This window comes from Blennius ocellaris (assembly GCF_963422515.1).
Source record: "Blennius ocellaris genome assembly, chromosome: 5".
NCBI lineage: Eukaryota > Metazoa > Chordata > Actinopteri > Blenniiformes > Blenniidae > Blennius > Blennius ocellaris.
The window spans coordinates 10,541,422-10,685,600 of record NC_137654.1 but is presented as its reverse complement, the minus strand read 5'-3'; the positions used below and the strand labels follow the sequence as shown (position 1 = coordinate 10,685,600).

General features: G+C 41.1%; 3 protein-coding genes across 3 annotated transcripts; all 3 read right to left on the bottom strand.

The window, feature by feature from the left end:
- Positions 1–900: 900 nt before the first annotated feature.
- On the bottom strand, positions 901–10,870 carry brpf3b (bromodomain and PHD finger containing, 3b). Its single transcript, XM_080496500.1, has 13 exons — positions 10,583–10,870; positions 7,925–9,507; positions 7,533–7,689; positions 7,308–7,439; positions 6,930–7,058; positions 6,253–6,565; positions 4,627–4,911; positions 3,386–3,961; positions 2,751–2,832; positions 2,559–2,647; positions 2,387–2,481; positions 2,147–2,301; positions 901–2,059 (listed from the first exon to the last, which is right to left on the bottom strand). The coding sequence occupies exons 2-13, from the start codon at positions 9,481–9,483 to the stop codon at positions 1,876–1,878; spliced, it is 3,756 nt and encodes a 1,251-aa protein (XP_080352626.1). The 5' UTR covers positions 9,484–9,507; positions 10,583–10,870; the 3' UTR covers positions 901–1,875.
- A 2,272-nt stretch (positions 10,871–13,142) lies between these two features.
- mapk13 (mitogen-activated protein kinase 13) lies at positions 13,143–26,830 on the bottom strand. Its single transcript, XM_080497488.1, has 12 exons — positions 26,628–26,830; positions 23,912–24,041; positions 23,765–23,823; positions 22,725–22,830; positions 21,079–21,108; positions 18,444–18,491; positions 16,238–16,352; positions 15,558–15,629; positions 14,951–15,030; positions 14,112–14,190; positions 13,661–13,834; positions 13,143–13,511 (listed from the first exon to the last, which is right to left on the bottom strand). The coding sequence occupies exons 1-12, from the start codon at positions 26,738–26,740 to the stop codon at positions 13,426–13,428; spliced, it is 1,092 nt and encodes a 363-aa protein (XP_080353614.1). The 5' UTR covers positions 26,741–26,830; the 3' UTR covers positions 13,143–13,425.
- Positions 26,831–77,783: 50,953 nt separating this feature from the next.
- On the bottom strand, positions 77,784–137,353 carry tafa5l (TAFA chemokine like family member 5, like; the record flags this gene model as incomplete). The annotated part of the gene is made up of 5 exons (XM_080496191.1): positions 77,784–77,844; positions 82,325–82,369; positions 100,759–100,886; positions 121,018–121,167; positions 137,257–137,353. 4 exons carry the CDS (start codon positions 137,351–137,353, stop codon positions 82,346–82,348), a joined length of 399 nt encoding a protein of 132 aa, XP_080352317.1. The 3' UTR covers positions 77,784–77,844; positions 82,325–82,345.
- Between the last annotated feature and the right edge of the window lie 6,826 nt (positions 137,354–144,179).

The window sequence follows — 144,179 nt, the reverse complement described above, 5'->3', positions numbered from 1 at the left end:
GATTGATGAGAGATGGCAAAACTACAATATAAACATTTACTTTCTTTTTATTTGAACGATCAAACATTTGCTGATTTTTGTGAGGCACGTTCTTTTATTACTGGAGGATTGTCGTTTTCAATTACACAAATTAAAAAATCCAGTCGAAAGTCCCAGATTAGATGCTAATAATAAACATCTGGTTCAGATGGAGTTGTGCTTTCATCATTCCAAAAATGATGCTTAAATCTACAACCTATCAAGGTAAAGTATCCATGAGAAAAGCTGAACTGTAGAGGACTGACTGGTGGGAAACAGTTCACTTTATTTTCAGCTGTTTTTGTACCTGATCATAGAGGTGTCAACCTTCTTTTTCAGTATCTTTTACCTAGTTGTGTCATTTTAGCTGTTTCCTTTTCGAAATCAGTCCGTTTTTTATCAGTCAGTTCAGTGAAACCTCCATGGAGCCATTACCACGGGCCAAAGAGCAGCTTCAGAGCTGCAGGTTGGAGACTCCTGGGTTAGAGGTTGGAGCAAAGAACTTTAGATCTTATCGCTGCTTCGATTTCCACAGTTGATGGGTTATCAATCCTGAGCGTGACCCCTGACCCCCGCCTCCAAAAAAATTATCTAAAATCTTCTGTCATGACATGACTAAATGGAGACCTACAAAGTGGGCTGTGAAAATGCAAAAAAAAAAAGCAGACAATTGTTCAGAGGTTAAATATTTTATTAGACTGAAAAGTTGTAGAAAATGTATGAAAATGGATGTTTTAATAATATATGTGGCTGTTATCGAATAAAAAACCCCAAAACAAACGCTGATCTGGAAAGTGAGAAACGAGTCACCGTGTTCAAGGATCTTAAACATTTTTAATAGATCATTTATTTCCCAAAATAAGGAAATATTGGTTACAGACAAAATATTTGGTGAGCAGTAAAATATACAGGTAGTACAAGCTTATGAAGGTGTATCGATTCATCTGATAGATCGGGGCTCTCCACAATAAATAAAAATCTTCTGGAGGGAGATGACTTGCGCGCTGGCATCGAAGTAAAATCAACCTGTGTGAAATCATCGGAGAGAAAAGTGGGCACTGCTTCTTTTGCTTTTAAATACAATTTCACTCTCACCTTTTAACCAATATATATCTTTATTTCTATAGTTCTGTTTTCCATAAATAAATTATTTCTGTATCAAAAAGAGAATTCAAATATAAAGAACGACGACTCGTGGTGTTGTGTGCTCTCAATGTACACGCACATACACACGTCACGATGCGATGACATTAAAAACAAGCTCAAAGTTCACTGCAAGCAAGTCGGCAAGTCAGGAATCGTCTTGAAAATACAGCCTTGCTTCGGCCCGTCGGGGCTGATTGAAATACGCGATTTAAAAAGGTTTTGATCCTACACATACATATGTACACGACGTGTGCCTTCGTACTATACAAGTGTCTTTGTAAAAGATTAAAAAGTAAAAAGCTGTTGTATAAAAGATGGCAGTGATCCATTCATTAGTCTTCTGCAGTTCATATAAATATGTCAAATCTCTTTTTGTGACGTTTGGATTCCTTGGCAGTAGCATTAGAGAAAATAGAGACGGGAGATCTTTGTAGGTTTCATCCAGACATACAGTCGGAGGGAGCAGACGCCTCCTCGCTTCCCTGAATGTGGTGGTGTGGTGTTCGGGAGGGGTTAAAAAGTCTGGCAGCTGCAGCAACATGGGACTAAAAGGTAACTTCATTGTAATCTGGAAATCGTCCGCGGCTCCGTTCGTCGCTCGCTTAGTGGTTTGGTATGGAACTGCAGTCGGACCTCCTTCGGGGGGCGCTGGGTGCACCTGCTGCTTTAAGACCAATGAGAAATGCATAGTGGGGGACTCGCGGCTGCCCCCTACAGGTAGTTGGAGGTGACGAAGCCGTGGCTGTGGCTCACTCGGCTCTGGTGGATCATGGCGCGGTCGTACGCCACCTGGACGGACTTCCGGATGCTGGACTTCCGGGCCTCCATCACGCGCAGCTTGTCGGCCGTGTCGTCCACGCCCAGCGGCGTCACCTTCTCCCGGGGGAGCCACTGCCTGCGGCGGCGGAGAGTCAGACGGTTAAGAGGGCTAGGGCGGGAGTCGGGGAGTCCCAACATACCGGCAACGGCGATGGCTGCTCACCACGTCCGCTTGTTGTCGAAGAAGAGCACCAGGTACAGCCGCTCGTTGGCCTCCTCCTGCCTCTGCTCGCCCAGCCGCAGGACGTCTTTGGGCGGGACGGGGATGGGCACGCCGTTGTGCAGCAGGCCCTCCTCTGGCATCTCGGGGTCGATAATCTGAAACACGCAACACACATTTCAACGCAGGAGCCAAAACATCTACCGCCAGCTGGGATCGGAGAAAACAGTCTCAGCTGTTTACCAGAGCGGGGTAGGAGGGGTAACCCCGACACTTCGCCCACACCAAGTCCAGCGGCTCCAGCTCGGTGTCGTCCTCAGATGTGTGGCTGCCGTTGCCTTAAAAAAAAAAATCAATATGAACAAGAAGCACCAGCAAAGTGTATTTAAGCAAGAGACGTACTCAAGAACAGTACCTGTGTAATCCAAGTCTCCGTTGACGATCTCCAGCAGCGGAACTTTGGAGAGCGCAGGCTTCCCGAGGCTTCGTTTGGGCGGGGAGTTGCTGTGAGACGGGCAGAGGGTGGAGGAGGGGGTGGGGTGGGGTTATCATCCATCAGTGGAACATCACCGACTCCAGACACCACAACTCATACAACATGTCTCACATTTCTTTGCGGAGGACTGGACAAGGCTTGTACTCCGAGTCGGACCCGTCGTCTTTATGCTTGTTGAAGCCGTTGGTGAGTCCTGGAAGTACCAGAGAGCAATTAGAAGTCGAAAGGCTTGAACAGGAGAAGATCTTTGTTCTCGTCTCAGCCAGTGAAAACGACACTCTAGGATTTAGCTACTGTGGCACAGGGATGCAAGATAAGTAGAAGATCCCTCAGTGGCCAACTGTCTTTGCTACCGTCTGTTTCCTTATTTTCTGGAGCAGCTGACAACAACGATATTCAACTACAAAATTTCAGAAGAAATATTTTGTGTGCCTGCTGCCCGCTGTTAACTCGTATCCCCTCCATTTTGTGTTTTACGCCAAAATTCCATCTTTGACCGGCCAATTTTTCATTTTTTTTTATGTGGAAACGATTGGCCGAATCGTTACCAAAGATCACGGGACACTATTCCCACATTGTATTCAAATTTTCATGTACTTTGTCTGTACGTGCTCTCATCACTGCGAGCCGAAAATCTGTTAAAAGAAAAAATAAAATCTTTGCGCGGTGCCTCTTAAAGGGGCAGGCACACAGAATAAGACTCTGAAATACCAGTGCACCAGTGCCTCAGTTTCAAGGTTTCTCACCACTTTGCAGAGCGTGGGTTGGCGTCTTCTCCAGCTCACTGTCGGAGCACCTGTTGAGGCTGGGGGGCTCCGGGACCTTCTGGGGGGTCTTGGATGGCGTGCTCGACGGTGTGCTGGACGGGGTGCTGGCCGGAGAGACGGCGTTTGTCGGCCCGTTGCTCGTGTTGTCGTCCTGCGGCGCCTTCCCGTTCAGCAGGGGATTTTCTCGTTCTCTGAACAGCTTCGCTCCGTTTTTGGCCTTCTTGAACAACACGGAGGTCCGTCGTCCCACCCCCCCGGTGGTGGGCCGCGGGGGGCCGCCGGGCTCCGGGAGGCCGTTCGTCACCGCCTGCCCTTCGCTGTGCAAAGTCGGGGGCGGCGTGGCGGACCGCTCCGGTGCTTTAGTGCAATTACTGTTCTCTGTGGCGCCGTTTAGAAGCTCGCAGTCCATCTTCAGGCGCTTGCAGGCCCAGGCGGGAGACAGCGGACCCCCCGTGATCGGCCGCAGGGTGGGGGGCTCCAGAGGTGCGTCCCCCAGTCGTGGAGGAGGAGCCGGTCCCGTGCGTTCCAGTGTTGGCGGTGAAGTGGATTTGTCCTCTGTAAGATGACAAGATACATTACATTGATCTTCTATCAGCACTGCCCTCTGACTGAATGTCCATTTAGTATGTAGAGTGACGTGGCGGTGCAGAGTTCACACTGGAGAATGGGGTCACTGTGTAATGAATTACATCTCACTGCCGACACTAAACCACAGCCCCGAGGGAGTTGAGGCACCCTGTCGACATGGAGGACCTGATCGAGACAAGTGAATCAATAACTTCGCTCTCACAACTGCACGCCGGCGACATGGTGGCATGGCAGACGGTGATGAGCCGGGTCGCCGGCGCTCTGCCGCCGTGTGACTGGACTAGCCTGTCGTCAGTAGTGGGATGACATGGCATGACTGTACGTGGCCAATGGAGAGAGAGGTGAGTCCATGACAGTGATGCAGAGAAGAGGTGCGGACACAGAGTGCACTTGGAGAGAGGAGTTGTGAGGCAGCCATGGCTAACGAGACTCTGTGGGCCCCTACTTACTAGACTGGAGACAGTGGGGTGGTTGGGGTTGGTGCGTGGGGGGGACCCTGGCTCAATTACCTGAGGACAATGTTCTGTTAGCTCAGGTTCACAACTGGTCTCATTGACAAAAGTGCCTTTTAAAGCGTCATGCATTTGGCAATTTCATACAGTGACACGGCTCGGCGCTTCGCATCGGCCCACCTTTGTCCGAAGACAGGAGGCCGTTGTCCGCCTGGGCGTCCTTCTCGTCGTCGTCCTCCTCCTCCTCGTCTTCCTCCTTGAGGTGTCCGTTGAGGAGGCTGTGGCGGGGGTGCTGGCCCTGCCTGTAGCGGACGCTGTTGATCTCACGACGGAGCAGGCGGATGCGGCGAGTCCGGGCGCCGCTGCAGCGCATGGAGGAGACGAAGTCCATCTTTTCCAGCAGCTCCTTCAGCTGCTCTTCCACCGACATGTGAAGCCGGTTGTTTGGGTCCAGCACACTGTCAACTGAACACAGGGGGGGGGGGGGGGGGGGGTGAGTCTCGTACTGAGGACACATCAAACGCTTCCAACTCATGACGAGAAGAACAAGAACCATGGGCTGTGTTACGTAGCGGATAGCAGCAGTTTATGAATTTATCATAGCACACTATTACAGATTTTCCCACGTTCTGATGTGCTTTTTGTGTCCGTGCTCCTATTGGGGTGGGGCTAGTTACCCACGGAAAATCTGGCCCAAGAAAAAGATGGGAAAATAGTTTTTTTTATAAAAGGGGTGCCTCGGATAGTTATCTTTGAGTATTCTACTAATCTCTTAAAGAGGCAGGCACAACAATTAAAGCTGTTGTTGATCATTCTGCATTCTTCTGATGTCAATGTGCTCAACGAAATGACGACACGACTCTTCACTGGGGGACAAATGAAAGGTGCTATAGAGGAGCAGTCGCACTTGGAGATGAGAATCGAAGACTTTGGAATAAAGTCACTTCACGTGACGTGTGAACCCTCACATTCAAGCACATAGATGTTTGCCAAAAGCCTGTAACCCAACAATGCTCCTGGTCAGCGTCACTGCTCATCATCTTTACATGAACCGACTTGAGCACGGCAGCTGTGACTGGGTGCTGGACTTGTTTGTCAGGTGGACTGAAGGATGAAACTGTCACACATGAAGTGACAAGAGTCACATGTGGTTCCACATGTAATCAGAAGTCATCCGGCCCAGTCAGCTGAGTAAGAAGACGGAGCCTTCTGACTTCATTATGTGAGGAATTTGCTCTGTATCCCTGCAGCTTGAGGACGCGTAGCAAACCGCTGCTGACGGCGGGACCGTGTCGTGCAGTACAGCTCGAGTGCGACCAGCGAAGCAAGAAGACAATAAAATACACCAGAAGTATCTTATTTGTGAGGAGGAAAGCTATTCTACAGCATCGCGTCGCCTTGGGATCAGGAAAAATAAGCGCTAAAAGATATTTGGGGAAATCATTGATCAGCTGTATTTTGCTGCACTAAATAGCATCGCCCTCTGCTGGATGTATTGCTTAACAACCACATCGAAGGAACCGCGATGAGTTAGTTGACCGGAAAACATTGGCCACATCACTTGAAGTCTATGAGGCAGTGCAGTAGAGATTCTTTTACGAGAGAGGCCCTGTGAGTTTCACTGCTTCTTCACTTTTGTATGCGATACGCAGCAGCAGCACGGGAAAAGTAATCAGCAGTTCTAATTGATGCACGTTGTTCTTGCTTTGTCTCTCTTTAATGAGGCGCTGCTTCATCTGCTGAAATTGATGAGCTTCTCCTGCTGTTCTGCAATGCAAAAGAATCAAGACGACCTGTGCGACTCACCGTCCTCCCAGGTGCAGCTGTAGAAGTCTCTCTTCTGAGGCGACTCCACAAGGAGCATGCCGGTGTCCAGGTCCAGGCCCGTGCTGGTGGCTTGCCGCTGAGCGTGACGCAGGACGGCGCCGCCGAGGTCTCGGAGGCGCAGCGCCGACCGGTGGAAGACCGTGTCCTTGGAGTTATAGAGGAGGCAGTTTGACACCATCAGGTTGAAGTCGGCCTCCATGTCAGCCACTGAGCGGTAGGCGTGGCTTTCCAGCTTGGAGGACATAGTGGAAAAGTCCATCGGCTGGCTGATGAACTCCAGGTAGTCTGGGACCTGCAGATGAGAACCAACAGATACAAGTGAAATACAACCATCTGAACGTGGATTATACTGAGACGAACCGCATGGTATTTGTAGTGCTGTGTAATGTCACCAAACCACCGCTCATCAAACTCTCGTTATGTTACAATGTGTCACTCTAAGCGATAAAGGAAATCTCCATTAGGAAAGCTAGAAAACCAAACTGTGACTACGCTTTTCAGTGATGCAGGAAAAAAAAAGTGTCCATGATATTTAAAAATGATGGCACCATTTATATACATCTCCACACACACATTATTACCAGGACCAGGATCCTGTCTCCATTGAGCGTATCTGGAGTCAACGTCACCATAGCGACACACGACAAATGTCTAACCTCCTTGAGGTCCACTGGCTGTGCAAAGATGTGAGCCGTGTCCTTCTCCTGCAGCTGGTCCAGAGTGGAGCGGAGCAGCATCAACATCGGGGTCAACTGCATCTCCAGAGCGGCCTGGTGAACGATGACCTGTCGATGTCACAGTACATGTGTGTCATGTTGGGCTGAAGCGGCGTCTGAAGTGTGCATGAAGCCACTGTCAAGAGCGGCGACGCAAACAAGCACCGTGTTGAAGCAGCTTCATGTATGACAAAAGTCATCATCAGCTTTAAGTCTTCATATGGACACATCACAACATCTACAGTCTGCTGGCCTTGAAGGATTGTATTCAGTCTCCTTCAGCATGTTATGGAAATCTAATTTCCTGCAGTACGTTACCTGCTCTCTCTTGAGCTTCTCCCTCTTCCTGATGAGCTCCACCAGCAGCCGGGCTTTTTCCAGATCGTGCCGAAGCTTCTGCCAATATCTTAGTGCTTCTCTTGCCGCAGAGATTTTCTCGTCCACCTCAGGCTACAGAATTCAACACATTTTAAAACGGTGTTAGAAATGTATGTGAGGAATGCCGATTGTTGTCTTTTTTTTTTTTTAAAGAGCAGCGCTCACCTGTTCAGTATTCCTCTGGGACTGGTTGTTTGAGTGCAAACGCCGAACCAGCGGCACACCGTTTCTGGACTGACGCTTCAGTAACCAGTAGCTATGGAGCCTCTGCATGAACTGGTTTTTCCTTTGGAAAAGAATTCCCTTGCAGATGATAGTCAGCCTGTGTGATGAAGGAAGACGCAGGTTAATGCTCGTCAACATGACATCTGCTGGGACGTCTTCAGTAACAAACCCGCTGTGATAATACACTCGTGTTGACTGTAATATGCTAGTATAACCCACACCTTTGCCTCTTTCATTAAACTGCAATCTGCCGAGACAATCTGATAAAATGCATCAATGTTTCTTTTACGGAACATAAAATCCACATTCTTCAGAACGCGCGACGATCTGACCTGCTTGTGGGGATCTGGGGAACGATCACTTCTGGCGAAGCAGCGTTTTGCGGTGTCGAGTCAGTGTTCTTCTTCCCTTTCTTTTTATCCGTCTTAGCATCACTGTCAGATTTACGGCCTTTCTTTGGCGTGGCCGGACCTTCCGTGTAGGCGCTTCGCCCTCGACTTGCCCTCCCTCTGCTGCCGACCACGCGCCCTTCGCCCTCCTCGTCCGACAGGGCGTCCTGCCCCGGCGGAGAGTGAGCCTCACAGAATGCCGTCTTTTTAACGGAGAAAGTGGTCCCGTTGATATTCGTTTCCCGCACGGGGTCGATCTTCATAAACAGACCGGCACGCTGAGCGCACGTGACATGAAAGGCGGTGTAACAGTTCGCCTTGTGGCACTGGATGGACGCCCCGCGGCCCTTCTGCTTGCACAGGTAGCAGGTGAGTTTCCAGCGCGCGGGGGGAATGTTACCCACTCCCTCCACGGGCTCCAGGAACACTGTGTTGGCGAAGCAGACTTCGGGAATCCAGATAGCGCAGACCACATGGGCCCAGCGGCCATCGCACGTTTGCTTAAAAGCCCCGCCGCGGTTTGGACACAGGACGCAGTCGACAGGTTTCTGAGGGGACTGGAGGCAGCAGCGGCACAGCCACTGGCCTTCGGGGATGTAAGGGACTCCGTAACACTCCTGGTGCACCGCCAGGTTGCAGGCGTCACAGAAGAGGATGACGTTGCTGTTGAGGCACTCGTCGTCCAGGCACACGCAGCAGAAGGCATCGTCGTCGATAGTGCTTTGAGAAGGGGCGCGGGTGCGGGATTCTCGGTACGCTTCCTCCTCCAGCCGGTCCACCAACAGCTCGAAGGTGTCGGGCGAGATCACCGAGTAGCCCTCCGACGTCCGGCCAGCATTGATCATCTCCAGCCAGGCGGTGTCCTCTTCATCCATGTCATACTCCGCCTCGGCCTCCTGCTCCTCAGCCGAGCGCTCAATGTAACGATAGTAGCCTGCGGGGAGGGGAGCCGCCTCCAGCGGCTTGAAGGTTTCTTGTACGCGGAACTTCGGTTCCGGGAGGGTCATGTGGTGATGGTGTGATGTGGTTATTTTTTCAGGTGACTGCGGGTGAGAGTTGGTGCAATTGTTCTTGGGAGGCGGAGGCGTCTTGGTGCTGGAGGTTTTGGAGTCTTTCCTGCGGCCACGGGGTGTGACAACTTTCCGGGCTGTCGGGGCACTGCTGGCAGGAGGCGATGACTGCTCGCTGTTCTCTTTGTTGCTGTTACACTCACTAATGTCCTGAGCCATCATCTCATCGTCCGTGATGACCTCAAGAGGCTCCAGAATAGAGATCCGGTGAAGCCGACCCTCCAGCTCCACCTCCACCACCTTCTGGGCTTGGGCGTAGGTCAGCGTCTCTCTGGTTGGAGATGCTTTGAGGCTGTATGGGGACGGCGATCGCTGGCGGGCACCCCCACGCCCACCAACTGTCCCATTAGACTTCGACTTCTTGACCTCTCCATCTTCTCCTCTGCCACCGCCTCCTCCGGCCACCTGGCCTTTTCGACGTGGCTTTCTCATAGGCCAAGGATCACACTTTCCCTCCTGTAGTGAAAACATGTAAAATAAAATAAATAAATAAATAAGAGTGGTTTATTAATTTGTGTAAACATAGGTTAATGTCACAGAACGCCCTCCCAGTCTAAAATCATGTATGTGAGATTAATTAATGACCCTAAATTGCTCATAGGCATGAATGTGTGACAATTACACCAAAGGTAAAATGTGATTGTCTGTTTCTATGCTTTTAAATGGTGATGGACTGGTGACCTATACAGGATGTGCCTTGTCTTTTGAATGTTTCGCCAAATTATGAGAAAATTAAGTGGCTCTGAGAGAATAATTGATAGTAACTGTCCTAACTTTGTCATCCTTCATTGCTTCAATAGATTACTTTCTCAGTTATAATAATGATTATAATTACACCACTCTGAGCAACATGCTAAGCTTTGATAGTGATTCAATTAAAAGTGCAGCGTTACTGTGTCATGTCTGGATCACCTGTGGTGTCAACATTCCTTCACACTCTATTACAGAGCAACCACAGCAGCTAACGCACGAAGATAAAGTGATGACAGCTGATCTGTTGTTGAACACACGTTTAACCTTCACTGTTAATAACACACACCGACAGAAAAAAGTTAGCAAATGATCTGTAGATTATTCTCGACGTTATCTCATAAAGTGTTGGCAGCCACTATCGGAGCTAGCCATAACACAGCAGTTCCGTCCAATCAGCTTTCAGGATACTTTGACTGACAGGTCCCACAGCCAATCGGCTTCGAGAATAGCGTCGTCTCAACAGATCAGTGTCCTTATTTCGGGAGTGAAGTGTCAGCCATATTTACAGTTTTAAAACACAGAGCTAAAAGCTCTTCTGCTTATTTACTCTTCGCAGAAGTTCATGCCTATTCCAGTAGCGATTTTATATTGTTATATCCGGGTGAATTCAACACAGCAATGCGACGACACTGTGACATTAAAGTATCGAAAGGAGCAGAAACCTTCGCTGATTTATCGTTTTCAGCAAGATTCACGATATGACAAACCACTCGGTGAAGTTCAAAGCCCCTCGATAGTCATGAAAGAACAGCTGGATGAGAAATGGGGGAATTCTTACCTGTCCTGGCGGCTGTGTGACGGGGATCGGTCGACAGCCGGCGGTGTGAAGCCGCTTTACAGTAATGGTTCCACCGCCTGGCGCCTCCCGGAGCTAAAAGCCGCTGCTAGCCAGCCACAGCTCATTTCCTTCTATTATAACAGTTTTTTATCAGCACGGCGTGAATGAGGCCAGCGGTGAATACCTGAGGCTTATCGAAAATAACTGGGGTTATTCTGCATTAAAAAAAAACCCTGAGAAAAGGCTTATTGTCGACCCAGTTTAGTGAGAAGGAGAGATATTAGCCTCCTTCGGCTAGTTGGCTGGATGTTTGGAGTCCGAAGCGCTAACGATGTCAGCCGAAGTAGAAACACGCGACTTCCGGTGAAGATTTCAAAATAATCAAATCTGTCAAGTAAGTTCATGATTTAATAAAATCACATTTTGGTGTTGGAGCTTGTTTTATCGTCCTCATATGTATCAAATTATTCTATTTGTCTTGTTTCTATTAGTTGTAAATTGTATTTTAATGGTTTTCCTTTTCTAATACATGCATATTCATTGTTTAGCCCACTGTTAGCGCTTTAACATTCCTTATCAAATTAATATTCTGTCTTATAGATATTTGAAATTCTATTCTGTGTGGAGCAATACTACAACGAATTTCCCCTCTATGATTAATACATTTCTATTCTATTCAGCAGAAGCATTACATAAGAGAAAAAACAGATAATGAAAACATAAATCAGTATTTTTTTCCATGATAAAAAAAATTGTTATTTATTTGTTTGTTTGTTTGTTGATTCATTTATTTGTTAAAGAAAAAGGTAGTTATAGATTTTCTTTCTAAAAGGTCGTGATTTTGCTCTTTGATTTTTACATTATTGATTTTGGAATAAATGTACAGTAGAGAGCATGGAGTACCATTTTGGTTTACATAGCATTATCAGCAGTAGCAATTAGCAGTATTTATATCATAATTACACAAAATTTGATTTTATAGGCTTTACATATTCTGTCCCTGATGACCAAATTATATAAAATGAGTCCATTTACAATTTAAGCTGAGATCAAATTTATCCATGATGTAGATATCATGCACAATCCTCATTTGTTGGATTTTCAGACTTGAGCCATTTTCTGGTGACGACCTTTTTACTTACTGCTAACAGAATGTAAAGTAGTTTCTTTTCTCTATATTGTTTTTCAAAACTGTAGTGATGTGCGTGGTTCAGTTACAAAATTGCCCTAATTTGTGAATGTTGAGTATGTCTGAAGGTTTTACAGAAAAAAAAAAAACCTGAATGAGATTATCTAAATATTTTGTTATTAACTAAATGGATAAGGCATCAATAAACTAAATATTTATCAACAGCTAATATCAATTATATCAATGTCTTTATTAAAGAGATATTTTTTAACTGGCCAACAGACTCTCTTCTTTGTAAATAGTCTTGTGTTGTGTTTTTCTGTCGATTCGATTCTCCCATGTGCTTACATTTGCCACCATTAAGCCTTGTACATATTTATATTTTCTAATTTCATTTAATTCTTTCAACTTTCCATTGATTTTCTGCATTACATTATAGAATTTCCCTCTGGAATGAATAAAGTATTACATATGGTATCCTATCCTGTATATATATATTTTTTTCTTTCTTTATTTTCATTTAAATCAATCGAATAAGTTTATCAGATTTTATACCCAAAAGAATTCACGCTTGAAGCGGCATTTCCGTTGTTTACGTCGTATACCTTTTATTTTGAAATAGGGGTTCTTTACTTCCGCCTCACTTGATCACAGCGTCTTGATTCGTATCCTCTGACGTCACCCGGCTACGGTTTTCGCGCGCCAGCTCCTCACTGGGGTCAGTGACAGCTCGCAGTGAACTCAGATGATGGAGCAGATCCGTGCTGCCTCCACCTCAGTCCAGGCTGCTTTTACACCACCCTACGTCACACCAGACTGCCACCAGGCATTACATGATATCTGGTGACAATAGTCAAAAGCACAACAAAATTTATGGGGAAAAATAAACCCAAAACAAAATGCTAAATTATTAATCAAATATAAGTAACTTCACATCATCATCATCATTGTTTTCAATGTTTATTTCAGGATGTGCTTCGTAGGGCAACGTGGCCTGGAGTGAGGCTGGCGAGTGATGTCGAGACGATATCGGCGATCAAAGTCTGCAGATATTTATCATTATTATGAAACACACTGGCCAAAGGGGTCAACAAAATACATATTAAAGGCAGAAACAGTTGGGCTGCAGATGTAAAGTTACTGTATGCAGCCTGGTAAATGTTAAGAGCTGTCAAGTGTGGAACTACAAAGTGAGCCAAGTGGGAGGCATCAATAAAAAGCTGCTTTCAGCAGGTGCTGGTGACACGTTGCACATTCACACTGGAGCTGCTAATCTTTTATGGCCACTGAGGGAAAAACACACACACACACACACACACCGCATAGGACCGATGGGATGTTTCCACCTTCATACGGAGCTAATCTTAACGAGACGTGACAATATGACCACAACATTTCAGCTGAATCTCCCACAAACAAAACGGAACCAAATTCACTTTACACACACACACAACTGCTTTTATTATTTCATTGCAAAACAATATCACAGTACATGTGCGTCACAGATCACTGATCGGGAATGTCTAGCATAAAAAACAACTACGTTAAGGAAACAATTGCACATTACTTTTCAAAATAAAAACGATGATGGGGCAGTTTAAACATCTTCACTCCTCTGAACACTGATGGAAAGTCGACATGTATGAGAAGTTGAAGGAATGTGGGGAAGGAATATACAAGGGCACCATTGGCTGTATCAGTAGTTCCTATCAGATCATGGAGACATAGTCAGAGTGTTCTTCCTCTTGGAGTCCCGCCGCGGGAATGGCACGAAGCTCTTCACCTCTTTGAAACATAATCCTGTGGATGAAACGGGAAAGTTATTTATCAACTTAGCTGCACATTTAATTTTGGGGTTGGGGGTGGGGGGGGGGTAATTGAATCTTTTCTAATCTGTGGATGCACAAGATTACTACCGACGGACGCAGCGATGCATCGATCCCACTTACGCTTCCACTCCTCCAGGGACAGCGTGGCGTTGTCGTGGCTGTCGTCGTACGGCGTCGGCTCGGGAAAGTCGTCCTGGTCACGCAGGCCGTCGAAGTACGAATGCTCCAGGGCCAGCTCGGCCGTCGGCCTCTCGTCTCCGTCCAGAACCAGCATCTTCTCCAGCAGGTCGATGCCTGCGCACGGCACACAAGTGCTTTTTTCAAAACTTTTCCATGGCAATCTAAGTCATTTTCATTTGAAAAAAAAGCTGAGGGCGGTGAAGTAAAAACATTTCATGAAAAAGAAGAGTAAAAGAAGAGCACACGGTCCCATGTCGACCGCGTGCTTCTGCTTTTAGTGCAGCGGGACGTGAAGCCGCCAGTAAAGACAATATATGTTTTAAAAAGTGACAAACACTGTGAGGAAACACTCAGCCTGACAAAGGGGATATAAAAAGGATGTTAAACTTACACTGCTCACTGGCTCGGGGAAACAACGTGGAGAAGTCTTTTCTGGGAAAGCGAGGGAGGCCCTTGACATAATTTTTGGCCTGTTTGTGATGAAAGCAGGTAATTTAAACAACTTAGGACAGTGAGGAAATATTTATTCACATTTGCAGCCAAACATTAATTCATTCCAAAAACATAGACTGAAACACAGAATTAATATTTCACATTCCCATTTATTATTATTATTGGAAAAATGAAGCATGAGATTATATCTCACAGTTGTCTTAGAATATTTAAAGTTTGTTAAAAAGAGGTTCATAAACTGCTTGAACCTGCTGATTTATAATGCAGCAGGACAACAAGGATTGAACTTGACAAATTTAAACTAAAATTTGGAATAAAATATCATTCAAATTGGCTTTATGTTGAGACTGTAGTAATTGTTTGGCTTCACGAAAATATTGCTGTTTTCATCACGTGTACTCTGTACGACAACAAAGAAAAACCTTCAAAGTTTAAAGTTAAAGGTTATCAAGTCAGTATTTTACCAGTCCGCTCCAGTCAAAGGTGAAATGTTTCTGACTCCTGAATTAAAATGTGTTGGATTTAAGGTCTGAAGTGGGTAAATAATTAAAGCTAACTTATCCATGATATACAAGTGAATGTCAAAAGAATGTGAAGATAATTAAACGCCCGACATATTAACTGCAAACGTTTTTCAAATTGTGGCAAGGATGATTATGACTCGTGAAGGATGAAGGCAAAAAATATTGAGTTGATATGCTATAGATCTAAAAATAAATGGAAGCTTTTATACTCCTTTGAAATAGTACGGTATATATCATTTGTGTATGTTCTTACCTCTGGACTGTCGAGCTTCTGTATGAACTCCGGTCCAGGTACTCCGGTCACTTTCATGATCTGAGTCAGCTGGTCCATGTCTGGTCGTGACGTTGAGTCAAGGCCTTTGGAGCACGCCGAGGCGCTTCAGTAGCACACGTCCACACAAAGGCAGTGGAAAACAAGGTCTCCAAGCAAACACAGAAAGCAGACTAATAAATGGGGGAAAAAAATTAATAAATGGATCCAGCTTTTTACTTGCAATTTTACTTGCTGGTGAAACGTATGAATCACCCGAGGGCATCAGGTACTGACAAGAACATAAAAGCTCATCTAAAACATGCAGAATATGATATAGTGGACGACTGTAGGGAAACGTGCCGCATGTATTCCTCTCTAATTGCCTTTTTGTGGCTGATTTATGGAGCTCGACGCCAACATAAAGCGATCCCTGTTTAATCAAGTGGCTTTCAATCTCCTTTACGGTTGCAATGCTTTGATAAAGTGTTATTAAAGCTCGATGGGTTCATTTTTATAATCACACAGCGCATTTCCATCTTTGTGCACCGACAGTCACTATTCAATGATTGACAAGTCGAGGACATGTAGGAGTCAGATGAAAGGATACAGTCTTTCCCTTTGAAAAGGGTCTTTCCATTGATCATTTCTGCCATGATGCAGCCCACAGACCAGATGTCCACTAGAAAGATCAACAAAAAGAAGAGACGTCAGTGGGAATCTATATCGCCAAGAGTGTTTCAAGTTAAGCTGTGGAAATGAGGAAGGTGCCATTTATGTGCCGAAGCGAGGTTCCCATTAAAAGCAGAGATCTGTTGTGCGGTTCACACTGGGGAGGGGGGGGGGTATTTGGTGCATAACAGTATTCTGTGCAGGGCATTAACCTGCTCTGTGTGCGTCATCTCACTCTGTAGAGGCTGCTCACGAAATCAAACACCACTATCTCCGAAAACAAAACAAAACCATATACCCTGAAAAAAAAAAAGGCATCATTGCGCGAACAATTCTGTCACGGAGTCTCAAAACTATCAGGCTGCTGTCAGACTCATCTGCATCAACTGCTGGCAGATTAACGATGGGGACAAAACAAAAACTGATTTATGTTTCAGAATGACACTCTTGCATTTGAGAAAGCAGCGTGATAAAACTTGCTGATCCACAAGCTGGAGTTGATGTTTGTACACGACAGACACAAGACCGTTACAGCAGCGACAGGCCCACTCAGCACTCAAGGCGACGGCGAGGGCGGAGGCGGAGGTGGAGGGTTCGTAACAGCGACAATTGTCTTGCCAGTCTGGGTGTAGTGCATCCAGTTCAGAATGACCTCAGGCGCCCGGTACCAACGGGTCACCACGTAGCCCGTCATCTCGGCGTCGGTGCTGCGCGCCAGCCCGAAGTCCAGGATCTGTGAGAGCAGCAACACTCCGCATGTCACACACACACTTTGATTTACATGCGCAACAGACAAAAATACCGTGTGCTGTAACATCAAGAGGACCTGTTAGCTTTTCAACATTCAGCTTCTCACAGGTGCCATCATCTTCCGCACCGGTAAACTAGGAGAAAAATAACCTCAAAAATACCTCTGATCGTTCCGCCTTTATTTTGAAAAATAAAGCAAAAAATTTGGATCAAACATGTAACAGTCGTATAATAATTCTCTTGCCAATAATGTAATACGATAGCAAAAAAAATGTTCCAACCAGAGTTGAGTATGATCCACTATGTATCTTAAATAAATGAACGTGACGACAATGCCGTCCACTACACCAAGAGACTGCGACCTTTATGACCAAAAGAGCTACTTTAGCAATTGTTTTATCCAAATAAAATTTATTGAGAGCTGCAAAACATGTAAATTATAAAAAGTATTTACATACTAATAACTAGCATTCATGGTGCTTCATAGCTTAATTTTATTTGTTTAGCCATTTTAGTAATTTATAGCTGTAATTTTTTTTTTTAACAGTTTTTGAATTTTTTTTAACCATTCCTGGTCGTTCTTCCTTCTTTAGCTTTTTATTAAAACATTTTTTTAGCCTGAAGATTTAATCTTTTTGAAAAATAATGTGGTCTGCAAACAAAATAAGAAAATGGAAGCAAAATGTTGCATCGTACCAAGAAACAAGGTGAAGCAGCTTTTAATTCCTTCGCTCCTCACCTCTGGAATATATTTTTACTTATTTCACGATGAGCATAATAACGTCACTTTATTTATTATACTGTTCTTAATTGGTATGTTTGAAGGTATTTTATAATCTTAATTTCCTAGCTTGAGTGCATTTCCTTGCAAAGCACAGTGAAATTCGTGGACTTTGTCACCCTGTGTTTGAATGTTGCTATAGAAATTAATTTGCCTTGCCTATTTTTGAAAAGAGGACTGCGCAAAACCTGTGGGGGAAAAAAAACAGCTTTTTCCTCCCCAGAAATACAATCCTATTTATACATCATTACAATTTTGGTTACAGTTATTACACTTTGAAAGGATTTCTAAATAAAATGATACTCATGCATGTAATGTTACTATGACAATGGCTCAAATATGCTATTTGATCAAATATTACATGACTGACACCTAAAATGGACAAAATGAATCCACCATTGGCAAGTATTACGTTACTGGCATTTATGATTCTAAGTATTGGTTGCAACCGCTTCAAATCACCTCGAAAACAGAGATCATCCTAAAGTGTGAGGAAAGTAGAAATAGGGGGTCGTCTAGGAACTACATGGTGCCAGACCCCCCCACCGGCCTGTTCCACGGCCTCCTGTTGTCCGTGGATTTCAAAGACCAGAACACTTTCCTTTTAGGGGGGGTGGGTGTTTGCGTTCACGCTGCATTTTAAGAGCAGATCAAACCGCCTGGAAAACGTCATGCTATTACAATAGCTGGCCTTTTGGGGGCGCTGTCGCCTGGAACAAACATCGACCGGAGAGGAAGAAAAGAACAAACACAGCTAATTTTCTGGAACCAAAGTGGAAATCCTGCTGCTGAAGCCCTTGTTGACGAGGCTAATTAGCTGGTGGCTAACTTAAACAGACGCAATATATATAGTCTTCAAACCAGATGCCAATGAGCGCCTTTCTCTCTACTCCCAACTCTTTCTTTCTGCATCGCCTTCTTCTGATTGGCGCGTTGAGCCTTGCTGGTTTACTATCCAGAATGCATGGCACTCTACACATCGTGTCCTCTCACCCCACCCGCTGGAAAGTCTGCTTGCATGAGAAGCAAGGCCGGCGTCCTCCTGGATCCGGATGATATAAAGTACAATGATACAAAGTAAACTGCATATTCAGAGCAACCTGACCTCTTCTACACATGTTTCCTTCCTCGTTCCTGTTGTTTCAGCGTGAAACAACAGACCAAACAGAAAAGCACAACAGGTCCTCCTTCAGATAAAATCAGGAAATACTCCAACTGCATGTTTGAGGACAACAGTTTCTCCATTAATTCAGTGGTGTTGTGTTTATCTGTGCAATCCTCAGAACTGTGTACCTTCAGTTCGCAGTCTTGATTAACGGCCAAGTTTCCGGGCTTAAGATCCTGGCGAGGAAAATGAATTGAGTCACAGTTACTTGAGTGCACACAGTAATTAACAAGAAGTTCCAGTGATTGTGTCCCAGTAAGCACAGTAGGAGATTTAGTGCTTGTAATTCCTGTGGTTTAACATGGTTCAGCTGTTTGTCTCAAAGCATGAGTGCTCAGGCGGTTTTGAACAGGGATTCAATAAAACACCCTGCTGAAAATCTGCTGAGTAAATACTGTGGCGTGACGTGTGATAAGAGGCCCGCTGTCAGGGGGTATTAACAATGTCTCTCCTATCACACCGATAAGCGGAGCAACATTGTTTTCTAGGCTGAAGACACAGTAACAATCAACACATGAAAGCATATTAAAAATTATTCGCTCCTTTTTAAATGCAGTACTTTTGTTTCCTTGCTAAGTTTTATGCTGACACATAACAAGCCAAGCACCCAAATAACGACAGCACCCATATCTGATTGATTATTATTATAAACGTATACGCATGCTGTGCTTATTCATATAGTTCATTTATATCGGGGGTGTCAATCCTATGGGCCGCGGCCCAGAACTGGCCCGTCAAGAGTCCATTCAGGCCTGCAACAAAACTTATGACATTACCTGCAATACATTTATTTGACCACCAGGGGCACGCCTTAGTCTGTATTATGAGGTGAATCAGTTCAGGTGATCAGGATTCCTACACAGATGTAGAGATGTGTCGACATTGAAGATCATTTCTAGAATTTTACAAGTTATTCAGATCATAACCTGCTATATTTTAGAGTTCGAGCTACATGTGATCAAATGTTTTATGTCTTTGAAGATGTAAATAGTGGGGGGAAAAAATCCATTGTGATTTGTAAGGTGTAAACCACACGGTGAACTGAGGTATAACATTCTTGAAATCACAATTTTATAATCAGATGTCAGGTTTGTCAAGTCTTGAATCTTAATGGTACTTTATGAGACGAGATTTTGAGTTCTAGTTATTTGTCTTAATGCTATATTTACTGTTTTGGCCAATGTGAGTTCAAATTGCACTGCACATATGTAGCCCCTGAAGTGAAATGAGTTTGACACCCCTGATTTTCTTAGTTTATGGTATGAGCTTTTGTTATGATTCCAACTGAAAGTCTTGTCATCTATTATACTATCACAATGGAAACACCGCAGGAAAGCACATCTGTATAAACATTTTACCACAACATATCATTCTATAATGTTATAGTATCATTAACAAATTGTCGAGATAAGACACAACATCATAAAGCTAAAAAACTTGTTCAGGTCACTTCAGGACGGGTATCCAGTGTAAAAGATCAATCATGCATATCAGCTATAGCTAAATATTTTCTTTTATTGGGACACAAACACACAAGTAGACCAGCTTCATTGAGACAAGAAAAGTTGTGTCTTTCTGTAAAATGTAAATAACAACAAAACACAATGACGTGAACTCATTTAGGCCTGCAATAAAAATAATGATCGGTTAAATTCAACATTTGTTAAAAGTGAGAACATCTCTCACCTTTGATAAATAAACTTTTAAATTCAATGTCAAAGCACAAAAACAAAACAAAACAAAACAAAGCGAGATGAGAAAAGTTGTGTGAAGCTAAAATCTCACCAGAATCCACATTAAACCTAAATCAAAAGGTACAGCTCCTGCATGTAGTAAAATAATCTGGATGTAAAAGTGGCCTGCAGTCCAGATGAAGGGCCCGTCGACTAGAAATTATGAACATTTCACTCAAGAAAACGTACTTGTCAAATATAGGGCACAAAATACTAAAGACATTTGGGTTTAAAAATACATTTTACAGCACACACACTAGGCGATCAGAAGGAGCAATAGCTTCAAACAGGAAATCAAGCTGAAGCCATATATAGAACTAAAAAAGGGAAAACATGTCAGTTCTGTTTTCTAAAAGCGCTGCTCTCCTCAGTTCACAAAAACATCCAAAGTGTTTGAAACAATTTTCAGGCGATAAATAAACAAATGGTTTAGACTCCATAGTTCATATATCCTATTTAGTATTTTTGAAGCATTTATCAAATACATATCAATTATTTTCAAATCACTGCTGTTCGACGAGCGATTATCCTCTAAATGACAAATTCTCTTGAATTGTAGCTATAATTCTTTAAGAATATGAACGATTAGAGGCCACCGCCGGCACGCTGGTCAGCCTGTAACACTAAACTGTGTGACACGTGGGTGTCGGATCGACAAGTGAGATCATTTCCCAGTCAAGCCAATTCAACCAGGAACAACCACCGGATCGGAGGTTTACCGGTGCAGGCGTGACCTTACTTTCCCTGCTCTACAGGTCTTGGCCGTGGAGGTAAAAGGTGTGGCCTAACAGCTCCAGACAAGTAGTCGTACCGCCGAGGACTCAACTCATCGTACCTGTTGGGGCAGGGCGCCGTCTGATTCGTTACGTGATGAATTAAAGAAACACGTCAGGAGTGCAGGAAGGTGCACATCTGGCCAAAGTACTTCACAAAAGACAATTTTCCAATAATGCGCGAGTGAGAACAAACTCCACGCCCAGCATTGAGCTATTTTTAAGACGGCAGCGCTGTTTAGTGAACTTGTACTTACCCTGTGGATGATTCCAGCCTTGTGAATATACTGCAAAGAGAGCAACACAGCAGAGACAAGACATTTTTACTGCATGTATTTGACATTAATCTGTCTGTTCTGATAACTTTATTAGTATAATGAGCTGCCCTGACAACACCAATAAATGGAACTAAATTAAAAAGTAAGTTTTGAGAAGAGTAATGAACCTTTCACCTCTACTGTAAGTCTTATTAGGTTGGGTTTTTTTTAATGACAGGCATTAATCAATGTTTTTATAATCTCTAAAACTTTTCCGGACCTCTGTAATTATAGGAAATTTATTCTGAGTCCTGTTATCAGTTTACAGTTCTACATCTATATTTGCACGGACATATAAAACATCATTAAGTTGCATTAAGATTATGTGATGACTGTGTTTTAACAACGCTTTAATAAGTACATCGCTAACATTTCCCTGAAAGGTTGGGACGGCGTGCACAATGGCAATAAAGTGCAATAATTAACTAAAATTCTAGTCAGGATAGGAGCAACCAAAGGCTGCGTAATGAAAACCCCACTGTGCAGAATACTACATTTTAGACTTAATGGCGTTTTACCAGTCAATGGAAAAAGAATAATAGGATGTTTCTTTGTGTATACATTGAAATACTACAATGTGTATTCCACATCATATTCAAATAAGTTAGATAATGTGGAGGAATGTCTGAATCTGAATAAGAAATTGCTCAGATGATTAAAAATATAACATTTTGTTTGCAAACCATGGATGCTGTTCAAAACTCAGCATTTTTTTTTAGGGTGTAGGGATATAAATAATCTATGGCAGGAGAGTCAAATGTATTACTTTGTGTCCCAGAAAACAACCATATTCTGCTTTTTAATAGCAGTTTTTTTGGAGGATATTGTACTGTTTTGTTTGGGTAATTTAGAAGCTATATCAAGCGTGCCAAACGTAAGGGCCACGGGGAAAAAAACCGGCATGGGGCGGCAATGAGGCTCACAAACCACTAAGCAAATAGTAAACATTACAAAAAAAAACAAAACATTGGATTTTTAACTCAGCTTGAGAGTAAGAGTAGTGGACACAACGCAGCCGTGCGTCTCAAGCTGAGACGTCTGTGATGCTGCAGTGAAAGCCAGCAGCCTCGCTGTTATCAAACTCGCCTCAAAGCCTTGCTGTCAGGGTGAGTTTTAGAAAACATGCAAGCAAAACGCTGAAAAAAATGCACCAATTATAGATGTTTTTTGGACATGTCACTGTATTTATGAATCATTAAAATTGGCATTGAGATTGTAGTCATTTTTGGTTACTAATTGTTCCGAATTGGAAGATTATAGACTTTTTAATAATATAGAGTCTGTTCCACAACAAAGAAAAACCTTTTAAGTTTAAATTAAAGCAGTCTAAATCACTCTGAAAACCTTTAAAGACTGTATCCTGTACTGTATATCATGTCCCAACCTTTCTGAGAAAAAGCGGCTGATAAATTTATTGAAGCCAATATTTTCAACTGGCTTTCCAACATGGGATAAATTCTACATGTTCTACTTCCAATGGAGTTTATGAGGACTAAAAAGGTGTTGTTTGTGTAATTCATTCCACATAAATGCCGTCAAATTTGGATATCTTATGAGACGCGTTGACGCAACTGGCTGCAGCTCACCCTGAGTCCACAGAGCATCTGGTAGACGAGAAACTGCACTTTGTCCTCTGAGAGGTGGCCACGGACCTTCGACAGGTCGGTAAACATGTAAGGCATCACCAGGTAGCTGTGAAAAGAGGGGGGGGGCATGTAGAGGCAGGCAGTCAGTCCCTTGTGGCAACGAGAACAAGAAACCGCCTCGATTTTCCCTTTAAGACTTTATTCATCCAATTTGTATCAAATAATTGTCAAAGAGGTTGTATTTCTATATTTTTTTATTGGATGGCGCGTGTTTTCCCCCGCTCCGTTTGCGGCGCTGGATTTCAGCACAATTTACGGCGGAAAACGTCGATTAAAACCGGAACGGCACCTTTCCACTTACAGCAAATATACAGAAATTAGTTTGCTCGTCAGACAGTTGCTGCACTAAAGTGTTTGCGTATGTTTATGCATCCATCAATACGCCACTCCGGATGAACAGCTCAATAATAATAAACCTGCTCATTCACTAAAACACTTCCTTTAATCAATCTCAATGCTGACAGTGTTTTCATGTTTGCTTCAACTTTTTGTTGTTGTTGTTGCTTTTCTTGCGCACACTGAACCGCTGATGGAAACGAATCGCTGAACAGTCCCTGTTGAATCTTCGCCGTTCGGTTGAGTCAGACGTTATTTACATTATTAATAACATTAAGTGATGCATATTCCTTCCTGGCTGTTATCGATTGCGGGGCTTGTAGGCTTTCAGGCCCATTAATGGCGGCTCAGACACTGGACGCCGCGGCGCACTGAGAGCTGAGTGTTTCTGGAGGTGGACTCCCAAGACCAGCGTGTCTGTACTTCCTCCGAGAGGGGAAAAACAGCACTTTCACACTTTACCTCACAGAATTTCACAAGGAAACGTGAACGTATTACCCGAAAATGGAGGGCAAAGAAAACAAAACTTTTTCATGCGTCTTTTCATAAGTGAGCAGTGTTTAACCTGCAGATCACTAGCTCTGTTTGCACCAGCCTCGGGGGGGGGGGGGGGGGGGGGTGCTAATATGCTGAAAAATACTCACAAGTCCTGGAAGTTATCCAGGCTGGAGGCAGGTGTAAACACACCTAGAAGTCCGATGACCTGGAAAATACAAATGCGGTGAAGTTAGAGTATCTACAGGAGGTTATGGACACGGAGATTGGACGTCCGTCGAGTTCAATCCACTTACGTTTTCATGCTTCATGTGTTTGAGTAGTCGCAGCTCTCTGTAAGCCCTCTTGGCAAATATCTCTGACTGGAAGGGCCTGTGGAGCTTCTTGAGGGCCACTTTCTCTGTAGTCTTCTCATTTGTTGCAGAGCTGTGGTGAAAGATGGTGTCCCAGGTCATTAACTCTCCACAGACTCTGCACGCACCTTCTGCTTTCACTATGATTTCACCGTCGTGAAGTGTGTGTGTGTGTGTGTGGGGGGGGGGGGGGGGGGGGGGCATCCATTTTGAGCTTTCACTCTCACTCTGAGCGACGACAGGAAAGCTGTGCTCGGATAGAGGGACTCCACCCGGGGGCTCGTTCTGTAAATGAGCGCTGCTCTGTGGTTTACCGAGTATCAACGTGCGAACGTTTGGCAGCTCGTGATGTTTAGCGGTGATCTGCAGGGCAGCGAATCGTGGGAGGAGAAGCTTGTTGGGCTATTTTGGAGACGCATCCACCGACACAGTTTACACACATTGCACTGGTGCAGGATGCAGGATGCAGGATGCCACGCTCAGCAAGCGCTCCGTGCCAGAAACACATTCACAAGGAAGACAGGGCATCAGGCAGCTAATTGTCTGTGTTCACAAGCGACATTAACTGTTTGTACAGATGAGCACGTCCACAAAATGACGGTGAACAGTGATCCCGGCTTTTATTTTAATGGTCGGCCACATTAAGACTCCCTGCAATGCTTATCAAACGTTGGTTATTAAGCATAGTTAGCAGGGTAATAACTGCAACTCTGAGTGTAGGAGTTTACAGATCGTCTATTAAGGAGGTATACTTGGACTCATCCTTGCTAAGCTCGTCTAATTTTCACACACAGAGCAACAAAACAAACAAAACATATAATGGAGAATCAACAAAATGGTTTAAAACAGACCTAAAGGCAGTAAAGAGAGGATTTCAGATTTCAATGACTTGAGAATCGTGATTATTTTAATTGAAACACATTGTAAGATTTGTTCTAATATACTTTAAAGAGATCTTTTCTTTAAATAGAGATTTTAATGTTAAGATGTTTACTTAGATAAACAGTGTGCATGAGCACTGTTTTCACCCTCCTGGGCCACAGTTCACGTTCTCCCTGTGCATATGGAACTTTTTTTTATTTTTAGAGGTAATGTGGTTTCTTCTCACAATCAAACGTGTTCTTTAGTTAACTGGTGACTGTTTTCAATTCATGCCTCTGATGTGCAACTTTACACATTCAATGATATGTTAAGGATTTGTTAAACGCATCCTGCCTTGCTCATCGTTTCATGCGTTCATCTCATATCTCTTAAGGCTTCCTCCAGCTCGTTGGTTGGGTTCCTGAACCCAACGAGTCGGGAGATATAATCTTTCTGCCCAGTCAAACCTAATGGGAGGCGACGAAAAGTCTAACACATATTAATGCTTACAGTCTCAGTCAATATATCACAAGGATGATGCACTCCAGTATAATACAGTATGATGCCCACCTGAGAGCTTCACATTTACATTTACATGCAGGCACCAAGGAGACACTTTCATCTGAACACAGCCATTATAATAGCGTGTCAAAATAAAAGTCTTGTTTTTTTCTGTAAGTAGATAGAATAACACAATACGCAAGGTTTAGATGAGCTAAAGGGGTGAGGTGACCAGGGGTGAGTAACTCATTTTCCCAAAAGGCCATATGAAAATGTAGCATTACTATTGAGGGCCGAGACATAAATTCACTTGAATTTTGCTCAATAAGTATTATTACTTGATGAAGACTATTATTATTATTATTATTATTTTTACAATATTTTAAAAGCGACTGTTGCTTCCCATCATTTTTCCTTGGTGCCTTTCAAACTCTTTGTCTGGAAATCACGTTTGCAGACTTCAAAATATCGAGGTCAGTACACAAGCAGATAAAAACCATATCATTTTTTTTCATTTACTGTTTTTTTATTTCTTTATTTACTTAAACACCAACTTTGTGAGGTAACAACTGCTCGCTCCGCGAGACCAAACCAATGATGTAATAATGGTCAATAATGTGAAAAATATGACAATTTTAGATGTAATAAAGCCAATAATAACAGCAATTTTCATTTCATTGAGGATTTTGCCAGCGACACAGCGAGGGCCGGCCAAGCAGAGCAAAAGGGCCACGTATGGCCCCCGGGGGCCTCATGATCACCTAAACACTGTTTCCCTCATGGATGTTGGGATCAACACCAGTGAAATCAGAACATCTGCTACAGCAAATGTCAAGCTGAAGTGTCATTTCCCCTTTGCAAAGGCACCTGCTCAAAACTATTTCCATAACTTCATCATTTGACTTGATGACTAGGCTTGATGTAGAGATTGACGTGAAGATGCACAGCACAGGCCACGGCATCCATGACAACGTGATGATGAGCAGGACCCCACAGTGCGTATCTGCGTGTAGGTGTGAGGGGAGAACGTGGCCATCTTAAACGCGCACGGTCTCCCACAGGCGCTGTTACAGTGCAGACAGTGGGTGGAGGACAGGTACGTGTTATGGCAAGAGTGGTGACCGCGCCAGCAGGCGACACATGTAAGGAACGTGACGTCAGGTGCGCTCGCTTATTTACATTAGACGTTTTACTTACTGTAACACACACACACACACACACACACACACACACACACACACACACACACACACACACACACACACACACACACACACACCGTGAAAATAACACTCACCACACCGAGCCGTACGCTCCGGTTCCGATCTGTTTGAGCCTCGTGTATTTCTCCGGGACTTCCCACACCGTGCTGTTGATCTCCTCTCGGGAGAAATTCGCCCTGGCCTCCATGGTGGAGAGGTGGAAAACTTCTCCTCCCTCCTCCGGTGAACCTTTCACTTGCTCGGAAGGTGAAGCAAAACAAAAATCCTGCTCCTCTGCCTGACACATAGTACACACCGAGAGCAGCTTCCGGTCTGACGTTTCAAAGTAAGATCCGACTGTGTGGGAGGGACTCACGTGAATATCTATCACGTGATAGACGTCGTCTATCTATCTATCTATCTATCTATCTATCTATCTATCTATCTATCTATCTATCTATCTATCTATCTATCTATCTATCTATCTATCGATCTAATTATTATTATTATTATTATTATTATTATTAGTAGTAGTAGTAGTAGTAGTAGTAGTAGTAGTAGTGGTAGTAGTAATAGTAGTAGTAGTAGTAGTAATATTAGTAGTATTATTACTTATTCTAATCTTTACATTGCCTTTTTAACATGTCATTAAATCATGAATCTGTTAAAAAGTATAGACCCATATATGTTATTTTTAATTTATATTTCATTGTTTTTCTTTCCCTGGATGGCAAATAACATGTGAAACTGTCAAAAAAAAAAAATCACCAAATACTTAATTAATATGTTGAGGTAAGACATTTGTTGCCTAAGTTGTGTTAATAGAATGAAACTCCATTTTGAAAGTACTTCATCTACTTCCTTTGCGGTCCTCTGGTGGATGTTATGAACCACATAATCCTACTTCCAGTTAAGTACAGTCCCTGTTTATTCTCAAGTGGCAGAGAATTTAGCATGTGGCCTCATGTAGGACCGACATGACTGATGAAAAGTCACACCAGGAAAATAAGTAAATCTTCTGGTTTCAGTGAAGCAAACCGATGGTTTGCCTGCTGAAACATGTCAGAGTGAGTGGCTCTGCTCCCACCCACACTTGTCATGAATAATTACTGTACATCACCAGGAGTTTATGAATCATGGCAGCCTGCAGCAGGACATTCACACTCACATGGAGGACGAGATCGTGCTCAGTATGTCTGGGGATTTGAAGAACAGCTATCTCTGAAACTCTCTTCTTTTAGTCAAAATGATTCACGCTGTTTATAAAGTTTTGACATGAACAAAAAGAGACGTGTTGAATTGTCTCGCACATTGTTTTATTTTGGATGATTTGCCAGGTTCAATGCTGGACTTTTTGTAGATTTTCTTTCTTTTTTGTGCAAGAAAGGCTATTGTATAATGCTTGATAATAATTATTCACAAAACTGGTTATAAATGTTCATAACTATAAACGACATCTTATAGCAAGTATTATTACTGTTGGCTATAACATATTCTATTATAATTCATTAATTTTCATACCTTCATGGTGCCATATCAACAGTTTAAGAAAGTCTCGGTTTTATATCATGACATGTATATATTTACATGTCATGTTATAAATATTGCTGTAACATTCGAAGTAACAGTGTAAAATAAACACAAAATGTTTTAATCGAGAACAAAAGTAATGTGTTTGTCCAGCAAAAATCAGAAACTCAACTCTTAAGTAAAACAACTAGAAATGACTGTGTTGTATGCGGTGAAGTTGAATTGAATTGAAATAAAGCGATACCAGTGTGAACTGTTGAAAAACGTTTAAACAATACAAACTGTTCATTTGCACAATTTACTAATTTATTAGTGGATTATTGATCCATTCATCTTCCTCACCATGGAAGTTTAGGATCTCCGATAAGCTTCAAATGATTTTGGTCTGAAGGAGGAAACAAGAGACAATCCACACTGCAGGACATGTAAATTCCACACATACATTTATTTATTTTTATTTATTTATTTTGTTATTTGCACAAAATAAGAATATAATATAGAAATTACAAGAAATTAAACCTGTTTGTGCAGGAGAGCCAACAAGCCAAAGCCCATATGACATCCTCCCCATGATCGATAAATATTACAGAAATGAAAATGTAAAAAAAACCAAAACAAAAGACGAAGGTACAACAAGCAGTTAAAACAAAACATTGGAGGTATTAAAAACAGTCACACAAACCACACAACATATCAACACAGAATCAGTGGGATGATATTTTGACACAAGATAATTTAGCCTTGAAAATCACCAAAGAAAGTCACATTTTAAGTACTTTGTCCATAGAATTACAGAAGTTGGACATTGAACATTTGATGCTCTGAGGTGTGACGAAGTAGAAACTGCAAGTATTTTAAATTCCTCATTGGCTCTGATTGAATGTCTCATGACAAGAGGAGAACGCTGTGAAATGTGTCTCTAAGGTCTTGTTTATTATTAAGGAATTTATGCAAAGATATACATGCTTGTAAAGTATTGACAGATGTAAATGTTGCAGTTGACTCCTGACTCATGCAATATGAGATCATTCTTGAAAGTCTTTTTTTGTATGAGGAGTATTTGATTAAGAAGTATGTGAGGCAGCCCAGACAATATCATAACATGTGAGGTATGTACATATTCAACTGTGGCACAGTGACATTAGACATGACTTGTTTACGAAATGAGATACTGTCTGATAATATCACAGGACTTCATCGCTTTGTTGCAGACTTACTCGATGTCGTTCTACCGCAAGAGGCTCTTATCAACAAAGGCTTTCTTTGCACATCGTTCCGTTTTTGTGTTTTCATTTCAGACAACTTTCTCATTTTACATGGCAACATTTTGAAAATGATCTCTGTTTACACGAAATTGGCAGAAACGCTGAAAAACAGGTAGTTTTCATGTTGGGTCACTACTGATGTGGGAGAGGTATTTATTACAGAGGTGGTGCGCTTGAGCAATAGCAACATTTTCACTTGAAAATTATGTTGCGCAAACAGGTCCTAAAAAATGTTGTGCAAGAAACCTGCTTAATTTCAGTATCATTGACTCAACTGACAACATTCTTATTAAGTAGCGCTAACCACCACACCACCGGGCGGCTCAAGTAGTTTCCAGTGCTATAATGACAAACCAGCACTTTAGATGTCTCTACATAACACTGCCGTCACTTTGTCATCCACCTCCTGCAATCCTTTATGCACCTTATTATACATAAGTTGTTAACTATAATGGAGAACATTTATGACCTGTTATGAATACTTTATATTGCCCGATGGATGTTCTCGTAACGTATCATATCAATAAACCTCCATAGTTTTCACGACACGGCTGAAAACTAGTGTCGCAAGGACACAACTCCACAGCCCCACGACCATGAATAAAAGACATTATCAGTGTGATGCTAAGTGATTTTCTCATCACTGAAGCTTTCTCTCTCTCTCTCAGGACTTTTTCTCGTCATGACCCCTGAATTCCCGTGGAACGGTAACTATTAGAACATCTCCACAAATCTTTATTTTTATTGCACGTTCACCTCACAGATGGCTCATTAAGAGCAGTTTGTATTTGTGATATTCTTTCAATACCAACACAACCCACAGAGATGAATATTAAAAATATGAAATGCTTTTGAACCGCGTCAGGGGAATAAATGAAACCATAAAGCAGATATATGATGGTGTGATAGCAGAGCCGAGGAAATGTAATTAGCTGATTATACAGTAATAAAATAATTAATGTTTCAGATTTGGGGGTATTGATCCTCGGTGTTTGCTTTTGATGAGTCAACAGCCTCTCAGACTTCAGAGGGAGCATCCAAAATAAAGAGGGATGATGGGACTGTTTTAGTGTTTCTGCAGGATAGCACAAAATGGCCATAATATATCTGTGAGGGTTGAGAGGGTCAGAGATCCATACCAGTGACTAAGCTGCTGAGTTTTCTTTCTTTCAAAAGCCTCGGTTTTTAGTATGGAAACAAACATTGAGAGTTTCATGAAACTCAGCAGAAAAAACTGTAAAGAAAAGAAAAAGAAATACTAATAGCTACTTTAATTAAACAGTTTTGTATCCATTCAATTTATTTAATGTAAAACAGCGGGTCTTCATATCAGTGTGAAATACTGGAAATTGAAAATACTATGAAATGGTGTGCTGCAGAAACGGTTAAAAGACCAAAATCCTGAAATGAAGCACAAACACACACAAAAATAAGGCATCTACAATAACATCCATCCCACTGCTGAAGAGATTTTCACACAAACTCTGAATGTGAACCTTTCAGTGGCGGCGGGTCGCTGATCTTTCCGATGCTTCACTCTTCACAGCTTTTAGAGTTGTGGTTTTATGGTTTTCATCAACACAGATGGTACAATAGAAACAAAACGAGGAACCCTGCACATACTGAAGAATAAGTGACAAAAATGCATTGACTCACATCTTAATTATGATCTGTTGACCTGTGGGATCCAGTTCAGAATAATGTTTTTAACTAGATCATGTCTGTTGCTGGCATTTTCAATAAGAAAGCTGATATACAGTGGCCTGCGAAAGTATCCCTTCAACCTTTCCACATTTTGCCACATTACAACCACGAATGTACATTTATTTTTTGGGGGGAAATGATACATCGTTTTCAATTTTTTTTTTTTTTTTACAAATAAACAACGGAAAAGTGTGAAGAGCCAAAGAATTCACACCTGGCGCCATCAATACTTTCTAACTCTGTTTGACTGTATGTCTCTCCCAGGTTTGCACATGTCGAGACTGAATTTGTTGCCAATCCTTTGCAAAATAGCTCAAGCTCAGTCAGATTGGACGGGGAGTGTCTGTGAACAACAATTTTCAAGTCATGCCAGAAATGTTCATTTGTATGAAGGTTTCATTGAGTACAGTTTCCTTCACCGCCAAAAGACACTTGGAAACAGAATCAGAAGACAGGTGTCTGAGCATCAACAGCTAAATGGTTATATGGTTTTGGTATCAACTGTAAATCTGCAGGTTTCTGGGCTACGAAACGCCGCCGTCGGACTACTGAAGACTGGAAGAAGGTATATCATACACTGGATCTTTGTACGCCGGTCAGTAGAAGAAAGGGAGGTTTCACAGTGTGTCAAATCAACTGTCAAACGTGGAGAAAGAAGCTGTTTTTCTTGATCCAGGGTCAGTGTCTTGTGCAAAGTGAGAGGAACCCTGAACCGAAATCGCTGCCACAGCTTTCTGCAGCACAATTCATCCAACGGCAAGATATTGACCCAAAATGTCCTGGATTCCAGTTGTTTATTCTTTGTACGTTCAGATTTTGTCGAAGCATACAGGTTCTTTTTGTCAGCAGAAATGATAGGACTATCGATTTCCTGCAGTGTTTGGTGTTATTAACATCAATTTAATACAATCACTATTTCTTCATACTCCGTAATTTCAAAAAAAGAGCCAAAAGAAGCAATTTTCTATTATTTTCATATGATCGTAGACTTTCAAGATTCAGTATGAATATTTTCAATACCAGTTTTGTTGGGATTTTTTTTGTCAGTAAATCCCAAAAGCTCTAGCCTTGGTTGTTTACTTTTTAATTTGCCTTTAAATGCTGGCTTTATATACCTGGCAGGCTGGAAATACTTCAATTCAAAGATGTTCTCACTGTTGTTATTCTTTTATTACTATATTTTTCCCCCCTTCAAAGTATAACCCACTGTACTTTTAAAGGGCTGAGGTCAGTGCTTAAATTTGATGTGCATCCTGCTGTTAAGAATACTCTAAACTCAATAAAAATCTCCGGTGTTTGTTATCTGCCGCTGAATGCTGGGCTCAGTATTGGCTGTGCGCCTGTGCTGCTCTTCTCTCTGTTTTCTCAGGCACCATCAGATGACCTGGATGCATCTACTCCTCTTTCAGCCGTTGGTATGGTTTTTCTTTATGCTCTTAAAAAAAAGGGATCTCCGACTCTTGTCTTTTGTCTGTGTAACCATGTCCTTTAAGCCCGGGCTACTTTTCCACATGGCGAGTGTCCTTTCTCTTTCCTGGAGGAGAAAGATACACATTCTTGACATTTCTATGTGGTCTGTTTAGTCTGTCAGTCGAGCTTCCTATTTTGTACTGTATGAATTCTATTTCAGACTTCATTCCCCAAAGTCCAAACCCTTTCACAGTAGTGAGGGTTTAGACAACTAATCAAATCAACACACCATCAACACACCCAACTTCACATCCAAATTAAAATACAGTTATATGACTTTTATTTACTGCTTTTTGGCATGTTAAAGGGTACAATGCTTATTTTACCAATACAAGAAAACCTTTGCAAGTTGATGCAGCGTCTATGACTCAGTGGAACAGGTCGTCTCTCAATCAGAAGGTTGCAGGTTTGATCCTCCATGTGTCCTTCAGCAAGGCCTGAACCCCAAATCGGTGCCACTGGTTGGATGGAGCACTTTGCATGGCAGAGAATGGATGGTTGTCGCAACACAGAGTGTTTCGGGGGCCGCTGAATCAGAAAAGCACTTTATTAGTGATATACACTCATCGTATTTCTAACCAGGATTTTGTAATGCCGCGATTATTTGTACCAAAAACATCCGACATCCCTCTGTATGCTCCTTAAGACCAAAATAAGGTTATGCAAGGTGTATTTTTGCTGCTTTAGCGGAGTAGCAGTGAAGCTTTTTGGCATGATGAGTGAGTGGCGTAACTGTTTTATTTTTAGTGGAAACTCATAAAGTCACAAAGACTTCATTCTGAATCCATCAATATACGGTGAAATATTGATTTGAATACATTTTTCCTTGTTGATATACCATGAGCAATGAATTGATTGGAGTGAATGTGCAAAAATGCATAATTAAGGGATCTTGTTTTAATATGGTGTTAGGCCGTTAAATAGGAAAACACTGATGTCAGCAGCATTAACCTACCAACTGTTCTCAAAATGTCAGACAGTTTTTTCATCTTATACAGCATCCATGTAGCCCATAGGGTTGCCGATCAAATTAGCCAGTTTGTCTTTGGATGAAACAGCAGGAGCGCTGACAACTGTTTTCACCTTCAAGTGAAAAAGGAATACATTTTTATGTTATTGAAACACCTATTTTCAAACTGAACGCGAGGGCAATGCCATTCAAAGCAATTCAAATGATGAAATCAAGCATGGAGCAAATGCGTAAAAGTAAAATCGTCTGACTCCCATATAGTAAACAGTAGCATTTAACATTTTGAATTCCATTAAGATATATTAAGTTGTCAAACAGAGATAGAGTGAGACAACACAACTATACCACACAACTTAAAAATTTCAAATCAATTTCAAAATAGATAACATTAACATAAAACAATTAAATATGAGAAGAATAGAAAAAAGTAAGACAGCTTGAGAGAATCCTACAAAAAATGAAAATGTTTTAGGCTTCTTAAAAAAAAGGTAACAGATGATGCCTGGCACATTTGGTTTGATGCACATTTTTGGTGCATCGAACCAGAAAACAGCTTCATTGGTCTTTCTATGTTTCGTATAGGAACATTTGATGAAGCATTTGTTGATCTGAAAGTGCAGTTTGGAAAATGTTCTGTGGAAATGCTAAAACAGGTGGGATATGTTCTCTTTCTTATGTGTGGGTGAGTACTCAGCCTTACCATTTTGTGGTTTTAGGTAATCTAGCGAGTGATGCATTACAACAGACTAGTCGTTTTAAATCAAAAGTATAAATCAGTTTCTCAGCAACTTTGAAGAAACCAGGTGTTTCATTATTAGCTGTATTTTTGAACCCAAAACTGTAACTTGGTCCCTCTGTAACTTGAACTATACATACTAATCACAGCCCTGTGCAGGTTCAATTTGAGGTCACACCCTTGGACCATGGACATTAGTGCAAAAAATAGTGCCTTTAAACAAACTTTCAGAGGCATCACTGCAATAAAGCCGACTTTTAACAGAATAATTTACCAACTGGCTGAGACCAACGATCTTTAAAGGACAATTTAGCGCCTGGAACATATTTCATTTAATAGTCAAACTGTAAAATGAACCAAATGAGCTGAAAGTTTCGCTCACCTTGAGATCCACCACAACTGGAGGCCTGAAACTTTGAGCACAATCTGGCAGACGCATCGTCCCTTTGTCCTCCTGTGGAGTTTGAAGATGTGCGTTTGACTGATTAGATTCACCCGACCATAGAGGCGCATTATAGGTGAGGTGCATACTTTTCATTGTTCTAAGTAATTGCTTTACATGCTGCCTGCTGGCTAATACATCCAAAATTGAGGAACCCAATTTGACAGACATCTGTTGTCTGTCCGCTGTTGCCAATATTGATCATAAATCCATTTGCTCTTCTCTATTTATTTGCACTTTGTCAATCTTTGAGGTCATCTCCAAAAATAGTTCCCGTCAACTGCTGGGAGAGGGCTGGTGTCGCTCTCTGAGTAAATGTCAGCAAAATGCCAGATTTCAGAGATATTTTCAGAGTGAGACACCACACAGAGGATTTTGATTAAGCTCTCCTGAATTAATGACACCATGGGAGGACAAGGGGGAAAATGTATGGCAGGAGGACTCAATCATACGCTGCTGATGCCAAAAGTCAGACTCCATGGCCGTGGCATGTCAAATGCTAAAAGGTAATCAGCCTCCATTCAAAGTCCTTCAGACTATAATCAAATAGCGCTCATGGCATTTGTCACTCACAGTATGCAAAGTGGATTAAGTTAAATGATTGCATACTTATGCAGACTTAATATCACCCACATATCAACACTGAATACAGCTGATGAGATGAAGACAGCAAACGGAAGCCAAAATAATCTCCGTCCATGCTTATTTTAGACAATGAAATAATCCCATTTTCAAAGAAGGCAGCAGCACGTATTCCTTAAAGCTTTAAGCCTGCTTTCAAATCCTCTGATGGATGTAACAGATTGGTGCAATCACCCACTCTTTAAACCTGCCACTGCTCCAAATCCACTTCAGTTTGTCTGTGTGGGACAAAGTGGTGGACGTGGAACTGCGACAAGATGCCACGTACAGGATGCAGCTCTGTGTTTTTGCTCTCAATTTTCCAAATATGGCCCACCAGATGGAGCTAATGACTAGCAGTGAGCCACAGGACGGGCTGAATGGTGCATTTAGGCCACTGGATCAGATTAGGGACCAGTGTGGCTTTGTTTTTAGCTTTAGCTTGTTATTACCCTTTAAATCTCTTAAAAATAAACCAAAGTCATGCCTGGGTTGTTTATTCTTCAAATCCTGACCTATCTATAAAGCTATCTTTGCCCATCTGTTTTATGTCATAGATGTTGCCGATAATTTCACCGTGAATGCTGAGTACCCTCATGTTTTATTTGTTCATGATAAATCTGGAGAGTAAATGTTTCTTCTCTCTGAGTCCCAGGAAAGACCTTGACTGGTTTGAGGAGCGAACATAAAAGCTTTCATGGATTGAATCATTACTCTCCTTTAATTATCGCCAACAGAAACAACGGGACTGAATGAGATAGTAGTAGATGACACATTTATTTATGTGAACATGCCACAGAGTATTATTTCAGAAACCCTGAGCCCGTGGGTGTTTTGCATCAGCTCCTTTCATGCAGCGTAGATTCTCAGATCGTAAAATAACATGGCATGTCCTATGTTCTTGCTTGTGATGCAGATGCACTGGCACCACCGGTGGCGTACATGAGAGCAGCCCTGACGCCAACACAGCCGTGTTCGTATGCAACGCCGCGCGGTCACAGAGTCAAACACACTGAGCCTGCGTGTCTTTTGCAGCCCAGCCCGCTACCAAACATCATGTGCTTCACCCCCATCCGCCAAAATCCCATCCGGCAAAATGTGACTTGACATTTCCCAACACTGAATCAGCACATAAAGTAGGCTAGCACACAGATAGAAAGACAGGAAGAGGCAGGAGGAGAACGAGAGGGGAAATCATCACAAAAGGCCACGGCGTGAGGAAGACATCCATTTGCCCCCCCCCCCCCCGTGCTACTGGAGCTCACTATGGCATTAACCTAATGAGTCTTTACATAGTAATTAAAGGTTCCCCACTGGATGATACTCTGTGTCGTTCTGTACCGAAGGAGAATTAATTATTAGTATCAATCAATGATGTTATCTGCGGGTGTTACTTGGTTAAGAAGGGAGACGGGCAGACAGTGGCATTTAGCTGTGATTAATGAAGTGACCTTCCCTACAGCCGAGGCTGAGATCTAGAAAAATCTATTCCATTTCAAAGTGACCTCCGGGAGGGGAAGGCTGCCACGAACACCCATACACTCAGCATCTGAACTCCACACACACACCCCCCCCCCCCCCCCCACACACACACACACACACACACACACACACACACGTACACGTGTACATGCATGTCCTTCACCATGAGCAGAGAAAGGCAACAGTTGATATCATAAGGCGTCACTTCTGAGTTTCCTCACTGCCCGTGACAAAGGTCTTCGTAGCACGCAATGCTGACATCGTTCTTATAGTTCCCCAACCCACCACTCACTGGCATGGAAATGGGATGCTGGCAGATGATAATGATATTAATGGGTGCCCAAAGACTTCTCAAGAATTTACATATTTTGTCCCACGGGTCCCAGTTGGCAGAGCGCGACATTAACATTTTTCACATTTGTAACATTCCCAATAGAACAGGACAAGTCAGACGTGGAGGCTATCTTGACATTAGAAAACAAAGAGGTAGGAACGGCTTTGTTCACATGAAAAAGTCATTAAAGCAGGTGGAAGGTTATAAACAGACCACAATGCGTGTCAGTCACACACCTTATTCAGATATAGAAAAAAACCTTATAATTATGGTTAAAATAGAATAATCAATTGATTATTTAATTGTATTATCTGTTTTCATGTGAGGTTATGCAGTAAATGTTAAATTCTCTATTTGAGTTTTGGCACAAGCAAGCACAAAACTGAAGTTGATGAAGAACATATTATATTAGTACTCTATTGTTTTTTGTTGTTGTTTTTTTCTTTCAAACCACACAACCCTCATATTTTATTCATACTACTGCTGGAGATGCTTGGAGAAAATTTATGGTTATTCTAATGATTTAAAAAAATGCTTTTTCATGTCTTTTGAACTTCATAACATGAGAGACATTATAGTTTTCTGGCTGCAATAGAATCGAACATGATGTCAGTAACTTTAGTTACATAACTATTTATGAAAGCTTGGTTTTCAGAAAAAAGAAGTGGTAGACAATACACAAGGGGTACAACAAAGGGGGAACCAAACGATAGCATCATGAATATAATCAAAAAAACATGAACAAGTTAAAAAGAAACATTTGCTCAATTTTAACAACATGTCTTTACAGTAAAATGAACAGAAAAAGTAAGTATTTTATTGGCAGCTCAATTATTTCTTTGAATATTATGGCATCCCAAAATGCTACTAATTACTTGTTTTTGTAATCCCCGTCCCATTTTTTTTTAATAAAGCTTTGAAAGACCTGAAATAACATTTTCTCCTCAAACTAAAATCATGTTGCTTGAGTTTTTGCATGGTATTCCACTGGGCTAGTTTTGGCCCACAGGTTCAATATTCCTGGCATAGATTAATGCAGGGGTGTCAAAGTCTTTACTTCAGGGGCCACAGACAGTTCAATTTGATCTCAAGTGGGGCGGACCAGTATATAATTACATTATAATATACTACAGTAAGTAATTAGAACTCAAAATCTTTGCCTTTGTATTGGTGCAACAAAGTATTCATATATGAATAAGAAGTTCACATTTAATTAAATGTCCTTTTACAACACCAACCCTGAAATTTGTACTGCAAATTTATTAAAATTAAGCCTCAGTTCACCATATGCATCACAGTACATTTTTATGACACTCTTGACATCTTTTAAATGTAGCTGGGGCTCAAAAATATTGCGGGCTAATGATCAGAATAACTTGTTAATACATTTCTACATCTGCGTAGTAATCCTGATCACCGGTAATGATTCACCACATAATACAGACTAATGTGGAAAGAAAGAAAGTTATACCACTGTGTGAACCTGGTGGGCAAATAAATATTTTACAGTTAATGTCATAATTTCTCTCTGGCACATTTTATCTTGAAGACTCTTCTGGCATGCTGATTTTCACCTGTCACCATACCTTTGACATCCCTGGATTAATATTTATTCCAATAAATGTGTGTATGCATCTGAGATATAAGGAAAATCCACAATGTTCTGTTTTTGTTATTCTGAAGCTCTGCTTCCGAATAGGACACAATTCTAGAAACACAACGGGACTGATCAACTGAAGGTTTACAGGTATAAAAATGTGATATTGGGTGCAGTCATGCAGAAGTTAATCTACTAATTGAGGATTGTGTCTGACAGACGCACCAAATGACACACACTATATAGTTGGCACATCCTTTATTTGTGCACTCTATTTGCATGACCGTGCCAATTGCAGGATAAAAGGGACAAGTTTGTTATCCTCAAACTTATATAATAAAATTTCTATCATCAATAAATGCGTATCATAAAATCAAAGAACTGTGAATGATTGGCCAGGAGGCAGACATCTGCACAATATAGCGAATGCACAATATCTGAAAGTGTGTTGTCAATGTACAGTTGTTATGACCGATATGCTGTTTGGCAGTTGCCTCCAGAAGACAATGAGCTGCAATAGCATTCATCAGGATTTGGATTTGGCCAAGTCGTTGAGGATAATCACTCGCATCATCTGGAATGTTCAGTCGCTGCATGGTGGATGGCAAATGTGTCCATTCCCCTCAGCTGGCCACCTGACTCTCCTCCCATCTGACCCAGCAACAGGTCAGTGCACATCAGGCTCTAATGAGCATGAGGAGAATAATAGATTAGTGAGAGTAACTCTCCAAGCCTTGCAGATGTTGCATTTGTTTTTCTGCAGATTAACCTTTGGTAACAGATGGATAATGCATGCGCATGCACACAAACAGTGCAATCAATGGCTTACCAGCTAAACCTGACGCATTGCCCAGACAATGGGGGCTTCTCGTGCTGCACCAGAAGTCCCCGTGGTGCCACTTTACAGAGCCTTGGAGGCATACGGGTCTTTGTGCCATGTTTCATCTCACCAACTCATTAATGAGGTTCACTGGCTCGCTCATGACAGACTTCAGCTTCACCACTGTTTGTCTGCTGGCTGCCTCTCGAACAAAGCCAGCCAGTTCTAATGGAATACATGGCAAGTAATTGCAGCATATCTGGACCGTACCGTAATTATGGGCTATAGGAAGCTGCTACTTGGGTGACCCTCAGCATAATGACCCAACTTCGGCCTTATAAAGTATTCAGAACATTGACTTTTCATTCATGAGCGTGAGGCTGAGGGGAAAAGGAGGTAATAATGAACATTAACCAGCCTAGTGTACTCATTTGAGTGAAAGATGACCCAAATAGTGACACAGGTTACACAACGATACGAGTGAAGGGACATAATAAGACACTTGTACGTACCTCTCTGCAAAGTGTCTCTATATCTATATTCAACACAGATTTAAATGGCTATTTTCTTGAAGCAACAGCGGAACAGTTTGATGTTATTAGGCTGGCTTGAGGAGAAAAGTGCAGTTCCTGATGATCAATACAATTTTTTGCAATCAATCCTAAATTGCCCTGGTACCCAATGTAGCAAAGCTAAAACTGAGTATTAGTCTGTCAGCTCTGCTTAGTTCACATCAGGAAAGCAGCTGCTGAATCCTGGATAAACTGTAATCTGAACACAACCTGCTGGGTTAGACAGAGTTCCAAGGAGAAGTAATGAAGGAGAAGCCCTGGCTGCAGTTTTCGATGTGAGTGAAAGACAGAAAATGCTGATGTTGAAGCAAAACAAGGCTGCAACATTCCTCCAAACTCAAAGACTTTTGGTTTGGGACACATTAGAAGTTATGAGTTAGTATGATACCCCCATTGATTTCTCGATAAAGTAACAGAAGTACAAACAGTGACATCCTCAGACATGCTTGCAAACAAGACAACATTTTACAAGTAAGTCCTTCAGTTGCACAATTAACTGCAGAAAACATGGCTGAAACTACAAAACTGACACTCAAGTTGTAGTGTAGAAGACAGATTCTGCAATCATTATATTGGCTGTCATAATCACGCCTATCTGGAGTTGTCTCTATATTGACAGATGATGCTTTAGCTGTCAAACAGCTGTGAGTACCAGGAAGGGTTTCCTGCTGATTTTGTCTTATTTTAATGGTCATGTTGTGTTTATCAGACGAGACACAGACGGTGTCAGAACAATATCTGCCATGCTGTGTTTCTGGCAGCAGCGTCGTTCTTGTTGGCTGAGCATTTTCATGACTTGTTTCACATTCAGTTATACTTATAGTTATAGAATGTCATTTAAGACAGTCATTTAGGGCCGCCTTTAGTATCACACATGATCCTCGGATAGATAAATGGTTTAGTAAATTAAAACATAGATCTGTTGAAGGAAGTGGTTTTGTTTTCTCGGCACAGAGTAAAATTCAAAGTCAATGAAAAAGCACCAGTGTTGCAGTTCTGTAATTGTAACAGCTGTACAGCCATAAACTAATTTAGTCTCACAAATTTTCAACTCAAGAACAAGAAATGATTTTGTTTTGCAGCCTTGACACAGCAGCATGCAGCAATAGGAGGCTAATTTCCTTATTCTAATCGATGAACTTCATATAGAACTTTGTGCTCCCACATCATGTTTGGCCACTGATATGTTTATATGTTGTATTATTGTATGTCCCTTATGCATGCAGCTGTTGTCGCTTTCAGCCATTTGTCTGTTATCGCATAGGCAATGTTTGTCATTATATACACTCATGTTATAGATATGTCTTAAATTATACAACATAAGTACAAGGGGAGCCGTGGATCAGTTGGTGGGTTGTGGGTTTTGTCTGCCATCCCACTCGCTGTCTGAATGTGTAACTGGATGAAAATGACTAATGTGAAGTGCTTTGGGATCGTTGAAGCAGTGAAGAAAGTGCAATGTAATTGAAAACAATTTAGTATTTACTGGTTTGGACAACTATATTTTATGGAAAAACAGCAGGATTTTTCACTGACTCAAATTGAAGTCATGATACACTACAAACAGAACACAAGGCCTGATCTTGTATCGTACCATCCATTCATCTTCTACTCAAATGGGAGCTGGAGCCAATCCCTGCGGGAATTAAGTGAAAGGTTTGATGCAATGTGGTCAAGGCACACACAGACAGGCAGATAATCACACTCTTTTGGTCTGTTTAGACACACCAACTCAACAAAACATGGAGAACAAAACCACAAGGATTACATGCAAACTCTGAGAAGCGCTCCCAAGCCCAGAATCAAACTAACCACCGCACCATTGCATAGTCTTATACTTGTATTGCTCTTCTAGTCGTGTATCAGTCAGTGTCGTGTCTCTCAGGTAGGACAGGCTGTTTTATTGCACAGTTTATCTGAGAGTTAATCATTATAAATGAACGATTTACTGTGTGTTTTAAAAGCTTAGATGTTCAAACAGCTGGGATTTTTAGCAAAGGCATACACTGAACAAATTATTGCTGTTTTCATCTAAAAGACTGCCGTTCTTACAATGAAGAATACATTGATGTAAAATGTAGTTTAATCGTGTGAACCTGACCAATCTTCCAAGGCACAACAATTTTGTGAAATGTCATGACTATGATTAAGAGCTAATATGTAGTTTTTGGCACCAAGAACTGCAGCTTTGATCCATTTCAGGTTCAGACACACTGATATGTCTCCATGGTTTGCAGAAAGGTTCAATGCCAACAGCTTTTGTATGAGTAATGCTTACACAGCAGTGAAAGATAATTCAGATATCACAGTGGAAAAAATGGCTGTAGTGCACAGAACGTGTGGCTGAGGCTCTGAATGGAGATGAACCGTCTAATAAATGACTATTTAAAGGCTGAACAACCCCATTTGTCTCAGACGTCAAATTCTAAACAGAAAAAGCAGCCCGTCCTCATAGTTACTTGGTACCTTTTATTGCTGGTCCAATTTAATTCAGTTGGCATTTTTGTGAATTTATTTCTATGCACGCGTCAATCAATCATTCACAGAATGATGGCTGGGTTATTCTGGACTCATAAATTATACGTTCACTCAGTTCGAGTCGCCGTCAGCTTTCCTGCTCAATGTGAGAACCAGCTAAAACACAATGAGTGGACAAGGTAGGTTGAGGAAAGAGGGCATGAGTGAGACATTATTACTCCAAGCATATTTTAAAAGTCATAGATTGATGATACACAAAAATGTAAGTGAGAATATGAGAGTGCGGATTTCCTTGATTTAACCGGCCTCCATTTGCATGACGATGGAGCCCATTAGCTCTCATTATGCTTGTTGAATGCATTTATCAACATCAAAGCGTGTAGCTGTTTTGTTTCTTTGCTTTTTTTTCTTTTTTTCCCCCATAAACTGAAATTTGATTAAGAGAAATAAATGACTTGTAATATATTTCTACTCCAAATACTTCATTTGTCATTTCAGTAAATGGCTTTATGGGTTCATTATAGTCATCGGATCTTCTTCGAGGAAACACAGAGACAGTTTCGCTGCACCAAACTGTCTGTACATCACTGACAAATGTGCGCCCGGCATCGTTCCAACAAGTTTCATCCAAATCACTGGCATTTCACTGAAAACACTGCACGATGCCTATAATTAGTGTAGAAACTGTAAGTGGTGAGTGGGCAGCCTGTGTGTTAGAGAGCATATGTCAGAGTGTGTTAGCGTCCCGGCTAAAACGTGTTACTTACGCCTGTCATGGCTGTCCTGACTGCCTGTCAGACCAGCCGTGAGGTGACAATGATGCGTCTTGTCTGTCCGGCTCAGTGGCCCAGAAGACCTGCAACCTGTCAACACGCACACGCAAACCCACACACCCGCACACACAACTGTGAATGCATTATTTTAATCGTTAGACATTGGTTTTCATTCAATGTTGAATCTTGGCCAAACTTAATCCCGAAGTCAAACCTGACGTGAAACCTAAACCTTAAACGGATTCAGTGGTTTTCAAAGTGTACGGGGGAAGGCCTCTTCATTGCAACAGCTGGAAAACTGTGGTGGTCAGGAAGATTCCATTTGCGACTGTGGGGACTCAAGGTGCTTCAGCATCTGTTACGCGGGGGCTCATTCTCCCTGCTGTGAAACTCCTGACCTGAACACACATATTCACTTTGTGTTTTAATGGGTTCAGTTATGGTAGCTTAATTCAGAGCTTTTGTGGGAGATATTTTCATTTTGAACCTCTACCTGAACCTCTGTCAGTGAGATACCCGACTGCCACACATTTTATATGAACCTCTCTCACTCTAAACTACAAGCATGTTATTATGTCCGTAACATCATAGATACACAACGAATTAGGACATTAATTATTTGTTTCACAGTCTTTCTTTTTCAGTCCCTCAGTGCCTTCAGTCAGCATAAACACAATGAAGCAACAATTCGAAAGGAGTTCCTCAGGGTTCTGCACTGGGACTGATACATTCTCTTTTATACATGATTCCTTCAGTCAGTGTTATTAAATGCACTTAATCAGTTTTTGCTGCTGGCTCTATTGTTCTTCATCTCCTCCCGTCTGACCACCAAAGGCCTATGGCAGCCTTGCTATGGGCCTGATAGTGTCTGCAGTTTCTTTTTTTTTTTATTATAGAGCAGTTTTTAGCTTGTCTGTTGCTCTCAAAGGAGCTCTTGAAGTTCCATTTTATTTGATATTTAATAAAAAAGTCTTAACATTTTGTTGAGGCATCAAGCACTTTTATGTACAATTATAATAATTTGATAACAAAATAACAATGGCAGTACAATGCAAACTTCACAGTTCACTGTATTCATATTGTGTTCCGCAACAGTTTTTTTTTCTCTGCGGTGTAGCTTCACTGTATCTAACTATCAGCAAGTCCAAATTGGACCCGACGAGATCCCATCTTATCTTATTACTTCCTATTTGTTATCCCCGGTCATCTCTCTGAATGGCCCTGATCCAAACCTCTGCCTTTGTCCTCGGAGCAGATGAGCCCAGCCAGACTCACTCCATCTCCCTTCTCACACTTTTCATCCTGATCCTCATCTTCCTCACTCTCTCCTGTCCACTGACCCTTGTCTAAGTGTGTATATGTGTCTCTCGGAGGCCCAGTGTTTTAGTACCAGATGACCTGAAGCCACCCCAGGACCAGTGGTCCAGTGCTAAAACGCCTCTCTGTACCACCTCGTTTCCCCCATTTTCTTTTCCTTCCCATGTTGCGTCAACCTCTAATAGATATTTAAAATCAAGAGCGTTATCAATCCATGTTTACATCAACATTTCATGAATCACTGTCTCTTTAGTCTGATTACAAAATGGAAAAAACAAAAACAAATGACACCCAAATAAACAAATACAACATGATTTACCCTTCAGAAAATCAGTGGTGAAATAATATGTCATGAACATTTTCAGGTCTATTTCAATTTGTGCAAATTCAAAGCCAGTTGTCTGTTCATTTGAACAAGTGTTTTTGAGTATTACAACCAGATGATAAATGTCTGTAATTTACATATTTTCTAACATTCCGAACCTCTTTATTCTTTCACAAACAAAACATTGTGTCTCATATGAAAACAGCTACGCATTCAGTAAATAATCTTTCTGGATTTAATCTAGTTTTGGAAAGGTTGTCAACAGCTTTGCACGTCCCTATTAATGCTCGTGTGAGTCCATGGGAAATCCATTTATTTGGTGTCCAGCTCCAATCCCATGATATCTTTCGCAGCCTGACGGAACATTTTGCAAACGATTTTGGGAGAAATGGCCCGTGTCCCCATTGACTTTGACTGCAGCTTTTCAGCCCGGCATTGGCTTCCAGAAACCCAAGAGAGTTTTGATTAACCACATCTGGTCTCGCTCTTTATTGGGATTCATCACTGCAAACTCTTTGGTAATTAGAAAGACCGTCCTTCATGTCAAATCAAAAACATGACTGATGGATATTTGTAATCTTATGAGTTGTGTGTGGGCATGTGTGTGCACGTGAATATGTGTGTGTGTGTGTGTGTGTGTCTCTCTGTGTTGGTAGTATGCAATAGAAAAATCTGATTAATGATGCTCATCTCGGCCTCCCTTGGCTGTCCAAATGTAAACAGAGGACTCAACTGTTAGCTTGCAGTGTAATTAGTCAGCGGTGACAGGTCTTTTCTCCCCCCCCCCCCCTCTCTCCCTCTCTCCCTGCTTGTCATGTCAACAGGACAGATACGCGCCATGCTGTCAACAAGCCTGATAGCCAGCACTGCTAGAAAGGTTAAGATTTACATAAAATATAGCAATCTGCTTACACACACACTCCACATAAGACAGATTTCCCATTAGTTTGTTTTTTTTTCTCAGTCTTTTCTCTCTACCTTCATGATTTCTCATTTCTAATACACACTGTCGCTTTGAATGACTCACTCTCACGTACAGAGACAAGAAAGCATGCATGATTGAGTGCACACACATACACACCAATAGCCATAAACATTCCTCTTTGTTGAGCAGGTAGACAGCAGAGTAACGATCATCTGTCACAGTCAAGGTAATTCTAGTACACAATGTCCTACATAAAATGGCATATAGCATATATGTAACTCATTGTTTTATCGTACAAGCCCTGGTGTCGTTAAGTTATCCTTGTCAGAAGCCAGGAAAAAGCACCCCGTGATAGACAGCAATAGATTGAGAAAAATGGATATTCATGTGAACTTTGCAGATCCAGTGTGCAAGTGAAATATGGAATATGTTGTTGGTATCCAAAGGTTGTTTCTTGGCTGACTGATAAAAGAAGTGATTGCATAAAAGAGCAAAAGATAAAAATAACCATACATGTGGCTGGACGCTGGCACTGCTGAAAGAGTGAAAGGGCTGCTATTTGGGGTTGACCGGTCACCTTGTTCTGCTAAAATGTCAGCTTCACCATGTGTGCACACAGGCAGGTTCATTTTCACATTAAGGCAAACTTGCCCTTGACATTTTGCAATGCACCAAGTATCCCGTTTAATAGGTGCACCTCATCATTTAGGAGTGATGCTCCTCGCTCCAGACAGTGAGTCACGTATGAATAAAGTGTGAAGGTGTGAGGTCGAACAACGTGCATGAGCTGTAATGGCACTTCAGCACTGCTCCATCCTCTGTTTTCCTACAACTCGCACTGAGTCAGGTTGGTGAATCAACTCTCTTAATACAAGAACTTAAATCTTTGTAAAATCAATAACACAAAAGATGAGATACGGATACAGAGGATGGAATGGTCGGTGTTGCAGCTATAAACCAACTCTGTTATGACCACATCAGCAAAGGTGTAATAAAAAAAGATATTTTATGATGTCCAGACTGTGCTAGCAACACAGTTTCCAGTGAACGAAAGACGGTTAGAGAGTTTATGCCTTTGGTATTCAGGTCAAAGTCATGGCGCAGTTTTTTGGTATGAGCTGAATTGGATTATTTTACTTAGAGTTATGCAAGAATTTTACACCAATATTTGGCATCACCAGTAACTGAAAGGCTATTTCATCAGTGTTTGGAGCAAGCTTAAAACATTAGATTTTTACTCACATTCACTGTGCTTATTCTTTAAGAATTATAGCAAAACAAAGTTGTAACTATTGTAACCTCACATTTTCTGAAATGCAACATGTGGACTAAATGAAACTCTCTTTAAATGTGAGATGAGATGATTTGACATTTTTTTTTATGTATTGTACTATGGGTACTCTCAGGTTCACATATGAAATAACTTGATCCTACTTAAAAACAAAATGTCTAACATATTTTTATTTAACATAATCCCCGAGTCCTTCTCATCCAAGAATGACGCTGTAGGAAGGAAGAAAAAGGCAGACAAGCAAAAACTCTTGATGCAAAAACAAAATTACTTTTGTCAGGTTTCAGGTTTTTCAACTAAAATCGTTGTCTTCCACTGTAATGTACTTGGAATTATTTGACCTCTGTGCGAAACAAACATATAAGCGTTACTTAACTTTCATTTGCTTCACATTTGTCATACTAGAAGGAGTAGAGGGTGATTCTGATCTCGAAAGTGGGAATACATCGCAACCACACTCTGCCCAGTTCTTGTTTGTTTGAGGATTTAAAGATTTTCTCTCTAATGAATTCACCCGGGAAGTGAGAAACGAGATTATTAAAAGATTCTGCCGATCGGCCAGTAAACAATATTCCATAATGATCAATTCAGTCCCAGATGGGACCATCATACATCTGATTTCCCAGCAAAAGTCAAACTTCAAAAGGTTTTGTTTGTTCAGCTGAAGGCAACCATGAATAAGCTATCTTCAGTAACAAGGCGTGGAGCTCCTTTCTAAAAATCACTTAAAACTTTCATTGATAGTCATAACTATTACAGTAGAATGGCATTTGAGAGAAAATAAAAGAAGGGTAATGAAGAAATATGCTACAGTGAACAACTAGAACAGTAACGTGTATGATGGTTGCAGGCCTTTAAATAAAGATTTTCATAAATAACTCCCTCTTTCTAAGTTACAGCTTTTGGGTCATCCCTACTGTTTATTGCTTAAGCATAGCAACAGCTGTGAACATCAAAAATCTGCATCATCAAAATCCCTGTGATTTTACTGTGGGTAACATGATTTAAACCTCAGCTATCTGAAAGGTGGGAGCTCTGCTTCGCTTGGATTTCTACAAACATTTGCTGTATGTGCTTTGTTTGTTCTGTTGGTGAAGTAGCATTAATCACTGTAAGAAGGTGATAGATTTTATCTGCAACATTTAATTGAACAGAATGGGGATGTGTTGAACACAATGGGGCGTCGATCAACCCCTCCTCATCCCTCCTTGGCAAATTACATCCTGATTAGAGACATTATCTAGAGACACAACATGCTTAGGACATGAACAAATGTTATTCTTGTTGCATGAAAATCCTCTGATTATTTGAACATTACATTCATAATGAGTAACCACTCAGGAAAAAATACAAACGGAAATCAAATCAACGTGATAAATACCTGAAATAAAGCATCAGTCTACTCAATAAACCAGTAATCGGCAGTAAATGCAGACCTTCAGAAATTGTGATATCAAGTGGAATCAAGTGCAAGGTCTCTACAGATAGTCCGTTAACAGTAGTTTTAGAGTCCGAGCGAAGCAAATTGGAAAAAAAGCAGTCTCAAACAAATCTCAGACAGCCCGTTTCCCCCTCACTGAACAGGCCTCGTCTATCACAACACCTGACTTTCTGTATTTGTTTGGATCCGTGTACATGACCCTGAACACCTCCCTCAGTCTTCAATGAGCTCTGGCGATGAGGGATCGGTACAGACGCGGTTGTGCTGCTGGTACTTATACAAAAGTTTCGACGGTCAATGAAGCCAAATTCAAATCCCATGACAAACTGCAGTCCAAATGAGTTTTTCAGCTGACTGTAGTTAATTATAGTTAGAAATCAGCCTTATTTTTAATTGGATGAACATGTTAAAATAGTTCCATTAAAGAATTATGTAAGTATAAATGAGGCACCATATTGCTAAGTATTTGTAACACTGTACTATTTTCTACTTTCACTCAAGTGCAGATGCTTCACAGTTAAAGGTACTGGTTGTTTCACAAGTTGAGAGTTCTGCATCTGATTGTAATCAGACCTCCAGTCTGGTGTAAATTAGATGGTGCTATACTGGGGATTATGTAATATTACTGAGTATCACCAGGGCACAACACTTATCAGACAACCTCAGCCGCAACAGCCACAAGGCATGGGATCTGTTTGTGAATTACTGAACATCACGAGTGAATGAACCCTGAAATGTGGCAGTATAGTTTGCATTAGCCCTGATTCAACCTCTCACTCTGTAACATTGAATATAGTTGGTACAACATCCACTTTGATGAAGTTGCAATGACATACACGTTTGTCCAGGTCAGAAGCAGAAAGTATTCAGGTCAACTGGACCAGGTTGTATGTCTTGTAGGACATTTAGGCTAAGCAACGTATAAGATAAGAGTAATAAGAGTATAAAATGATAAAGTCACCTGGAAAATGGAGGGAAAGATCATCCAAAGCCAAGTCCAGTTGACTTGACTGATTGTTTTGGGTGGTATTACTGTAGTGCTGCTGGGCCACTGTGTATTACTGTAGTGAAGGCTGTTTCGCTCATCAAGTTCAGCTGTATAGAAATGTATCACGGGTACTGTGGGTTCATGCTGATGTCAATGTCTCTAATAGTTAGGACATCTTCCATGTTGCTGTTTTGAGTTACTTCGGAAATAATGAGGTGAATGCTGAAAGTGATTTTGCCATTGTAATATGGAGCTCATTCATGACTGCCTGTCGTGACTGTATTTTGACTTCCAAATATAACATGGCCTCAAGACACTTAAATCGTTCTCAAAGATGTCTTATGATTTTATTCAAAGTATGCCATTTCTGTATCAATAGAACATTTTGTTGTGTAACCAAAGCCAGAAATGTTTCTCAGTTTTACTTTAATCTCTTTTTGACAATCAATGTAACAAAAATAGGTGATATAAATAATGCATTTTCTGCATAGCGAAACTAAATATAACAATAGCAATAACATAACAGCACTCTTTTATGTTTTATAAGAAAAAATAGCAAATAATGAATAACTACACATTTAGAAAATCCAGTTTTATATAATAAAAGATTTCAAGAAAAAACAAAAGACATTGATGATTGTCATCCTTAATATTTAATTTGAGCACTGTCCCTACCCAATGGAAAAAGTACTGTTTAGATATTTCACAGCAGGCTCACACTCATCCCCAATACAACAGACATAGCAACAGAAAAATAATAAAGTGCTGAACATGTTTATGTTGGTGATAAATAGATAAAACAGATACTGAATACTCAAGCTGTACTCATCAGGTGGTTTGAATCACGACTAAAGAAACAACATGGTTGTCTAAAGAAAATCAGCTAAGTCAGCTTTCAGTAAAACGCATGCAGGCTTTTGAGTGATTGAGAGCAAAATAACCCTTCTGGTGTCAGACTTGGCAGCATTTCAATCTCTAAAAATTGGAGTTAATTATATAGCAGGGTGTAAATCATAATTCTATATATTTATACAATGATAATAATTTAGTGTGCATCGTGTTATATAGTGTTAATCAACATAAGGGGGCTTTTGAAGTCTGTATTTGCAAACAGATGTGGAGCACAAGTGCAATAAGTGTCTAATTATAAGTCATACATGATAGTTCTCTCCATACTCTGGTGAAATGTTGAAGCATGTTGCAACTTTGGCTCATCGCTGCACACAGATCTGACTTTCATGCAAAGTGTCTCCATTTTAAAACCCTTCCTGTGCCCACCTCCTCCTTAAAATGAAAAAAAAAGAAAAACAGACACCCTGCTGGCTCTAAAGCAGGAGGGAGGGAGAGGGAGAGGGAGGGAGGGAGGGAGGGAGAGAGAGAGAGAGAGAGAGAGAGAGAGAGAGAGAGAGAGAGAGAGAGAGAGAGAGAGAGAGAGAGAGAGAGAGAGAGTTGGCATTAGTCAACATTCTCACTGAGATTTCTCCCCACTGATGCACCACCCACTCCCATGAATGCCAAACAGTTCCTTTATTATCTCTGCATTTACATGATTTTTCGGGAGCAGCTTAAGCTTTACTCCTCCACCCATTCCTCTATACCCCCCCTCCCTTTCCTGCATACCTTCCTCCCTCTCTGCATTTCCCCCTTTTCTCCTTTATCAAAGTGCTGTATCATTACGCTCGGGATGATCCTGATTCCCTTGCCCCTCCCTCCTCCTTCAAGTTTCGAGCCTCACCCTTCAAATTCTTATGTTTTACAGGGTGTTTGGAGGAGGAGGAGGAGGAGGAAGAGGAGGAGGGGCAGGAGGGGCAGGAGGAGGAGGAGGAGGAGGAGTAGGAGGAAGAGGAGGGGCAGGAGGAGGAGGAGGAGTAGGAGGAAGAGGAGGGGCAGGAGGAGGAGGAGGAGTAGGAGGAAGAGGAGGGGCAGGAATGTCTTTTTCTTGCACGATCGCAAAATGATGATGAAACCATATGGAGGTTGGTGGTGGGGAGAGTTGCAGGGAGGGTATGGGGAGATGGTGGTGTGTTTGGTGGTGGAAGGGGGAAGGGAGTGGGGGTCCGGGTGGTGGTGGGGTGGCTACACAGCAGCGTAAATGACTTCTTAGCAGTGCAGCGAGATGTGAAGGACAGACTGACGTGAGACGGTGTGGCGAGCAAACTAATGAGCTACACATTTCACACCGAGAAAGAAAAGGGAAAGCGGGGAGAGGGAGGGGAGAGGGAGGGGAGGGCGTAGAGGATGGCGGTGGTGGTGGTGGTGGTGGTGGGGTTGACAGAGCTGGAGGGGCGAGATCTTGCCAGAGATAAAGAGTTGAGTGCAAGATGAGGAAAGAAGAGGACGGGTGAGTGATGGAGGGAAAACAACCCAGGGCAAGGCCTTACATTTGCAAACTTGTGCAAAAAATAAGAAAAAGAAACAGAGTTGCACAAACAGTGACATGAAAAATGACCTTTCCTCCCTTTCAAAAAAAATAAATAAAAAAAATCTATCCATGCCAGGACAATCAACAATAAAATTGGTTTCAAGGAGATATTACAAGGTGACGTAATCTTATAGACTGCATGTATCTTTCTTCTTATTTTCATTATGGGTTTCACAGTCTCCTCTTTCATTTGACTGCAGATGAAATAGGTATTTGATGCAAAAGCAAAGCTCCAAAGGGGATGCCAACTATTAGTGAGGAGCTGATATACAGCTCCCAGATGGATTGGAGGATCCGATACGAGCCACTCTGTGAAGTCCACATATTATATCATAGTCTGTTTTATTATGTTTATTAAAATTAATCGATAGCACATTCATCATTGGCAAGATGAACAGGATCCACTACAGCAGAAGCTTTTCCCAGAGGAGAAACATCACTGAACAATATAACAAATGAAGCCTCTATGATGAAAACAGGCCCAGTTGCCTTTTAAGACAAACCATGAGCTGGATGACTTGGAGCAGGAGGGTCAAAAACCAGTTTCATTTTGAGTGAGCCGAGCCAGTAATAACATTTAAATTTGAAATGTAGGGATTTTCTTTGCTGTGGCACAGAGTATAAGTGATTAAAATGTCTATATTTTAAGAATAATTCAATAATTACTACTGAAAATTACTACAATCTCAACATTAAGGCAATTTGAATGATGCCTTCTGGTGAAAAATACAATGAACTGTCCAAAAACATTCTCCTATAACTGTTGCATTATGCATGTTTTTACAAACTCACCCTGACAACATGGCTTTGAGGCTCGTTTGATAGCAATGAGGCAGCTATCTTTCACGGTAGCATTACATGATGTCTCAGCTCGGGTCTATGTCGCGTCGGCTACTCTTGAGAGATTTGTTCTTAAAAACAAAAATCTATGTTTTTTTTGTTGTTGTTGTTGTTTTTTTTTTTTTTTATTGCTACCATTATCTTGTTTGTTTGGGGGCCAGATTACAGCCTCGGGCCTTATGTTTGACACCCCTGATTTGGAGTTTCCACAGACATAGCTGAACATTACCTGATATTATGCATATGATCATTTAAAAACACAATTTCAGTGCAAGTTGAGTTTGTCGGAACTTGACTCGCAGCCAGTGATGAACTTGTGAAATCATATTGTTATGTAAAATCCAATTACTTTTCCTCATAAGGAAGCAGCATATGGTGACCTCATGCTGCACCGACGGGATTCTCATCAGTTTATATGACCACAGATTTTTAATAAACACTGGTCCCCACATCCTATCAACTGCCGCCCTACGGTTTTGAAGGCGACACAGGTAACAGCAGGCTGCGGCAGCACAGCACAAACCAGAACAAATAATCAGTCTCTTCCCCTCCTCCTTCCTTCCAGCCTCAGTCTCTCAGTTCTTGCTGAAACGGCTGTTGGAGCAGATCCGGGGTCCTCAATTACTGAATGCAGGCTGGCATCCGGCTCATCTGAGCCATTTCCAGAGTTTTGTTGTGGTTCATACACTCCCACCACCTCTCCAAACAGTGCCTCAATGCATCACAATGAAAAGTGGAGAGCGCAAATAAAGTTTGCAGAAAGGAAATACACAGCATTCGTTTTTTGGATAGCTCAGAATTTGCTTGGTGGGAGCCAATCTACACTTGTCATTGAGTTTCCATAGGCTGTATTATTTTCATGTATTTCATCAATTAAAATAGCTTATGGCTACTATTTTACAATGTCATGTTTACACCAGTACATATATAGATGTAGAGTATGCTACATGCATGTTTTAAAACTGCAATTAACAAAATAACTATCTCAAGTGTTTTGGGTTTGTTTTCTTTCTTTTTGCACATAATAATTTAAACCGAGCAGAGTGCTACCTCTCAGTAACTTTAAGAGAGAGGGGCTCTTTCACCTTGGCTCGTTGCTGGTATACCACCACCATGATGAAATCCCCTTTATTTCAAGCTGGACAGTTCACTAAACAAAGTGAAGTCTACCAATATACGCAAGGCCTAACTTTTTAATGTCTGTGTTAAGTGTGCAATAGCTGCCAAAAACACAAATGCAAATCAGACACTGTGCAACTGACATAAACATCCATTCATCTTCAATATCACTTCATACACTTCAGGAGGCGATACTAGACAACACCCTGAACAGACCATCACATCGTAACAACAGAGAGAGATTGTCACACACACTCATATCACAAACAATTTAAGGTCACTGATTTAACCTCACGTGTTTTTTGGATTTTGGGGGAAACTGGAGTACCCGGGGAAAACTCAAAAGCAACCTGCAAACAAAAACGCCCAACCAGATTGCTTTGAGTCAAAAGTACTAACCACTACGCCACCATGACGCCCTTGCATAAACATGTAAGCCTAGAACACGAAGGTAATGAGTCACATTGCTACCTTACAGTTCGCTATCAGATCATCCCATATTCAGACTTCTGAACAGGAATCTATTTTACATGTTCATGTTACAGTCAATACCAAACACCCAAAGGAATAGAAATACTTACAATACCCAAAGACACAATATGAAGAAGAAACCATGACTACCAAAGTATGTAACATGACGGCTGCCAACCTGCAGTATTGGATGCTACAGTGTATGAAAGATTTGCGACCAACATGCACCTTAACGATCACCTCTGTGATTCAATGAAAAGCGCACAACATCAACAGTTCCACCTGCTCCAGATGATTCACTTGGTAGTTTTATAGTTGAGAGTCACCGTAATAACAATCCAACTTGGTCGTCTGTCCGTGATCTCACCATTGTTCATGTTTATAGCGTATTGTTCTCTGAAGGCACGTATGTGGTTTTATTACAAAAATAAAACAGCAACACCTCATGGCCTAGCATGCTAACTATAATGTTTTCAGCGTTTCTCCAATTGCCATGTAAACGGACATTGTTTTCAAAATGTGTAAATGCAAACCCTTTTTGAAACGAGAATGCCAAAACAAAAAGCCCCATTAGAAACGTCACGTAAACAAGCCCTGAATCATTGTTTTATTTGGCCAGGAGCAAAACTCTCTGCAGGCTTAAGATGATTGTGCGGGTAGATTCACCTCACTTTAACAAGCCCAAGGACACACAGAGAGAAACAAGCCCATTTGCTGTTTAAAAGACATACGTTTATAATTACCTGGAAATCTTTTAACTGCATTGATCTGAAACAGGAAAAGAAATTTGGCAGCACTTTGGTCTGGGCATAAGACAGAACGTTAAATTTAGTTTATAAAATAGTCAGTTTAATATCTGAAATTAGTGAAATTAGTTGTCTGGCTCATGTGGACAGTCCATCAATTTATCTCCAATGATTCATCCAGACTAGTAACTCTCTTTTTGTGAGGGGTCACAGCCAACCACTGCACCACTGTTGCTGAGCAGACACAATGCAAGTAATGAAAGTTACCGGTCCTTCTTTTTTCAATCGGAAAACTTGTAGCCACCTTTATCTAATGCTCACACCAAGATGAATCCAGGGATTTGTTTCTTTTCCAGTTCGATTTCATTCTTGGTTGAGTCCAGGCTTTGCTTTAAAAATTCATTCCAAACGGAACGGGCTGAAACCTCATGAAGACAGGGTCCAAATTGTGCGTCGTCCGGTTAGAAAAACACATCTCTCAACTCAAGAGCGGCTGACGTGCTTAAAAAATACTGGTGTCTGAGTAAAATCAGGCTCACATTCATCATCAGCTGAACAGCTCTTGATATTTCCAATGCGATGTCGTCGAGAGGCTCACGTTCACGATCTGCATGTGAGAGTTTGTACGTGCTTCCCCTGTCAAGATTACATTGTCTCAAATATCCCTTGTGCTCGACTCCTTCAACATATACCCTTTAATTGTTATCGTAATGATGAAATGCAGTTCAGACCTATTTGAGTGTCCATGTTTCTGTGGGCCGATGCTACCAAAGGTGTTTCTGCTGTATAATTAGTTCATCCTAACCAGAGGTTAAAAAGGGCTAATGTGTGAATAATCAGCTTTGCCTCTTTCCCTCTGTCTCTATTTATCTCCCCCTCTCCCCTCCCCCTCTGTGCCATGCTGATATATTATGCTATTTAAGTCTCCCACTTTTCTTCTTTTGGTTGAGATAAGAGTTCATTTCCACTGCCTCTTCTGCTTCTCTCATTATTGTAAAAGTCCTTCTTTTCATGCCAAGGAGCCTGGCAAAGAAGCAAATTGCTTGTCCTGCTAATACTTTATTAGAGGCTCCGCGTGTGCACGTACTCCTTCAAACTCAGTCTGACTCCTTTGGTTCTCTCAATCAACCCAGGCCGCTCCACCATCACCAACAACTTCACCCCTACAACTATATAATGACTATCTGTGCTAAAAATGGATCCACACACTGGCCTCAGGATAATCATGCCCCAAAAGTCAACATCTAAGTTATTTGATTATGCCAGAAAATAGTATTTTGTGTGAAATATAAAAGTGCGCTGGCTGGTCTGAAGCAATGCAATTCAATCTAATAGGAGTACCGGTAACTTTATCCTCACCTCACCTCATCGCTCAGGCTGATTTTGGGTACGTCCTTCCTGAGCATCTCCCTCAGGTTTTCAGAGGCACTGTTTCATTCTGGCAGCTGCATTCAGGGGCCGTGACCTTCGCGTCTTGTTGAGCCGGAGAAAGATGGTTCAGTTTGCAAACTGTGTTTACATAAAAAAAAAACATCCACTCAGTATGCAACATGCCAGTGAGTTACGATTACTCCAACTGTGTTAAACACAGAAAGAAGGGTAAAAGGGCAAAAGAAACCAAGATACGGTAGAATTGAAAGGTAATCCTGACGACATGTGACTCCCAAGGACATTGGAGCACCGCTTACACAGTGTTTTCAAGAGAGAACGCAGCATTTCCATGGCACTTTGGGGATCCGTTTACACGCAACAAAACACAATTTTCTGAAATTGACTCCCAAGATGGAACTTTTCCAAAACGCTTCAACTCTGTCCCTGTGTAGATGGTGGAATTGCTGCTACTGTGCATGTGTTTCACGGCCATACTAAATAGTTCTTCTCAACATGTGCGGGTAGATGAACAATAGCAACAATGGCAGCCTTCAGAGTGTCATGACTCCCAGTCCATATTCTCCTGGAACTTGATAGTTTTACAGTCACCTGGAAAAACAATGCAACTCGGTGCTTTCTGTGTGCTCACCATTATTGTTAATGGCGTATTGTTCTATGTGTGCATTTGTGTGTGGTTTTATTATAAAAACAAACAACAGCAGTGGCCCTACATGGAAACGACATCATTTTTCTGCCATTTCAGTGCGAACGGACATTGTTTTCAAAACGTTGCTGTGTAACCCAAATTTTTTCTGAAAACTGCTCCTTTTAACTTGAAGCGGTGTTGTGTAAACCAAGTTTTAGAAGTAGGAATCACTGGGATTTGCAAATGATCTTCTGAAGATTTTCACAATATTACGGTCTCACTTTATCTCATATTCGACATATTCTGTATAGTGATGAGGTGTTGCAGCCAAGTGAATCATGAAGTAATCCAAACAGCAAATGATGAAACTTTCGGAAAAAACTGGCTCTTAGCAGGTAGACGTATTCACACAGACTTCGAGTCTGTTGTGCTTACACATGAATGAACCTTGATTCACACACACGCCGTCACACACAGGCATCACATAACCTCATGCTGACGGAAACGCAGAGCGGTGGGAAGCCTGTCTGAGTCTGGAGGAAGAGGAAGACCTGCCATGACTGCCGGAGGCTTTAACCAGCGTCTGACAGGAGGAGGTGAAGCAGCTCGTCTAATTGACTATAGACAGCATCTCTGCACTCAAGGCTGCTGGTGAGGCCTCCAAGATGCCGCATTGATCTGATGGGGAACATTGTCTGTCTTTTTCCTCCCTTTTTTCATCCATCTGTCCTCTATTCCTCTTGCTTCATTTCCTTTCTCTCTTTCATCCTCCTTCCCCTCCTCCTCTCCTCCTTTCACTCTGCTAATCACTCCTTCCTTCTATCTCCCTTGCTGCCATTTCTTTCTTCCTCATCAACATATTTCACTACGAGGGATCTGAGCCAAGCCTTTAAGACAGATGGATGATGATGAATGGTGAGGCAAACCAGATCTCCCTCGCTCTCTCTCCATCTCTTTCTTCCTCCCCCCTTTTTTTCCCTCCTTTCTTCCACATGGTCTTGACTTTGTTTTCTTTGATGCACTTTTGAAGCTAATGAGAATGCGCCTTCGGGGGGGCATGTGGGGGTGGGGGAGTGGGGATGGGGGGCTGCTTTCAAATGATTAGGGCCAAAAGCGACTTCCTTGGCCATCGAACATCAATAGAACAAAGCCAGTTGGACACAAACAGAGTTAGGATTGGAGAGAAAAAAAACACAGTCCTACTCAGATGTCGGTAAAGAACCCTCTTGTGGAAAACCAAAGAGGGCCGTCGCTAACTTGTTAGAGCTTCCGCCCCGCCGGTCTTCTTTATTTTCCTATGATAATGATGTGGTTCCACTTGTATCTCCATTGGATTTAAGAGCTGTGGAGGATAAAGATCTGTGAGCAGAGTGACATGTAGCTTTTTCCTTTGAAGACACAGATGAAGCCTTTTGGCAAATCCCCTCAAGACCAAAGATGGACTCCCCTTGGTGTCAATTATACCAGCCTCCGCTTGATACCACAGAGTGTCCTCTCTACTGTCTCTATTGCACCCTGCATGACATCTCTTCTTCTCTGATAGCACTGCAGGACAGTCCTGTCCTTCACCTTTTGATCCAGGCCAGATCAAACACCACCTGCTCTTTGATGATAGCAGGGATGGTGGTCGTACTCAGGATCCCAGGGCACCAGGTCCCTGCTGGTTTATCACAGGAAACAACCTAACAACCTGTAGCAGCAGGCCTGTAGTGACGCTGCTTATGGCTGCCGGCAGGAGGCCTCATAAATAATGTCCGCCTGGCTGCAATGATGCAAGATGTGGGCGTAGATTTTGTTGGCTCCTAATGCGTCAATGAGTGTTTGATCAGTTCCTCTGGAGAGGTGCATCATGGGGTAGGCGGTAGAGCCAAGAACGTCGGGATATACTGTATTATGAGTGACAGAGGTCTGAGCCGACCATGAAAGATTCCAGTGCCGATCAGACAAGTGTAATAATTATACATGCTGAAAACAATAACATTCACACACTTAACCTTACTTAGGAGGTAAACTGAAATCATTTCAATTAGCATACATGTAACTAGAGTTCATTTTAATTTTCAGTGAATCATTTAATGTTTTTTGTTGATTTAAAATAAAGTCTCATATACTGATGCATTTTTTGAGTGTAATTCAGCTATATAAAACCGAAATATGATAAACACACTCATGCAGGTATTGCACGTATTCACCCTTGAACAGAGGGGCAACGAAATGGGAGAAGAAGAACCGATTAAAATAAGTGAATATCTACATAGCCTGACATCTAATAACCTCATGGGGGTGTAGTGGTGAGCACTCCTGCTTCACAGTGAGAATGTCACTGGTCTAAGTTTGACTTTGGAGACTTATCATTTGATCTTGTTCTCTTTGGTCCTGAAAGGATCCTCTCTGGACTGGACTTCAATGAGTTGAAGCAACGAAACAGTGGGCAAATGAAGCGAAGTAAGGGTGAGAGAAAACCTCATGTGGTACGTCAGTTAACTGTTAATTCAGTCCATAACTGTTATCCTGCTAAAATAGCACATTTATTTGAAAGACATTAGCACTCTGGTTGTGATTTTTAAGGGTTCATAGTAAAATGTTTAACCTTTTAACTCAAAAAACCCCACTACATATTAATGAAGTTTCTATTTATCTGAGTGACTAAATGAAAGCCTTTCAGGGATTTACTAAATTATGTTAAATAACTTATTGCACTGGTTTTGATTTCAACCTATTTTCTTCTATTCTAATTTGGCAAAGAAAATGAGATAAGTTCAACAAATAAAATTGGAAGTTAGGAGCATAGTGACCAGTCTGCTAAAATGCATTTATGGTATAATTTTGTGTAAACATTTGCCATTGACAGCCATTAATAGTATTTTATATTTGATTAAAATCAATCAAAAAACCAGTGTTCAATACAGAAGATTGTCTGGCTGAACAAATCATGTTCCCAAGTCCGACCATAAACTGGAACAGTATATCATGGTTGTAAATACATTTTCCAAGCCCACTGCCCCCACAGATGTTTTCCAGCAAGATGTTACTACAATCGTCGGCTGAGTAGCCATAACGTTTGCACCACATATTTGAGTTGCCTGCAGGATGAAGTATAATGACTGAAATGATCTCTTTGCTTTTTCAGTGATGTGATCAGCAGAATGACAATAACAGGAATTAAAAGTTGTGTAACGTAGTAAAGGGTCTTGTGAAAGTCAATACAATGAAGCAGTAATCAGTAATATCTGCAGGCTAATACATTCAAACTGTGGATTATCATGAGTCCTAAATACACCTGCACAGTTTTGTGTACATGCTACATTTGAGTATTTACAGAATGGCTTCAGAGTCCGCTGCACAGGAGTTGGTATCAATAGGGGCTCGTCAGCAGTGCAGCGCAAGCGCAGCTACTGTAAGCCCCAAAGTTGATGCATTGCATAACTTTTTTTCACCAACTGCTCTGCTGAAGAGAAGCACAACTTTGCATTGCAGTTCTCAAGTGGGATTTCATCAAAGTGCACAGCTTTATACGGCGACTCAGCAGGTGGGTGGAGATCAAAAGTTTCATCATGTCAGACATGGGAGCATCTGGTTTTTTTCCTCAAGGCAACCAAAAATACTTTGCATGTAGCCATTGAAAGCAGAAACAAGCTTTTTCACGGTGGACATGTTTGCATCCTGATGCTTTGATTGAAGCGCACATGGGTCCAAGCACAGCATGGCTTTATACACAGAGTGCCTGATCTAATAAAGGATTGCACGTATAAAAATGGGGACAAACTTGATATTGCATGCACAGACGTGTGGAAAGTGATCTCCTAATGGGATGCACCCGGGATCTCGTTTGAATAACAAACACCATCCATTTAGTGCATCAGCTTTCATGAATATGGAATATTGGGTGCTTCTCCCAGCTCTTACAAAATAACAAGAGGAGTTTATGCTAATTAAATTAATGTGATTTACAGTGCCTGAAAATGCTTGCATTGTTTAAGAATGTCTATTTTTAAAACATATGAAAAGGTGACGCACATCAACTCAGCCTTTAACAAAAGTAACAACTGTTCGAGGCGTGTTCATAGCTGGCTCCCCTATGATTTTCCAAATGATGATGTCGAGCAAGTGGTCACTTTCCATGGTAATTGTTTAGTTTTGTGAAAATATAGACATTCGCATCACGTAGACTCTGCGCCACAACAAAGAAAAACTTAAAAGTTTAAATTCAAATGTTATGGCACTATTTTACCAGTCTGGCCCACTCAAGATTAATGGTCCCTGAAGTAAAATGTGTTTGACACCCCTGGTCAAAAGCATTCAAATCCCTCACCTGAATACTCTTGGTTGCACGTGATGTCCCTCGTGGTGTTATTTTACATGATGGGCTGTAAAAACCTCACAAAATGAAAGCGCAATCTGTTTGCATGAGAATGTAATGTACCACATCGTATGCATTATTTTATTAAATCAGGCTCTCATCTATCAAGTGACACACTCCTATTGCCCATTTATTTTGAATAGATGTTTTTTTTTTATCTCAAAAATATATACGTAGGGTTTTTTGCTTTTTAATGTTTTTGTCAAATGTTTGTAAAGTTGCACTTCATTGTGTGGAAGGGCCAGTATAAATGAGGATTGATTATTCCATAGCTATATATACTGAGAAACACCAATAACAAGCCAGTTTCAACCCTTTAAATCTGTGGACAAATTGAGGAAAGGATTAAAATGAGCTGTATGAGTTTCTAACACAACACACGAGGAGATTTATGGCCGTCGTCGTCATCTATTCAGATCTTTTCATCACCTCAGATGCTTACTTTCTCAAGCCCTGACTAATGCGGCTCAGGACGGTGATATAAAACGATTACGGCTGATATGGACATTTATGGCGCCCACATTCATGCCCAGAAGAGACACAGATACCTGAAGGTCAAGTGGAAGGCGGGGGGGGGGCAGTCGATTTCAAAGAACCTTTTGTCAAGTCCTTATTGAAATTCATCAATAAAAATGGGCCGCCCTAAGCCTTTTCAGAAATAAAATTGTCATGCTAATTCATTTTGATTGCCACATTGGAATGGCTAAACAAAATGAATGGCGGGGGCCAGATGCGCCCGCCGAACCGTAACTCTGGATATTTCATAGTGAATTACCCTTGATCGACTTCCCCCTTGGATCTTGGTGCAAATTCCGATCAAATGACTGCATGTGTGGAATTCCAATCAACTCTTTGCTAACTCATTGATTTGCATGCTAAAGAAGTACACAAAAGAAACCCCAGAGAAAAAAGCAAAGCCACACCTACTGGGACAGTTTTTTTCTCAAATTGCAAAAAGAAAATTATTTTAATTTTCCTCCCAAGCGTGCACATCCTGTGAGAAAATGAAGAAATTATTCAGTCGATGACTGTTTCCACCTATCCACCTTGCAATGTATTTCACGTTTTCAAACACATGATGCTATATGTCGGCACGCCAAAGTTCTTCAGTTGCTCTTCTGACTGGTAGCAGAAATCTACTGAGTGTGGTAGTGAGGAGGAACAGTGAGGAATAAAAAGCCCTCTGTGTCACATGAGAGACAAGACTCTTGTGGATGAAAGGGGGAGGATAGTTTCCAATGAGCCATCTGGACGTAGGCCTCCTCAGGGGACGGAGAAAAACATGCTTAATTTGTCTCCTGTTCTCTCTCTCAGATCGTCTATCTATCTATCTATCTATCTATCTATCTATATATCTATCTATCATCCATCCTGCAGCTACATCTCGTTCCTTCACTTACCAAATAAAACCCACAGCTGCTAAAATATGTGTTTACAGACTGTACATGACAGTAATGTGCTTCAGCAGGTTAAATAGGACATAGACTTCACTTATGTGGCACGTTTTGCCGCTCGAGCGGTCTCGGCACGCTTCACATGATCAGTCACATTCACATATTCGCTCACACACGATTACACACGGATGGTGACGGTGTCTCTGCGAAGTTCTCGATCTGCATTGGAGACTTTGGGTTCAGTGACTTGGCCAAGAACACTTTGAAACATGGATAGGTAGAGTCAAGTCAGAAGATTCTTTCTTTTGCAATAATTTGGTATTTAGCAGTTCCAGCATGGATAACAATGAATTTGTAGATTTTCTGGGGTGCTGCTCCCTTTTATTGAGCTTTTGTTGTGGAATCCATGACTTTCAGGAATATGCTGCACCTAACAACAATTTCCCACTTTCTATCTTCTTCTCATCATATTTACTCACTCATTTTAAATTGCAGTTTTGGGTTGTTGAGCCATAAGAATAGTATATATATATATATATATATATATATATATACACTCATACAGCATTTGCGATAGCAGCCCCAGATATTTTCCCTCATTAGTCTCAATTGTTCACACAAATTCACACAAACATTCACTCTGAAATGGAGGCAGAAGACCACACTTCGTCCTCTGGGAGCAACACAGGGTTTAGTGTCTTGCCAAAGGACACTTTGGGACACTGATTGACAATACCTGGGCTAAAACTGCAAATCTTGGGAATGGAGGATGACCAATCTGAACAATGCAGCCTTTTTAGACTCCAAACCAGGGGTGTCCAAACTCGGCCTCTGAGAGCCAATGTCCTGCATGTTCTCTCTCTGCTTCAGTGCACCTGAATCTAATGATGATGTCATCACCAAGGTTGTGAAAAAGCCCAATAACGAGCCCCTCATTGCCATCAGGTGTGCTGCAACTGGGAGAGAGCAAAACCTTGCAGGTCCAGACGCCAGCCCTCTTGGACCGAGCTTGGACACCCCTGCTCTAAACTGTGCTGTTCGGATCTGTGGTTATTACTACAATGAGTAGAATATTCATGTTATTTTGATATACCAATTCAAAGCACTAATCAGTAGTCATATATGTTGTTGATAATGGCAGCTTGACTAGTGGATGGTTTACAATGTGATACTAATGGAACAGATGGGTGAAGACACTGATATATCTGGTTGAGATATCTGTGGAGTCTGTGTTAATTCAGTATCAGTCTGCCAACTGTGTATACAGTACTATCAGACATGAATATTTTATAGTTTGTTTAAAGTCAATAAAACAAAGTGTTTGCATGCAACTCCTCTAAATTGTTGTTGATGTTATAGAATAGTTTACAAATACCTTCCAAATGCCATGTCTTGTTATTCTTTAATTATTTACCAGCCCCAAGTGTCCAGCCTTTAAATAACCAGAAGGATAATCCCAGAAGAAGGTGGCTGTTTTTGCTCTTTAGACATTTACTCTTTGCAAATAAAATACAAGGGCATAAATTAAACAAATGACACTTTAGCTGTAAAGTAAAAGTGGCTCTTATCCATCACTTCATAAGCCATTTCTCCAATATGGTCTCTTTGTCTCGCCTTCTCACCCTTTGTCAGTCGCCCTCGAGTGTGTCTGTCTCCTCAAACTGTCGCTCAGTTGCAGGAATCGGAGGCCCCTGGGGTATTGATTGGGCTCGGCTTAATGCTGTCAGACTGATGGGAGACATGTGATTCACAGATGAGATCTTCGCCGTGGTACAGTCAGCCTCCATCCACTTGCACCCACACACACATTTGGGACAGCGCATGCATGCGCTGCCGCATATTATCCGTGGACGGCGAGCGCGTGCTGCACAGATCAGCACGCTTCGTGATCGTGCACTGATGCAGACATGCAAACGCATGCACACACACCTCCATGGGTACCTCTCACACGCCTGAGAGCATGCACACACACACACACACACACACACACACACACACACACACACACACACACACACACACACACACACACACACACACACACACACACACACACACACACACACACACACACCCTTGGGAGTCCCTCCTGACACCCTCAATCTGTCATAGCTGAAACCCAAAGGACCTCGTCTTGGAGTCAGGAGGGCTGGGACAGTACGCTGAGCTCTGAAGCATCTGAGCTAATCAAGACTGGCAATGACAGACTGCCTGCAATGACAGACAATTCTTCTTTTTTTCACTTTTACATATTTCACAGCTGAGGATATTTCATTTCTTTGGTTGCAGGCACCGTAAAAGAGAGTTGTTCTGAGGGGCAGCTCTGCTAAATCACATCCATGGTACCGAGACAGCTGTGTGAATGCAGAAATGGAGTCAGGGTATAACTTGCGCAAAAAAAACAATTTCACTATAATGATTCAGACTCAGAGAAAATGCTGAATAATTTATTGTTGTGTAAACTGTGAGTTGTTTGTAACAGTAGAAAAAAGGTAATTTATTTCTGCTCACATTGAGGAAAGCCTCAATTTGGTCTGTCTCAAAGGATGTACAGTATCTATGTATAACAGAGATGTAAATCACTGGATTATGAATTTCCATATTGAATATAAATATTTATGCAAGGGGGATACAGTGACACACTGAAGAACAAGTAAGCTCAGGCAATACAAATACAACTTGTCCGTGGGTTTCTTTAATTGTGGGATTTTGGTGTTTCCATGGGAAATGGGTTTTCGTTTTTTTTAATTGTAAATAAGAAATATCGGCAGATATAGCTTTAAATAAAAGTGCTCATATCATCAACGAATACTGTACAAACTGTGAGCTGAAGTTAAAGTGGCACTTGGTTACCCTTTAATACCTCACACACACACACACACACACACACACACACACACACACACACACACACACACACACACACACACACACACACACACACATATATATATATATATATATATATATATACATATTTATATTTATATATATATATATGTGTGTGTGTGTGTGTGTGTTTCATTTCATCAAAAGACATTTGACTGAATTCACTTCCCAGGCTAAGTATATAACCATCCCCTTTGTTACGTTTTGTGAGCCTTTGTGCTTGCTATTGAAGCTATTACATTTCGTACACTTGTTCTTTTCTTTGAGTGAGTACCGAGCGTCCTCTGTGACCTCTGGATGTTCTCTTGGTGCGGATCCTCGGGACTGGTAGCTGCTGTGGAGTCAAAGCGTTCAAATAAACATGCAGGCCCTCAGCAGTAGGCCTGCTAATTGCCTGGATGTGGTGCTCTGGATGAGTGAGACAGATGTGGCGGGATGCCATTGTGTGATGAATTGACCTCGGTGTTAAATGGTGTCCCTCAACCTTTTAAAATTCGATAAACAAGTCAGTAGGCCTGCGTGAAGATCTATGTCCTCATCAGGATGAATTTCCTGGTGTAAATGAGGGTCAACAGCAAATTCGGACCCCTCACTTCTCTTTGTCAGCGTGGTTCAAGTGACAGGCCAAACAATTCACTATGAACGTTGTGTAACATCAGTCTTACAGTGTTTTCTAATCAATGTAAATTATTTGCAATCACAGCTTCCATTGCTTTGCTGTATATACAAAATGCTGTATGGAGCGACCACGTTCGCTGCTTTAGTGTCGTGTCTTGACACTCGGCAATTAGCAGCAAACAGAGCTGAGGCCGATGGGCATTGGTTTTAAAGGAACATGGTCATTAGCGAAATTACTGGACAGATTAAAATTTTGACCTGATTATGGAGCTAGAGGAAGAGTCAAACTATTCACACATTCAGTCTCTTGAGAGCCACAGAGATATCCCGTTGAAATGTCACTCTGGTGCTGTAAGAAAAAGATTTTATATGAGAGTATTGTACAAATTTCTGTCTAATCCAGCTGTTGTTTATTGATATCAGCCGATGCATGGACGTGCCAAACTGCTAAAACCACTCATCCTGGCATACTGACTAACTGGATATCCTTTTTTTTGGACATTTAGACAAGTAATACCGTACCAAACTGCTGCGGTGAAGAGGGTGCTGAGCTATTATGAAGAGGTCTTTGTTTACTGCTCAGTCTACATGTCCACCCTTGCCTGTGGTCATGGACTTTTCACTATGATTGAGGCCACATTTACACGTACCTGGGTATCTGAAAAAACTGTGATATTTCTCTGTGTTTGGGCCGTGCATTTACATACAAACGCAGCTACAACTCACCACAAATGATGATTTCTGAGAACTCAGAGTGGAGATCTGGATAAACTGTGTCTCTGTTTGCATCTAAATGCGCGTAGGCGGAGATTTATGTCACAATTCATGACGTTCTATTTTGTTTCCCAGGATTCTGATTGGCTATCATGGCGTCACGCTTCTTGCGACACTGCCCCCTACAGGTTTGGCATACTCATAGCAGTTCTGAACCACCTATGTATGTGGGTCAGTCTAAATGAAGAGTTTTTTTTTAAACGTAGAGAGGGAAATATCCGTGTAAAATAAAAACCTGGGTACGTGTAAACGTGGCCTGAAAAAATGAGATACAACCAACTGAAATATGTTTTTTCTGTAGGGCTTCACTTTTTTTGATCGACCAGCGATCTTGACAATCCCAGACACACTTAAAGTAGAGCTGTTACTCGTTCTCATTGTGAGAAGTTCGTTCAAGTAGTTCAGGCATCTGATTAGGATTCCTTGTTTGCCTCCTTTTTAAGAGACTTTGGGGTCAGCCCAGGACCTGCTGGAGAGATTATTTCTCTCATTTGGCCTGGAAGAAGCTTGGGGTTGGAGCAAGTTGCAAGGGACAGGGATGTCTGGACTTTCCTCCACTCCATTCTATCACCGTTAACCCATGGGCTCCAAGTGGGAAAGAGAAATAAATTTGTGGCCTGAGCCTCCACTTGCCGCAGATGTGATGGGGGTACCATCACATCTGCGGCAAGTGAATTTATGAGTTTGTTATGACAATGTGTTTGATGCTTTTTGCTCCATCTCTGTTCTATCCCTTTCTCTCTCTGTCTTTTAAAACAGTGCCAATGTTGCCAATGTGCCAATGCACATATAGACATATGGACACTGATTGATTGCTCTAGAACGCATCTGACAAACGCACAACATAACACACACATATCGATTCAGTGTGTCTATGTCACAGATGCAAATGCATACTCACAAGTTCAATACAAAACAAACATTATTGAAGAATTAATTGTCCAAGGGAGTAGAAATCCAAAAGAAAGCAGAGTCCAAAAACCACAACCCCCCCCCCAAAAAAACAAAAACAAACAGAGAGCACACCGATCACACTGGGGACCACCTAATGGGATGGAATGAACTGACATACAACAGAGTGAGAGGGGTTTCAATACACTGGGAAGAGAAACACACAAGTGAAACTCATGACACAGATTGGAGCACACAGAGGGAGAAGACAATATGATAATTGGAAACGTGAGGTAGGACACACGGGGGCAAATGCAGACAGAGAACTGACAGTCTACCTCCATAAATTTGGAATAATAAACCAAATCATGCAAAATACTACAATATGCACAAACAGCTTAACATAACACTGTGATTTACAACATCTGAAAATTATTGTATTCTTTATGATCATGTCTGTTTTTAATTCATGTAAAATTGGTTTAGCCATTCACAGAGGTGATGCTCTAATTCTGGTGAGAGGCATTTCCTCAGCAGGCCCCCCAACGACTCTCTGTTGTGGACTTCATATATGATATGTTCAGCTCATGAAAGATTTTCTGATTTGTGATTTCTATGATTAAGGTGTTAGTGAAGTGAGAACATTGTTTTTCTTCCTCTCAGTTGGCGTGCACAATCAAAGGGGGCAATGTTGATCTTCAGAAAATGAGAATGACTCCCATAACTTCACCAATACCATCAATATTTCTACTCACTGTGTCCTATTAGTGCAAGAAACTGATGACTCCATTGGTTAAATTTGGCTCTGGCCCTTCTCTCCTTGACTCACTAAATGAGCCGAGTGAAGGATGTTGTGCTCTTCTGCATAAACGCTCGCAGCAAAATAGAGTTTATTAAGACCCATAAAAAACAACATTAAAATTCACAACCAAGGGAGCGTCGCCTGACCCCTGGAGAATGATAAATTAGCTTGTGTTGCTCTAGCAAAACGACCATTTTATACCTTTACCCCCCACCTCAGCCCCGCCGCGCCGCACCGCACGCCTGCAGCTGCCTCTCCGCCACATCGGGCTCTGGACTGAGAGGCTTTGGCAATGAGGAAATGTTTTCAGATGGCGCTGATATCGGTCTGCCTACTCCCTCTCCTCACAGGAAATCACTCGTGTGAATGACATTTAATTCAGCCGCATGTCTGCTTTTCACATTCATCTGTGTCAAGTGACTTTAGAATGCTGCCGCTTCGCACATTCCTACACCTAGGCAGGTACGGATTTGACATTGAAGTGTCTATTGTGGCAATAAAACGCAATGGCCAAGGAAATCAAAGTCAGAAATCTCCCGGTCGATACAAGCCGCTTTGGGCTCATTCCTCTGATACTTTTGATTGTGCTCTGCTCTCCACTTACCATGTATGAGGAGGCTCCTGCACCCAGTGCTGCTCTGCTTATCTGGGACAAGCTGTAATTGTTCAGAGCAGCCACCTCCTCATCGTTAGTTTGAGGGATGGTTAAACAGATTTCATGTGACACTGGCATGCCAATTTCCCAACAGGCCAAACATGCAGGTGTCTGAGCTGCATTTGAGCGGATGTCGGGGAGAACCGAAAGTGGCCATAATATCAACCAAACTTGACCTTCATCGTGTAAAGTAAGGTTAATACTAAACTCTGGGACGTGACATGACAATCCCAAAGGGTGTGAAGCTGTTGCCTTGTAAGCGTCTACATTCTAACGTCGATTTGCTTGCTCACCAAAGTCCCTTGCGAGTCATCACTGGCAACTCATTAGCACTATGCTAAGCTAATGGATCAGTAAATGGATTTTTATGTGGGCATAAATGCTAATTCTCTATACTGCGGCGCTGTTCAACGATGCTGTCTTTAGCAAGTGGGCCTGATCTGGGGTGGGGGGGTGGTGTTTTTGTGTCTCATTAGGCTCGGCTCAGGATCTATTGTGGTAGGGGAGGGTGCAATGGGCAAAACAGAACAGCAGAAAGACAACAACAAAGGCTTGTGGTGACAATATATTTGTCCATCCTTCCTGTGATGATTTGATACACAAGAAGAAAGTGCTGATACAATTACCTTTTATTTCTGACAACAGAAAAAAGGATGTAAGGGCAGAAAGAATCAATTGTTGGGTGTTATTTTATTATCCCATGGATGATGTGAGCTAGAATTGACACAGACACACGGAAGCTACTTGAAAACACTTTAGGAGATATGTAACTCAAAAATAAAGCTCTTAAAAAGACATGGACTCTTTATGACCCTCATATTTCTGCTATCTGCTCTGAATTCCATGAATGGTTGAGATTTAGTGTATAACCATCGATGACTGCAACTCCTGCCCTGACACTGATTCATACTAAAGCTTTGTTTATCATAATCTACATAGAGATTATTCAAATTGAAGGCCACATAGGTCAAACAATTAATAATTTTGGAGGCTGAATGTATACAATACACTCACAAATACTTTTTATGACACATATTAGTGCAGCAGATAATTGCAAAATACCCCGAGAATACTTTGGTTTGTGATGCAAGCATGAAAGTTGTTACAGTCACTCTCTTTGGTCTGCTATGTTAAAAATGGTGCTGGCCATGAGAAATATCAAGATGGCGACCATTTTCCAAGACGGTCACCATCCAAATTATAAAGTTTAATTCTCAAAGCAAGTATTTGGAATAAAGATAATATTTTGAGTGTATATATGCCTAGGTTTTATGGGTCAAAGAATCAAATAAGAATGTTGTCTGGGCTCATGCAACCCAATGTCAGCCAGAAGCAGAGAGCCCTGCTGACTGGGAATGGAAGTGGTTTGATGAGCAATGACAGGTTTTCTGGACAGCCAACTCTCCCATTGCTCAAAGTTGCCAACAACTGACCAAATGTGGCTGTAAATCCGGCTTCCATGGGAGGTGCAATTGCTACAGCACCTGTTTCAGTGGATAGCTGCACATGACGCAGTCTTTCAGGCGCTGGACACCAAGAGACCCTAACTCCACAATAACCACAGATCCTTCCTGTCCCTTGTTCTGCTCAGTCAAGTTCACCTTCTTCCTAGCCCGGGTGTCCTCAGGTTGCCAGGAATTCGTGTGCTTTTGCCAGAACACAGTAGTTGTGTGAGTGCCTGCACCCTACCCTCAGCCCCCAAAGTAGGATTCACATTACATAGCTAATGTGGCAGCCATCCTTGGACTCTATCAGAAGAATGCATGGGAGCAAAGAATCTAAAACCATGTCCATCTAATTAGTTGAGTCAAAACACCTAGGTATAGATATAAAGATGATGAGGCTATGTCTATTATTTATTGAAGTATTAGTATTTTTTTGTTTTGTGGATGTGTGACATCTTGGATTCACTCTTTGGTACAAACCAGGGGTAGACTGGCCATCTGGCATACTGGGCACCGGCCCGGTGAGCTGGTGTCTGTGGGGGCTGGTTAACAGGTTCCTACTGGCACCTGATTAACACATAGGCTGACTCCGTGATGGAAAGTGCACAAAGGTAAACCAGGAAATGGAGTTTGAATGGAATCCTGTGCGCATCTGCGGTCAGGGCACAAGTTTGAGTGGTCAGCAGAAGAGCAATGCGGCTAGTATGTTCCGGCCTGGAGGCAGATGATGAGCAGGCTAACGTCGGTGTCACCGGCTAGCTGGTTAGCTCTCGCCCCAGTAAAGTTACTGTTGAGACTGATAATATAATATAACGATCACTGAGCCTCACCTGGTCTCTGAAGTGATGTCTGACGAATTGAGCTGAGCCACACATCAGCATGTTGTCTCCAGTGAGACGGGAGTTAGTCATGATGAACCTCCTCCATCCCTTCACTGCTTTTATCAGGTGGAGGGATGGAGGAGGTGAGACGGGGGTTAGTCATGATGAACCTCCTCCACCCCTCAACTGCTTTAATCAGGTGGGTTTTTCAACATCACATGTTTCTCCATACAATATCTTCGTTCAGCAGCAGCTGATCTCCAGAGGAAATGTGCATGTGATCCAGAGCAGTGATTCTCAACCAGGGGGTGTCAAACATAAGGCCCGAGGACCAAAACCGGCCCACAAAAATCTCCAATCTGACCGAACCACTGACAATATTAAAAAAATTGAAAAGAAAACAGAATTTGTTTTTTTTATTACATAGAACATGACTTCAGCGACACAATAAACAGAATGAGAGCTGAATTCATCTTCTGTGATAAACAGTCAAATCCAAGTTTCAAACTTCCAAGCTGACTCGACACCTGAGACCACCAAACACCCAGTAAATAAGCAAACCAAAGAGTTTATCCTCAGAGAGAAATAAATCATCATTATTGATTATAACAAAGAAACTATTTCACATATAAACTGATGAGGTTGTTTCAATTTTTTTGTAATTGTACGGGCTGGTGGAGGTCGCCTAGTTCACAATGGTAAACATTCGGGTTTCTCAAGAAAAACATTTAGATTTACATTTGTGCTAAATTTTATGCTTGCATCACTAACCAAAGTGTTTTTGTTATATGCTGCACTATATGTAACAACCAATAATGTAACAATTGTATCCGTTTTAAATGTAATAAAGCCAATAATGTAATAAATAGTGTAATTTGACATTTGAACCATTGTTATAATAACATTTTATAGTATCAGTTAAAAAAAACTTGCTTGAGAATGTAACAACTGCAGTCAAAATTGTAATATTACAAATTATTGGTTGCTACATACATGAAACAAAAGTCAGATGCTGGAGCCTGAATCATTTGAGTAAAGTGTCACAATGGCCCCTTTCGTATTTACTTTGTAAGTAATAAAAACCAACCTACTCTGTAATTCAGAACACACAGATTGCAGTTTGTCATACCGGCTTTGTGACAGCTCATTGTCGGGCCGAGAGTTTTCTGACAGCCAGTGAACACACTGTACCGTGCTGGAGATGGTGGTGGTGGTGTGGAGGGGGGTGGATGCTACTGTTGCACCATTTGTTGATCCTGACATCAGCCCACATCCAAAACCCTGAGACAGACATTCAAATGGAAGGAAACAGCAGCAGCAGCAGCACGGGCTCGCTGAAGGAACATCTCAAACAGAGTGGGAGTTGAGTGGGAAAAATGACTCGACAGCAGCTACAGAAAGCACACTCTATCTATCTATCTATCTATCTATCTATCTATCTATCTATCTATCTATCTATCTATCAATGTTACAGCCAACTGACATTTTCTTGATTAAACTGAACATTAGAAATTGACCTGTCTTACAGCTAATGTAATTTATAGTTGTGTCCTGAAGGTACAGAGGCAAAAGTCACCACCCTGTCGATCAATAAGCAATCAATAATGGCTTTAGAAAGCATTTTATGGGTCCCTTTCCCCCTTATTTTAAATGTCTGGAAAGAAGTCTGTAATTTGGCACTAAAAGCTAGCGAGAGCACACTACAGCCGGAGTCAGGAGACTTTTATTTGAATTTAATTAGGAGTGTTTAGCAACAATTAATGGTCCCTTTTAAAGGAGGGAATCCTTTAAAACACACATAAGCACTCCAACATGAAATGTGAGTATGATTGGAGGAATACTTCAGATTGCATTGTCATCTAACCTGCTGTGTTTGGATAAGAAAGGCCTCACATTTCCATGGTGTCATTGGGTGTCTGAAGGGTGAGTGCTTGAGTTTAACACAGTCTCTATGAGTTCTTTTTACTGGCCTGTACAGGAGAGTATTACCAAAATCCTTTACGACCTTCAAACGCATGATGAGTGATCAAATGCAACTTGATTGAAAGCTCTATGAAGGTTAATGGTGGGAAAATGAATGGAGCCACCAGCAGAGCTCCACTGTAGGTGGAAAAAAAAAAACAGTCCAAAGACTTGGTTCATAAAAAATAGAATTATCATTAGATTTAATCCCAGCTGCACGGTGGAGTAGTATTTAGTCTTCACAGCAAAACATCTCTCTGGTTCTGATTTGTGCTTTAAGGTCTTTCTGTGTGGAGTTTACATGTTCTACCTGTTCAGGCATGGGTTTCTACAGGCCAAAAACATGCATTGTGAATGTGAATGTACTTGTGCTTTTAATCAGATGTTTAAACCCTACCTGGCAAACGACCCACTTCAGATTCTTTGGCCCAGTATGTTCACTACCTCCCTCCACTTCCTCAGCTCAACGCACACAAACCAAAGGTGCAATCTGTTTGCAAGCGATTTACCGTGTTTCATTCAGGATCTGGCTCAAATATAAAATATTCAGATAATATTAGGATAAAATTAGGTGTTGTTTTTTTTATTTAACAATAACTTGAACAACACCACATTTCAATACTGACATCTTCCCTGGAAATAAGGACAAATATGTACACATGGATTTCTCAGGACAGTGAAATACATTTATAAGCCTCACAATTTATGGACCTTCTCTGATCAGAGCTTTTGAAGTCTCAGCTGAACTCACAGAAGTGATGATTCCTGCAGATAGCGAGGCCTTTCAGATTTAGTGGATTTTTGAGATACTGATCACTTAACGAGTGGCGGAGGAGGGAGTTCAGTTATTTTTCTTTCAGTTTGGATGTAAATTTAACTCAAAGGCTTTACTGTCCTTTGCCCTGCTGAGTGAGTCTGCTGGAGCCTCTGCACTGACAGTGAGTCGAATCAAAGAGTGGGGAATTTATTCACGGTTAGCACAAACCAAAGAAGTGGTAAATAAAGGCAGCGTGAAATCAAAGATATGGGATGATGTGGAAATTGGTATTTTTCGTACTACACATATCATTGCTGACCTGGAAAATACAGACACACACAGAGTCATGCACAGTCTCCATGACATTTGGGGTAATGACTTTGATTTAGTTTTGAGTGTGTGTGTGTGTGTGTGTGTGTGTGTGTGTGTGTGTGTGTGTGTGTGTGTGTGTGTGTGTGTGTGTGTGTGTGTGTGTGTGTGTGTGTGTGTGTGTGTGTGTGTGTGTGTGTGTGTTAAACCTAATTTTATCCAAGCCATCACTTACATTCAGTTCTCATTGAAAAACAACTCTATTGTGCAGGGGCTGAACTAAAACCACAACCAAACCAACTCTTTTTCTCACATTAAGATATATTTGTGTTACCATAAACGGAGAAGAGCATGACTCTTCCGCCAGTTGAAAAATCTGGAAAATTGAATAGATTGTCTGCTACTGCTATTACGCACATGGTTATCAGAGCATATTCTATAATTCTAATTAATTTCCTCTACGCCTACAACAAATTCACTCATAAAAATGTATCCTTTATTATCTTCACTTTGACCCCCCCAAATATTTGCTTTAACCAGCATTTCTTCTCAGGAATGAGTGTGAAACACTGTAGGACGCACAGCTGCAGTGTGACCATGACTGTTTTCGTAAAAAGAAATATACACAACATACAGATTCATGTGATTTGTTAGGACAAAGTCATAAAAAGAAACATTAAGAGGAACGCCAATGCATTATAATGTGATGTATTACAGTGTCACTGCACATACCATCAGTGGAAGGGTTGAATAATTTGAGAAGAATCAGAGAATATATATATATATATATATATATATATAGTTAAAATCCTGTTTCAATGTGAAAGTCGTCAATGAAAACACATTTTGAAATCAGGTCTCGTGCAAGTGAAACAAATCCTTCCTGTGTTTTTAATTAAATTCATCTTAAGTAAAGTCCTTGTTCACGTGACAATTTCTAGTGAAAACTTTCATTGCGTTGTGGTGCTCGGAGCCACTGAAAAGGCAACCTTTTGAAAACAGTTCCCAACAGTTTTTTTTTGTTTCAGCATTTCTGCCATTTCTGTGAAAACAGAAATCGGCTGTGTTTAGTAAACTTTTCTCAAACAAAAATGCAAAAACGATGCAATTTCATTTGAAACATTGTGTAAACAGGATCTAACAGTATGACTCCCATAATGCTTCCTTTTGTGCATGGATTACAACAGCTCTTCACAACGAAATCTTCATAGTGTGTGAAATTCTGAGATTTTTCAGATTTGCATTGGTATGAGACTGTAAATGGACAATGTGCTCTAAAAATTTGTAATTGTAATTGAATGAATTGAGTTGACATCTCTGCTTTAAGTACCTCTATTTCTGGTGGTTTGTCTGGGCTGCATGTTGAATAGCTGTAATTATTGTGAGAGGGCTGGATATTCCCCTCTGCAATAAAATATAATGAAGGTATGAAAAGGATGACCAGTTATGAAGGTTGGCGCCATCCAATCCCTCCAGTGAATTGCAACGTGTATGGAGATGTATCCCTGCACTCTATATCAAGAATCTTGCATCCAGCAGGCTCAAACACCTGATATCAAAATATAGTCCGTTTAGACCAGAGTTCTGAAACACATTTAATCACACATGGATTGGTTTTCATTACAGAATTTAACTTATGTGACATATTGTAGATCTTTCCCCAGTTTCAATATTATTTCTCCCCCCAATATAAATATCTCTATGTACTAAAGAAAAGACAAAATAAGAAAAAAGAGTAAACCCCGGGACTCAAATGAGATCCAACATCAGTAAAACCCCAACGTCTCTTTAAGCCAGATGGTGAGCTCTGGTCTGGGCGTGTCTCAAAAATACACAAGGGCATTAATAATGCATTGGATATGACTTATTTCACAGTGTACCTCTGGATGTGCACACACACACACACACACACACACACACACACACACACACACACACACACACACACACACACACACACACACACACACACACAAATGAGCCAGGGATCAACATCTGCTAAATGTGTGTGTATAAGATGTGTGAGGTTCATTGACAAAACTACTGCTCTAAGTCTATGTTGGCACCACATAAAAAATATCATAACATAGAAGCTAAGTCATCCGAAATGTCCACAATTCACCATCACGGTCCTTTATTCCCCGAGGAACAAACAGTCCACTCGTCTCTGTCATGTCTTCTGTGACTTTCATGCCCCCCCCCCCCCCCCCCCCCCCCCCCCACCACCCCCACCACCCCCATCACCCCCATCACCCCCACCCCACCCCACCCCCATCCCACCCTCCCAACGTCCCATCCAGCGTTTGTATGCAGAGATGTTGGCGGCTATGGCCTCATAAAGTTTCACCCAGCCAAATAAGAGAAGGGTGTTAAAGGCGAGAATCCATTGGACAATATGGCGTTGCTCAACCTCTGTAAAGTCACGACTCTTTTAGCAGCGATGCTGTCATAAAAGAAACTTGGCTGGGGTAAAACTTTGGACGGCTTCATGGCGGTGAGCGTAGAGAAGATGAAAGGGCCGACTTTTGAAAAATGCCAGACAAGTCTAAAGCAAGCCACGAAGGTACAGAAAGAAAAAAATCTCCAGGGAGCTGTCCTCAGCAGGATGGACAGTGTCTAACTGAAAGTAACAAGAACAAAAGAGAAGGTCTTCAATGAATATTCCACTGCCTGTTTGGGTGATCAATGTTCCTCACTGGGGTTTTCTTCATGGATTTGGCTGCAGTGAAAGTTCAATGTTAATGCTTTACCATTACACTCACTTGACACTTCTCAAAGTTCGAGAAAAAAAATGTCAGCTGAGGGTCTTTCACTGTTGTGGCTGGAGGCGCTCGGGGGTTATGTTGAAGTTCAGGCTTGGAGTGAAGTTTGGGAGTGGACACAATGTTCGGGTGTGGCGACGGGCCTCGGATCCTTTTGAAATATGAATGTTAACGTACCTGAAGAAAGAAACAAAAAGACATGGATTAGACACAGATATTGCAACTAGAACGAGCACTCGGTAGAGCACATACCTTCTACCACGCCACATTTGTCACCATGAAAACCAATTGATTACAAAATTATTTGATCCACCACACCACTCCTTCCATTGTTTGTCATGGTTGTTAGAATTGCTTCATGTTGTCAATGGTGGACACAGACGTACACATGTCTTACAAATTCCCTGTCTCCGCTTAACCACTAACCAGGGTAATGATGTCACTGCATCATGTGGCATATCAGAAGATAGGGAATTGAAAACAGAACATTTTGGCATTGGTTTGAGATAAACTTGATTGAAAGTGACCACGCTGTGACGGAAATACCTTTTTGACCCTTTTGTGATCTAGACCTTGGCCTTCAACCTAGTCGCTCTCAAATTTAATGGAACCATCCTTGGATGAAGACAAATCATCCCTGAAAATTTGGGGTCATTCGTTTTTGCAAAAGGTTGGTAACATACATACACAGAAACCAATAAATAAATAAATACATGTGGACAAAATCATAACCTTCACCAGACTTTCGTTGGCGAATGTACTGAGATTATTTCAGAATGAGAAAGCACCACTTCAGAAACTGAATACAGAGTCTGAAGCCTCAATCTTATTTTGCTGCGACAAATGGGATTGAAGGACTTTTCTAAATATCTCGAAACATTCACAGGGAATTGCAATTTTCTTGTGTGAGATGCAGGGCCATGCAGTAGCATTGCTTGAATAGTATATTTGAGAAATGCTGTTAATTTTTGGAAGATAGTGTTATGATTGTCCTAAATCTACTGATGTGTTGTACTGTGCCGATGCCTTGGAGTGTGTGTTTGTCGAGAAATCCTGGAAATATTTAGCGACGCGCATATTGATGCATGTGTCTTTTAGGGGGAGTGATGTCACTGATGACTTTCGAAGCCTCGCTGGTTCATGATGTGGTTTGATGTTTTGCTGTGATTAATGAACATACAGGATTCTGCAATGGATCTGCTCACACTTGATGGGTTAGTGTTGGTGATTTGTTGGTTTGTGAGTGACATACAGATGCATTTTATTAAACTGCTGCGTATTTTAATGGAGCCTGCGGGAGTTTTCCACCGAGTGTGAAGATTTGTATCTGATTTCTCCCAATACGGTTGTTTGTTATGCAATGCACTATATTTTTTCACTGCTTTTTGTTGTAATCCAAGTGAAATGTTTTGTGCAAAAGAACTGGGTACAATAATATCACCTTATCCATGTTGAAGCATTTTTGTGCTTTGCATAAAATTAATGAGGGGAATGTGGCCCAAGCGAGTAACTGAACAGTATCCACTGTGGAAACATACTTTTCCATTCCTGACATATTGCCTAATCAACTATAAAGATGAAATTGACAGAACTAACACAATACAGCTGGATGAGGAATTGGTGTCCATTACTGTCCTATAACACTCAGCCATTCAGTGTGGTGCAGGACGAAGGATTTGGGGAATTTGTGGCGAAGCTGGATCTAAACTATGTCCTGTATTTAGTAGGACCAAACATCTCCAGGATGAAGGACTCACTTCAGTACAGGGAGAGGCAATTAATAATTTTTCCGAACTTGTACAACCCTCATCTGTCCCCTGCGAAAGGAGTTCCTCCAAAGAAGGGCGAAGATGTGTCTATATGGAGAAATCGTCTGAACCTCAGCACATTGTATTGTCATGTTACATATCCACAGCACACCGAGCTTCTGCACTTGTATTAACCATTCAAAATAGTTTGATAATAATAATAAATGCAAAAATGTTATGCATATCTGACCGATGTGCAAATCTCCAGTGAGAATCATACAAACATTGAGCCACACCCCAGAACGTTTGTGTGACCTATGCAACGATTTCTTCAATGATCACTCATTTTCAGAGAATTATTGTTCTATTACTTTTATTTGTATTATTGTTTGCATTTACATTATTATTATTGTTTACACTTATTATCCTTATAGTTCCATTATGTTCTATTACATCTAAACATGAATTAAACATCAATATTTAAATAAGTATTGCTTTTTAAACTAAAGTGTCCCAATATAGTTATACAAGGCAAGTTAACTGCACCAAAACTGTATTTTTTTGTTACTTTTGTTAGTTTCATGCAAGAAAGGTTTGCTTCCTTTGTTGCTGTTTTCTTTATTAATAATGAACATATTTCAAACCTTTTAGTGGGTGTACTTTGGTGTAGTGGTTGACAGTTTTGCTTTATACTGAGAATATTCCTGGTTTGAGTCCAGGCTTGCGGTGTTCTGAGTGGATTTTGTATGTACTCCCTGTGTCTAAGCATTTGAGCTTGATTGACGATTGTAAATTCTTTGTTTGAGATTGTCTGTGTCTTTGTATTCACCCTGTCACCCACTGCTCCAAACCATCCTAGGTTGGATTAAGTAGTTTAAATAGATTGAAATAATTTTAACATACCATAAAAAGTACCAATCATGCTGTTGAAAATCATGGAAAGCATCTCTCAAGGTGGTTAATAGACAAAAAAGCAAGCCCAGTATTAATCAGAGAAGTGCTTCCACCCCCTGCAGCTTCCATCCATGCCAGCTCCAGAAAAACACTTTCCTAACAGGATGTGAGCCAATTAAGAATTAAGAGACTCAAATTAATCTCTTGTCATTCAATGCTTGTGCACTGTCCGACATCACGAAGCAGGCGAAGGCTCCGGCTTTAGTCCAGATTTCACCATTTGTATTGTTTTCTAATCGAATAAATGATGAAATAACATAGAAATACACATTACAAGAGAGCTTACTACACTGAAAATGGTCACTGAATCTGGCAGAAAAGATTCCCAATTTAATCTCTTTTGAAGCCTGTAACATGAGATAAAGACTGTTTTTCCATGTTATAATTACCTTTTTAAGATTCACCACTATTTTTGGCCGCAATAAAAGCGAAACTTTTGCATTCACTGAAATTTCGGATTGTTGCCAAATATTGAATGGACGCATGTGACTGAACACATTCATGTTTGAAGCCAGTTTACACTAATGTGAAGAAGAATTCTATGAGGAGATGGGTCTGTGTTTGTACATGCTTTATTTCCTAAACCATTTAATAATAGAGTGCAGGGATAAATCTTCAGTAAATGACTTAATTTAGACAATCATATGATCAGGAAAACCATTTGAATGATAACATAATTCTGCCGTGAATATGCTATATGGATAAATCCATGAATGGTAATACATAAATGATTCAGGGTGACAGTGGACAAATGTGACACCCCAGGACTGCCTATATAAATCATTCAGACACTTAAATATGAGTTGGCAAATCCACATAGAATTGCACAAATTCCCAGGGCTGGCAAATAAATATTTATGACGCCCCCAATTCCCCTTTTCTCCCTGTCCTTGGTAATTGTGCGTGATTCATTTTGTTTTCTCAGTGGAAGAGGGAAAATCAATCTTAGAATATTGGCTAGGAGACATAAAGCATGCAGATTCCAAAGCCTGTGGTTTCGCAGAATATAAAAGCTTCACCGATATTCAGTCAATGTTCTCGGGAGAGGAATTTGGTTTAATCTTCACTACATTTCCTTGTGTTCTAGAGAAGAGAAAAATGTTTACACAAGTGAAGTTAAGCTGCCTGCAGAAAGGGGCTAACCTGCAGTAGACTTGAGGAATTTCAAGAGGGGAACCTCAATTCGTTGTTAAGGAATACTTTTGAATTAAATCTGTATTTTGGAGTTGTCACTTCAGTGAGGAACATTCTTCATGTGTGTATCTGAAAATGAATCGCATGATTCATGAATTGCATTTTTGTTTCAGAAATATTTACATGGCAAGGTTTTGAAAACAATGTCTATTTAAATGGAAATGACAGAAATGCTGAAAATTATGTCGTTAGCATGTTGTGCCACTAGTGGGTGCTGTTGTTTGCTTTTGTAACGGAGATGAAGCAAGAACATTTTCATAAAGTTCCCCCTTGGGAGCTGATTTCAGAAATTGCATTTTCAGTGGCTCAGACCATGTATGTAAATACAAAAACCCTCAAAATGCAACCAAAGTTTTGCGTTTTCACTTGAAACGTGTCAATAGCCCACCTGATCCCACCCTCTTCTGCATTAATACATCAAAGTGACTACATAACGAGAGACGGTGGTACACATTGTGCTCTCTCACAGTCTGGATGACCTTTGTGTAACCTCTGCATTGAATATGGAGCTGGACAATACATGATGAATATACACTAAGGGCTCATTCATTGCAGGTCTGAGCTCCATTGAATCTTTACACAACTGAAAATGTGGAGCTTTGGTGGTTGTTTAGTTTCCTTTGACAGCTTTTATTCCTGCTTTCGACCAGATCCAGCAATCAGCATGGCTTTGATTGCTTGTACATGGAAGTGAAGCTGAAGCGGGGTTATGCACTCGGCATGCAAATGAGCACAAAACACATCATTAAAAAGAGTCATACTTGCTGTTTTTCCTCTGCGTTCTACGATGGCTCCTTGGGCAAAGGCTGCAAAAGAGAAGAGTAGAAGGTCAGCGTGGCAGGAACAGAGGGCCGGCTTTCACCAACATATCCCTCAACTTTCTCTCTGCTTGTCGGCCTTGGACGCAGAGGAGCATATGTCCATTCAGAAGCACAGATGGCACTTCTCCCAATTATGTCTAAGACGAGCTGAAAGAAGCTGAAGGTTATTTTGTTCTCTACCCATTTTTATGACCTCTGAGGGCGCTGCTTCTCCCCTCAACCAGAAAGTACGAGCGAGTAATGGCCGCGTCTTCATCTGCATTAATGAGAGAGAGAACCCTTTCTTTTTTCCATCAGTGACATCACACAGATTTTTTTTTTCTTTTTGCAATAAGGCGGAGTGATAAAAGGTGTTCCATTTTGTTTCTTTGTGAGCACAACTTCTCGCCTCCCATATACATCTTGAGAAAGATGCATCAACACGCTGCTTTTCCTCCTGACCAGAAGAAGCAAACAGCCTTCTTTACTTCTTAATATCAGTGAATGAGCCACTTTTGTGTAGATAATGACTCGGCTAATCATAATCAGAGAGCTAATGGTCTGTTTAGCCAATCACAAGAGCCAAGGCGAGACGGCTGTCTGGGCAGCGCATTGGCATTCCCAGCAGCCCCTGCTCTCCTCTCGGCTGTGCCAGGCGCTCTCTGCAGCGGCCGTGGTGGCGGCGGCGGCGAGGCAGACTTGGTATTCCGCTGCCCGCTCGGCATGTCGTTCTGCGATCTGTCGCTTTGTCCGTTTGCGCGGCCGAGCGGCCCTGGCGCTGTCGAAGAAATTCAGTCGTCTGAAGAGGCGCTGATCCATCACACCTCTCCAGCAGCATGTCATCTAAATGCTAAGTACTTCCACTGCATCTTTAAATCAAAACAAGAAAAGAAATGAGTGCGGTGGGCGAACGGTTGGAAGGGATAAAAGCTTATAAGGGCACAATAGAATCTGCCGAGCAAACCCTTAGCTTTTTGATTACATTCATTTTTGGGGGAAGAGGAAATGTGGGCGAGGAGAAACTGAGTGAGAGGAATGTGCATGAGGAACCCAGAGACCTTGTTATCCTTTCACATTGTACAAGGAGAGGGAAAACAGGGGGGGGGGGGGTGGCTATTGTTACATCTGCCCCACAGGTTTCTCAAAAAAAACATAGTTTGGTGTTTCACTCCCAAAATCACCACAGCCACACCTGAGCTGTGCCCACAGCAGGCCGCTTCCCCCTCCCTCGTCTCTCACTCCCGAGTCTACGTTATCGATTGGGGTGATTCTTGAAGTTGGAGCAGAGTGCTGAGGCGGCAGAAGCGGGCAGCACTATTAACTGCTCCTACTAATTAAAAGGGTAACAAGGTGAGTTTGGCCCCACGGGATGGAGAGTGCGAGAGAGGGAGCCGGCTGTTTGCCTGCCATGCACACCGGTAAACAGTGCTCACCGCCTATGGTGTTTACAAGACAAGAATCCAAGGACGTCGAAGACATATTCATCTCCCGCTGGCACGCGGGATGAGAAAGATTCAATGATAAGAAAAAGAGAGAGTGGGGGAGAGGGAGGGCGAAAGCACACTAACAAGCGCTTTGCTAATTGCTTATGTTGCAGAGAAATTGAAACATTTGGACCTCGTCTCTGAGCTCGGGGTGCCCTCGTTTCATCAGCACTTGTAAACACTGAGCACTGTGCATAAATGATAAAGTTTCGCAGTTCAAACGAGGTGCACAGCATGGATCTTTGAGAAAAAGCCAGCAAAGATTGGCGAAAAATATTAGCAGATTCAATTAGAGCTCCTTCCTTATCATCAATGCGGCATATTTCAACATCAAAGTATTTTTAACGTACAGTACGTGTCGCATCGCACAAATGAAAACACCGAGCCAAGGTAGCGTCACAGCAGCCAGAAATCTTGGGAGCCGAGAGGAGAAGCCGCTGCAGGTAGAGCAGGCAGCTTGTTTGTGCAGTGCTCAGGGGGAGACGAAGCAGAGACTGCATATTTGGTGCCACTTCAAGCCGCAAAATTGCCAGCAGCAGCCCACCCTACCATTATGGAGACAGGCGAGGAGCCATCACTGCAGTAACTAAAAATCTTTCCCCAGTGGACTCCTGCAGATGACTTTGTTGTTTTGTCTTTTATATATCTGCTGGGTCCTGATAGGGGTCCCAGTCATTACTGGCCACTACAGCCGCTGTTATTAGGCTAACAAGCACAGCCGTGGCTTACCCAGAGCCCGAAGTGGATGCTTCGTGCTCAGACTATGAGCCTGATGTACAAAAGCATCGGAGCATCGGGCCTCGAGCTTTCTCGGAGGAACAAAACCAGATTAGTGACAAAGCACCTGGTTGTGTTTGCTGTGTATGTGTGTTTATTTCTGGGAAGGCAGAAAAGAAAATATTAAATCCCCTGCCCAGATTTGAAATCCTTCATTTTACAAAGTATTGCAATGCTGGGAGGTATATTACAGGAGCAAATCCAGCAGGAAAAAAAAGTTTTGTTATGTTGAAAGCTTGAATTTACTGACCTCTGACTCATACAAAAGAACAGCAGAACAATAAACAACACCAATAAAATTTTCTAACATTAAAAATCTGCTAATCTGATACATGTAATGTAGCACTACACACAATAATACAATTGCATATATGAGACGGATGCACCAATACCAGTGTCGGTATCAAGTCCGATACTACACATCATACTCGTACCTTTAACACTGACATGCTGAGGTGGGTCGTGGCAACCCATTGTCTTTGTGTATAATTTGCATATGGAGTATAAATTAGGCCTAATGGGATTTAATAAGTACTGGTATTGGTAATTGGCACATGCAAGTAACTAAAGCTCAGTATTTGTATTTGTACTCATCCTTTAAAAAAGTGGATTTGGTGTGTCCCTAATAGATAATGTTAGTATCTTTCTACTTTGTGCTTCAAAATAACAGTGCTCTTTCTCTTGTCTCAAATTGACACCAGGTGTGATCGGATTTTTTTCTCCATTGTGTGTCTGCCGTTCCCAGGAGCAGCTTTTCAGAAGCAGAGCTTTTGCTGAGCTGGGGACTTTATTGGTTTTGGTCATTTTATCAGAATGTCTGTGCTTTAGGGCCTCTGAGCATCATCAAAACAAGGCGAGTAATCTGCTTGATCTAGCTGAATAGTAATCTACAGAATTACTATTGCAACAACACATCATCAGTTGGGAAAATCGAATCTGTCTCACGATGCACTGAACCGTGCTCCCTTGATTCAATATGCTATAACTTAACACATAAAACTCGTTGGTCTTACATGTTTTGCTTGTGGAAAACCAGGTGATTTCCAAGAGATTGCTCACATGTAAACGAACCAAATTCAATTCAATTCAACCCAATGAGTCCACATGAGCAAGCAGATTTTTTTGCGACTGTGGAAAGGAAAAACTCCCTCTTAACAAGAAGAAACCTTTGCAGAAACCAGACTCAGAGGTGGCGGCTTTCTGCTGGTACTTTGATATTCAAACTCTCATTTGAATATTCCAGTTTGTGCTCGATGTAACTCGGTTTTATTCTGATTTGATCAACCACAAAAAAGTGGAATATATGTGCAATATATGTGCATTTGCAATTTAGCAACCTTTATGCAGGATCTGAGTAAATCAGACCCGCAGAGCTGTTTCCTTTTAGCAAATGTCACATGAAAGCAAACCTGATGCTCATATTCTTTGTGTTGTGGTACTACAAATGAAATGAGGTCCAAGGCCTTGAGCACTGAACTATAAAGCACTGATTGTCTCACAGGGTGGCTGGGTTCAAACTTAGTGGCAAGGATCTTTGTCAAAGGAGAGCTTTCATCTGAAGCCACCAATTTTGTTAAAGCATTATCAGCAAAATGTACAAAAGTATGAAAGGTGCAGACGATTATATGTTGAAGGACTCATATGTTTCTCTCAAAGCTGATTTAGCATGACTCGGCAACAAAATTACCCATTTTATAATTTAATAATAATTGCATGTCCTTGCTTCATTCAGATTTTCAAGCTTAAATCGCACAGAAACGTTAAACTTCTCTCTGGGTGCGTCGTGGGGGAGCAGCTCTAAAAAAGCCTATTAAAAATACATAAACAAAAAAGGGCTCAAACGCATCAGAGTCTGGAAATAGGATACTGCTGAGCATGCTTGAAGTTGCCCAGTGTATGAAAGGGCTTTCTGTGTTACTTGCTACTAAAACCCAGTGCTGAACTGTGGCCCATGGGTCTGACGATTCCTCACCAGAAAAAAAAAAAAAAAAGAAAAAAAATCCTCTGGAGACAAGCAGCATGCAGCGCAAAACACAAATGGCAGTTCAAAGCACAGCAATGACAGAATTTCAAATAGTGGGTGCGGGGTACAGTGTGCTGAAAGTGACAGCGGAGGGGACCACGTTCTCTCCGGGAGGGGGGGGGCAACGCCTCGTGAAGTCAAGCTGACAAAAGATCTCTTTTAATAGATAATGGCAGTACCAGAGGAAACAAAAACACTGTGTGTTGTTGTGTTTTTTTCTCCTCACTGTTTGAATAAACATCAAAGGAATCATTACAAAGTGAAAATGTAATCATGACACTTCCTGCAGTCCAATAACACAACACCTAAGATAACGCATGAAAAAAAAACCCCAAGGGAAATGGTATGTCCAGCATGTATACTGTACTGTATGTATCAACCATTTCTCTCCTTTCTGAACATCTCTATCAATCTAACCTATTTCAATATATTTTCCGCATCGCTCCACACGCTATCTTCTCAAGACTGATGATGGCGCCGTGGCAGCCGACAAACAGATGAGGAGAAGCCAAGGAAGCACATTTTTCTCTCGCGCTTGATAAATAGAAGACCTGTAAATGAGACTGAAACAAAAGAGTGTATTTGCTTATGAAGCGTAACCTCTCTGTAGCCTACCGCGTGCCTGCTGTGGCTGTGGCGAGGGGCTGCGCCGGGTCGGAGGGACATCAGTCATTTTATAAAGCCCACTTTCCAAAGCAAAGCAGCCGCGGCTACAGTAACGTCGCCCCCGAGGATCCAGGGAGAGGCTGTCAGATACAACGTGACAGGAGCACAGTCACTTCACAAACAGGACTGTGTATGAAAGCCTGGAGGTGCACCAGTAAAATGCACAAGCTGGACCCGCGCTCTTTTGTCTGACGTAGGAATCAAGAGAAAAGGGCAGTGGTGCATTCAAAAATAATAGGCTCTGTTAATTTACAGATTAGCAGAAAAAACAAACAAACACGTGAATAAAAGTAAAAGTAGGCATCCTGCCACCCAACGCTACTAAAACAGATATCATTAGTTGTGCATGATTGTCTGAATTTACTTTGCTGGTGCACAGAATTTAATCATTTGAACTGCAAATGAGACTGAAAGCCAGCAGAGCATTGAAGGACACGGTGCATAGCGTGCATATCTGATGTTTGAAAATGTTCTGGCCTGGTTTTCATCGCAATCCGAAGGTGTAAACATTTCTCTAATGACCTCCAAGCACTGATTTCCTTGCTAATTCTTTCCTGCTGGACTAGAAACAGAACCACTTATAACACATCCTCTTACGCAGGGCACATTTGTACTGTATGTGTCCATCTTTGGGCGCAAGAAGTTACTATTCAAGAAACAACCTACTTTACTTTTCTCATTATGCATGTTATTTAGGCTAAATTGATGCTGCTGGCTGCAGAGCTGCAGCACTCAATGAGAGGGATTTAATCATAATCAACCACCTTTACCTGAATACCGCATCAGGCTCAAGAGTGAAATCCTGTCGGCAAGAAACTCAAAAGGCAAAAAAAAACCAAAGCAAACACATGACATGTAAAAGAACAAAAATTTACATAATCTCTAAAAGTCCTCAAATCCTATAAAAGATAAGTGCAATGTCACATACTCGCTAATGAAAACTGTTCAGAAGGCTGAAAGCCAGAAGAGCAGCCAAGGACCTCTTGAAAAAGAGCCTTTATTCTCAATATGATGAGCTGTTTAGATAAAGATTTGGCAGAATCAAAAGAGAAAAGGTGTCTGTAAAAATGGAATCAAATTTACAGATAGAAGGCGGGCTGCTTACGTGGGCCAGTAGCAGAAGCTGCATTCTGCAGGTTTCAACGACCATTCAAGAATTCTCCTCTGGGATGAAAAAAAGATTTCTATTCTATTCTATTCTATTCTATTCTATTTAGAAAAACACTGCAGAGATGCATCAGTGTGTTCACAATGAACACAAATGACTGTTTTTTTTTAAGTTTAGGTATTAGTTATAACGTCATCCATTCTGAAGCTGCAGAAAGTGACATATTCAAGGTTGATCAAATTGTACTTTTTGAAATTTAAATCATAGTATTTTTTTTTAAACAAAAAAAGGTTACCGGTAACTGTTTTTTTTTTGTTTTTTTTAACCCAACCAGTTTTTTTCTTCAAGAAATATAATTTTTGACCTCAAACGGTGCTACAAGCTGGATCATTATCAGTTCATTTAATTAGGCTGTTGTAAGGAACATCATAATAATAAAAATATAGATTAAACACTCCTTGTAACAATCAAGAATGTAATAATGGCCAATAACATAATACCTGCCAATAATGTAATTTTGACCTTTTTCGATGGAATATAACCCCAAATTACCTGCCAATAGTGTAATAAGACTGAAATAAGAATATTTTTTTCCAATAATGATTGAACTAGCATTTTAAAAGTAATAACTTACTGCAGCAAATAATGTGATAAGACATAAATACAGCTGCTTGTCTTTGAAATAAAAGCTTTTTTCACAGATGTACAGTTTGCTTATGAAAAATAGGTATAAAGGAGAGAATAGTCATCATACTCATTCACTGACGATACAAGCTCTGCAACACTCTCAATCATTTGACGATGTTATAGGTTTGATTCCATTCAGAGAGGAGAAAATTATTCCATTATGTAAAATCACCTGTAACAAGACTTTCTTCAACACAAATCTTTGTACTTTCATTTAATCAAAGGAGGTGAATAACGTTGACAACTGTAAAGTGTAGAAGAGAAGACCACGTTTGAGTTTAAAGAGCCCCAATTAAAGCATCTTATTTTAATTTTAAAGGTATTTCAAGAGGGAGTGATTTCAACTAATCATTAAATCTCAGTTTATGAATTAGGAGCTGTACCTCACTGCAGTTTTGAGGTACATGTACATGCAGTTCATTTCAGTATTTCCTGTGGATAATAGACACCCTTTTAAAACCAACATGAAACCACAAACTGACAAACTGATATTAATATTAATATTAATGCAACGCCACAGGAACTAATGTGAATTTAATTAAATTGCCAAATGATCTGATAATCACACGACAATCACAAATCCGGTTAAAAAGACAACAAGAAACAAGAAACAGATCCTGTAACCCTTTTTAATTTTCTTGTCGATGAACTTCGCACATTTTAATAAAGGCTCTTTATTTGTGATAAAGAAATCACACCAAAAACTTGCAGAAACTTGTTAAAAAGCTGGCCATTGCCATTTTCAGCAACTCAACCAGGAGTAAACAGTTTCAGTGTATTCTGGGGAGTATTTATGATGTTTGCAAAATGGTGCATGTGAGGTTGACTCAAAAGGAAACTGCATCTGTGTTCATGGTAATGAAAAGATATGTCACCCAGAGCAACAGTGTGGCTCACTGATGTGTTTTTAATAGGCTTTGGACAACAATTGAGCTCCACGGCACAGAGGAATTAAACCTGTTAGACTCTGGCTTCAATTATACCGAGATAAATTTATTATTTTTGGTCTTTATCGTTAGATTTATCATGTGTATTATATTGCCTGTGGGGCTGAGATAATTCCACCTGTGCCTCGTTCAGCCTCAGATGCCCCACCAGTGCGGAGACAATCGAATAAAAAGAAAATAGTCGAATGGTATTTGCTGTAGATCGTCTTCAAACTGCAGCACTATCTGTTTACTTTTTTTTATTTTTTATTACTTGGACACAATATCTTTCCCTGTCCTTTAACAGCAATGATACAGAGATCTGTCAGATCGCAATTCTCCGGCCTCACCGGCTAATCAAACATTCATTTCGGAGGAGCCTCGGAGCAACAGTTGCGCCGCTGACAGGACTCGCGAGTGTGTTGAGCGGCCTTTGAGGAGCGAGCGCCTCAGAAGTCTGTCTCCAGTCAGATGGGCTGCCAGCACAACAGTGGCCATGGCGACACATGACTTGGCTGCCAGGTCTTTTGTCATGGACACCGAGGCCTTTATGTCCGAGGTGCTTGCGAGCGTTACATAACTGCACAGTGGAACTGCCTCATCTGTCCATCTCATTTTCTCACCTCTTTCATAAGACGTGACGATTTATTAACTCCCTCATCGCTGGATAGCCACATAAAATCCAGATCGACCAAACACCTGCCTTTCTTTCTGCTCTTTCTCACGAAGAGTTACCTTTCGGTCATTCATTCCCTCACAAATCAAGACTTTTGCGTCATGTGGCATCCTCTCAAAAAGCCTACAGTGCTGACTGGCTATGATGTCTTCATGTTTACAGCAGCACTGGCAGGACTACACACGTCCCACTAGCTTTTTGCCCCGGCTGACGCTGGAACAAAGAGCACATAGCTGGAGGAGGGCCACCAGAGCAGAAAGAAAAAAGAAAATACTAAAAAAACATGATGCAAGCCTCCCTGACCTACTGGGTCGTGCCGTGTGTGTGTGTGTGTGTGTGTGTGTGTGTGTGTGTGTGTGTGTGTGTGTGTGTGTGTGTGTGTGTGTGTGTGTGTGTGTGTGTGTGTGTGTGTGTGTGTTGTTCATTTTGCAACTCTCCTTCGTTTGTGAAGAAAAAGAAGCTACAACTGTTCTATTTCCCTCCGGGCCAAGCGCTAGCCAAGCAGTGGCATTTGTTGTGTAGGTGTTGGAAGAATTTCCTTCCCAGCTACTGTTGAATATTGTCTGTGGGATGTAATGCATATAAAGCCTCACTTTGAATCTGATCAAATTTGAATTTCAAGTGCTCACATTTCATAATTTACGCTCCCGGTAGCATGTGAAGTGAGATAATATTTACAAAAATAACCCCATCTTGCTCCACACCGAAGAAGCATCAACAGACACATTCGTAGTTCAAATTTAAGCCATCATTGTGCAGAGGCAAAGCATTAGCAAAAGCTGATACAAGAGTGCTATAGTGCTCTCGACAAAGCTCTCACTCGACACAGCACAAGTGATGCAATCACACCGCCTTCTTGCTTTGCCTGAAAGGAGAGAAATTATTTCACTGTCCAAAACTCTGCTTGTCTGTCTTGTCAATTTTCCACTCAGTGACCATTTCCATCAATTCACACGCACGCAACTGTGCTCTTGTGTAACCCAGCGAGTCCCATCCACACCCCTCCACCCTCGTCGAGCATATGAAACCAACCTCATAGCACCCCACCCCGGCCCTCCTGAATTGAGCTTTCCACCTCGGAGAATATCATATGTAGACCTTTCAGCGGCTCACTAGTGAAGACAAATTGCCAGCTTGTTTGGAGGTGAGTGGTGGTGGTGGAGAGGGGGCTCCAGAGAGTGATTCATATTAATGGCTAGCTGGCAGTGGAGAGCGGGCTGCATATGCAAACTCCATTAGCAGGTTAGGCTGAAGTGTGCGACCTGGCAGTGCCACCGTGAGCTGCACACGGAGCAGGCTGGCCGGCGAGGACGAGGATATAAAAAAGAGTCGCAGGTGGAGGGAAACGTGTCAGATATGTGTGTCTGTCATGTAGTTACACTTCATACACTTGTCAAGTTCGGCTTTCATTCGTGCAATTTATTTGCCTCATTAAAATGCTTCCTCAAAATGGTTAGTATTACAACAAGCAGAGGCTCAACCGGGAACTGACTGACACAGTTTCTCTCAAATAAGAAGCTTAAGTTCTCTTAAAGGTTTTATTCCGCTCATGACGCTTTTACTTTAGGTCCCCGTCTTAATCCTGCATAATCAGGAGATAAAGAACTAATGAATGGATAATAAATTCCCACTATAGTTGTATCTGTTGTACAGATAATAAAGTGGAAAGATTTTCTATGCTGTTGTTAAAGACTGTGGGACAATGATGACAGAAAAAGTACTTAAATTAGCTTGTGTTGGAGCAGTATATGTAATAATCTCAATTAGATGAGATTTCAGTGTCTAAAAGTTGTGTTTAAAAGGCTGCATTAGTAGAAACTGCAATACGTGTGTTATATTCACAGGACAGCCTCAGTGATCTTCAGTGACTCAATATTAATATTACATGGCGGGATTATGTATGTTTTCACTGCACTCACATTACATGAAAAGTCTTCAGAGCAGTAATGTCCTGAAGAAACATAGGACATGATGGCAGCCACTTCAACAGTACCTTTATATTAATTAAACTCTATAACAAGATTGTGAGGTTGCAGACAAAAAAAAAAGCATCAGATAAGTTTGGTCTTATTGGATTTCATCTAAAAATGAGAACGTGAATGTTTGATTTTCTGGAAGTTTGTCTTTTTTAAGGTTGTTTTTTTTTTCAAGAATGCTGTTATAACAACAACAACCAGTGTGTGGAGGGAAAGAAATGTGTAAATGGGTTCAAACCATGAATTAAATACAGTTTCTAGTTATGTATATTCATGCAAGTTAAATTTGACAGATCCCATGAGTGGGACACATGGTATCCTCTAGTGGCGTATATCACAAGACATTGGTGTAATGTTAATACGTCACAACTACCAACAACTAGTCTGGGTAGATGGACAACAAAACCATTTTTAAACCAATTAGTATTTCTATTAAAGTACAGGCTGCCATGTTAGTTTGTTAGGTTAGTTTGTGTATTAACCTGATAGTAAAGCTGGTTTCTGCTTCTCACAGAGTTAAAGACTCTGTTTACAAGACAACATCAATAGTGAATATGCATTATTTGTGCGTTTTCGTTTCAGAAAGGTTTCATGTTTACACAGCAACGTTTTGAAAACAAGTTCAAAAGGTAAACTTTCTTTGTTGTTTTGGTCAACTGGTTGATTATTTGTACGAAATAAAAATGTATCTCCACATATTATCCAGATGATGATGTAGAAAATGCACACTTCATGAGAAAAGCTCTGTTAAATTCAAGAGTGAACAGCACGTGCTGCATTCATTGTTATGAATGAATCCTTCTTCACAGAACTGTTTACTATCGCAGTGGTGCACATCCGCAATAGCAGCATTTCAGAAACGCTGCGTTTTTCCCCTATTTATATGGAGGAGTGGGACCATTTAAAAAAGTTGCACCTTGGGGAACATTTTCAAAAGGTTGCATCTTCAGTGGCTCCGGACGCCATCATAATGTAACTGAAGAGTTCCACTTTTACTTGAAATCCTAACTTATCCAAACTCAGGCTCCTTTAACATTGTTTACCCATCGACGCTGTAATAAGTACATTTTTTATTCACATTGCACTTCTCGCAAATACAAATCACACAATAAAACAACATAAAACACCAATCCAATGAAAAGCTTATGTGTATAAAATAGTCTTCAAGTTCAAACTTAAGAGTCGATGGAGAGAATTCAAACAGACTTGGTGCCTGAAACGTGCAATCCTCGTGAGTTTTCAACCGAGTACGTGGGCTTAAGACCCACTGACCTCATAGATGTATTGAGGAGTCTGACAAAGTAGGGCCATAAAAGTGAAGACTAAAATTTCCCCGCAAATGAATGGTTTGCGTGTCTCCATGATCGTGAGAGCGATGTCGGCTGGAGTCTCATGAATTCGAGGCCAACTAACGACCTTCATAAAAACTTTGTCAGTTACAGAAGCATCCACATAAAATGTATTTGTGGGACAAGTACAGGAAGTCCAAACCATCAACTACCATGAAAGAGTAGTCAAAGCCGCACACCAGGAGCTGCTCGGTCGATACTTGTGCTTATGCCCAGGAGCACTCACATACTTAATACATGGAACATAAGACCCCTGTACGAACCTGAAGGATTGAAATAATGAAGAGAAATCTGCAGTCATCTAGGACCTTCTTTTCGTGCCAGTTAAAAGTCCTGTCTGGTCTGAGATTACACTACAGTTTTAGTATACATATTTATGTTCCGGTCTGGGCATCGTATCGTGGTGTGCGCTCTTGATTTCTTGATTCAGAGTGATAAAACCCCCAGGCGTTTTTATTCCCATTTCCTCGTGTCGTTGTGGGTTTTCTCCTGGTCGACAAAATTATTTATGAGTTAAATTTTGATTGAAAGTGGTGTTAAGGAAACATCACTTTATAACTACATATCTAACTGTATCAAACAAAGTGAGTTATGACAATATTACATTAAATATGCTAATAATAATGTCCTCTTTTTACGTGCTGTAGAATATTCACATTTTTATTTAATAGCTTGATTATCTTTGATATGTTTGCACAATGACAAAGCCCTATGAGCTGCATTTTATTGTACTAAAAGTTCTAGATAAATACAGTTTGATTTGATTTGTTTGATTACAATAATAACACTGCTGTAAAATGGTCTAGATTTATATAGCGCCTTCTAACCACACTGAGGTAGTCCCAAAGCGCGTTACATATCAGCTCATTCACCCATTCACGCTCACATTCACACACCAATGGGACAGACAAATGACAAAATGTGAATGACAAAATGCTTTCAAACTGAAGTATTTCAAACATCAGTTAAATACTGAAGTATTTAACTGATGTTATTATTAGATTATTAGATTATATGTTATTAGATGCAGAAATGTATGCATTTTCTGCCAATGCAAGTCACATTTTTAACGTTTTTTGGGGGAAAAAACAAAAACAAAACAACCTGTCAAAAACCGGTATGTAACGAGCCGATCCTCTCTCAACCACACGTCAGTGTCTGTACTGCCTTCGGAGTTGGGCTGGTGGTTTCCACCCTGCTCCTCCTTCCTTTTTCACACCATCCTCTCCCCGTGCTTCAGCCTGATCAATCCTCTTTATAGATTTCTCATTTTCACTTATCTTCCAGAATGTGCTTTCCTCCCATTTCAGGTCTTACAACAAATACCTCTGGATACCTCCTCTTTTTTTTTTTTACGGCCAAATCCTCTGTCTCTCTCCATCGGAAACAAGAATCATGCTTTAACTTGAGAGGGCAATAAAAATCAGCTCAGTAACAGCTAATTAAGGATATGCACATAGATGCGGAAACTGCATCTTTTTGTTTTGTTTTGTGAATATCCCTCCAATCGCTAAATGCTAACCTAAATGTGCTGTCAGGGTGCATTACAGCACAGTGGGAATGCGTGCGTGAAATCTGCCACAGCTGCCCAGGGCTGCTGGACGAGCGAGGGCGGAGGGGAGATGAAGAGACATCAAGGAAAAGAGATAAGGGGAAGTGAAAATCAACAGAGCCAGCCGTAGGTTGACCTTCGGCATTGTGTACCTGGCGAAGGGGATCACGGTGTCTCCTGTTCTGTCCATCTTGTCATCGCTTGCTGACATCGCCATGTTGTATTGTGCTGTTTCACTTGGCCTGTCACGACAACTTACATCCCCCGTGTTTTTTTTTGTTCCTTTATTCATCCCGTCTTTATTTTTTGATGGCTTAGTACCTGAGGAAGGGATCAGAGTGTATCTGCTCCTATTCATCACTATATTGACATGAAGGGAGCTTCGAACAATGAAAAAGGCCGTTTGAAGCTTAAATCATGTCAAGCTGATACATGTGGAAAGACTCTTTTCTGTTGATAAAATGTTTTCAAACTACATAGAGTGAGCCCACTGTTTGTTTTTTTAATGAGCAAACAAATTGTGCAACATTATCAATTGTCAACATTATCTTGGGATTGATTTGGGCTGACAAGTCGACCAACTTGTTTGTACAATAGATTCATATACTCTGATCTGGATGACATAGTCATGTAGTGGCGAGCACGCTGGGATCATGGTGAGTTTAACCCCAGTTTGATTCCAGGCTTAGACCCTGGGGACATGAATGATAACAATTTACAAGTGAAAACTTCCTTTGAACTTGAAATCAAACAATTTATTTGGCCTTGAACATATTCAAGTGACAACACAAAACATTTGTTGCATTTCTGACGTCTGGTTACATGAAAAAGGTGCTTTGAGCCACTGAGAAGGCCACCTTGTGAAAATGCTTCTACTGCACATGCGCAGCTCGGCCACTAAACAGTTTTCCTGCCCACGCATGAATAGATGGACAATATCAACAATGTTTGCCTCCAGAGCGTCATGACTCCCAGTCCTTGGTCGTTTTATAGTTGAGAGTCACTTGGAATAGCCACTTATATTTGCACTGCATCTGTGAGGATACTCAAGAATCAAATTCATTCACAGAAAGCCAAGCAATGGTGTATGTAACACGACTGCTAAGCAGGAACAAAGTCAGAACTGTTATCAAATCCAACAATTGACTTAATGATTCATTTTCTTCAAGACGCTCTCTTTCATGATGATTAAAGTCATTGTTACTACAGATTTTTTTGTATTTGGTTTCAAATTGAGTGGTGGTGTATTTTGTCATCAAGTCTTCATCGCTCGATGTCTTATGGTGATTACAGACTCCAAGTGGAAAAAAAAATCATCTTGTTGAAAGCAAACAACTGTTTGACTTCTTGACAAAGACCAGGCAATCAAGAAAGGAAGAGAAAATAATCAGCACATAAAGTCAAAAGCTGACATTTGGCTTTTTGTACCTGACAACAAAGTAGCCTGAGGAGGCAGATTATTATTGATGGGAAACCAATATAAAAGGTTACAGAACAATCCAAGACTCTGTCAGACAATTCAACCAAGTTAAAAAATATAATAACAACTTTTATATCTATTTGAGTTTTTCTTGGAATTTGCTGGTATTTTCAACCCTAAATGTACCACGGTCTAACAAACTAAGTTTTGAGTCCAGGATATGTTTCTTCCCAACATTTGTAGTTTGATAATAACATGAGCTACCTCAAACTGATGGTCGTAGGAAACCATTTATGCAGTATTAAATAATAATAATAACAACAACAGTAGTTTGGTTTTCGCACTCTTCTTGACATTCAAAGACGTGTCACTTTGCATTATTCATTCACTCCATACTTGATGGTGGTAAACTATGTATGTGGCCACAGCGGCAGAAGACTGACGGAAGCGAGTCTGCCAATCTGCACCATCGACCCCTCCAACCACCACCAGCCACTCTCTCTCACTCTGAATTCACCAGGCAGTTTGGGGTTCAGTGTTTTGCCCAAGGACACTTCGGCATGTCGGCAGGCAGAGATTGGATTTGAACCTACACCCTTCCGATTGGGTGGATGACCGCTCTACCACCTGAATTATATGCCGGTGGGAGGAAGCTGCTTATGTTCTTGAAACAAACATGACGACAACAAAAAAGTAGCAAGAAAACAGCTGAGATCAACTACAAGCATGGAAATCGTCGCAGGGATTTGTCAGCAGCGTATACAAATAAACAGGAGTTTAGTGAAATAGCAACTGTCCAGACAAGCGTTAATGCGAAAGGTAAGAGTCAGCTCAAGGCACAGGACAGAGGCCTGTAAATGTGTTTACACAGAGAGAAATAGTCACGAGTAAAGAGCTCACTGTAACTTCTATTAAGTCAAGTTAAGGAATCAAATACTGTCAAAACTAAACAAGTTATTCATAACACCACTGCTCTGTACCACACTTGGGGATAATTATGTTAATCTTGGCCTGATCGAACTGCGATTTCTTCCAGCTTCACAAAATGTTATACTAACCTCTCAGTTTGCTGTTTCTTTGTTTGCCAACAGTGAGTACCTGCTACTCAACCAACACCAAACAGCAGATGGAAAAATACAATAAACACACAAACAAGACATTTCCATAAATTTTAAAACTGATAACCTGTCTGTGTTCACAGCTTGCTGGTACTGCCACCAAGTAGCCTGCAAATGAATGCGAGAACTAAAATAACATTTCTTTCCACAGCTCGCTAAACGTGGTGAAGTAAAGACTGAAAATGTGCTGCCCGGACATGTCATCCTGAACATATTTTCCATCAACACCACATTAGAACAAGTTAGTTGAAGATGAGCGGCCGGCGAAAGCCCCCCTGCATGGTATGGGAGGAATAAAGGAAGACCCCATGTCCGCTGAGCTCTGAGTTAGGTGGTGTGAAGTTTCTGAGTGGTACAGTGTGAAGCACACAGCGACAGTGAGACTCGTCTCCATGGAGACTCAGCAGGCAGGCAGTACTGCCTGGAGAGTGATTATTGTTTTTGCTCCTTTCTTTTTTCTTTTTCCCTATGAGTGTCTTTTAATCAAAGGTCTGAAATGAATTTACAATGATGTTACTTTTAAAGCCGATAGATAAGACAATCGGAGAGATTGTGTTAAGCCTCGCTCACAGAGCCTGGCTGGGCTCAGTGCGGTGGCTCCGAGCTTCCTGTGTATTGTTTCACCGCTGAATCAAATGAGAATTAATCAGTGCTCAGTCAGCACTGCAGCATTGGCAGCTCTGAGGCATTGGATGCATGTTGCATTGAGCGAGGAGCCTACACAGGACCAGATGACACCATATTGAGGAGTTTAAAAATTCAACATGTTTTGTAATCATTTACAGTACATCTCCAGCAAAGTCAGAGTGGGGTCATGTGCTATTAATATTTTCCCAGCAACACATTCTGATTTTGCACCCAAGACATAAATGTTTTATCTGTCTTGTTTGAACAAATGCATGATTCTGCTTGAGTCAGGGAAATCTGGTGTTAAACCTCCCACTAATCGCTAGAAGTCATGCGGCATGTTGCACTTAAATATGTGATGTGGTGACAGATGTTTTCTATCATCTGTCATTTAGTTTCCACTGGCTTCATAAAGACACAAACATGACATGGAACATTAACCTACACATTAACGCAAAATGGAAAGATTACATGTGTTGTTAAAGAGGAAGAGTCATGAGAAAGATATAAAACAGGTTGAAATGAGAGCTAGGATGTCTGAAATTCCGTATCTTAAATTCCTTAAAATAATGTCAATTTATTCCAGGTTCCAGTTGATGTTACTTTGGAAATTAGATAATCGGGTGCAACATTGTCTAATACAGCTGGAGGATGGTGCTGATCTCTAATAGCTCAATTTTTTATGACACAACTTATTGAGAGAGGCAGCAACCAAAATACAAATAAGCATGTATAAGTTTGGTTTTATAGATATTGGATTCTTTCAGGTTGACCCAGAATCTCATGTCTGAGCCTTGTGCATATTAATATTTAATATTAGTTATAAAACATGTATTTTGTCTTATCTGATATTTTAACTTTCTATTCAATTTATTATGTTCTATCATGTGTGTACCAAAGCATTATAAAGAATTATCTTCCGGAATTAATAGAGTGCTTCTATTCCCTTCTTATATTTTGATATTTGATAAAGTTGCAATAAAAAGCAACAAAGGTTTAAGGCAAAGATCCACCTTTTGAATTGAGTGAAAAACAGAACGCAGTGGCCAGAGATACTAAAAACATTCTTCCGTAGCCACTATTAAAGCTTGTTTGTGTACACGACAACGTTGCCCGGAGCCCATGAAACACAACTTGAGGAAAATGCTCCACGACTGTAGTAAATAGTTCCTCTGCACATGTGCGAGGAGGTGTACAATGACAATATTGGTGGCCCAACATGAAGACGACATATTTTTCAGCGTTTCTGCCATTTAAAAAAAAATAAATGGACATCATTTTCAAAACTTTGCCATGTCAACGCAAATACAATGCGTTTTCACTTAAAACGTTGTCGTGTCAACGGGGAATGACAGCATCAGGCTCTCTGACTTTATAGCATACAGATGATTCAGCTGATATGAGGGTATCCAAATAATCTGTGTAAAAGAGTTTTAAATGATGTTTGATATTCCAGAGCAGATACCCAACTTTTCCCAGTCCTCGTCCATCTTGGGAGCAACTTATCTAATTACATTGGCTCAGCTTGTATAATTACAATGGACTGAAAAAAATTTGGTTTACCTGGAAAAATCTGTTATTCTGCAAAAGTCTGTTTTCTGCCAGCATATCACTTAAGTGATATAAGGAGTTTCCCTAAGTGACTGCAGACCTATAATCTTTGATCATGTTTTTGTCATTTAATTCAAAACCATCAAGCAGACATCCTTCAATTTCACAATTTGTTCAGCACCATTGATTAACTGCAAGTGAACACCTCCTGGTGTACCACCGACCAGGTTGAGTCGCCACACAGAAATTTTTAATTGTGTCCACCCACACGCTGCAGTGCACTCGTTTTCTGCCCTTTGCGGCTTCATATTGAGGCAGTCTTTAAAAGCTGGAAGCCAAACTGCTGTTTACTGAAATGCACTGCCTGTTGCACTGGACCGAGGCTCCTCATGACACTTTTGGGTTGTGTGTGTGTGTGTGTGTGGGGGGGGGGCATGGCAGGGTTTAAGAATTACCGTGACGGTCTTGATGCGACCGCTGCCCCTGGTGCAAGTCCAGCCGGATCGGTTGAACAGGAGGCTGCAGACCTCCCCCTCCAGGCATGGCGCCATCTCACACCACTGACGGCTCCGCACGATCCGCGCTGTGGGGTGAAAGACGAGAGGGCGAAGAGGTATATTAGACAGACAGATTCACAGAGCCAAAGAATGTTACAACATTTGGAACCAGCAAAAATATCTTTTTTTCTCCTTCTGGTCACCAGACAGGGAAGTTTCCTCACATGTCTAAAAGCCTGTAGTGTTTTAATGAGGTTCTTGTTGAACTAGCATGTCTGAATTGCCTGTGGTAGTAACCTTTACAGACCAGCTGGCGGTCCATAAATTACTCACTTGCTAATGTACTCCTTCCCTGCAGCTGCACAACACAATTGGCTTTTTCCTTTTGACATTTTGTCTCAATAATACTTTCTATAGACGATTGTGATTTTTGAGGGTTTTTTTCAGGTATTGTTACAAGATGCACAATTTTCCTTTCAAGCACCACCTGTGCAATCGAGTTTAATCCAACCTTCAGCTCGGCTATCATTTGTTTTCAGTTTTTGTTGAAATGGCCAGAAACGTGATAACTTTTCATCAACATCAAGGTCACAGCAGGTATTATACCACAAACGAGTAGTTGATCACCCATGGAAGTAATTACAAATAGCTTTATACTCATATTAGACATACTGTCAGTTAAGATGATGAGTTAATATTCAGAGAACAAAAGCTCCCTGACCAACAAAGGACATGGAGGTTTAATGTCTTAAGCTGCCAGCCACAGGTCTGTCCTTGCTCCTTTTATTCAAACTCTCAATGTCATGTAACTCGGAATCAGCAGGGATGCACAATGGTGTGGAGGCGAGCATACTCATGGTCAGAATATGCCCAGTTCTTGTCTGGACTTGGTGGTGGGGTGGGGTTCTGTGTAGAGTTTCTATATTTTCCCTGTGCATATCGAGGTTTTCTCCAGATACTTTGGTCTTTCAAGAACATGTGGTTAAGCTTCCCCTTAAACTCCCATCTTTTCTTGAATTTTGAAGACCCGATCCACATTAGAATAACTCCTATGCCATTTATGATCTTTGGAAAATTCCAAAACTACTTCAAAACTGAGAAATCAAGCTTTAAAACTATATACCGGCCATTGTGGCAGCTCCCAGGACTTCTACGCTATGACCCTTTATTTTAATTTTTTTTTATTTTCTTTAAGAAAATCACATTGAGATATACACATACATATGTAGAGTGGACAGAACAAATGAGGGGAAATTAATGAATAAATAAAAAATTACAAAACATACAAAACAAAAATAAAGAAAAAAGAACAAGAATAGCGGTATGACCCTTTAATAACAGATGAGATAAACCAGTAAAACCACCAAACCACCAAAAGTACAGTTATATTGAAGAACTGCAAGGTATTGAAAGTGAACATGGACAAAACGTAAAAAGCACTCACTGAGTGCATCAAACACTCATACAATCTAAATAAACCATGCAGATTAAACATAAGAGGGTTCAAAATTGACTATAACTGTCTTTGTCTTGTGTTTGTCTATGTTGGCCTTCTTCCCATAGTCGGATGAGATCGATTTCAGGACTGTGCAGCCCAAAGTGGGATGAAATGATATAAATGATGGAAGGATCAAAATCAGCAAATTCCATGTTTGTTTGTTTTTTTTAATTCTATCTCTTGTTTTGTTCTTCTCAGAGCCTGATGCCAACATCTTTGACAATGCATCCTCACCATCAGCGGGTCAGTGTGAGATTTGGAAGTGTTAAAGTATGTTGACTAACAAAACTTCACGGCTCAACCAAAAACAAACATTGGGTTAGAAAGGTTAGATAAAGTCATTCTGGCTGTAAACACTCAAATTTTGTTTATTTTTCACTTCTAAACTTTTAGGCTTCAGCTCCAACTGACTGAGATGATATTACCCCAATGATATGATATGAATTCTTTTTTTATTTGCATTGGTTCTCACAACAGTTTGAAGTGTGAAACCAGGAAAGATCATTTAGGCCGCGTTCACACTTGTGGTGCAGTTCGTTAATACGAAGAAATGGCGATTTTTAGCAGGTTTGTTTTGTTTACTTTGCACTCACAGACTTTATATTAAAATTCCACAAAAAAGCTGCCATACTTTCACAACAAAGCCGTGAGATATGGTAAATTCAATACAATGTATGTGGGTTGTAGCTGTGGTATTTTAACCATGTGAAAATTAAAATGCCCGAGGCATCCAAATAAGGGGAAAACTGGAATATGTGGTGTAATGTGCACATTAATTATGATTACCAGTCAGGAAACAGTACCACTGCAACGTATCACATCTTGTGTTTAGTATGTTTCAACCTCTTTGTTCTATGAAGTTATTAGACACTTTAATCCAACTCAGGTCAAATAACAGAACACAACCTCAAATATATAGTGAGCATTTTCCTGCTTTCGATCAGTCAATTATTTTTTATTAAAATTTTCATCTTGTCGACAGAGAAATAAGTCGTCAGAACCATCCCCAGTACAATGCTTGCAATTGGAAAATGTTAGTATTTTACATTAGTGTGGTTGTGCTGTTGGATTAATGACATGTATTATTATTTCATATATTTGTGATCATACACACGAGCAGCAAGGCTCTGAAAACCCAAAATACATTTTCAGGAAAATTTCCAAACCTAGATTAGGGGCAGAGGATTACAGAGCAGAAAGGCAATAAAAAGCCTTTCTGCCGTCTTCTTAAAGTTATTTGTCGGCAGCAGACGTCAGGCTGTCAGTGTGTAAGCTAGTGATGCTCTCGTTCTCTCACCGCAGCCTGACAGCATGACATTGAATTAGCATTCGACTGTAGTCGGGGCTGATAAGCACTGATTGTTCTTTACACAGCGTGCTAAAGCAACACGGAAAGGTTATCGGCTCTCTGCGGACCTGGCCGTGGCCACTGCTCCTGCCTGCCCACGATCCCCCGGGGCCAGCACATTGTGAAACGAGGTAACATGGTCGGCAAATTGAAAGAGAGGAACTACAATTCGTTGAATGTCCACGGGAGAGCTGAGGGCGGAACAGAGAGAAAGCAGAAGAGGGGAGCAAAAAGTAAAGAGGTGTGGAGAGGGAAGCCTGGTGACATTTCGCTGTGAGGTATTCTTGGTCCAGGCCTTGTTAACAGTCTGAAATTGGTCTTTGGAGTGTCAGACCCCGACTGCTGCTCTGCAATAAAGATCTGTCATCTTCTGGTATTTATCAAGCTGGCCGAACAGTACCCTATGTACACACACACACACACACACACACACACACACACACACACACACACACACACACACACACACACACACACACACACACACACACACACACACACACACACACACACACACACACACACACACACACACACACACACACACAATTACTACTTTGTAAATATGAAGCCACTCTCCCTCAGCAAATAATAGATACAGTTGACACCTTGGAAGGAGAGCTGTGTTTTTTTTTTCAGTCTGCTCTCACAGTGTGGCCATGAAGCCAGGAGACACAGCGGTGGAACAAAACAATCTTGAAACCTGTCAGCTCATTGAGCACAACAAGCTTAGGAAAATATTAAGAGACTCCACACAGAGATTCGGAGACAAAATGGTCATTTTGACGGAAAGAGAGGGAGGGGGGGGGGGGGGGGGGGGTGGGGGTGGATGTTTTAAAGTGACCTTCCTACTGACACAGCAACGTGCCGTGGTGAATTTTCATTTTCACAGCCATCCGTCAGGCGCAACAAAGCATAGATTTATCAGTCAGTTGCAGATGTAGTTTTGAGCACATTACAGGGCCAGCAAAACTCAATTTCCAGGGCAAGGAATAAAAGCTGAGCTGGCAAAGCGGCGGTAGTGCTGACTAACCGTGGAGTGCATCAGCCCAGCCAGCACGGAGTCGCGGAGGTTGGCTAAAATAAATGCATTTTTCAGCTCCTGCCACACTATCCAGGCATTCAATAGCTTGCCCTTGTTACTTTTTCAATGCCATCCGTGACAGTGTGAGTTGATCTATGATGACTTGATGAATCTGCCGGTGCTGAAAGCCGTCGAGCGGCCACATGGCGCTTTCTTTTTTGGGGAGGAGGTGGCATGAGAGGGTTGCTGTGATAACCTCGTCAACAACAACGTTGGGAATAACACAAGCAGCTACACAAACAGCACCGTTGCAGTTTGGCTCCAGCCCGTCACCATCAATCAAACGTATCTCTTCAATATGCTGGCAACCGCAACTGTAGACAGTTTAAAAAAGCTTATACGGTGCAGCCACCCACACACATCAACAGTATCCGGAGCAGACTTTAAGCTTCTGAGCAGGGGCTTTCTGAAAATAAGCGTCTGCTACTAGGTTTCATCCTACAGTATGTTTTACATGCCGCTTTTGAAATTACACCAGCTTGTCAGAGTCATCAACAAGTACAAATGGGGTAGAAATATTGTGCCTCTTTTAGCATTATGGTTTTACTAAGTATCTACTTTCTGTTGTGCTTGAACATGAGTCAAGGCATGCTGTGTGGCGTACCCAAACTCCGGTCCATGATACTAAAATAACCAATTTGATGCTCGTTTGATGCTGGATCAGCTAAAGATCCACCAGAACAGACCAGGATCAGACCTTAGGTCAAAAGCTGCTCAATATCATACAATCATTAACTAATATGAACCAGAATGGACCAACATTAACCAACTTAATCCAGTAAACCAGGACCAGATATAGACCAGCACAAACTAACATAAACCAGAATAAACCTGCACAAACCAACATAGACCAAAATAGTTTACATTAACCAATACTGACCAGAATAGATCAACACAAACCAACTTATTTTTCTGGACCTCCTGGAAAACTGCAAGGATCCATTGGGAAAAGACATTTTTTGTAATTGGGATTTGTTTTCAGATGCACAATTATAAAAAGAATAGCACTCCAGCCTCACAGTGAACAGTAAGTCCAACACTGTGGGCCTTTCTGTGTGGAGCTTGCATGTTGTCCCTGTGCATGTGAAGGTTTTCTGGAAGTAGTCCAGGTTTTTCACACGTCCATGAATGTCAAAAGGTGCATTGCATTTGACATTCATTGGTGACTGTCAATTGATCGTGGGTGTGAGTGTTTATGAAGGGGAGTATCCTGCCTTCGCCCATTGGCCGCTCGGGTTGAACACAACACTCCTGGTTGGATAACGTGGAATCCCCCGCCCCGTGATAATGTGCAGCCAGAGCAGCGGCGGTGAAACAGCTGGCTGCGGGGGTTAGCAAAGAGAGGGAGGGTCCGAGACAGAGCTTCTGCCTTTATGGCTGACACACCTGGGTGGTCTGCCCTGTCGCTGTCACCACCGGGCACCCCCACCCAGGGACAGCGGACGGAGGCCCAGGCTTGTCAGCTGCCAGGGACCCTGCTGGGGTAGGGTTGCGGGGATCCAACTAGATCACACGTAGCACCATCTGTCCCCCCCGTGCATAGTGCCAAGTCCTGCCCAGCGTGACACAGCACTGCCAGACGAGACTCGGAGCGGGGCAGGAGGCACAACAGTGCCGTCTAAAGCAGACACACTCTCAGTCTGATGAAATTCTGCCACTGCAGAAGGCACAAAAAAAAAATAACATCAAATTTTTACTAAAGCCACAGGCAGCTCATTCAAAATGTGTTTAGATGAGGTACAATAAAAAGAGACAGATTTAGAGTCAGTGCCTCACCAAGAAGACACCAAAAGATTCATTGCACCGTCAACTGAGACTTGAGAATCAATCAACCCGGCAAATAATTATGAGTCTGTTTTGCTGATTGAGTAATAATAATAATAATAATAATAATAATAATAATAATAATAACCATAATAATAACAGAGATGCCTCTTCTGCGACAGCAAGCATCCAACAAGATTAGCCAACTATCTTCGCTGGGCACCAGAAACACTGTAGCAGGTTTTTTACAGGCTTTCAGGCTGATATTAATTAATCTTCAATCATGGACCAATTTGTAGCGACCAGATTTCCAGCCCTCTGTCCTCCATCCTGTTACCAGAGGCCTGATGGTCCTTCAGTTCTAATTACGAAAGCAGAAATATCCGACATGAAACACAGCCATCAGTCAAGCGACAAATACATCCATACTTCATGTCTGTTTAGTTGGGCAAGCTGTTATATTTCCTGTTGTATTTTTTTGGGCTTGTTTTCAAAATGGGATTACTTTCATTGTGTGTCTGGCAGGGAGTCTTTCAGATCAGAGTGTAGATCACAGACGACTGTGGGGAATTTACCAGAACGGCTCATCAAGGACACGTAAAACCAGAGCGATAATAATTTGGCAATATTATGTTATTAACGATGTGAAACTAAAACTATTCTGTTAGTGTTTTTTGTGAGTCACCACTCTGCTGTGACACCTAATTCTGCTTGTCTCATAAATTTAGGGTCTTTAAAGCGTTTTATACGTAGAGACGGGTGCTCAATTAAAAACCCTGAAAGCTTGACCTCTGCAGAGAGGATCTGGTGGCAATGTTACGCAGTGGAGGGCATTTTGCTGGGATGGTTTGGGTCCACTTGTCCCCTTACAGTGAAGAGTCATTGCAAATCACTTCAGAGTTGTTCCGAGTTATTGCCTTTTGCACTATGATGAAACATTTCTGTTCTGATTGGAGAGGCCTCTTGCAGAACGGAGCTCGATACTCAAAACACCTATTTGGCTGTTATGATCATCAAAACATCTAAAGAGGGGACACATTTTGGAAAACGGTGCTCATTTCTCTACTAGAGATCCAAAATATTAAAATCCAGCACACAGTGGGCCAACACTTTAGTGGGCCGTTTTATGAATCCAGAATTACGGCTCATGATTCTGTGAAGTTTAACAGTGACCTGAAACAACCTCCATTCTTCACTGCTCAATGCTCGGATAACTATAAATGTTAATGAAACAACAAATCGTCTTCACTCATTAGATCCTCGTTATCATGGAGCCTTAAGATTTGTAACGTTATAAACATCTCACTTATCGTTGCCCTTTGTATTCCTTGGCCAATGTGGCCTTCACTATCCTTGCGTACAACTTTATATATGACTGTGGTCTTGGTATGCTGCCCTGATATTTATCCACCAACACGTTAGTCAAACATACAGGCCATACTCTAAACTATCAGGAATGTTGTAACTTGCTGTGCTTTCTCTTATTTTGCAAATCAATTTCAACAGGACCTGAAACTGTCCAGTTTGATTGTCCCGAGACTAAAAACAAGACAGAGAAAGTTGTTGTGAATGGTAAATATCGGAAACACTGTTCTTTCTGATATAGGCCAATGTTTTGAAAATTACAACACGTGTCAGGTTTAGGAATAAATAAAGGTCCAATAAACCTTTACAAAAATCATCTATGAATTACAAATTTTGAACTGTAATTGGGGTGAAATTTGGAATACTTCTAATAATGTAATTGTACTCAAACTTAAGTACATTATACACCATAAAACCTTTAAAATTACAAGCTTCCCCAAAATACTTGCACACAATTAATGTTTAAACATTCTAATTTGTAATATTTTTGTAGCCAATGCTTCACAATGTTTATAAAGTTAATGCCAATGATGGTTTATATGCTACAGTTTTAATATTGTATACTAAAACTGAAGAAATTCACAAATAGATGGCGGATCACGTTCAACAATCTTCCTCATTCCAGACATTTAATTAGAAATGCAGGCTGTACAAATGATGGAGCTTTTGTTCAAATGCACTGGAGTTATACTTGTAAGTGTAAAATATGTGCACAACTAATTATTTAAGTAACTTTTTCTTTGTATTTTTATTATAATTACTGTTGTGCTGCAGTGAAGGAAACTCTAGCCTAAATTCCTTCATGAAAAGACAATCTTTTAGCCCTTTGAACAAATAAAGAGCCGTTAATATAAAACATCAGAGGAGCTGGTTGAATCTCACTGACAATGGGGGGAATTTTCACAAATGAATGGAAAGAGCATTTCTGCTCAGACTCAGAGCAACAAATTAGTGAGTTTTTAACGTGTAATATCAATGCAGATTAACACCCTCAGGGTTGACCTACTTCACTTCACTACCTGTCTTCTCCCATCTCAATAACTCACTGAGTGACGACGCAATGTCCTTGTGCTGCCTGATTAACACACATTGCCTCATGCACACTCCAGTGAGACACTGCCTGATACGAACCCAGCAAATGACGTGCAGAATCTCTTCTTATCGCAAAAGAATGGGGAGGTTGGAGCTGAGATAAAATACAGAAAATGACAATAACTCAAAAATAATGACTATGTCTATATAGTGACTATAAAACTATACACGTCTATAGTGTTTTGTTTTTCAGACATGAGGTGTATATTCTTTAGAGACCAACCTCAAGACCACATATAACCATTTTTGTTCTATATATATACTTACTATATACTTACTCTGAAAACGGGTAGGAGGAGGTAACCGTCTAATTTTGTTACTGAATGCAGTTATTTCTGGTAACTTTCCTGTTTGGGATAATGTCTGCAGTTCTTTAAAGTAATTTGAAACAAATAAAAAATACGGATGACCGAGTTGTTCTCTTGGTCTTGATATTCATGGAGGCGAATGTCCCTTCTGATGTTTCAGTGTTGAATGTGGCCATTACTAGGCCATATTCTTCTTTATTGAAAATATTAATGCATACTTACGTTGTAGGCATCATTGTGTTACACTCAATGCTATGCAATCTGACTATTTAGTTATGGCTAAAGGTGTTCCACAAGGCTCCTCTCTAAGGCCATTGCTCTTTTCAATATTAATAAATGATCTTCCAAAAATTCTCTCCATCTGCCATGCATTTTTACACTGACGACAATAATCTATACATCTCATTCCAATGTATTGCATATACAGAACTCACTGCAAACAGACTTTGCTTCAGTTCAAAACTGGTTTCACAACAACAAACTACTACTGAATTAATACAAAATCATGCTGTATGGTATTCAGGACGAGTCACAACATCAACACATGCAGGAAGCTGACAATCAGTTGTACTGATGGATCACAACTACTAAATCACCTTCAAATACCTGGGTGTCTGGTTGGATAAGGAATTGTCATTTAGAGCACACATTGATTCTAATTCTGTCATTAGAAAAGTTAACTGCAACCTTGGTCAACTGTACTGGTCAGCCAACTGATCCACCTTCCCAGTAAGAAAAAAGAATAATAACACAATTAGTTGTGCCAATTATAGATTACGCTGATATTGTCTATCAAAATACGTCCAACACAAATCTAAACCCCTGTATGTCACGTTCAATAGTTAATGCAGGTTTATACTACAATGTCCTCATTGCACGCTATATGAAAACCTTGACTGGCTTTGCCCGAACACAAGAAAGCACTCTCAGTGGTTACAGTTCATTTTTAAATGTGTCTTGCTGACCTGCCCACCCTACCTTGAACAATACTTTGTTCCTCACTCATCGTATTCACTTAGACAATCACAATACCCTGCCTTTACCATACCGAGAACCTCCAGAGTTAAATGGAGAAGAGTATTTAACGTCAAAGTTCCCTCAGATTGGAACAACCTACACACCTCCCTTCACTCTATAACTTCCTTACAAACCTTTAAGACAGAGTTCTATAAACATCTAAAAACACAGTGCTCATGCTTTTAGTTTGTGGGGTTGTGGGCTGTCCAATGTACACTCTGATGTTACCTGCGTGCTGTATCTCTGCATTATACTCGCTTTATTTTTATGTTTATCTGTTGCTTCTCTTTTGATTCTGCCCTATTGTCCTGCCTGCATTGCACTTGCTTTGTCTTGTGATTATTCTGTTAGTCTTTTAATTGTGTCCCATCGTTTTTGTTGTGCTTGTGTGTTGTTTCTATTTTTATCATTGCTGTTTGCTGAATGTGCTATTAAGGATCCCCCTGGAAAACGAGGTGACACACCTCAAGAGGTTTTTCCTTCAATAAATGTGATATATATATTAATGACAAAGACAAGTCTGTGCGGTGTGGATACGTTATACTGAAATGATCAAGACAAAAGTAAACACAGGGGGGATGCTGGGTTTTCATTACCTCTTCGCAGCACTGACGGAAAATTAAAGTCGTATGAGAAACAAGAGAAACGAACATCCAAATAATTTGTTTGGCTCCGACAGCGCCTTGTTTCAGTCATTGTCTGTTTTCATATTTCTAAAAAACCAAGACTTTATTTTCTCCTCTCCATGTCGCCGTTCAGTTCATTCATGGTCAACAGTCACTTCACAGTGTTAAGACTGAGCCCCCATTCAGCATATTGTCTCCCTGCAGCCTGCACACTCTTATCCTGGCTGCCATCAAGCTTCATACGATTACAGTGTGATGTGGTGGCATGGCAACAACAGGCCAAGCAGAGAAAGGCAGCGGGAAGAGACTCGGGGAGCAGATTAAAGGGAGAGAGCAGGGAGACAAGCAAGGAAAAGCACATAATCCTCCCGTGTACAGTGTGGACACCAAACCTGCACAACAGTGACATGCAGGAGCACAAAAAGAGGGCAGAAAAGCTTGAAATGTGTCATGGAAAAGACGAACTAAACAGGAAGTTACTCTCAGAAAAGAAAAAAAAAAACACATGCTGCTATTGCCAGGCTGCGAGCAAGCTTTGGGTAAATTAACACAAATATGGAGTAGCGCTGTAAACATGTCATACTGCAGAAACGATGCAGCTGCCATCTGCAGCAATCAGACCATAAATTCTAAAGGTAACTCACACATAAACTACATTCACTTCCAGGCTGAAGTTGGCTTGTTGCTATGTTATTATGGATGTGAGAATACCAGCAGGGTGGTAAGGGAGATAAAAAATGTATTTGTTTAACCGTCTCCTTTCAGCCACCAGCTGCAGACGGTTGTAACTTTGAAAATGTCCCAGAGGCTGCATCAGACACAAGCTTTGGATTGTACTTTCTATTCATTAAAGGAAGCTGCGAAAGTCAGTGAAATCTGCATGTTTTGTGATTGTGATAATAACAGCACAAATGAGTTTCTGTATTCTGGAAAAGCGGCTGCGTAACACTGCCTCGTGTTCACTGTGAAAGGTCAGCTGCTAATGTGGCCACACATCAAACGCTGGCCTTGATCAGTGTACCGTGTAAAAGGTGGCGGCGCCACACAGACCACAGGCAATAACCACAAACCTCTCGTCTTCGCTCCTGACGTGGTATTCAAAAATAATTGAATCCTCGCATTACCTAAACCACTGGTCCTTTAACTAAGTGTGATATAATGAAAGTTGGGTGCGTGCTTCAGCCGTCAGGTGAGAAGTGGTGGGAATGAACTTCAGGGTGTAATCCCACACACACAATATATGTTGGGCAAAAATGTGTATTTTGTCTTAAGAGACATCATTTTCATGAGATAATTAAGATATGCAGTTAACGTTTAATGTTACTTTCTGAGATGGGAAATCACAAAATCATTGTGATTGCAAACATCCCGTTATTGAATATTCTTTTACACGAGAGAATGCTTTCAAAAAGTGGATAATTGCACACAGCAAACAATTGTAGAAACACGTGAAGAGGAACAGGAAGACAGCATGCCTCCTGAAAACTATGCCTACGACAGTAGCTAATTGAGCCAGATAACAATGATGATGGAGCAGATTCGGAGCAGCAACACATTCCCCGTTCACAGTAGGTTTTTTTTTAACAGAAATGTTTGAAGTTATCGGCTTGAAGAACAGACAGGGCCTGTGGAAATGTCCTTCAAAGGGACACTCTGTGCTTTCATGCTTTTCGTGCAATTTAGAAACCTCTTTAACTTTTATTTGAATGAAGAACTTCTGCTTCAACCATTTTCACACATGTATCTCTGAGAAAGGCTCAGCCAACCCTGAGGAGTACAAAAAAAAAAAAAAAAAACCCCAATGTAATTAGAGACTTTGACATGGTTATGGGAGCCTTTTCATTAAACCTGACTGTGCCACTTTTCCAGTATTAATACTCCAGTGACCAAAACCAGTGAGGATTAAGCAGGTGTATCTAAAAAACAAATAAATGAAAAAGAAAAAAGGTTATTAATAAAAAAAAAATGTTGCGTTAGCTGGGGGTGTCCAACAATAGGCCTGTGGACCAAAACTGAGATATTGGTGATGCTGCCATTAAAGACAACTTGTTGATAACAAACTACTCTCAAAGCCATGCTGTCAGGGTGAATTTGTAAAAACATGCTTAATGAGTCACAGGGAAACGTTTTTGGACTTTTCAGTATATTGTGCACCAGAAAGTGTCATTAAAATTGGCTTCATGTTGAGACTGTAGTCATTCCCTATTGCAATTATTTGGTTTTGTGAAAATGTAGATTTTTATAATTTTGACAGCCGTAAATATGAAGTCCAGTTGAGATACTAACATTGTGTTTAAATACTTCTAATATTCCAAGTATTATGATTTCAGAAAAGTGTGTTGTATTGTATTGTTGCATTGTATTGTTGTGACTTTAAAGGGGAAAATCTAAAAAAAAAAAAAAAAAAAAGATAAAAAAAGGCTTGAGATATTCCAGTTTTTAATGTAATATAGTGTTTATATATTCTCCACTGTGCCCTATTGTTTGTAGATCTGGAAAGAGAGTATTTATCTGAGCTGTCAACTCTAAAATGCTTCCAGTGGTATCAACTTTGTCTTCACCGCTGTCCATGGTGCTGATCTGGTTTTAGTGTTTTCATGATATTTGTAGGCAGCCTGCAATCCAATTAGGGGTAAGTAATGGTTTCTTTTCCTAATCAACATCCTCATTATTCCACATTAGTACCAAATAATATGTGTTTCTTATCAACACACATTCTGGATGCTCCGTCAAATGAAGCAAACTCAGCTTTCTGCAAAAACTTTAATTATTCTCTATATGATTAGTCTTTATCTACGTTATAGCTTTATTTTTTTTAAAAAGTATGTATTTTTCTGCACTAAATTTGCATTTAGCACCATCACAATAACCAGTACATACAGCTGATTTAGCATCTTCTGAAATAAGACCTCTGGGTTTTACCCGCCTTTATCGCAAAGCTGCAAACAAAATTGAACTGTGCAGACCAGAAAGAGAAGTATTTTTATTGTCTCTGGCATTGTTTTACCCGTGAATCACAACTTTACAAAATATGTTGTCATTGCCAAATGACACAAACAGTTCTTCATTACTTTCCCAGATAAGCTCATAACACTTATCATAATTCTAGGGTTATTTAAATAATATGGAATGCAGCAGCCAGACTGTTGAGCTATATAACAGGGGGGTTATATTAACAGATCCACCAGCATACATAAGCCTTTGTTTCAGTCATCAACTTTAGCACAACTATGTATTTTCACTTTAACTCTAAGATGAGGACACCTGTATTTATTTGGATTTCTTGCATTGGGTTTTATTTGGAGAATTGACCTCAAGAAGGTTTAGTGGATTCTGCTCTCATCTGAAGGTGAAATTGCCTCTGGATCATTTTCAGCTTGGGGGGCTGCCTGCACATGCGGTTTCTCCAGATACTCAGGCTTCCTCCACAGTCCAAAAACTTCCATTTGAGATGAACTCTAAATTTTCCCATAAGTGTAAATGGTGTGGATTTTGATCATAGTCAATACTGAGATCAGCTTCAGCCTCCGTTACGCTGAAATGGATAAAGTGATGAAGAAGATTGACGGGTTGGTCTAGAATTGTGAAGTTATAACTGAGAGCTTCTGCTACACAGAAAATGCCAAGTTTAATGTCTTGCTGTTCTTCAGCATCACAGTTTTTGACTGTATTGAGGACATCTTGTCTATGATTGGACTTTTTACTGAAGAAGTTCTTCAGGTACACAATACATATATGCACAAAGCTCTATTTCTGGTAGGTTTTTTTTAATCAGGGGTGTCAAACACATTTTAGTTCAGAGGCCACATACAGCCCAATATAATCTTGAGTGGGCCAAACTGGTAAGATAGTGGCATACTAATATTTTTATTCAGTTTTAACTTCAAAGTTTTTCTTTGTTCTGGCACCAAGTAAGCTTTTAAAAAGTCTGTTTGTGTGAAATATTTCACAATTAATACAAAAAATGACTATAATCTCGACATAAAGCCAATTTTAATGCTATTTTGTTGTGCTAAATACGGTGAAATGTCCAAAAGATCTTCTCTTGCAGATGTTGCATTATGCATGTTTTTACAATATCACCCTGACAGCATGGCCTTGAGACTAATGCTGTCTCAGCTTGAGTCTCAGTGTTAGTTCAGTACTCATAAAAAACAGTTAAAAATTAAAAGGTTTCATTTGTTTGGTCATTTTCTTGGGCTGGTTTTGGCCCACGGACCATAGATGTTATAGTTGTGAGAAGTATACATATTCCAGGTACTGCCAGGGATAGCCGTACATAAGGATTAAACAGGAGTTATGTTTGGAACAACTGTGCAGTTTACCCATGTAGAAACTCAGGCGGTGACATTATTAAGGACTCACAAATAAGGAACAAGCTCACATATCCTCCTGAATTTTTCTTCCATTAAAGGTTGTTTTAAACACACACTATCAGGACAGCACTTCTTGCCTTTGTTTACTGGCTGCACTCAGTCCTCTTTCATTAAAGATCACAAACGCAGCTGCTGCGAAAGGGTGAAACAAAGTTCAGACACCACTGAGTTTTCGCTGTGTTAATGACAACAACTGGAGTGAAAGCCTCATTGTGATATACAAACCAATAAACATCCTTAAAAGTCACCATTTTTTTTTTTTTTTTTTTTCATTTGCAATGAAGGTCAAAGGGGCATTTATGGGAACCCGCATGAAAAGTGAATGGAGGTGATTTTGCTGGAAAAGGTCAGGGAGGATATCTGAGTGGTCGTTGCAGTAGACCCGTCGCACTCTCGTGCAATATGCAGCAAATTTAGCCCGGCTTGTGATGGATCCAAATTCCAGCAGTCAGCAGAAAATGTTAATATGACCCTGCAAGCAACAAGTTCCTTCATTTAAAGCACTGGCTATTAATGGAGCGTAGGGTGTGGTGCGGCAGGAAGCCAGTAATAATCAATTTCCTGCTGCTGTAATCATAGTTCTCTGTAAATTAATTAGCATCTGTTGAGTGTTATGAAGAGATGTCTGCAGAGAGGGAGAGAGGCAGTTAAAGGCAGTGCGGGGGGGGGGGGGGGGGGGGGGTGTTACACAGGCTGCATGACTGTAGCCCATGTGTCAGGGCTGTTAGATTAAGGCCATCATAAGTCACTGCGAGATGGAACTAATGGTACCTCGTGTGCACATGAGTGTGATATTGTGCGACCAAATCAGACACCCCGCGACACCCCGATTCAACCCTTCCAGTCCTCTCATCTTTCTTATCTCCCTCCCCGCTAGATACTGCCCAATAACACAGAGGGGCTTCCGAAGTGTGAAATGTTATCGACCAAGTGGATGAACACTTGCACATTCTACATTACGAGGGAATCTTATTCAGCGGGAATGTATTGAAAGCACAAGTCAGGGAGGCGAAGGAGCAAAATTCAAGCTGATACACGGCGAAGCAAACGAAGGAGGCACAAAGTGATCACTAATTTGTTGATGTCACAGCAGTTGAAGGGAGAAAGGGCCTAATGCAGACAACCGATCACACAGTTAGGAATCAAACAGTGGAAAAGGCATCAAAAGGGAAGGCATGCAAAGCGAATATCGATTGGCTGGTTAAACAATCAAATTACACCTGCACTTACTTTTAATGAAGAAAGAAGGAGACCTATTGGTTTTGTTCTGTCGGACTTTCTGGATGGAGTCTGTATTCTCATTTTGTGAGTTTCTTTTCTCACTGTTTTGAAATTCATGGATGAAAATTGGGGCCCAGAAATCCTCTGTATCACCTGCATCCGTGGCAAATTGTTCATATTTTCCCGTAGTTTTCCTTGTGATGTGAGCTGTGCAGCTTGTGCAGGAATGTAAAGTGAGATTGGAAACTGTGGGGAGCAAAACATGAACCGTGCATGGTGCAGGGAAGAAGGAGAAGTGAACAACAGTACATCACTTCACAGGACGTTTGACAAGCAAGAATACCCATCTGCCACCTGGGCTTCACAGAAGAAAAAAGAAAAGAAAAAGGAAAAAGACAGAGTTACAGAAAGCTAAACCTAGAAAGAGTTCACTTGTGTCTAAGTACTGTTGTTCAAAGTTATTAAAGATACACAATCATAATGTCACACTTCACAGCAGTACCACTCTGCCTCACTGATGTTTCAAATGTCGTTAATGATGCCATTAACAGCCGCTGGGCTGCCAGCATCGCCCTAATGACATGGGTGTTTTGTTTCTCTGGTTGAGATAGAAATGTACAGATTCATTAAGCTTTTTGAAACCAAGCCGATTCCTTTGGCTTCGACTCAAAAACTACAAACTCTCATAGTCTCATATTCTGGGGAGTCTCTGCTTTCATTTGCTGTACAGTCTGTGTGTTTGGCATGAAAAGGCAAAGCACTGCCATCCAAAATGTTGATATAATGATGCTGTCGGTATTTTGTAATTCATTGAGTTGGGGCATGAAGAAATTCTCACGTTTTGTCATCGCTGAGGATGTCCTGTTTAATTTGTTGTGCGACATGTTTTTTTCATCAGTGCTTTGTCTCATGCTGTTCCTAACTTTTTATGTAAAGGGTTCATGTTTAATGCAGGAACCAACTGAATCACAGCCCTGCTGATATGCAGTACTCCAGTGATCCTTTTCATATGATGTCACTTCAGCACCTTTATCAGTTTGTCGATTTTCTTTGGTATGAGTAATGAATGCTTGTTCATGTCAGGATATTTATTGCATCAGTACCGAGCTGATAAAAATGTCACTTGTTTGACCGATGGTAACTGTGGGCTTCATTAAAGTCTATTAGGCTGTTTCTCCCTTTTGTTATTGTTTTATATGGAGAGGGGTCACCACTGCAACCATGACAGCTGCACCGTGGACTTCAGAGATACATTTTCTACCAGAATCTGGATAAGGTCCTTTGCACTTAAAGACTTAATTCCGGGGTTCTCAAAGGGGTGCGACAATGAGCATTCTCTCACAGAGTTCGAACCACGCCATGCCCTGCACCTTCTTACAGCAAGATAAAGTTGGGTGCTTTATTTCCAGTCTTTCCAACATTCATCCCATTATATAATAAGTCTGATAAAATCATTAGACAATGAAAAGTATCACTCCTTATGTGTTGGTTCGTCTTTTAGGCCCGGTTAACACAATGATTTCAAGTGAAAAAATAGGAAAAATAGGGTTGTGGGTGAACCTGTTGTCAGTATTGAATTGCAAGGAAATTGGATGACTCTCAAAGCTAAAGATTTACTCCTATAGTCAAAAAACCATAACTGAGAAGGAAAGCAGCCAATTCTTTTAAAGTGAAGGTCTACAAAACAACCGAGACAATAATCAAGAGGCAATAATCAATAAAGCTTGATGATACTCTGAAGGAGAAGTGATGATCTGCCAGGAAGAGGAGGGTCTTATAGAGGCTGGAGGCAGGGGACAGCTGCCTCAAATTACCCGACGAGCGTTTTTCTATTGGCAACCGGTGAGCTGAAACACCTGTGGCAAGCACAGACAATAACATGCCAACCACCACCCACTGTCACGCCGCAGCACCATCTACAGCAGCCTGTACACCAAGCCAAAGTATCATTTTCAGGCAATATTGTCAAAATCATCATTAAGTGGCTTCTGGGAAATTCCTTCTGCTGAGGAGGATTATGTGATAAGATCAACAGCTTCACAACAGCTACGAAACGTACTGCAGTTTGTTTGTAGCTGTTTTTGGCTGTTTGAAAGGGGGTGGATCCAATTTGCTGCGCTGTTCAAATCTTTTCACACCATAACAATGCTGTTTGGATATATTTATTTATTTATTTATTTATTTATTTTGGGGGGGTGTTTGTGTTAGGTGTAATTAATCATAGAAATATGGCTGTGGTCACTCCGGGTGAGCCAGATGTGGAGCTCTGCTTCACTGGAACGGGAGCCGCGTCGGATCGGACACATCATTAACGTTAATAGTTACACCTGTGCTGCCGTTCCCGCTATGATTTGTCACGATGTTCCTGTTATGTCAAAATGGTGCCGTGGCAGATGTAATGACGCCAGGCACCATTTTTATGCAATCATCACTCATTATTTGTTGCATTTCTGGTCCTTGTTGTTTTTCCAATATTTTCACAGAAGTTGTTTTATTTTGGGTCCTTCCACAGCTTCAGTGAGAGTAAATCCCTGTAACTACGATTTTTTTTCTCATATAAAGTGCATCAGTTACCTCAAAAAAAGAGATGATTGGATGCATAAAAAAGAGAAATAATAGAAGAGCCTTGTATTTGCTGAAATCAGGGTTAATAACTATTATGTGCATATAGAACAAACATTTATTTCCAATAAAATGGACTGATACACTAAATGATTGTGTGTATACTAACAGGCATGAACTTAATATTGTGCACACAGACATGTGTAAACTGATTTTGTAATGCGGGACACCGAGAATTGAGTCAATAATAACACAAACACTTTCAGTTTAGCAGGTTTGCTTTCAAGAATATGAAATAGCAGGTGTGTTCCAGACTGTAAAAAAAATACTAAGAGGAGTTTCTGCTAAAATATGAATGTGCCTTTTATGCTTGAAAATGTTTGCAGTGTTTATGATTGAAACACGAAAAGGTTTCAAGTGGAAACACGTTGTTTTTGTGTTTTCATTTCAGAAAAATGTTGCATTTTGCATTTGTCCATTTACACAGAAACAGTAGAAACTCTGAAAACAGTGTAGTTAGAAATGCGAGACCAAGAGTTGACATTGTTGTTGGTTTTTGTAATGAAACCACACAACCATGAAGCAGAGGACAATAAGCTACACAGTAAAACCAAACAAGCTCACAGAAATCCAAACTTTTTGTGTAACAGATAACACATGAATATTTAAGTAATGTTGTTAAGTGTTTTAAGTGAATATAAAATAAATAATTGAAATACTATCTTTAAACATTTAACAACATCACTTAGACAGATTGTAATCTGTTTTGTGTTTTGAGTTCTGTGAGCTTGTTCGGGTTTACAGTGTAGAAACATTAACAATGGTGAATAATGGACATCCATATGGACAGATGACCAAGTTGATTGTTATTACAGGTGACTGTCAACCAAAAAACTACCAAGTCCAAGGAGAATCTGGACTGGGAGTCATGATACTCTGGGGATAAATATTGTTGTTGTTGTCCATCTACTCATGCATGTGCTGAAGAACTATTTACTACAGTCGTGGTGTGCATGCACAGGAGCAGCATTTCAGAAAAGTTGTCCTGACCCTAACCCCAAACTCAGATTTCTTTGTTGTAACGTCCAATTCTTTCTCCATCATATCACTCCATATTCTGTGATCTTTGTAATGTTGTTTAAGTGTGCCTCGACCAAAATATATAGTCTTAGTTGCAGATGCAATACACATGAAAACTGAAAATGCAAGCTATTTTAATGAGTTTACAAGTAAGAGTAATATAATGAATGCAGCAAGGATTAATCAAAATCTTTGATTCTAAAATACACTTAAGTAAAACTAAAAGTGTGTATATGGAACCTATTAAATACTCAGCTGTTACACCTTGGGTGAGATCTTTTATTATGAGACATGGGAAGTTTAATAAGTTTAGAGTTAAATGCGTGAGGCGAACGTTCGATATGTAGGAGTTGGCAGTTTCTTTATCATTTGTTATATATAACAAAGCAAGCCAAAGGCAGCTGTTTCTATGGCTGTCTGGGACCAAGAGTCCTGATTTGTGTCAGGCATTTAAAGAAAATAAAAAAAACATATATTGAAGGAATGAGCAAAGCTAACAACAATACAAAAAGTACTGTTCTGCTTTGTTGTTTTTTCTTTCATTTTGGACCTACACACTAACTTCTGAATAAATGAATACCATGTCAAGTCATTCCATAAACTTTAAAGTCCTTCCTTGTGGCCAATTAGTTTAGCTTAGCATAAACATAAAACAGCAGGACACTGTGTGCTCAGTTCATTAATTCTATAAACAAGATTAAACCTGGCTGCTTTACAAGCATTTTCTACCTTTTAACTGTAGATATATGTGGTCGCTTCTGCAAAATTTAATTCAGTAAAAGGTTAGTGTTAGTGGAAGAGAGGAGTTCAAACAGGACAAAGAAGATATATCTATTCAAATTGTTGTACTGTAAGTTCTCTCTTCATATAACTCACCGTCCACGCAGGCCGGCCTCGCCCTGGTGGTCCCGGCGATCTGGCCTCTCCGGCAGGCGCAGCGAGCCGTCTGCCTGGCGATGGTCCGTCTGGGTACGCTGCTGTCTCTGTTGAGCATCACTATCTCACAGGTTCCCACCGCCAACTGGCCTGCCAAACACAGCAGCAAGGAAGAAAGTACATCCCATTAGCATAATGACACTGTGATTGACATATTACAGGGGAGCAACTGGTGTCCAGACATAAAAACAGGCAGCCTGCTTTCTTTCTTAGTCTGCACAGCATTGAACAGTTTGATAGTTTTATATAAACTCTCCTCAACAAAAGTGAAAAAAAAAAAGATTTTCATGAAAGCGGAACACTGGGATGCTTTCATTTTTAATACAGCGCGGCTGGTTGCTCTGCTGAGAAAAAGTGTCTCACAGTCATCATGTGGAAAACAAAAAAATCCCACCGAAAAAAATCAGTAAAAAGGATATTTTCTATTTGTAGACTCGTAACTGGATTAACAAGCCGCATGCACGCACGCACGCACACACGCACGCACAAACAAACTGTTTTTCAGACTTGGCGCATCAATATGCTCATAAGGACACCAAATCCACACTGTAAGTGCAACATACATTCTGGTTAACAATCCAATATACTTGGTATGAATTTGTCCATTTGTCCACAATTTGTCTTAAGTCACTTTTGACCCAAGAAGTTCAGTTTGAGTCTATTTTTATGATTTGACTGGACTTGAACAATACATCTCAAATTTATTGTCATTGCTGAATCATCATTTGCAAAATACATATCAAAAAACCCTGAATTGGAGTGCAGTGACTTATGCTCCCATGCACGATCCATTCATGCTCTGTATTCCAGCATATTTACCAATTATATTGCCCTTTATAATGCAACGTTTTTCACTGAATTATATCAATATTACATCATACCTGTTTGCCACAAAGAAAAAGCACAAAAATCGAGCGATGTGAGTCTTTTCGATTTTGCAAAACTCCATAACATATAATATTATAAAACATTGCTTGTATATTATCCCCACATTTGACCATTGTAATAAGTGGATGAATCAAACAATGATGCTCGCACAACAGAAATATAAAATTTTAAGGCAAGCTTAATTCTACTGAGGCAGCAAATGGACAGAAGCGTTTTGCCTTCTGCTTCCATCCAAGCAAAGAGAGAGATAGTTTAGAGCTATCTCCTGGCACTTCATATTATTGTATAACTCCTTGGCCACAGACGTGTGCTCAAACAAAATGGTTCCAAGCTAGATCTTCAGAGTGTTACCTCTAAATTAATTACACAAATGGGAAAAAGACACAATTCACAAGGAGGTTTCAGCTGCAGAAGAGGCTGCCTCAAGCAAGCACATGGGATAAAGCTGAATTTTTCATGTCAGGAAACTTAAGAATTGATAAACCGCGAGAATAAGATAAAGTGTAACGTGAATGTACAGAAACTTGTTCGTGTGATGTTAGTGGAACACAAATAAGAAAATTGAAGATGAAGATCCTTGAGCAACAAGAGCAGCTCAGAACTCGATCGTCTGCATCAAAATGCTGTCCAGGTTTTCACGCAGCTGATGAATCACATTGGAAACTTTACAGCAGCCACAGGTGAACAAAAGAGCCATAACAATGATGCTTTGAGGGTTTCGATTTAATAAATGAAACCTTTGTGTGACACTTTGTAGGTAACACTTTTACTGAACACCTACTGCAGCGGCAGTTATGTTTGTGTAAATTATTTGGAGACCCGAGGGAACATATTTAATTTTCTTTTATTCAGGCCTTCCCGATATGTTTTAGGGATTTATTAACTGTTAATAGTCTTGTGTTTATAGATAAACAAGCTTTAATCACAATAAAGCGCTTGGGGGCATCTGCTGCTTACAAAAACACATTTGGAAAAAGAAATGTTTCATTTTACGCAGACGACACGTTTCTCTTATCACCACTGTTGTCTGAAGTCAACGGCAAGTCGACTGGGGCCACAAATGAGAATTAAAAATAAACAACACAATGCAGATTAATGTGTGTGCAAAACAAATCTGGCTCATCTTGGACTCATCACTTTTCCAATTAATTGCATGATAAATATCGTTAAAGTTTCCGGAGCGGAACTTACTCACTGGGAGAGAAGAAGAAACTTTCATCTCCCTCCCTTAACTTTCCTCTGTAATCATCTGGAAAAAGTAACATACTTTCTTTTCTTTTTTTTTTTCTCTATTGAATGGAGAGCTGCCAAAGACAGCTATTCGGGCTGACAGTGAAATAAAATCAGTGCGGAGAAAGGAGATTAGAGAAGAGCCGGTGCTGCAGCTCCTATAAGGTCAATCCATGGCATTCACCAACCATCAGTCCTTAATGCCGCTGCCTACAGTCACTCCCTAACACCCTCAAAGGTTCATTAAGTGGGACGCTAACTGCTCTATGGAATAAAATGAGAGCAATAACGGCAAAGGTTGAAACGGCTGTTGATAACACAAATGGCTCCTAAAACTAACCGAGCCGGCACAGAGGCGGTCGAGTTTCCGAAACTGTGGGGTTTCACATCAGATAAAGACTTGTGACCCTGTCAGTGCTTCAGTACCGTAATGAATGAAGTGCAATTAATATTCAACGTCTCCAAAGGATGAACCATATTTGTACTTTAATGATATTTACTCACGTGCTACTATTAAGTTGAACTCTGCCATAAAGAATCATGGTTTCCAGTCTATTGTTATTGTTTCTGATCTGTTCTCCTTCACCACAAGAGTCGATTCAAAGCTTGTTGTGTGACCACAGTCAGATTATATCCATCCCGTGGGTACGGGGTAGTAAGCCTGAGCAGCATTTAGTGAGAGAGAAGCTAAAATATATGAACTCTTCTCACTTCAGTAATTACAAAGGAAGCAAACAGCAACATCACATGTGCTATAAGCAATAGATTGTTGTCAAACAACAACGTGCACGCAGATAAAGTGATGGTGCATTTAATGGTAGTAAATGTAATTTCTATTGAAGAAACATTATTGGATTGAAAGGAGTGAGACATTGTTATTGTTGTGTTGGCTGATAGGCCTGAGCAGCATCGACTGATGGAGATGGAAAAAAAATGGTGACCTCTCATAGCTTCGGAAATCACTAAAGAAGTATAAGGTCCAGTTTACATCAGAGTAATCTCATCGAAGTGGTGTTTTGGAAAAGTAATGTGCTGAAAGCAAAATTGCACGAGCTGGAATTAGCAATTAGCTCTATTATTGTAAAATAACAACGTGCACACGCACACAGATAATGTGATGTTGTAGTAAATGGTAATACATTTAATCTTTGTTGTGAATCTACCCACGCATGTGCAGAAAATCTATTTACTGCAGCTCTGGTGCACATGTGCAGGTGCTATGTGTTTCAGTGAGCTTTCTCTGTTCAGACTGAAGTGGAAACGGCTGCGTTCTGTAAATCCACAGCCAAATTAAAACCAAACACAAAAAAACACAGGTATTCACTTTGTTTATTGCGAAAGCTATTAAAAAAGTACCAAATGCAATTAACATAGTGGTTATGGAAGATATACAATGTTATCCCGAGCCTGACCAAAGACAATAAGCTATAACAAGCTTATCTGCGAACATGACAACAGAGATGCAGCGAGCACACACACACACACACACACACACACACACACACACACACACACACACACACACACACACACACACACACACACACACACACACACACACACACACACACACACACACACACACACACACACACACACACACACAGAGACAAACACAGCTGCGAGTCCCCAGTGTCCATGTACGTCCTTGATAATTGCCTTTTAAACTAAGTAGGGGGCGATGATGTTGCGGGTGACCACGCGACGAGATTCTACATTAGAGCATCCCATGATCATATTAGCATGCGATTAGCCTTTGTCGTGCACTTTTCCCTCAGGAATTATTATTTACACCAAACATTTGATAAATCTGCATCTGGATTAATGGATTAGTGGGTCCTGGCCTCCTTGGCACCTCCTCACTGTGATCTAGCCTGATAAGACTGGTGTATTCTTACATCAAATAATTACCTCTAGCAGTCTTGGGAGTCATAAAACACAATACCCTCCACAAAGAACTGCTATGCAGAGTTCATTGCACAGCAGCAGCTGTGCTAGGTCCCCCCCACACACACACACACACACACTCCCCCCTTGTGCAGCACCTACCAGCAGCACTCAGCCCACCCTCCACACGCTTTCTGCTGAGGCGGGTCCCTGTTATACTTTGTGGGTGCTCGGAGGACAGAGGTGCCATCAGATATCAGTGCTCTCTGCCATGTTTCAACACTGAACAGATGAATGGGCTTCATGCAATAAGCCTGAAGGAGGAGAATGGAGAGGCGGGAGCGGGGGGGGGGGAGTGGTGTGGGTGGAAGGAGCTGCTTTGTGAAGTGCCCGCAGTCGTGGCTAGCGCTCCATCATACGTACAGGAGTTAATTCATGTGACAGGGGGTTTCTGTCAGTCAGCGCTGCGAAGACACTTAGGCTCGGCTCTATTTCACATGATGAAATGCACATATGGCTGAGGCAGCGAGTGAAGGATGGCAAGGTTGCAGTCCAGGCTCTGGATCCCGTCGAAGAAAAAGGAAGAAGAAAACATCTTGAGGATGACAAGAAGCCAATACAGAGCACAGAGGCTGGGCCTCTACGCTGACTGGCAGCCTGGTGACCTTATCACCAAATCACAGCGCTATCCAAGTGCAAAGTGGCAGCGAACAAACACAAACAGTACGGAGCTTGAACACACGCGTCTCAGAGCAGAGCTGAGAATGTGCTCTACATATCACCTCTTCGATCGGACACAGCGCAGATCGCCAAAATACAGAAATACAAATATCTTAATATCTGCACATGAAAGAGGTCAGCAAGGGGCCACGATCACTTTCACCTTGTTGCCCTGATTCGGCGTGCGTCACTGCAGGACTGAGAGCTGCTGGGCACAGCGTGGTTACTCAAACCCACACAGAGCTGAGTGAGTCCAGGAACTGAAAACCAACTGAGTCTCATTATTTGCTCCTCCTCCAATAATCCACTGTTCTGAGATTGAAACTCAAATTGTGTTTGAGATGTTTGGTAATAAATGTGAAATCAGGCCGCAAAGCAATTTAAAAACAACAATAAGTTGCTTTTACTTCGCTAGTAAGCCCAAATGATCATAGTAAATGGAAAAGAACACGATAATAATAATTGCAAGAAAAAATGTTAAATGAATTCATACATATTTAACCTCCACCTCGAGCTGTATGTTGGCAGATAAAACAACAGGTACTGTTTTGGTTTCTGGCTGCAATATATTTTACTTTATTTTTTCTTTATTCTATAACATTTTTTGTTGTATTTTATTGCAATTTTCTTTTCTTTTTTTTTGTCACAAGGAGTCATAGTCTGATAGCAACAGGCGATTCACACTGAACTAAAACTTAAAAAAAACATCAGCTCTTCAAAGCAATTCAAACTAACAAGATTTGAAAACAAAAAAATCTAAATGAAATAATAGTGAAGATGAATGTCAGATGTGTCTAGCCTGGTTGTGCACAGCAGTGTCTTCAGCTCTGCTTTAACTGAGCTGTCAGTTCCAGCCAACCTCAGCTATTCTGGCAGCTGCTTCACCTTCACTTCATCCATCCAGACAAACTAAGCAATATAACATGCCTATATCAGATTTAACACACAATCACATGAGCCTCAACTCCACATTTCCTTCCATGCAGCTGAAACCAGATTGGGAGCTTGTGAGAAAGACTGTCTCCTCCTCGGGGGAATTTGTCATAAAATTATATGACGGCCGCGATGAATGAACGACGGCACGGATTCCATTTCCATATTAAAACAATCTTCCTTTATAGACTGTAATTACTTTCTGGCTGCTAAAGATGGAAGCGAGCTTTTTACAATGTTTTATTCTAAGGACTTCCTTCTGCAAACTACAGTTTTGCAGCGTATTTATTAAAAATCTCCCTTCTTGTAAAGCAAGTGCAGTTAATTAGTCATTACAACATGTATTGTATTTGGAATTATTCCCTATAAAGACGCCGTTATAGCTCTGGCTCCAGTTAAACGTCCTGTCATTGATTCCAACCAGTTTTCTAATCAGACTCTAATGACTGTGCTTGACATCCAATAGTAAGTGTGGGTGATGATCTTTTCTTCTTTATATGTTTCAGACCTGAGAGACTTCCTCCAGGAAGAATCCGGAGCAAGGTCTGCAATGAAGAGCCAGGACAATCACAATAACATGTATCACAACTGATAGGAGGATTTGAAGCAGCGATGTGATGTAATAAATATTAACTGTGCAGGTAATCAGCCACAATTGATTCGTACAGGCTGCAGTTATCATCCTGGAAAAAAAGATATAATTAAAAGTGGCTAAATCCCTCAAACAGGACCAATCTTAAATCTCCCAGTGCTTGCAGCAGATTTGAGCTTTTCATTTTGAAAGCTTTAAGTTTAGGGCTGCAGCTGATGGTTATTTTGATTGTGGATTAATTTTAGCTTTTTTTAAATGGATTTTTCATGAAGTGCTTTGCCAGAATCTCCCCACCCAGCCTCACGTAAACACCAAGATGAAGGGAAGTTGAAATGAAGTTTTGGGGGTCAGCATGTTGTAACATAGATGACTCTACCTGGAGGAGCAGCAACAGATGGATCTCCACCTGAGTCACACCTACACAGTCAGAAATATTCAATATGCATGACAAAAGAAGAATATCTCATCTACATTCAAAGACAGAAATTGATATTGAAATATGAAAGATACATTATACTGCTTTGTTACAAACAGGATTTAGGTACAAGTACATGCAATTGAGTCGCTGATGTTGAGTACAGATGAATATTAACATCAGGTTTTTTAGAATAACTTAAAAATATTATTTTCCTATTCGATGCTCTGGTTGTGACTTTACCACACATTTCACTCAAATATAACTGCACTGTCAAACTGATGTGCCTCTGATTTCTGGTCTAATACCAGCAGATATGATGTGAGGTCTAATGAAAGACAATGTGAAAATTCAAAGGTACTGAATTTACTTTGTGTTTTGTGTAGAATTGAGTATATTGCTGTTAACCATTTAAGGTGTTAGTGGTGTAACTGCCCCAAGTGTAAAATAGCATTTATTTGCACATTTGCCCCACTTTTTTCTTTGTTTGCATTTTCCTTTAATGTAAAAAAACAACTGCTTATTCCTTTAATTGCTAACTTATGATCGGATTGCCAATGGGTACGAGCTTAAGACAAATCCATTGTTTACTTATCTGCTACTCAGCTGAAAGGTCGATATCAAGCTCTGAGTGTTGGGCATGATTGTACTGGAACACTTTGATACTGGTTTTCGGATCAGTGCAATTCAACTTGTTATTAAGCTCTCTTTGCTTAGGCCACTAATAATATATCATATTTTATGTTAACTTGCTTGAGGTTAAGAATTAACAAAGCAGTGCAAAGCAACAATGGCTGAATGGGGCGAAAGCAGAAGTTTCACGAAAGACAGTTTAACAGATTGTTTAGAAAATGTAAGTTTTACTCAATAAGAGCATATGAGAGTTGTAGTATGAAGGGCTTGTGTTTCCTATTTCCTTTTTAAATAAAGTTATAAGGTGTAATACAAATACAAGCTGCAGTAATTGTTGAACACACTACATATTTTCTGGTCTTGCCCCTACATTCACGTCTAGAAAAAGCCACCTCGGCCTCCAACAGATAATTGATTCCTGAGTGGCTGCTACTTTATATAGTTTATCTATACATCTCCTAAAAGATCTGAGAGGGAAAACAGAGCTAAAAGAGCTTCACTGATTCAGCCAATTAGACCAATTATTGTTCATTACTGTAGGTATCATGTTGAGTTTGATATCAGATAAAAGAGTTTTGATTTATTTGCATGCAGCTGTTATTCAATTTCACATTAGCAACAGAAAGCATATTTATGTGAGTCTCTGCACAGGTGGAAATAGTCCACTGGACTGGGAAAATACAATATTTGTTGTAGATAATTGATATGCTGGTCTTCTTCAACTCTTTTAGATGATTTCTGGTGCTGATGCCAATATATGCACATATTTTTGTTTAGCGTCTTTCATGTATTTCTTGCTGGTATTTTTAGGTCTGCTTTTAGAGAAGTGTCCTGCAGATGTAGATGCAAAATACTGTGTTTTAAACATTTGGTTTGCAAAATAAGATATCTAACTCAACTGATGTGGAATTTTTTTTTTTTTTTCATATTTATGTATCCAACCTTTTCCCTCCAATATGGATATTTCGTCTCACTTCACAACACCAGCACAATCCAAGTAAAAAACCCTGCTTGTGTTGATACCTTTATTTGACATGTTTGCTTATCGTTTGAAATGCTTATCGCTTATTGTTATTGCTTCTGTCCTCATACAATAAAGAGCTGTTGAGAGCAACGGTAATATTTTCTCAGGTACCACTACAGTAACAGTGATCTTATCTCCATTCAAGGTTTTCATTTTCATAATTTTTTAGTGAAATTATTCAGCGTAACTGTCAGATTTGAACTATCAGTAACATTCCTTAGTAGAGTTCAAATGTTTGCAGGAAAAGGTAAATAGAGGGTCTTTAAAAATAAAGCATTATAATCTGTTGCTAACGTGACAACATGATCCTACTACCAGTAGTAGTCGTAGTAGTATAGTAGTAGTAGTAGTAGTAGTAGTAGTAATAGTTGTTCAGTATTCGAAGAAGTAGAAGAAGGTGTATCAGTGGTAGTAGTAGCAGTAGTAGTGTAATAGTAAAAGAAGTTGAAGAAGTAGCAAGGGAGGTAGTAGTAAAGTAGAAGTAGCAGAAGAGCAAAAGTAGTAGAAGAACAACTACTACTAATAGTAGTAGTAATTGTTGTAGGGGTGGGAAATTTGTGAAAACTATCCAACTAGTTTTTTTTAACAAATACTGTAATTTGACTTGTGATAAACTTTAAAGTTTACCTGTAAACCTCAGGCACGTTGCAGTGTGTCCATTTCCTGCTGCGAAGATCCATTTCCATGTTTACATGCTATTTTCTGATGCAAAATTACCAAATCACTGCTGAAAGATGCAGACATCAGTTGAAAATATCAACAACAACCAAAAAACTAAAAACTACCCAGCTTCAAGTAAACACTCCTGACTTTGCATACAATTTCCATTTAACAAATAAATGAATTACCCTACACATTAAACTAGCAGTGAGATGGATGACAGGGCGTCGTCTGCTGTTGGTGGGGGAGACACATGTCGCTGCTATGTTGGATGATTGGTTTCGCAACAAGGTGAAGTGCTCAGTCCATTTATTAAACTGTTTTGCCATTCAAAGATTAAAGTGGCTGCATTTGCATAGTGAAGTGGTGGAGGGGGGGGGGGGGGGGGGGGGGGGTTATATGCTGTTCACATTTGCAGCTTTTACAATTAGAAAATCACTGCATCTCACATCACAACTTGACTTGATATACGATTAATAGCCCCAGTCTTAGTAAGCAGAATTAGTGATGTTCAAATTAAATGATGACCGACCAAGTTATTGAATGATCAGACAAGATATCGTGATGATTATTTTCTGAAATGATACATTTGAACTGCTCCCTTATCGTGGTGGGAAAGTTTGAGTACCCCTATAATCCTAGGAGCTATGTTGTCGAGGGGCTTTATGCCCCCCAGTAGGGTCTCCCAAGGCAAACAGGTCCGAGGTGACGAGTCAGACTAAAAGCAGTTCAACATACCGCTATCGACAAAGAACCAAAGAGAAGAGTAACGTTTATATTTATATTATACAGCTTTTCAACACTTTCACATGGGTTTTTCTTGGTTCCGGCTTTTCCTTGATTTTTATCTATTTGAATATCGGATCATAGGAGCTGCATTCATAATATGCTGTGTCTCTGTGAGCTGGACTGACTCCGCCCAGACATGCCCATCTTGGGAAGAGGAAGAAGTGCTTTCTCTCTTGGTGCAATGTGCCAGAGCACACCTGTCTAATTGTATGAGCATCAAAGGGGCGGCCTACCTTGATTGTGATTGACTTATAGCGTGACAAATCCATCAGGAAGTCCATCATTCCAACAAAACTTACCACTAAGTTTGAGTGGTGTTGTGTTCAAGCTCTGTAAGGGGTCGGCCTCATCCGCCCACAGGTTTGGAATTTCAACTTCAGTTTTGTAGTTATGAGCCGGAAAAGGAATCCTATATCCTCACTCCTGCTATTAACAAACAAATCCTATTTATCTTTCACCGCCGCCTTGATTTCAACAGCCGAGCAACAACCTCACCTTCCCCTCACGTCCGTCCCCATCTCACAGTTCTGTCTGTTGTTAACAACTCAGGACGACATCAAACAGCAATCTTATTTAACCGAGCATATGCTAGTCAAGGCATCCGCAGCCAAGTGCATCTCATTATCTTAACACCACTCGACGCGTGCAGCGTGGCAGGTAGCGTGTAATGGGACACCAGGTGAGAGAGGCAGATGTTTGACTGACCCCGTGATACACGCTTCCTGACACTGCTGTGATCCTCCGCTGCCCAAACAAGTGGGGCAGCAGAGCAGTGGAGCAAAAACACCCGCCTTATATTAATGCACCCGCTTTGAAGGGAATACCACTTGATTTCACATGCTATCTGAATACTCTGCAGCAATCAATATTTATGCAAGTGAACAACTCTCTGCTGATGTCAGAGGACCTGTAATCATACATAAGGATGCAATTTAATCCAGAGTAGTCGGAAATGAATGAGGGGATCTGGTGGAGGGGTGTGTGCGAGCAGCTGGGGGTTACTCCTGGAGATGAGGTTTTCTTTTGTGATTTTTATTGTTGGTACCTCACTAAGTTCACTGCTAATTGTTGCAGCTCTCAGTTCCGGATCACAACACAGTGATCTTTACATTTTCAGTCTTCCTTTGCAGAGAAATAGAGTGAACTAATGCACCCTCCTCCTCCCGAAGACTGAAACACTGAAGATGTGATCTATTTGCCCAAATGTAATTCTCATGTCAGGTGTGTACACACGTCCACCCACAGGGAATGACATAATGAAAGTTCTAGTAGCAGCAGTAGGATGGCGCTCCCTTGGGACAAGGCAGGTTTCCTTTCTCAGTGGAAAGCAGGAATATGCTGTATGGTTTGGTGACATTGTTCTGCAAGACTTTCCATAAAGTTCTATAGGATTTTTTTTTTTGCATAATCTGTAGGTAACTATTGTGTGACATTGCCAAGGGCAGTTTTAAAATAGAAAATATTCCCCCCTTAGATACATCCCTAGCCAATACTGACAGTGTAATTCAGGCCCGTCCTGTGCTACGCTCCACATGACGGAGGCGGCTTCAGACAGATTTTTGTTGCAGCGATGCAGCAGAGTTGCAGAGATATTACAATGTGGAGTACACTCAGACGATTGGTTGTGGATGAACGCCGGCTCGAGGCACAAAGAGTGAATGTGCAATATGCCTTGCAAAAAGCGAACAGCAGGACTGCTGGACGCAGTGCACAGAGGACTGTACAGCCACATTAACTCACTTCAGATTTGGCTCAGATAGCCCTCCAGGATGCCCTCCTCCTTTAATGCAAGCCCAGAGAAAATAGTGAGCATCAGACAGCCATTATCCCCCCCTCCCCCCAATAAACCCTGTACAGTCGCAGGACTATGTAGACCGCAGCTTTCACATTCAAGCACATGCCCTCTCAGAAAATACCATCACGGTATCGTGCAGAAAATGGAACAGGACAGACAACTGAAGGAACATAACTCAAATCATTTACACCACTCTGCCAATGATGGAGCAGTTTCAAGCTCAGAGATTTCCACAGAGAAAATAACAATGCAGGAATGCACTGAGCAGCGCACCACCCTCAACCACAAGGGAGGTCAAAGCTGACGGCGAGAAAGAATTCATATTCAGGGGGCTATGAAATATGAGCTTTGTGTGCTGCCAAATTGATTTAGCTGTAAAAATTCTTTTCATTTTGTTTTATAAAGATGCTCATAGCCCCCATTGCCTATAGAAGCAGGCTTCAATGATTTGCTTACAATTTACAGTCAAGGTCATAATCAAAGCGGGTCTCCCCTTTGCATGCTTAATGCCGCCTTGAAGAAGACTGGAATGGAAATCATCCTTTTCACTTCAAAAAGTCAGTAATTCTCTGGTACTCTGATTAGTTTAATGCTTGGATGGGTAGGCCCTGCTCCCCGAGTTAAAAGAGAATACCAACCAAAGGTTTTTAAATTCATCATTCTGGCGTCCTAAGAAGACTCGACGTCTCCCACACAGGAGACAGTTTGTTAAAAATGGAAAAAGTAGAATAATTTACTAGGATAAAATCAGCCTGGTTGGTGAGAGACACCGGGTCTGCTGTCATCAATGGATCTCCGGCTGTAAAGCTGCAGTGAGTCACTTCAGAATTTAGTGGCTCAGCCTGCAGACGTGTCTCATGAAATGTGTGCTGTCATTCCCATCGACAGCTCCAACCGCAGAGCGGGGTGACAGGATAGATTGTTGCCATGATTGGATTATTCAAACAAATCAAAGTGACACATTAATTATGACATGCGAAGAGAAGCATTACTGTCTGTTGCACTGATATGACATCAAATATAGGATATGGCTCATATAGCCGATTCCTTTGTTTTTACTCACAACTGAACACACTGGAAAACACTCATTCCATCATAATGTCCTATTAAATTGATTATGTAATGCACCGATTATCAAACAATTGCCTGTTTATACTTGAACTAGAAACGCAGAGTTTTAGAAATCACTTTCAGTCATATTTCTGGGCTTTTTTTGTGTGTGTTTTTAGTCTCAATCGACTCCTATTAAAAACAGATGTTCAACTTTCTGCACCACCTGTTGCTGCTTTTTTCTACCTGCCATTAAATTGTTGCTAATAACTTATTTTTTTCAGCCTGGCTGAGGGCATTAAATTTGTGATTTATCTATAAGCTAGAGGCATCTTTGGGTTACAAAGCAGAAGTATGGCATAATAAAGTGAGTAAGTCTGTACAAGGAGGAGGTTGGGTGAGAAAGACGGGTCGCTCTGGAATGAAACATCTCATCTGGGGGAATTTTAATCAAGATTTGTGCATAGACTTATTTGATTTGTTAAACATATGTATTTTACCTATTCTAACCTAAATCTAACAAACTTTCATGAGAATAAAAGTGCTATTTATCAATTTTAAGTAAGAAAAGTTGGTTTATTTGAACATTTGAGATGCATAGATGTGGATAAATGTGCCACTGCTTGATAAAAGACACATGAGAAAAACCTTTCAGGGGCTTTAAAAACCTCATCAGTGTTGTCGAGGTGGCAAATTAGTTAGTTAGTACATGCCATTCAAGTAATTCATTACTTTGATATGAAAATGTCAACTCAGCTGCTCCCTTTACCACAACTTGTCAATGCAATGTGTAGCCTTGGTTATTTGTTTCTGCTGCATGCTCTTGCTGCCACAATCAAGAATCAAACTCAGGAATCGGAGTGCCCTCGTGCTGGAAGCACTGAATAGACACTGAAATACTTAAATAGATGATTAGTAATGCGATAAGGTTCTTCACTGTTATTAAGTGAATACGCAAATCTTCTGTTGCGCTCTCGGAGTCTGTTTACTTGACAACATTGTTTGGAAACATTGAAAATGACACTTTATGAAATGGCTCCCAAGGTGGAGTTTTGTCAAAAACCCTCTGACTCTGGCTAAGGCCTCATTTACATGACAATGAATGCGAGCACATCCGTAAAACTTTCTTCACTTTTGGGGGGGGTTCCGTTTACACAACACCGGTGTTCGGATCTAGTGTGTCCGTGAAGGTTTTATACCGACTCCCAGTCCATATTCTACTTGGACTTGATAGCTTTATTGTTCAGTCAGCAGGAATATCAATCTAAATTTGTTGTCTGGTCAGACAAATGTCCGTGTACTCCCATTGATAATGTTTATATCATATAGTTCTCTGCGGGCATGTCTGTGTGGTTTCATTACAAAAACATTCAATTGACTTTGTTTTGTGCATTTCGCCTGTATCCTTTTAAATGGACATAATTTTTAAAAAATGACCCTTGTAAATGCAAAATATTTCCAAAAGGAAAAGACAAAGGTGATCAGTTTTCACTTGAAACTTTGTCATGTAAACAGAGTCTAAAGGGCACTAGTTGATATTGCAGAAGCCCAGTCAGCACTTGTCTTTGCATCATTTGTGATCATTTCTAGAAGTATCATTTATCAGGGTTTCACTTCAAGTTTGAAAATACTCCTTCCTTCATGCTGCTTTATTTCCCCCAGCAGAGAGAAGTCGTCTCTGCACTCTGACTGCGCCACTGAACCGGAGTGTGGTCTTGTGAGGAAATCTAGACATTTCCAAATTTATCGTTGAATAAACTGGCAACGTTGAGAGCGGATGACAGGCCATTCATCGTGACCGGTGCTGGCCCAATGGCGTGCACGGACAAGGCTGCCGTGCTTTGATTTCCTGTCCGGGCCGCCATGACAGATGAGCTCTGGAGATGGTGGAGGCAGCGCGGCCTCTCGCCATCTCAATGCTTCAGCTCTCTGCCCACAAGTTCAACGACACTCCATGTGGCCCTCAGGGGACCATGCAGGTGGGATTGGTAGAGCGCTGTTAGGGAAAAACTGAAAAGTACTCAGTGGTGTGCAGCTATAAATACAAAAAAAAAAAAAATTGATTGTACTGTAAACCCAGTCTCAAACTTCCTGATAAAATGATGATTAAAAAAGCAGGATTGGCCAGTATTGCTTTTACAGCTGCTCTGACAGGTCAAAGCAGGGAGTTTAAATAGAGGATTTTAGCAGGATTTGAAGATTACACGTACGGATTAAAAAAAAATACTACGTGCTCCATTCTTAAAATTCAGCTCAGAGCTGGAAAGAGCAGTGAGCAACATACAGAGGATGTCGGCCCTCAAATCAATTCTAAAGGTTTAAACCATCAAGTCGAACACAGGAGAGAGTCAGTTTACCCGGGGAATATATCAAGGATAGTAAAGTTCACCAGAGATTGATGGAGCAATTTGTACAATAACGCACTAATGAGATAATTTTCAGATGAAAACGAGTCAATAATAAATGGCTGAGGGGAAGGAGAGGCTTTACTGTGCCTCCAAAGATAATATGGAATGGCTTGAGAGGTGGTTCAGGAGCTGCAATAAGGAGCCGGTGACAGCCCCATTTTGGGAGAAAACACTGCAAATGAGAGGCAAAGAGAGAACATTTCAAAACACAGGCAGTTCATTTTCCACATCACTGTCTTACTTTTGTTCCCAGCAAGCTGCCAAAGACATTGATGTGGGCACTATCCCTCCTCCACTGTGGTAATTGTGCTGCTGGCCAGTGCTTGATTAAAAGATCTAATCTGCAAACTTAATGTTCAACATCTCCCAACAAGTTCCAGTGTTTTTAAGTCAGTGCTCTGCGTCTGCGACAGCACTGGGATCCATGAATGTTTTGTCATGGACGGCAGCCAATGAAGTGCAGTGAAACATCCTTTTGCTTTCTATTCTGTTTCAGGGTGAAGGTGTAATTGCACCAGTGGATGTATTATTCAGAAGAAAAGCCTGGCATGGCTGGATATAGACTCAGCGAGAGTGATTTCACAAAGCACCCAGGGCAAAAATCAAGCTTCTTCTTTGTATGGTTGTGTGTGTGTGTGTGCACCTGCCATTCAAATCACAGTTACTTTATCACCCAGCTCAATTGTTCAAGCTCTCACAGAGCATGTATGATGTGTGTTGCAAAATTAGAGCAGAGAAATGTCATGATAGCTTGGGAATGGGGTTACGACACATTTGAAATTCCACTAAATGAAACTTTAAGAAGAGTCCTCTTGAAGAGGTAATGCTTAAACAGAGCCAGAGGGTCCAATATTATGGAGCTCTCAGACAAGATGATAATCTCAGTAGCACACAGTGGATTGCAAAAATGTTCAAAGTTGTAACAAGGTCACACAGATTGACTAATAATGAACACGGATGCATTACAGGTCCCTGTAAGACTGTTTTATTGAACATTATTGGATGATTGGGATTGGGGTTTTTTTTTGTATATGTTTTTTCTTCCCCTCTGATCACAGGATCTGACCACACCATGTGCAGCTGCATCCCAATAAGCAGCCCACAGAGACCTTGGCTGCTGCTGGCAAAGTAATAAATAGCTGGAAGTGTCCTTACCCTCTCTGAGCAGATGGGAGTAGATGAGCCAGAGGAGCAGCAGGCAGCAGAGTGACGCACCTCCACCTGCGGAGAGCGTCTTCACTCCAGACTGCATCCTACTACACCTTCAGCCTTTCCTTTAGATTATCCAAACTTCGAACGCCTGCGCCGCTCAGATGTCAAGCAGATCGGTGGAAGAGTGGCTAATCCAGTGGCGTCTCCAAAGCCTGTCGTCGGCATCCATTTTGAGGTTATAAAGAGAGGGACTGATAGTAATCCCCCCTTTTATTTCTCAAATTCCCTCGATGAGCCACATATCCATCCAGGCTGCTCAATACATACACAGAGGCTACCAATGTCACCAGATTTTGGCCAACTTTACGCAGCTGTGGCTTCAAAGCAGAGATTCGCCAACAGGCTGATAACAAAAAAAGAAAAATCTAAGTGTGTGTCGATGAAAAGGGATGAGCAGCAGTCCCCCCGCAGCTTTGATTCCTCACGCGAAAATGCTGACGATGCTGGCGGTTAAAATTCAGCTCCCCTGAATGCCGCTTTCCTCTGCGCCACGCGCCGCTTCAGCACCAACTTCCAGCGCCGCGCCGCGTTCTGTTTGGCTCTACGGAGAGCCGCGCAAGTTCACCGCGGCGGACACGACAAACATACCAATCACAACGAAAACTTGTCCCCAGAACGTGACACTCCAGCGAGCCATGAAGTCAAGGAAGGGAAAACAGATAGAAGCGCAAATGCGTCACGTGCGGCCACTTGTGCACAGAGGCGCAGTGAAATGTCACGCCAAGACGAGAAGCGGCGCCGCGCGCACGGACCAAACGCACAGAGCGCGTCGTTGCGTGCGGTGCGGGGAAGTTAGGCACACTTGTCACCTGTATGAACCCCTTTGATAGAAAGTCTGCAGTGGTGGTGCTTTGCTCCCTGGACCCCAGAAAGAAAACAGAAGCCCTCCTCCTCTTCCTCCTCCTCCTCTTCCTCCTCCGTCAGGGTTAAAGCAGCCTTATTCTCTCCCAGTCTGCTCCATTTGCATGCAGCCGGCGACGAAGACAAGGATCCCCCCCCCCTCCTTTTGATGAAGGCAGGGGTCGTTGTTGCTGCTGGTGCTGCGGCTGCACCCGGAGTAAAACTGAGTTACAGTGTTGCCATATGCGCTCTCTCTCTCTCTCTCTCTCTCTCTCTCTCTCTCTCTCTCTGTCCTAATTCCTTCTACAAAGTGAGAAAAAGAACTTTGAGCTTCAAGGCTATAAATTCCAAACAGTAGATGATGATGCTTATTTATATACATGAACAAGTCCCATCTCAGCCCACAGGGAAATGCAAGGCAACACCATCCGCCATCACACTGGTTACATGTTACTTTCCTCCTGATTGTCTATGCCCTCTTTCAGGGGTGGAAAACGCCCTTGAGGGCTGCTGCATGGTCTGGGGACTATAGTTAACATTTAGCGGGGGGGAGAAAGATGTTGAGAGGTCTGTTCCTTCATAAGACCTCTAGTGCTGCATGGGCAATGCCTGAGAGCTCTTCAAAGTATTATGATATACTGTCTAATATCACATCGGATCTCAAGTGTGCACACACAGAGACTTCCCCGACTGTGTAAAGATGTGTGTGTGTGTCTGTGTGCGAGCACTCGTGTGTCAGAGAGAAAAGGCTAAAACCCTGCAGATGCCAGTCTGTCTTCTGAAAGTGCACCATTTAAGACTCCCTTGCCATTCGAGGGCCATTACTATAACTCACCCCCCTCATACGCACACATTCACCAGGTTCCATGACCAGTGAATGTGCACTTTATTAGCAGATGGAGAACTTCCCCCTGTGTGCTGCTGTGCTATCAGCCTTTCACTGAATGGCTTTTATGATGACGTATCGGCCCGGGCCAAGGCCTGTCACATCAGCACTGTAATAGATGAAGAATTACTCGTATTCACACTGCAAAGGCTGCGCATTTGAGAAGAATCAGAGCGAGTTGGCAGATTTTCCACCTTTGGGGATGCACATCTTTAACACGGCTGATGTTTTGTGCATTATTTGTAACCAGCTGCTGCAGCTTTACTCCACCGACGGTGGAGCAAGAACTGCAGGTGGTTGGTTTGGCTTCCCTCGGCTCAGTCAGTCATCAGTGTTCAGTCAGACTTCCGTCTTGTCTGAGTGACGTCGCAGTAGGGATGCAGTGTAATTAATCATAATCCATCACTGGGACTGACAGGGCTGCAAAAAAGTGTATTTTCCCCCAACATATTTATTTTCCTATTTACCAATACCTTGCAGCCAGGTATGGCTGGATTACTGCTGTCAATGACACAGTACTGCATTTTTTTTTTTTTAATTTGTGACTTGTTTGTGGGATGTAGGTGCCTGTTTATATTTTTATTGCATTTTAAAACACTATAGCTTTGTTTACCAGGCATTAACTCAAGCCATGGCCTTAAGGATCTGGGACTTGCATTCAAATCTGCCATCTGACATAAAAACTAGCATGCTGCAATGACTTGCTACAGCGACCCTTGTAAAAAAAAGGAAAAGAAAAAAGGAAGCAGTCAAATAGACACTTATATTCTTGTTTACCACATTTTCTGGAAGAGTTGCCTTGAATGCCTCCCTGCTGCAAGAGATCAGGCCTCTGCAACACTTGACTGATTTGAATCGTGTGCATTGGACCACATAGAAAATGCTCCAGGACCTGAATGGCGAAATATCAAATTCTAATATGCAGCACCATATAATGCACCAGAAACATGTTCCAATTCACCATTAAACTGTTGTTCACGTCAATAACTGACACACAACAGATGTTTCATTACAGTTTGATTTTTTTTTAAATAACCTTTGCACTTGTATTGCACATGATTTGAAGTGTTTTTTTACAATCTCAGATGAAAGCCACACAGTGATATATTAATTAGACAGAATATTCTCAGTTTGAGTATGTTTGGAGGATTTTAATTTGTGTTGCGTTTGAATCTTATCCCCGGGTGCCTGCTTTTATAGATTTATATATCTAAAGACTTATTAAGATATTTAACCAAGAGACACTTCTCGGTGTGATACAGCTGAGTCATATATGGAAGCAGAATTGTGGGAGCAGGCTGCTGTTGGAATGGACGCCACGCGATTCAAGGTGTCTCAGGAGATCTCGAAGCTTTAAAGATTTGCTTTAGCATCTTTAACTCATTGTTTTGGTAGTCCAAACTGGAAATACTGCTTCCAAGATCCACATTTGAATCAGGTGTGTGTCAGAGCAATCATACAAATTGAAAGTACAAAAGTTGGTGCCAATACATTGAAACACCAAATGAGTTCTTTATCACAGTAACAACAACAAAAAAAGAAAATCTACTATTAGTGCAGAACCAAGCAGAACTGATTAACTGTTGGCCCTTTGCAAGAACGTATATGGAGGGTAAATTCAAATAACAGCTGCATCTGGGATAGACAAGACAAGACAAGACAAGACAAGACAAGACAAGACAAGACAAGACAAGACAAGACAAGACAAGGCCGACAGACAAATAGATAGACACATGTCAATGACACTAATGGGGCCCCACTACAACCCTGTATCGACGTGCAGTCCTTGTTGTCAAACACCCCAAAAAACCCCTGTGATAGTGGTAAGTGAGAGTGTGTAAGTTATGTGTGTTACATTATATAAAAGTTAGTCCAGCTAGTCCCAGACACTTTGTCTAAAACTCCCAGTCATCCACCAAACACCAGAAAAGTTAACTGCACTTTTAAGTCTGTGTAAAGTGAATTCAGCCATTTTTTCTAAACACATTCATAAAGTGTGTATATATGTATCTATTAGTCATTCAAATTTGACAGTAACAACACTCTTCTGTGGTATGACAAACTTAGAGGACATATTTAACTTACTTTACACCAATGTTAACAGCTTTATTTAAAGAAGTAGTCCAGCTTTCCTCACACAGTATGTGATACGTCTCGTTGTTGTCAGGAGAGGCTCACAGGACCAGCACTGGTTTCCATAGAGGGAGTTGTTCAGAGGTCCTTTGATATGGAAGATATTGTGGCTACATTTGCAGAAGCCAAAGCCTGCAAGCAGCAGTTTAAAAAAAAAAAAAAAGCATTGCACTACAAGTTGACTATAGATATAAGACCAAGGTGTCACATTTCTTATTTTCCACTTCAATTCCTTTTTTGTTGTTGTTGGTTTTTGCTTGGTTGCATTTTTATGATACTGATACTTTTTTTTTTCTGGCATTTAGATATTGTGTATAAAGTTTGCAATCATTTTCTTATATGTTAATTATCTAACAAAGTATTTCTTTACTAATCCGTTGTCCTGGACTTCATTCATCATTATTTTGGGGCCGAGGGGCCCCATAGTCCTTATATCATAGAATATATCTTAAGAATGAATATGAACTATTGTGATAAGTAATGATATATGAAATTATTCAATGTATTTGTATTGTGTCAAGCATTCGTTAAGTTCCAGGATCTTGTGAATAAACGTGGTACAGACAGACATACATATTTCAAGTCACATACTTCGTGTCCTCTGTGCTTTGATTGGATCGTTGTGCTTATCTACCTGTGTGATTGGCTGCATGTGCCGTTTACTCAAGTTTAATCAACACAGACTTGGACAGAGTCAATTTTACAAGCCGCAGCAGCTGGGACTTGATTATTAACTAACGTCATCCTATATTGTCAGCCAGTTGGTTTATCGGGGACATTTTTGGCCTGAATGCAGTTCAGTTCCACTCGGGACATCTGACATGTTATCACAGGAATAACACAGGTGTTCATAATAAAAATTAATGGAGGCTGTTTCAGCCTGTGTGTACTGGTGCTGTGCATCCTGGCTCAAAGTCACAGCTTTCTAGGACACCTCAACAGAACATAACCACTGGTAATGTTATTGCTAACACCTGTGGGTTTTGTTTTTTTTCTGTTATGACAAGTCAGAGTGTCTGATTTAAAAATATATTGCATTGGCTGTCCTGCTGCTGTGCCAGCAGTTTTGACATCTGTCAAAATTACAGCTGGCACAAGGAATTATCCGCCTTCGAATCTTGGTGAACAACATTACATATCCCAGGAGAATGAATATACTAGATCTATATGCAGATTTTTTTTTTTAAATTTTTTATGGGCAAACAGTAACTAGCAAGCCAAAGCACTGCTGAGGAAATGCAACAGGGGGTGCAGTTGGAATGCAGCACTACCAGCTGGAACAATGGAAGTGAAGTGTGCTGACATTGTGCAGAGGGAGTTCTCATTTGACACAATAAGAGGCAGAGGACCCTTAAAGGTGGATCAAAAGAAACAATCACATCAAAGACAAAACTATAGCAGGATCACACCAAGTGTTTCTGTGCTGTAATTCCATTGGCATTCATTGAATTGGCCGACATCTCTTCCAAAGTGATGTACAAATGAAGAGTGAGCCACAAGCAGGGGATCAAGAAGCCTTTGAAAACTAGTTTTCAGAGAGAGAGAGAGAGAGAGAGAGAGAGAGAGAGAGAGAGAGAGAGAGAGAGAGAGAGAGAGAGAGAGAGAGAGAGAGAGAGAGAGAGAGAGCACATATTGAAAGAGAATAGTTTTCAAGCACTTTTTGAAGGTGTGGCGCAACATGTGCATATATCCATCAATGTACTGTATGATGGTTTTGGTAAATGCTTATAGAGACCATAGTTTTATATTAAACTAGAAACACTTGTAATAAAACAGTTATTTTGGTTTATTTTTGACTAGGTGTATAAAGCCATGAACATATCTTGTTTTCATGGTTTATCAAGCTACTTTTCAGCATAAATTTCCACAGAAAACTGCTTTTTTCAGGTGTGTCATTGGCTTTGCCATCCATACAAACAGAAGGAGCAGACATCACAGCAGCACTGCTCCTGGTCTTCCCGCAAAATGAACAAATAAGAGGTGGAGTGTGTGTTGTCTGAAAAAGGGCTCGGAGCCCTCACATCTCACACGTATGCATAAAACCATCAACCTAAAGACTGTAGCATATTGGCATTAATTATTAAACCAGTATTTTAGTGATTCTACTGTTTTATCGCTCACACAATTACATTAGGAAAATAATTTCTCCAGTAAACATTGAAAATAATTTTGCCGTTGTATTTCAATTCCCCTTACATTAGTTGTTTTATTATTAAATTCCTGAGATTTTCAGTCGGTTGTTTTGGGGGGGTGGGGGGATGGGGTTGTTACCACTGATTGCTGAAGAGGAATTAATTCAGTGCACAGCATGACTGACCTGTGAGAGGCTTGCCTACATTTGTGTCTGGTCATAGAAATATATTATTTCTTTATATACCTAAAGTTTCTCTCCATGCAGAGGAGACACAGTCGGAATTCATTGAAATTATAAGGTAAACCAAGTATTTAAAGATTGGGCTAAGTGTCCTTGGATTCATAAATAAAAATATAGTTGCTATAATGAAGAAGGAGTCACTCTACCTTTGATGAATTAGTATAATTCTGAGCTCATCAGTTTGATATCAGCTGCTGCAATCTCTGTGTTGGTAGTTCATCTCTGCTCTGGGGCTGTTTATCTTTTTTTTTTTTGTGTGTCATTAAATTAATTCCGATAAATATTCTGTGACATCCATATCTGAGAACATCTTCCTTCAACTATGAAATGACTGAACTTACTAAATGACCCCGTCTTTAGATTTATCCAAACAGTGCTGACAGCTCAGCTAATGTTTCAGGAGAAACGAGTGACTGTAATCAATTCTGTTGACTCGCTGATTGTTGATGTGTCGACTGAATCAAAGACATCATTTACAGTTAAATACCTCACTCTTATTAACATCCAACACTTGTAATGTCCCAACATCCAGACATGTCCCCGCTTCAGCAGTCAAAACCTGTCCCATGTGGAACACCTCATCCCAACAAAGAAAAGTCCCACCATATATAGCTCGTCTGCCAATTACCTCGT

Coding starts and splice junctions, on each gene's coding strand:
- mapk13 (XM_080497488.1), bottom strand. CDS start 26,740: ATGGAGGCCAGGGCGAATTTCTCCCGAGAGGAGATCAACAGCACGGTG. Junction 23,824..23,911: donor AACACATGAAGCATGAAAAC/GTAAGTGGATTG, acceptor TGTATTTTCCAG/GTCATCGGACTTCTAGGTGT. Junction 15,630..16,237: donor GATGCACTACACCCAGACTG/GCAAGACAATTG, acceptor TGATCTTTCTAG/TGGACATCTGGTCTGTGGGC.
- brpf3b (XM_080496500.1), bottom strand. CDS start 9,483: ATGAGAAAGCCACGTCGAAAAGGCCAGGTGGCCGGAGGAGGCGGTGGC. Junction 7,440..7,532: donor CCCAGAGGAATACTGAACAG/GTGAGCGCTGCT, acceptor TGAATTCTGTAG/CCTGAGGTGGACGAGAAAAT. Junction 2,060..2,146: donor TTCGACAACAAGCGGACGTG/GTGAGCAGCCAT, acceptor CCGCCGCCGCAG/GCAGTGGCTCCCCCGGGAGA.